Source organism: Rana temporaria, chromosome 7 (assembly GCF_905171775.1).
Source record: "Rana temporaria chromosome 7, aRanTem1.1, whole genome shotgun sequence".
Classification (NCBI taxonomy): Eukaryota; Metazoa; Chordata; class Amphibia; order Anura; family Ranidae; genus Rana; species Rana temporaria.
Genome location: NC_053495.1, coordinates 189,655,807 through 189,799,985, shown reverse-complemented (window position 1 = coordinate 189,799,985; position 144,179 = coordinate 189,655,807). Strand labels below are relative to the sequence as shown.

The 144,179-nt window shown below is 43.8% G+C and overlaps 2 protein-coding genes across 13 annotated transcripts in view; one reads left to right on the top strand and one right to left on the bottom strand.

The window, feature by feature from the left end:
• Positions 1–29,032: 29,032 nt before the first annotated feature.
• Positions 29,033–103,492, top strand: LHX8 (LIM homeobox 8). 7 transcript variants are annotated; one of them, XM_040360687.1, is made up of 10 exons: positions 29,033–29,126; positions 65,749–65,826; positions 78,659–78,826; positions 92,214–92,335; positions 93,001–93,221; positions 95,236–95,339; positions 97,822–97,917; positions 98,234–98,417; positions 99,537–99,614; positions 102,861–103,492. In XM_040360687.1, the coding sequence occupies exons 2-10, from the start codon at positions 65,761–65,763 to the stop codon at positions 102,935–102,937; spliced, it is 1,116 nt and encodes a 371-aa protein (XP_040216621.1). In that variant the 5' UTR covers positions 29,033–29,126; positions 65,749–65,760; the 3' UTR covers positions 102,938–103,492. The 7 variants fall into 7 exon arrangements, with proteins under 7 accessions (XP_040216621.1, XP_040216618.1, XP_040216616.1 ...); XM_040360684.1 differs by lacking the exon at positions 29,033–29,126 and adding an exon at positions 41,363–41,605 and having other exon boundaries at positions 99,540–99,614; XM_040360682.1 differs by lacking the exon at positions 29,033–29,126 and adding an exon at positions 41,363–41,605.
• Positions 103,493–116,144: 12,652 nt separating this feature from the next.
• The window catches only part of SLC44A5 (solute carrier family 44 member 5), a 219,064-nt gene continuing 191,029 nt past the window's right edge, over positions 116,145–144,179 (bottom strand). For 3 of the 6 annotated variants that reach the window (XM_040360677.1, XM_040360676.1, XM_040360679.1), the window contains one exon: positions 141,402–142,247. In XM_040360677.1, the coding sequence (XP_040216611.1) occupies positions 142,135–142,247 (113 nt within the window). In that variant the 3' untranslated portion in view covers positions 141,402–142,134. Of the gene's footprint in view, positions 117,463–141,401; positions 142,248–144,179 lie in introns of those variants that run through there. The other 3 variants (XM_040360678.1, XM_040360680.1, XM_040360681.1) reach the window with 2 other exon arrangements.

Genomic DNA, 144,179 nt, shown 5'->3' with positions numbered 1-144,179 from the left:
CTTGGAAGCTGGATCAGAGAGAGCATGAGTGCAGCCCCCTGTAACCTGGATAGGAGGAGCAATGGGGGCGGCTGCATATAGAAGAATCATTCTCTTCATCTTCCTCCTGCAGTCTCTGAATGCCTGTGAGAGTGTGAGGAGAAGCGGGCATTCACAGACTGCAGGAGAAAGATGGAGAGAATGATTGTTCTATATGCACCTGCCCCCACTGGTCCTCCTATCCTGCTTATTTCTGCTGCCCCTCCTGTGCTCTCCGCCCCACCCATACTCTTTGCCCCCTCGTGCTCGCCACCTCCCCCCTGGCTCTCAGCCTCCCCCATGCTCTCCGCTGCCCCCTGTGCTGTCCACATCCCCCCATGCTCTCCACTGCCCCCCTGTGCTCTCCACCTCCCCCCTGGCTCTCAGCCTCCCCCATGCTCTCCGCTGCCCCCTGTGCTGTCCACATCCCTCCATGCTCTCCAGTGCCCCCTTGTGCTCTCCACATCCCCCCATGCTCTCCACTGCCCCCCTGGCTCTCAGCCTTCCCCATTTTCTCCGCTGCCTCCCTGCGCTATCAACATCCCCCCATGCTCTCCACTGCCCCCCTGTGCTCTGCACCTCCCCCTGGCTCCCAGCCTCCCCCATGCTCTCCACCTCTTCCCTGGCTCTCAGCCTCCCCTGTACTCTCCACCTCCCCCCACGCTCTCTAATGCTCTTTGTGCTGTCCAAATCCCCCCATGCTCTCCGGTGCCCCCCTGTGCTCTCCACATCCCCCCATGCTCTCCACTGCCCCCCTGCGCTCTCCACCTCCCCTGGCTCTCAGCTTCCCCCATGCTCTCCACTGCCCCCCTGTGCTTTTCTACATCCCCCACATGCTCTCCCCTGCCCCTTGTGCTGTCCACATCCCCCCATGCTCTACACTGCCCCCTGGCTCTCAGCCTTCCCCATTTTCTCCGCTGCCCCCCTGTGCTATCCACATCCCCCCATGCTCTCCACTGCCCCCCTGCGCTCTCCACCTTCCCTTGGCTCTCAGCCTCCCCCATGCTCTCCGCTGCCCCTTGTGCTGTCCACATTCCCCCTATGCTCTCTGGTGCCCCCCATCTTCTCCGGAGCCCCCCTGTGCTCTCCACATAAAAACCATGGAGGTGATCAAATACCACCAAAAGAAAACTCTATTTGTGGGAAGAAAAAAAACGCAAATTTCGTTTGGGTACAACATCGCATGATTGCGCAATTGTCAGTTAAATTGACGCAGTGCCGAATTGTAAAAAGTGCTCTGGTCAGGAAGGGGGTAAAATCTTCTGGGGCTGAAGTGGTTAAAGGATAAGGATATTGTTTAGTGTCAATTTTCACTAAACAGGGAACTTTTTCTTCTTCTATAAATGGAGGGCTCCTTTAAGCAGACTATGGATTTATTCGCCTGAGTCTATACATATTCAGATGTAATGATCCCAGTCCCGGGGTAAGTGAACGTTGATCTTGCCATGTAAATGTTGGAGTGTGTGCTGGAAGAAGAATGGCCTTTCCACAGGTCGCTTCACTCCGGCCGGATGACCAGTCTCTGGGCAGCTGGGACTCTCCTTCTTCCTTCCTTTGTTTCTGATGATTGATGGCTTCTCAGCTTGTAATTACTTTTATCCATTACCAGGTGAAACCCTCCAGAAAGCTGCCAAGTGGCGTATCTTTGTCACCCTTTTACAAGAAGAATCCAAGTTATTCACAAAGCCAGCTCCCTGCAACAACCCCCAGCAAGTCATTCTCTGGGCCAATCGGCTGCCTGGACACCGATAAAACACGGGCTTGAAGAGTGACGGCAGAAAAAAGACAAAGTGGGCCATCACTTTTTTTTATTAATTAATTTGTTTTTTTATTTAACTTTTTTGTTTGTTTGGGTATAGATCTTTCATTGCAAGATGCAAAACTCGGTATTATAGATTAAAAGCTCAAAATTTAAAGCGGTATTAAACCCAAAACTAAAAATGTTATATATTGCAGCTTACCAATCATTAGACGTGGTGGCTGCATTCATTTTCTTTTCTTCGTCTTTTTCACCTGGTGATCCAGTCAGTAACACACCTCCTCCGTCTCCTGTATTAGTGAGACACAACCCTGGAGGAAGGACTTTATAACCACGGGCAGACCAAATTATCATTAGCACCACATCCCTTAGTTCAGGGGTCTCCAAACTTTCTGAAAAAAAGGGCCAGTTTACGGTCCTTCAGACTTTAGGGGGGCCAGACTAGGGCTATTGGGAGTAAAAAATGTCCAGTGGGAGTAAATAATACTATCTTTGGTGACAGTGGGACGACTAGTGCCCCATCATTGGTGTTGATGGTTTCAGTTGGAGGAATAGTGCCCCATTGGTGTCAGCAACAAGAATTACGCACCATTTAAACTGGATGGAATAATGCCCCAAGGGCCGCATTAAGGCGAGCAAAGGGCCACATCCGGCCCCAGGGCCGCATTTTGGAGACCCCTGCCTTAGTTGGATAGATAAGGAGGAATTAATTGGGACTTTTAAGGTGCAGAATGAGATACAATAATATCAAATATGATATATAAAAAAATATATATATATTTAAACAAAATATAAAAAAAAAAAAAAAAGGTAACAAATTGGCATGTACGTATCAATACAGTTTTATGGATACAGCACTGTAGAATGGAGTTCTATGTAATATGTATATATTCTCTCTCAATAGAAGTCTTGTACCTCCAATTGGACAGCATCCCCTGAAGAAGCCAGACATATGGGTGAAACATGTTGGGAACTCGATTGTACAGTGCTGTATCCAGAAAACTGTATTGACACGTACTTGCCAATAGTTACCTTTTTTATTTCTTTTTTATTTCTTTATTAAAAAAAATTCAACATTACAAACAAATAAATAAATACATATTATACAAACATATATACATTGGGCCAGATTCTTAGAAGAGTTACGACGGTGTATCTCAGGAAACACCGTCGTATCTCTGTTTCTGAGCCCGGGTATCGATGCGTTTGATTCTTAGAATCATTTTCGCATAGATACGCCGTAGATCCGACAGGTGCAAGTCACTTACACTGCCGGATCTTAAAAGTAATTCTCCGCCGGCCGCTAGGTGGCGTTTACGTTCAGGTCTCATTTGTTTATGCAAATGAGCCTGATACGCCGATTCCCGAACAAATTAGCGTCGCGGTCGTTTGCGTAAGCGTAAGGTTACCCCTGCTATATGAGGGGTAACCTTACGCCAGACCGCCGTATGCCATGTTAAGTATGGCATCGGGTCCGCGTCGTCTTTTCCCGTCGGGTACGCCGTTTTCCTAAGTCGTTCTTGAATACGACTTTACGTCAATGACGCACGCGTCGGCGTCATTGACGCTTTCCGTCGAGAACTGGAGCATGCGCACTGGGCTATTTTAAGCCCGGCGCATGCGCAGTTCGATCAGCACGGGGGCGTGCTTAATTTAAATACAAGCCGCCCCCTTTGAATTACGCGGGGATACGCCGGGCCATTTACACTACGCCGCCGCAAACTACGGAGCAAGTGCTTGAGGAATACGGCACTTGCTCCAGTAAGTTGCGGCGGCGTAGTGTAAATGGCTTACGCTACGCCGCCGCACAATCTTAGAGAATCTGGCCCATAGTCTCAATATAACTCCTATTATAAAATCTGACTGGTGTCTATACTAATTATAAGCAGGGCTTTTTTTCAGATGGAACTTGGTGGAACTCAGTCCAGTTTCTGTGTTTACAAGCGGCAGCTCTGCACTCTGTGTGTAACACCCCTGAACTCTGCACTATGTATGTAATTCAATTCTGGTATTTAATGCCCCTTTAAGACCCTCCTACTATTCGTGAAATTTGACTGACCACACCCATTATTTGATGTGATTTGGAGGGTGCGTGTAGGGAGAGGGTTTTTGGGGGGATCGTAGTTGAGTTCCAGCACCTATTGTTTGAGAAAAAAAGCCCTGATAAGTTATAGTTACATTTCCCCTTATCTCGAACACTTCCTCCCCAGGCCTATACCCTCCGTCTTCCCTCTCTAGCTTAAACAAACTATCAAGAGTTAACAAGCTAGAGAGAAATAGGGGCAAGAAAGGGGGCAAGAAAATAGGATATTATGGGAAGAAGGAGCTGGATGACGGAATACCAAAGAAGAAAGCCAAAAAAAAAACCCATAAAAAATTGAGGGAAATCATATTACCCCTTAGATAAATTCCTATAAAGTGAGCTCTAAATTATAAGAGAGAAAAAAAGAAAAAAGAAAAAAAAAATCCTCAATACCATTGTCTAAGTGTGAGGATAGGGAGAGAGAGAGAAGAAAGAGAGAGAGAAAAAAAATATATAATAAGTGAAAAAGGTAGAGGGAAATCATATTACCCCCTAAATAAATTCCTATAAAGTGAGCTCTTGATTATAAAAAAATAGAGAAGAAAGGAAAAGAAAAAAAAAAATACTAATAATAATAATAATAATAATAATAATAATAATATTAATATTTTCCCTTTTCTTTCTTTTATTTCCCTTTCGGGATAAATGTGTAATACTTTAGGAAGGCTTTCCTGCCCAGGCCTAGATATACCCATAAATATAAACTTCTTAATACCAGTGCCTAAATGTGAAAAAAATTAAAGATAATGATGATAAAAAAAAAGAAGGAGGGAAAAGTATATATTTCTTGGGGAGGCTTTCCCTCTCAACCATATATATGTGTAAAGATTCTCAATATAAGTGCCATGTTAAGAAGAAATATAAGAAGATAGGAAACTTCTTAGAGGGATTTTTTCCCCTCTATCGAGTGACCTCTGTAATGTGTTATAATAATAATAAGAAGAAAAAATTATATATTCCCTTTTTTCTCCCTTTCGGGATACATGTGTAATACTTTAGGAAGGTTTTCTGACCCAGGCCTATATATACCCATAAATATAAAAAAAAATTACCAAAAAAAAAAATTACCTTTTTAACAATTTTTTATTTATATATATATATATTTGATATTATTGTATCTCATTCTGCACCTTAAAAGTCCCAATTAATTCCTCCTTATCCATCTAACTAAGGGATGTGGTGCTAATGATAAGTTGGTCTGCCCGTGGTTATAGATAGATAAGGAGGAATTAATTAAAACACTGCCGAGAATCTCACGACGAGAAAATAGAGAACAGAACAGGTTCTCTATTTTTCTCGTCGAGATTCTGGGCAGTTTTCTTGACGAGAAACCTCAAAGCCTCGTACACACGCTCATTATACTTGGCAAGAAAGGTCTTCAAGCAGCTTTCTTGCCAAGAAAACCGTGCGTGTGTACGAGGCTTGAATCTGTACAAAATAATAGCAATATGGTAATAAACATATGTATTATATATATGGATTACATATGTATTCCTGCACCTATTCTCAGAGAATAGGTGCAGGAACTCCCTGCAGGAACGACGTCCATACTTAACATTGGCTACGCCTCATATAGCAGGAGTAACGTTACGCCGGAAAAAGCCTTACGCAAACGACGTAAAAAAATCAGACGGGCGCACGTACGTTTCTGAATTGCCGTATCCAGCACATTTGCATATTCTACGCTGAAATCGATGGCAGCGCCACCTACCGGCCCGTGTAAATATGCACCCTAAGATACGACGGCGTAAGAGACTTACGCCAGTCGGATCTTAGCCTAATTTTGGCGTATCTTGCTTTCTGAATACAGAAAGAAGATACGCCGGCGCAGATTTGAATTTACGCGGCGCATCAATAGATACGCCGGCGTAAATTCTTTCTGAATCTAGCCCGAGGTTTTTAGTGATTGGGTTTACATCTTTTATACTTCTCCAGCATCCACCAAAATCATTTTTGGCTGCACTGCCCCTTTATAAGCTCGTCTTGCTGGGCCAAGCCCAATATGGACGGCCTCCTGCGGCACACATGTGGAGCGCGCTGTAAAGATGAAGCGGCTCCGGTTTTTCTACAGAGGGTTCTCTCCAGTGCGTGTCCACCATTGATTCTTGTGCGGCTCGCTTGTTGTTGACCTGCACTTGTGATTACCTTCTCTCTTCCTCTTCCTCCGCACTTGATGGGACACAGACCATCCTGGTGACCTGGCGGATCACTTTTCCAAAACGACTCTTGTGATGTCTCCTTCCACATCTGGAGAATGGCAGTCCCGTCTTCCAGTTACCAGGGAAATAAAATAATATTTATCCGCAAGGCTGAAGTGCACATTCACGCCGCCTTCGCTCTCATCGGACGCCGGCTTTATTTAACTTGCCACACGTTGTTACCTTACCGATTTCCAGCTCAGATTTGTCTTCATTTTATCGCATGACAGACCATGAAAGTGTTTGTTTTTTCACATAAGATAATCTTATAGATTTAATTGGACGGGAGGAATCCAGATTTTTTTTTAAGCCTCTAAAATGTTATTCAAAATAAACCTTTCTAGCCAAAAATGTTCTAAATAAATTGTAAGGCAGCTGCGAGCTTTGGGAAGGTGCTAGGCCCCTCCTGTTTGCGGATCGGGGTCAAGAAAATTGAGCAGTTTTTATTTACCGTATATACCGTATGTATCGGGGTATTGCGCGCTCCGACGTATAGCGCGCACCCCTAAAGTGGACCCGCATTCCTGTGGAAAAAATATTTTTGTACTTACAGTTTTGGTGTCTTGTGCGGCGTCCATCGGCGGCCTCATCGGGTCCGGCGTCCGTCTGCGGCTTCGGGTGTCCTCTTCGTCGGGTCCGGCGTCCTTCTGCGGCGTCCTCCCCACTCGTTTCCCGCTTTCCCGCGCCGAGTTTGAATACTGCGCCGGCATATACCGAGCACAGTACACTCGTGTATAGTCAGGCAGGCTCGGCTACTCTCGCGCTCACGTCCTGTACGTCCAAGACGTGAGCGCGAGAGGAGCCGAGACTGCCCGACTATACACGAGTGTACTGCGCTCGGTATATGCCGGCGCAGTATTCAAACTCGGCGCGGGAAAGCGGGTATCGGCGTATATCACGCACCCACGATTTTGCCCTGATTTTCAGGGCAAAAAAGTGCGCGGTATACGCCGATAAATACGGTACTCGAGTATAAGCCGACCCGAATATAAGCCGAGGCACCTAATTTTACCACAAAAAAATGGGAAAATTTATTGACTCGAGTATAAGCCTAGGGTGTCCATCTGCATGTCTCACTGTGCCTCACTTTGCCTCACTGTGTCCATGTGCATGCCTCACTTTGCCCATACCTCACTGTGACCATGTCCATGCCTTACTGTGCCCATGACCAGAGGCGGCTCTCTAATTAGGTAAATTAGGCGGTCGCCTTAGGCCTCGCACACACAGGGGCCTCACGGCCACCTAGTTTGCCTTAGTACAGAGTCGCCTAGCAGCAGAGATCCCCGCCATCAGCACAGCGCAGAATCACTGGGGGATCGGAGCTCACTAAGATCACAGCCAGAGAGAGAAGCTCCGCTCATCAGAGCCAACGGTGACCCTTCCCCCCCTCCCCCTGCTGCCCGCACAGCCAGACAGAGGAGAGAGCTGCTTCTACTCCTCCCCCTCCCGTCCTCTCCTCCTGTGTCTGCCCTGCCCACTCTCCCCAACAGACAGTGTTCTGCTGCCTAAGAGAAGTGGATGTGTGGGCGGGAAGATTCAAACTTAAGCCCAGTAAATGGAAAAGAAAGATGGAGCCTGATCCATCCAACAATCCATCCAGTCCCTCCTGCTTCCAAGTGAGTACACTGATGTAGGGGTGCCCTTCCTTCCCTTCTTTCTCTTTCTCCCTTCATCTTTCTTTCTTTTTTCCTTTCTCCCTCATGGACGTGAGTGGGGCCTCATGTCTAGGTTTTGCCTAAGGCCTCGCAAAGCCTAGAGCCACCACTGCCCATGCCTTACTGTGTCCATGACTAGACTGACGTTTAACATGGGAGGCTATGGAAGGGGTGCCCAGTTTTGAAAAATCGGTGCTCCCCAGCTGTAGGTCCCCCAGACAACAAACTTTGCACACTTGTAGAGGATAGATGGGGCTACGTGTGTGCCAAGTTTGGGGTCCAGTGGACCTACGGCCGATCTGTACCGGGTCCCCAAAGTCCGGGATATCAGGTGACTCGAGTATGAGTCGAGGGGGCATTTTCAGCAAAAAAAAAAATGTGGTGAAAAAAACTCGGCTTATACTCGAGTATATAAGGTACATAAAATTCTGGTGTTAAAAAAAAAGGGTGCCAATTGTGGCATCGGAGGAGGGGGGAGGAATTTGATGAGCGGAAGTTCCACTTTTGGGTGGAACTCTGTGTAGCGCCTATGTACTTTACAGTACTGGTGCTAGTGAAATTTAAGGGCAGATCAGAGTGTAGTTAAACTCTGATACAGATTGTTAGTAGCAAATTGCGGTCTCTGTCTCAGTTTGGCTGTGCTGTGAGTCCATTCTGGGGTGTACTGGGGTGTTCTTCCAACCCCAGTACTGCAGGTGGCAGCAGTGGAGTCAAGGTTTGGGTGCTCTTCCCAGCAGCCAATCACGAGGGTTTGTCCTCGCTGTGCATGCTGGGAGGGGTATTTATGGGACAGACGCCATTGGTTCTGGGTCTTTTTCGTCCATTGTGGCACCCACCTTTCATTACGCCTGAATTTGCTATTCTCCTATCTTCTTCAACTTTACTTAAATACTCCCAGATCAGACACTTTTGACCCATTTTTGGGACATTTGACAATTATACAGCAATCAGTGCTATAAAAATGCACTGATTACTGTGTAAATGTCACTGGCAGGGAAGGGGTTAACACTAGGGGGCGATCAAGGGGTTAACTGTGATCCCTAGTGTGTGTTCTAATTGTAGGGGATGGGACTGACTATAGGAGATGACAGATCGTGGTTCCCAGCTGGTAGGAACTCACAATCTCTCTCTCCTCTCCTCACAGAACTGAGAGTGGGCAAGCGCCTGCTATCCCGCTTAAAGGATCCGGCGTACAGCTACGACGGCTCACAGGATCGTGCCGACCTGCCGCAGTATAATGATGGCGGCTGGTCGGCAAGTGGTTAAACAGACAGTCAGCAGTTACACCCAAGCACAAAAAATCCCCCCCAAAAACGAATGCCCCCCATCTCCACATATACGCACGTATGAATGTAAACTCATGCGCCAGGGGTGCCTACGCATGAAATTGACGATTGCGATACACATATACATAATCGATGGGCACGCTGGAATGAGAGCAATAATTCTAGCACCAGACCTCCTCTGTAACAATAAACTGATGACCCAAAGTGTCGATTATGGAAAATATAGGGTACAAAAGTTTGTTGCCATTTAACGGGCACACCTAATGCCAATGCGGCTACCAGCAGGGGTCCTGTGCGTCCTCATTCACCGTTTCAGATCCGATTTCAGACAGAATTTTTGGCTGAATTCGGACCTAAAATGGACCAAAAGACGCACAGGGCTCCTGTGCAAATTAGCATTGGAGCCGCATCGGAGATATGTGAACCGGCTCCATAGAGAGCCATTCACATTCTCCTGCTATTGCGAATTGGATGCAGGAATCCCACATCCAATTCGCAATAGTGTGAACCCGGCCTTAAGATTTGCCATGTTGGGTATCCATTTACTCAATTCAACCTCATCTTTATATTTTACCTTTGCAGTAATATCATGTGACATAAAAAAAAATTGAACTATTACTATTTTATTCTCTAGGGCAGGGGCCTCCAAACTTTTCAAACAAAGGGGCCAGTTTATTGTCCTTCAGAATTTAGGAAGGCCAGATTCTGGCCAGTGGGCCCAGAAATTGTCCCGGACCCAGCATGAGAATAAATATGGCCTTAGGGTTGGTGGTCAGTAGTGCCCCTATCAGTAGGAGGAATAGTAGTGCATCATTGGTATAAGTGGAAGAAACAGTGCTCCCTTGTTGGTGTCAGTAGGAGAAAGAGTGCCCCAAGGTCCAGATAAAGGCTAGCAAAGGGCCACATCTGGCCCTCGGGCCACAGTTTTGAGACCCCTGCTTTCGAAAAAAATATAGGGGCAGATCCTCAAAGAAATTACGCCGGCGTATCTCTTGATACGCCGCGTAATTTCAAATTTTGCGCGTCGTATCTTTGTTTTGGTATCCACCAAACAAGATACGACGGCATCTGTGTTAGATCCGACAGGCGTACGCCTTAGTACGCCGTCGGATCTAAGATGCAATTTTCCGGCGGCCGCTGGGTGGCGTTCACGTCGTAATCCGGGACGAGTATGCAAATTAGCCATTTCCGAGGATCCACGAGCGTACGAGCGGCCGTCGCATTCTTTTACGTTTTTTCCGGTCGGCTTTTTCCGGCGTATAGTTAAAGCTGCTATCTGGTGGCGTACTCAATGTTAAGTATGGCCGTCGTTCCCGCGTCCAATTTTGAAAATTTTACGTTGTTTGCGTAAGTCGTCCGTGAATGGGGCTGGACGCCATTTACGTTCACGTCAAAACCAATGACGTCCTTGCGACATCATTTAGCGCAATGCACGTCGGGAAATTTTAGGGACGGCGCATGCACAGTTCATTCGGCGCGGGGACGCGCTTCATTTAAATGAAACACGCCCCCTACCCGCCGCATTTGAATTCCGCTCCCTTACGCCGCGAGAGATAAACTACACCGCCGTAACTTACGGCGCAAATTCGTTGTGGATTTAAAACAAAGCCAAGTAAGTTACGGCGGCGTAGCTTATCTTAGATACGCTGCGCCGGTGCAGATCTTTGTGGATCTGCCCCAGTATGTTTGAGGGGGGGGGGGGGTGTAATCTGCAGGCCTAAAATGATTTTTCAAGATTTTTTTACGGGCTCACACATATTTAAGGTTTGCCATGTTGGGTATCTATTTACTTGGTGCAATATTGGTGTATATTTTACTAAAGAAATTGGGTTATTAATTGACTTTGTGTGCCCTAAAATGTAATGTTGGGGGGGGGGGGGGTGTTGTAATCTTCAGGCCTAAAATTCTTTTAAGCATGTGTGCAAACAAAAAACTTCTTTGGTAGTGAAAGGGTAAAGCATATGTTGAACATCCCTATAATGGGACAGAAGAATCCGGAAGAACTCAAGGCAAATTGCCTTGTCTAAACGTTGAGTTGAGATTGCGTTGAGCTAGGCTGCCCAACAAGGGTTCAACAAAGGTGCTTGAAGATTGCTGTAAAGCTTTGTAAATGCTTGTTGTACACACCGGAGACCGTGACTTCTAGGCCATGACTTCCACCCATGATGATGACTCTCCATTCAAGTTCCCGGCAAACGCCACTTCCAACATCCAAGGTCTGCAGGTAATTGTCTCCTGCCTGGGAGTAGAGCGAGGTCAGACCTTCACCCCTGAGGTCAACATGTTTCCGACTAGACAGCCGGGAGCGATTATCAGGACAGGTTGTGTGTAATGAGAGGCTGGAGAGTCGCCCACCAGACACAACACTAAACAACAGCAGCACCTGAAGCCCCCCATACACCAACTGTACACAGAGAGACCCTCAGGAGACCCTCCAATACACCTGTATCTGGACAAGTTTATTTATTGTGTCTTTATTAGAACAGAGTCTCATGGAAACCATCACCCAATCCTATACACTGCAGCAAAAATGGGGGTACCACTCGAAAAATTTTCAACGGGAATTGTGTGATGACAGGCTGTTGACAGGAAAATCCGACCGTTTGTACGCTCCATCGGACAATTGCTGACGGATTTTCCACCAACAAATGTGGGATAGCCATGCTTTAAGATTTTCCGACAACAATTGTGTGTACTTCGGAAAAAACTCCAAAGTACAAACACGCATGCTCTGAAGCAATGCTCACCATAACACAACATTAGCAGAAGTTGCCCAAGGGTGGCGCTAAAAAGCTAAAAAATAAATAAAACACGAAGTTTTGCGTGTGTTGGCTGACAATTCTTTGCCGTTTGTCTGCAAGACAAATTTCTGGCCAACGCCCTTCGGACAAAAGTCCTACGCTTTGTCTGTGGAAAATCCGATCGTGTGTACGAGGCTTGAACACAAAAAAAGTTTGACCTTAAAGCGGAGGTTCACCCTAAAAACAATTTTCCAACATTACATTGTGCTCACTCTCGACATTGACTGTACGCTGATGTTTTTTTTTTTTTTTTTTTTACATACCGCTGTATCGCTATTTTCCCCGCCGGCTTCCGGGTAGTGGCTCCCGCATGAGTGGGCGTTCCTATGCACAGGCTAAGTGATTGACGTGATGACAAAAGCTTCCCCCCGGCGCATAAGGTGTGTCACGAGTTGCCGAACGTCGGTGCGCAGGCACCGTATAGAGCCGACTCGCAGTTCGGCTTCTTTCGGCAACTCGTGACGCGCCTTATGCGCCAGGGGGAAGCTTTTGTCATCACGTCAATCACTTAGTCTGTGCATAACGTAGGAACGCCCACTCCCGAGGGAGCCACTACCCGGAAGCCAGCGGGGAAAATAGCGATACAACGGTATGTACGGCGAAAAAAAAAGAAAAAACATCAGCGTACTGTCAATGTCGAGAGTGAGCACAATGTAATGTTAGAAAACTGTTTTTAGAGTGAACCTCCGCTTTAATTTATACTTTTTTATATATTTGTTTTGGACACAGTAGGGAAGAATTAGAACGCCGTCAACTTTTTATTGCCGTCTATGACCATACAAGGTAGATTCACCCTTTCAGTGTCATAGTGACCATTGTCATTAAAGTTTTATGACCCCCCCCCCCCCAAATTTCCCATAAAGTGGAAATTTCTCTATTCCAATTTCATATAAATAGCTTAATTTATTAATCCATAAATTCAAGTCTTTTACTGTTACAATTTAACAATATAAGACCCATTTCCTATCATTTAAAAATGTTCAGCCATTTTTTATTTATATGGATTAAATATAACAATAAAAGATTTGTATTTATGGATTCAATTATGGGCCATTTTAGGTTGTATTTTACTCCCTGTCTAGGATAGATTGTTACATTTGTATTACGAGTATACAGTGTTCCAAGTGTTGTGTAGAAATCCAAAATGTTAAAGTTGTCACAAGAACGGGAGGTGAGGGTCAAACTGCTAATGGGGACACCTGTCTCGGAATTCCCCTTACTTTGTACAGATTTTCTGTTGCATCTATGGGAGAGGAAGTGAGGGCGAATTTCCCCAGAAATACACTGGCAGGGGTTTTAAACCCCTTCCCTACTGTATCGGAAATATAAAAAATAAAAATTATATATATATATATATAAATAAAAAGGGTATTTATCTGCTCAAAGAATTCTCAACAATGACCGAAACAGATATGTTTAAAATGCTAAACATTTTAAACATTTTTTAATTTTAGGAAATTAATGTTTGTAACAAAATGGGTGGATTAAAGCGGGGGTTCACCCTGTTAAAAAAAAAAAAAGTTTTTTTTTATTAGACCATTAAATTCGGCATCGTAGCGCGAGCTACGGTATGCCGGTCTTACATTTTTTATGCCCGTACTCACTGTGCTATCGATGATTGAAGAATCCGGGGAATGGGCGTTCCTATGGTGAGAGAAGGTGATTGACGGCCGGCCCTGGCACGTCACGCTTCTCCGGAAATAGCCGAAATAGGCTTGGCTATTCACGGCGCCTGCGCATAGCCTGTGCACAGGCGTCGTGAATAGCCGAGACCTACTCCGGCTGTCTTCGGGGAGCGTGACGTGCCAGAGCCGGCCGTCAATCATCCTCCCTCTCCATAGGCACGCCCATTCCCCGCGGGAGTCGGATTCTTCAATCATCGATACCACAGTGAGTACGGGGATTAAAAATTTAAGACCGGCATACCGTAGCTCGCGCTACGATGCCGAATGTAATGGTCTAATGATGGAAAGGAGGGTGAACTACCGCTTTAAGCTATCGTTCAGAATAGAACGATAGTAATGATAATAGCTGAAAACACACTACAATGGGACTATTTTTAAAGCAGTGAATGTGACTTTCACCCCAATCACCCCGTGCAATGCAGATTTACACTGGTGAATGCCCCTACCCCTGTGGCAGCTGAGGCTACAGAGAAAGGGACTGGGGAATCTCTGTCCTCAGTCCCTTTCTCTGCCATTTCACTAAAGCCGGGGCGCCAAAAAAATAATATATATGTGTGTGTGTGTGTGTGTGTGTGTGTGTGTGTGTATATATATATATACACACACACACACACACATACTTACATACATACACACACACACACACACACATAATAATAATAATAAAAAAATTATATATATATATATATATCTTTTTTATTATGTTTTTATATATATATATATATATATATATATATATATATATATATATATATATATATATATATATATATTTTTATTTTTTAATTTAGAAAAAAAACATAATAAAAAATTTAATTGTAAGACATAACAACAAAATTAAATAATAAAAATAAAAAACTACTGACACCAATCTTATCCCTACTGCACACGTGTGTTTGAGTTTTGGGGTGCACACCCTAATGCAATAGGTTGCGCACACCTATGGTAACACATGTAACATTTTAACCGCCTCCCACCCGGCCAATGTACATAAACAGCCAGGTGGGAGCTTCCCCGACTGTACAGTCTAATTTTCTCATACTCATTCACATGGGTCTGGGGGCCCTCTTGTTAAATGGAGCTTTCAGATTCTGATAAGCCCCCGGCCTGCAAACCCCCCAACCACTGGCCAGGTTTGTGGGGAAGAGGCCCTTGTCCCCATCAACATGCACTCCTCCCCCCACATTGAGTGTACGTGCCCTGGTATGGTTTGGGGGGGGAGCGGGTGCCCAACTGTCCCCCCTTCCTTCCTTTTCTGGCCTGCATGCTCGGATAAGGGTCTGGTATGGATTGGGGGGGGGGGGGCACTCCCTGCCATTTTACTTTATTTTTCATTGCTCGTTTCCTTTTTTTACGTTCAGATGAGTCATCGGTTGTTAAGGACTAGGCGGCTGGCTTCCCGGCCTGCTCCTTAATAACCAGCTATTTTTCCACACAGAATTCGAATTGGTCGATCAATTTTTCACTGATCCGAATTCAAATCGTTCTGAGAATTTGGAATTTGTTAGAAAATAAAGGGCCAAATCTTCAAAGGAGATACGCAGGCGGAACTGCTGTTCAGCCTGCGTATCCCTGTGCCTATCTTTGGAAACGATCCTCAAAAGGATTTTTCCAAAGATAGGCAGAAGATTCGACATCTGTAAGACACTTGCACTGTCGGATCTTAGGATGCAGTACCGCATCCGCCGCTGGGGGCATTTCGAGTCGAAATGCCGCTTTGCGTATGCAAATGAGGACTTAGGCAGATCCACAAAGCTTTTTAGCTTTGTGTTTTCTGCGTAAGTTACGTTTTGCATACGTAAAATTAGGGATGCTTTTACAAGGCCTAAACTGTTTAGACCTTGTAAAAACAAACTTTTTTTCGATCGCCGCGTTTTTTTTTTAATTTCGAATTGATTTTCCCGGCGCGTATTTTTTTTTTTCCCGACGCAACTTTATTGTCCCGTCGCGATCCACAAAGCCCGGCGTAAAGTACGTTCGCGCGATGCACGTCGGGAAAAATGACGTCACACGCATGCGCCGAACGTCCGGCGCGGGAGCGCGCCTCATTTGAATAGGAATCGCCCCCTCGAGCAGACGACCGCCTTGCGACGGAGGCACTTAGGTTACACGGCGTGTAATTTCTAGGTAAGTGCTTTGTGGATCGGGCACTTAGGTAGAAATTTAACGCCTGTGTAACTTAACTGCTGAAAGAATTTGGTCCCAAAAGAAACCAAACTAAACTAGTTTTTCTGCTCTGCACATGTCTAACGACTGACTGTGTAGAGCACAAACCAAAATGATCACATTGGTCAAAGCCAAAGTTGTAACTAAGGCACACTCATCCAAAGCCACATCAAAGTCGCAGGGTAAAGTCACAATGGAAATCGCTCCATCTTATGGATTATATAAGAGGGGTAGGTGTTCTGTAGTCCTGCTATACCCAGGCCCGGATTTCCCACAAGGCCACTGAGGCCAGGCCTTGGGGCGGCAGGGCGCCAAGGGGCGGCAGTGGCATGGAGTCCCCCGACGCCCGGAACAAACAGTTAAGGGCGGTAAGTTATGGGGGATTCTGCTCGCTCGTTAACAAGCGATTGCGGCGATGTCGCCGAAATCACTTGTAAAATGTGTGTTCCCGTCCGTCCTCCCCTCTCCCCCGACCCCACATACCTCTTTTTGCTGGCTCTGTCCTCCCCCCCTCCCCCCGGCCACCGAGTGTCTCCTGTCCCTGCTGCCGATGTACACAGAGAGAGGGGAGAGCTGTGCTCTTCCCATCTCAGCTGTGACAGTAGTTCTAGCACAGTGCTAGGACTCCTGTTTTGGAGGTGACAGGGTCAATAAAGAGAACATGTCACCTCCAATTGCTACCACACAGGGAATTGTTTTCTCCTGTGTGATAGCAAAAAAGTTAAGTGAAATTTTTTTTTATAAAAAATAAATAAATAATAATAAATTAATAAAATAAAAATGTAAAGAATAAGAAAAATAAGGGAAATAAGAAAATTATACAAAAATTAAAAAAAGTAAGCGACAAGCTACAAAAAAAAAAAAAAAAAGTGATAAAAATAAAAAATTTGAACTAACCGCGCCGCCCATTCTCCGTTGATTTGGGGGGGGGGGTTTTGGTTGGCGGGGAGGGGGGTGCATTGCGGAACCTGGCCTTGGGGCGGCAGGGAGAGCAAATCCGGCCCTGGCTATACCATGACAACTGTGCTCCTCCAAAGAGATACAGTGCGGTGAGTGAGCATTGTCATCCTTGGATAGGAAGTGTAATACTGGAAGGATCAACAGGTAAAAAAGGGATAAAAAATAAAAGGAATGCGACCGCCATATTTAAGGACCAGTAAGCTGCAATATGTTATCTTTTCATTCTCGGAAATAGATTAGATACATATGAGTCAGGCACCAAGAGACTGATAAATAGATAGACATAAATACATACTGTATATACAAGCCAAAATATACGGGACAGTTAGATAAATGAATACAAAAAAAAAACATATTTGTTATATAAAAATAACAAAACAAAAAAAATGCAGAGTAACACTTCATAGAATAATCTTGTGTTGATAGTAAACCAATTTACACCTCTGGCCATAAATATTGTCTGGAAGACACTACACAGAGTTAACAAGGCTGCATATTCCAAATATTCCTGCCTATTCTACTTCTCTCCCGGAGAGGGTCAAGGCAAGTCACGCTGAGCTCAATAAACAAATTACCAAAACTATATTTCTGCTACAAAGTCAATGAGCCACTAAGCAAAAATATACAAACACTGCTCTCTTCTTGTGTTGTGCATTATAGGGATTTAAGCGGTGACTAATGGTGTATAACCCTTTGTATATTTAAATGTATGGCTTCAGGTAGTAGAATCATTTCAGATTGATGCAGTTTGTCCAGTATAATCCATTTATATATTTTTAGTTTGCAATCTGGGAATTTTACTACTAATGCAGTGAAGTGTGAGCTGTAGGAGTCATCTCATGTTAAAGGGCTGCTACTATATATATATATATATATATATATATATATATATATATATATATATATATATATATATATATATATAAAAATATTTATTTTTTTCTAAACTGATTTCTGCAAAATAAATTAGTTAATGGCACATTTGCAGGTTTAAAATCCTTAGGCAATTAAGATTCAAATATAAGCCAAGAGAGTATATCAGGGACATGGAACATTAAGTTGACGTTCTATATAAAAAAAATAAACGTATAAAAAAGAAAAAAAAAATCTCACCCAACACAGAGTCTCATTTTTACCTGGATGCACAACAAAAATTATTAAAAATATACAAAAATGATATTACACAAATATCAATCTGTGTGAGAAATTATATATATATATATATATATATATATATATATATATATATATATATATATATATATATATATATATATATATATATATATATATATATATATATATATTTTTTTTTTTTTTTTTTTTTTTTAATTATTCATTATTATTATTTTTGTTAAATACAATACATTAATAATATTATTAATATTATTTAAAACTTTATATAAAAAAATCAGAAAACATTATTCAAAGTTTTAAACAATCAGTAGTAATAATATTATTCAAATGCAGAATTATTGGGGCAGATCCACAGAGAGAGTACGCCAGCGTATCTACTGATACGCCGGCGTACTTTCAAATTTCCCGCGTCGTATCTTTAGTTTGAATCCTCAAACCAACATACGACGGCATCTGGGTTTGATCCGACAGGCGTACGTCTTCGTACGCCTTCGGATCGTAGATGCAATACTTCGGCGTCCGCTGGGTGGAGTTTGCGTCGTTTTCCGCGCCGGGTATGCAAATTGGCTATTTCCTACGATCCACGAGCGTACGCGCGGCCGTCGCATTCTCTTACGTCGTCTCTAGTCGGCTTTTTCCGGCGTATAGTTAAAGCTGCTTTTTTGCGGCGTATAGTTAGATTTGCCATGTTAAGTATGGCCGTCATTCCCGCGTCGAAATTTGAATTTTTTTTTTTGCGCAAGTCGTCCGTGAATCGGGATGGACGTAAATCACATCTAAGTTAAAAAAAAAATGACGTTGTTGCGACGTCATTTAGCGCAATGCACGGCGGCAAATTTAGAAACGGAGCATGCGCAGTTCATTCGGCGCGGGGACGCGCTTCATTTAAATGAAACACGCCCCCTAATCGCCGATTTGAATTACGCGCCGTTACGCCGCCAGAGATAGACTACGCCGCCGTAACTTTTGGCGCGCAATCTTTCAGGATTCGAACCAAAGCCGGGAAAGTTACGGCGGCGTATCGTATCTCTGATACGCTGCGCGGGTGCAGATCTCTGTGGATAGTATTTAACTAAAAAAAAAATATGAATAAAATAATTAGTATATACACGCACACAGACATTTTTATTAATGCAATCCACATATCAATCTGCATGCAAACCCTCAAGTGAGGTGTTGTGGCTCATATAGCATCCTTTAGGGCCCACTCACACCTAGGCACATGTGTTGTGCTGCACGTGGTAACACACATGTGTAAGTGTAGATAGGTCCCCGTAGTTTCCCTGCAGCTAATAAATGTGAACCAGCAGCAGAAGTAGTAAGGAGATTTCTACTTTTAGGCCTGGTTCACACCTTTGCAGGTTGCAGTTTGCATATTACAGGTACATTTTGCATTTTTCAATGCACATTTGTGATCTATTGAAGTCTATGGAACCAAAAACCAGAAAAGAACTCCCTGGCCCTTTCCATAAAATGCATAGATGTGAACGTGACACATAGGAAACCAATTGAGTGTAATGTGTTTCTGCAAAACTAAAAACACACAAAAATAAAAAATGCATAGGTGTGTACCAGGCTTAAACTTACTTTTAATGCAGTAAAACACAAAGCTAAACAAGTGTAAATAGGCACTTAGGGCCCATTGTCATCTATGTGTTCTAAGGCACCTTGGCGCATGTACACAGGTGCCATTGGTATAAATCAATGATATGCAATTAGCGGACCTCCAACTGTTGCAAAACTACAAGTCCCATCATGCCTCTGCCTCTGGGTGTCATGCTTGTGGCCAGTGCCGGCCCAAGACATTGTGCTGCCTGGGACCAAGAATGAAATGCTGCCCCTCCCCCCCCCCAAAAAAAAATCATGTCATGGCTCTATACATGTATAAAGAGGACCTGTCATGGCTCTATTCATGTGATAAAGACAAAATTACTTAAGGAAAGCAACCAATGGTCGGACTTTATAGTCAACACAGACAGGAATAGCAAAAAATATATAATTTTATTACAAAGTAGTTACATAAAACAACATACAAGATGTCAGGTATGTATGTTGCCTATAAATGTCCCCTGTGCGTCTATGCGTTTCGCCATGAGGCTTCTTCAGGACAGACAAGAGAGGGAAAATAGTCAAAGTCATCCGAACCACATAGGCATAGATATACCCTGTACACAGGCTGTCTCCCGGGGGCAAACGCTGCCATCTGCCATAATGAGTAATTACATTGTACCGGGGACACGCACGGGGACGGGGCGGTATTAGGATCATAAGAATTTGTGGGTAGAGTAGGAGGGAGCGGCAATGCAGAGGGCTGGAGAGGCGGAGTTCCGATCGGAGCCGAGAGCTAGGGGGAACAGATTCCGACGGGCAACCATTCTCGGCACAACAGGTTCCTCAGAGGGAACCGCGCCTGCCTTTCTCACTCGCAGACTGCTCCCCTCCGGCTGTGAGTGTCCTCACAGGCAGCGGAGTGGGCTGTCTGGCGGGCGGCAGAATGCTGCCCCCCTAAAAGTGCTGCCTGGTACCCATGGTACCACCCGGTCCCATCATAGGGCCGGCCCCGCTTGTGGCTGTCAGAGACTTGCTGTGCCTCATGGGACTTGTAGTGCTGCAACAGCTGGAGGTCTGTTAATTACATATCCCCAGTATAAATAATCATGTGACTAAAGCCCACTAGAATCATATCAGGATACATTTAGGCTGAATTCATGCATTTTCAGTTGCATTGTCAATAATCATGCACGGTCATTATCAATAGGTTTCAAAACATGAGCTGGTGTAGAATAAAAAAAAAAGAAAAGAAAAACGCATTTCAACGCATAGCACAGAGGTGAACTAACACCAGTTTATATAGGTATTACCCCGTGTATATGCTTTTTCGTGTGTTAAAAAATTCTGTTTTAGGCTGGATTCACACCTATGCAGATTTAGTGCTTTTTGCAGATTTGCACTACAGAACGTGTTCCGTAGGAAACCATGATAAATGGACTGTAGTACAAATCTGAAAAATGCAAAAAGCACTAAAAATGCATAGGTGTGAATCAGGCCTTACTCGGCATAAGGAATTAAGGAGCGATCCTGAAAAAAAAAAAAAAAGAAAGAAAGAAAAAGCAGCAAATGGCATATTTGCATTTAAATGCACTTAAAAGCATATATGCAAAAATTACTGCACTTTAAAAAATAAAAAAATAAATAAAATGTATTTATTTTTAAACAGAGCTTACGCAGCTGTGGGATGGAGATGGAGAACAATGTTCACCTGTGTCCGATTTGTGAAAAAAATAAAACATGCTGAACACTTTAAAGAGCAGCGTTTTGTTCACCTGTGTGCAAGAGCCCCTAACATACTTAGGTGTGAATGGGCCTTCAAAGTGGAGTATAAAGCTGTGTGTTTTTATTTTGCAGTTTTTGTCCATTATTCGCAAATACTCCTTTTTTTTTTTTTTTTTTATAGTAACCAATAATACATTTTTACAAAAGAACACTTGTTAATTCAGCAATTCACAGGTGAGGCAAAGCCTGTGAGAGAGTGAGCGTTGTCACCCTAGGACAGGGAGATTTACTAAAACCGATGCACACAGAATCTGGTGCAGCTGTGCAAGGCAACCAATCAGCATCTAACTTCAAACTTGTCCAAATAAGCTTTGACAATAAAACCTGGAAGCTGGCGATACCCTATTGACTATAAAGATTCAAACTTTTAGGATTCTATAGATTTTAGTGGCGAAGTGGTTAGCACTTCTGCCTGGCAACACTAGGGTTGTTGGTTCAAATCCCAACCATGGCACTACCTGCCTGGAGTTTGCATGTGCAGGTCCTGTATGGGTTTTCTCTGGGTACTCTGGTTTCCTACCACCCTCCAAATACATGCTGGTAGGTTCATTGGTTCCTGTCTAAATTGGCCCTAGTATATGAATGCCAGTTAGGGACCTTACATTGTAAGCTCCTTGAGGGCAGGGACTGATGTGGATGTATAATAAATATGTAAAGTGCTGCGTAAATTGTTGGTGCTATAGAAGTACCTGTAATAAATAAATCCCTTAGGCCAGCCAAGGAGGAGTCGAAAACTGAACGTTCTGTCGATTGAAAATGGTGTATACGATTGTGCCACCATTTGTTTAATATTTTTTTTTTTTTTTTTAAAGTTAAATCCAGCATGTTGTACCAGGAACTTTCGATTGCATCATGCAAATCATGTGTCGCAGTTATTAAAATGATGCAAAAAAAAAAAAAAGAATTTGCGCTCTAATTGCAACTCGTCTATGGACTACTTAAGCCTCGCACACACACTTATGCCACGTACACAAGATCGGTCCATCCGATGAGAACGGTCTGATGGACCGTTTTCATCGGTTAACCGATGAAGCTGACTGATGGTCCGTCGCGCCTACACACCATTGGTTAAAAAAACGTTTGTGTCAGAACGCGGTGATGTAAAACACAACGGCGTGCTGAAAAAAACGAAGTTCAATGCTTCCAAGCATGCGTCGACTTGATTCTGAGCATGCGTGGATTTTTAACCGATAGACGTGCCTACTAACGATCGTTTTTTTCCCCTATCGGTTAGGAATCCATCGGTTAAATTTAAAACAAGTTGGCTTTTTTTTAACCGATGGATAAATAGCCGATGGCGCCCACACACGATCGGTTTGGACCGATGAAAACGGTCCATCAGACCATTCTCATCAGTTTAACCGATCGTGTGTACACGGCCTTAGATTTTCGGACGACCGAACGTCAATTTTTTTGTGGCATGCTAGTCTCATGTCGAAAGTGAGACTAGCAAAAATTTTCTTATGACAGAATTCAACGTCAGAAGTGACGCAACGTGTTGAATAGTTTTGTATGTATTCTTTTGTTTCTGAGCATGCGTAGTCTTGCTCTTACCATTTTTTTTGTACGAAAACCGCACTAATGAAGCGAAAAATGGACGTCGAGCTCACATCCGAAGCGAAATCGGCAGTTGAAAGCACCGTACTAATGCTCTGTACACACGATCGGTTCGTCTGATGAAAACGGTCCGATGGACCGTTTTCATCAGACGAACGTGGGTCCCATAATTTTTTTCCCCCCCATTGGTGAAAAAAAAAAATAGAACCCATTTTAAAATTTTCTGATGGTTAAAAAGCCGATTTAAAAAAAAAAAAAAAAAAAAAAACAATCGTCTGTGGGGAAATCCATCTTTTTTTAAAAATCCACGCATGCTCAGGATCAAGTCGACGCATGCTCGGAAGCATTGAACTTCATTTTTCTCTGCACGTCGTTGTGTTTTTTGTCACCGCGTTGGACACGATCGGATTTTTAACTGATGGTGTGTAGGCAAGACTGATCAAAGTCAGCTTAATCGCATATCTGATGAAAAAATCTATCGGTCCGTTTTCATCGGATAAACCGATCGTGTGTACCGAGAATAAGGATCCAAAAATCAGCAGAGAGCTTGTTGCACAAATTTTTCCATCCGATTTTTCGTATCGTGTGGCCTTAAAATGCAAAAAAAAAAAAAAACGAACGACCAAGAATTTGCGCTCGATTTCAACTTGTCTATGGCCATACGGTGCTTTCAACTGCCGATTTCTCTTCGGATGTGAACTCGGCGTCCATTTTTCGTTTCATTAGTGCGGTTTTCGTACGAAAAAAAAAAAATGGTAAGAGCAAGACTACGCATGCTCAGAAACAAAAGAATACATACAAAACTATTCAACACATTGAGTCACTTCTGACGTTGAATTCTGTCGTATGAAAATTTATACAGGTTTTATACATTTCTGGAAATGGTTCTGAAAACAAACATATCAATACACAGCATTGCAAGGAGGAGCAATATGACATCCTACCAATAAAGAATGCAATCTTTCTGCATTTATTAAATAGCCACCAGTGTTCAATACTCTGCCACTGCCAACATTTTATGGTGCTTTTTGGCAATTCTTAAAACCAAAAACAGAATATTCCAGGGACAGAACTCCAAATCCTGAACAGACAGGAAAAGTCACATGGACATACACAATTATGGGAGATTTCTATTTTTCCTGCTATGTGAATTTGCTGTCTGTGATCTCTATGGACAAGTATTGGAGATGAATACAAATCTAGAGGGGCCACAGCCTGGGCAGGCAGAGTGCTGGAATAGTAATGATTGGAAAGGGACATTCCTCTTATTAAAAACTCTTCTCAGAACATTCTAATAGAACTTTCTTCCCCATTACTCCCTACAGTCAGCTCTTCTGTGAATGGGCTTTACAGAACTCAACTTCATTTATGTGTTACTCTATATAAAGACACTGAATGTCAGGATAATGTATTATATTATCAGGCAATTGTTTATAATATATATATCATGATATATATATATATATATATATATATATATATATATATATATATATATATATATATGTGTGTGTGTGTGTGTGTGTGTGTGTGTGTGTGTGTGTGTGTGTGTGTGTGTGTGTGTATATATATATATATATATTTGTAGGTGTATTATTTAAGATGTAGATAGAGCATGCATTACACACACACACACACACACACACACAAAGAGGGACCATGTACATCTTTCTATAAAATGATCATATACATTTCTATAGAAGGATTATATACAGAGGGATCATACACATTTATAAAATAAGGATCATGTACATGTTTCTATAGAAGGAGCATATACATTTCTATAGGAAGATAATGTACACATATCTAAAAGGGGGATCATATACACATTTTTATAGAGGGATACATATTTCTATAGAAGGATCATGTACACATTTTTATAGGAGTATAATGTACACATTTCTGAAGAAGGATCATGTACATGTTTCTATAGAAGGAGCGTACACATTTCTATAGGAGGATAATGTACACATATCTAAAGGGGGACACATTTTTTTATAGAGGGATACATATTTCTATAGAAGGAGCATGTACACATTTTTATAGGAGTATAATGTACACATTTCTGAAGATGGATCATGTACATATAGAAGGAGCATACACATTTCTATAGGAGGATAATGTACACATATCTAAAGAGGGATCATGTATATATTTCTATAGAATAATAATACATAGAGAGATCATGTACATTTTTATAGAGGGATTAAACGCCTATTTAGTTGGTTCATACACATTTCTATAGGAGGATAATGTACATAAATCTAAAGAGTAATCATGTACATATTTCTATAGAAGGTTCATATACATTTCTATATAAGGAAAGAACATTCATATTTCTATAAAGGGATAATAGACATTTTTTTTTTTTTTTTAAGAAGGATCATCATGTACACATTTCTATAGAAGGATCATACACATTTCTATAGAAATCATACACATTTCTATATAGAAATCATACACATTTCTATATAGAAATCGTACACTTTTCTATATAGAAATCGTACACATTTCTATAGAAGGATCATACACATTTCTATAGAAGGATCATACACATTTCTATATGGGGGATCATACACATTTCTATAGAAGGATCATACACATTTCTATAGAAGGATCATACACATTTCTATAGGGGGATCATACACATTTCTATATGGGGGATCATACACATTTCTATAGAAGGATCATACACATTTCTATATAGGGATCATACACATTTCTATATAGGGATCATACACATTTCTATAAAAGGATCATATACACGTTTCTATATAGGGATCATACACGTTTCTATATAGGGATCATACACATTTCTATATAGAGATCATACACATTTCTATAAAAGGATCATATACACGTTTCTATATAGGGATAATACACGTTTCTATATAGGGATCATACACATTTCTATAGAAGGATCATACACGTTTCTATATAGAGATCATACACATTTCTATAGAAGGATCATACACGTTTCTATAGGGATCATACACATTTCTATATAGGGATCATACACATTTCTATGGAGGGATGTATATGGGATGTAGCGGCTGTCTGTCTTCAGGAAGCCCGGGGACGGACATGACACCGAGTCCCGCTCTAATCCTCCCGGTAGTCCCGCTCTCAGTGCCCGGCTCTCCGCACACTCCCCCACCGACAGGGGAACATTTTCCTAATCCACAATGATCCCTCCCGGTGTGATCGGGGCTGTGTGCGGGACGGGATCGGTCTGGGAGTACGGGGCCGTTTATTAGGAGAGGATTGTAGGGAGCATTGGTCCGACATTTCCATAGAAGAGTACCGGAGAGATATTCCAGGAGCACACAGTTCCCAATGTCATACAAAACACCACTGACTAATATATATATATATAACTCTACATTACACACAAATATAGAGGTACTAAATTACAGGATTTGTACTATTCGGGTAATTACCTAATAGTGTGCAGATTTTATTTCCCCCATTCATATATAAACGCATGATAAGAAGATTTTTAATCCACTTCTACATTTCTTTATGTGAGATACATAAAACATCCTATATCTTGCACTAAACTCTGATACAGAATATTCCTAAATGCAGGGAAAAATGTAAAATAAAATAAAAAAAATAAAAAGTGTCAGTTATTTCGTTCTATAAGAACTGTATGGATCTATCCGCCCAGACACACACCGGCTCTCCCATAAGGGTACATGTGTATTGTACCATGCAAGGATGCCCATATAAATGTATAGATTATAATAAAAATATCTAAATAATAATAATAATAATAATAATACATATCTAAATAATAATAATAATAAATCTTCAACACACGGAGACAGTTAGGAGCCGATATACAAATCTCTCACACATATTAGATGTAGATTGAAATATTGCGGTATACAATCTCATTAATATATACTATATTTTGTACAATATTGATGTACTTGCACGCATTACCTTACACTGTATATTGTAGCAAATAGCTATAATGTAGTACAATGTAGATGGGCGAGAGTTAAATTCTTCACATAATTGTGCAATTATTATTGGCTTCAACCGCGGCCCAGATTATACGGAACATTTTATAGAAAATAAATAAGATGATGGCAGCATTACATGACCATTGCGATCAATTATTATTATTATTAGTATAAAGGTTAATCGTTATTATTGCAATGCCGCCATCATACCATCCGATATAAGGTATATTTAATTAATAACAGCAACATACCCATACCAAGCTGTATAATTATTTATGTAATCGTTCTAAAAAAAAAAAAAAAAAATAATAATCTGCTAATGCAAGAATAAATAGTTGTTACCCCATAACGACCATTCTGTAATCAGATTGTTGAGAAATCAGTTGGCACGCTGGTGGCGCTATTAAAATCATGTATATTATTATTATTATTATTATTATTATTATTATTATTATTATTATTTCTACTATTCACTAAGTGGCTGCTAAATATAAAACCCATCAGCCAGTCAGGGATTACCCCTATAAGCCATTAAATTGATATCTCAAGACCATAGTGATCAGTTTTTACCCCTAAGACCCATTTAGTATCCGCTGTTTCTAGAGATCATTCAACATCAGTTGTAACCCATAAAAAAAAAAAAAAAAAAAATACAAAAAAAAAAAAAAAAAAAAAAAGCACAACAAACACTATTAAACATAATTTTTTTTTTATTTTATCTTACAACCATTTAGCATCAGGTATTGCCCCCAATAACTCAGCATAGCCCCTAGCGATCATTCAGCGTCAGGCATTATGGTAACCATACAGCATCAGTTATTGCCCCTGGTCATCATTCAGCATTAGGTATTGCCCCTGGTAATCATTCAGCATCAGGTATTGCCCCCTAGTAATCATTTAGCATCAGGTATTGCCCCCTAGTAATCATTTAGCATCAGGTATTGCCCCCTAGTAATCATTTAGCATCAGGTATTGCCCCCTAGTAATCATTCAGCATCAGGTATTGCCCCTATAGTAATCATTCAGCATCAGGTATTGCCCCCTAGTAATCATTCAGCATCAGGTATTGCCCCCTAGCAACCATTCAGCATCAGGTATTGCCCCCTAGCAACCATTCAGCATCAGGTATTGCCCCCTAGTAACCATTCAGCATCAGGTATTGCCCCCTAGCAACCATTCAGCATCAGGTATTGCCCCCTAGTAACCATTCAGCATCAGGTATTGCCCCCTAGTAACCATTCAGCATCAGGTATTGCCCCTAGTAACCATTCAGCATCAGGTATTGCCCCTAGAAATAATTCAGCATCAGGTATTGCCCCTAGTAATCATCCAGCATCAGGTATTGCCCCTAGTAACCACACGGCATCAGTTATTGCCCCTAGTACCATACAGCATCAGTTATTGCCCCTAGTAATCATACAGCATCAGTTATTGCCCCTAGTAACCATAAAGCTTTAGTTATTGAAACTAGTTATCATTCAGCATCAGTTATTACCCCTAAAAAATATTCAGCATCAGTTATTACCCCTAAAAAATATTCAGCATCAGTTATTACCCCTAGAGACCATTCAGCATCAGCTGTTACCCCTAGAGACTATTCAGTTGTTACCCCTAGTGATCATTCTCATCAGTCATTGCCCCTAAAAACAATTCAGCATCACATTCTTCAGCATCAGTTGTTGCCATTAGAGACCATTCAGCATAAGATGTTATTCAACATAATTTTTTTCCCTCCATTCAGCATCAGTTATTACCCCCTAGTGACCATTGGGCATCAGTTGTAACCTATAAAACCCTTCAGCATTAGTTGTTACCCCCTAGAGACCATTCAGTAGTCAGTCCTTGCTCCCTTTGACCATTCAGTAGTCAGTCCTTGATCCCACTGGCCATTCAGTAGTCAGTCCTTGATCCCACTGGCCATTCAGTAGTCAGTCCTTGATCCCACTGGCCATTCAGTAGTCAGCGACCCTTCTATTGGACCACGGGGCAGGTAAGTTGGTTGTAGGGTTGGAGTAGTCCCTCTTCCAGTCCCCTCTGGTCAATATAGTTACACAGTACGTCGATCTATACCTCCTGCAGGGGATCTCACCCCCTCCCTGTCCTCCCCATGCCCTGGCAGGGCTCTCTGGGCGCTGTGTGTATGGAGCAGGCTGCAGCAGACCCATACCGAACGATAATTATCCTTTGTCGGTGAAGAAGAGCAGATCCTTTGCCTGCAGCCATCACAGACCCCTCTGCACACCAGTTCCAATTATTTGCCTTTTACTCCATGGCAGCCTGAGCGCTTAATGCTAATTAGCAACATACAGCTTGATTTTCAGCTAGTCTTCCCCCTCACACATGGATGGAGGACTCACATGTTGCTTTTTGTCCTAATGAGAAAATCTTTTTTTTAAAGTCAGGGTCTGTTCAGTTGGTAAAGTGATATCAGTCCATGAAGAGGACTATGGAGGGTCTAATGGGGGGAGATGCCAAGATGCATAGGAAGACTATGGATGCTGAACCCTGGATAGAGAGGTAGGGGGTGACAGGGTCTCTTTAGCTGCCCTGTGGCTAAGTTCTGTTCTCTATAGCTAGCAACCAGTCCTCTAGGTGTGTTGGGTAACTACAAGTCCCAGCAGGCAGCACCAGCCAATCTAAAAATCATACTTGCCTTAGTACATCACTGACCAGATCAGGCTTTCTGACTTGTTGCTGCATGCTTGTTCCAGGGCAGTGCCCAAAATATTAAAGAGACAGAGACAACCAGGCAGTGCTGGGGCAAGGTTATCTAGAGCCAAGGATGAACATGCCAACTTGCACCCCCCAATGTGTATGAGCTTTATGTGCCAGCAAAAATCCCACCCCAAAACTGAGTACTAAGCTGCATGTTATCACCCCTAAGCATAAATCCCCCCTTCTCCCAGTACACCTGCCCCCCTGCTCAAATCCCCAATGTCAGCACAAATCTTTGCACACCCCCCCCCCCCCCAAATTCCTCCACCAGAAATGCCTCCCCCCAACACAAATTCTCTGCTCCGAAGCATAAATCCCCCCTTCTCCCAGTACACCTGCCCCCCTGCTGAAATCCCCAATGTCAGCACAAATCTTTGCACCCCCCCACCCAAATTCCTCCACCCGAAATGCCCCCCCCCCAACACAAATTCTCTGCTCCGAAGCATAAATCCCCTCTTCTCCCAGTACACCTGCCCCCCTGCTCAAATCCCCACTTTCAGCACAAATCTTTGCACCCCCCCCCCCAAATTCCTCCACCAGAAATGCCTCCCCCAACACAAATTCTCTGCTCCGAAGCATAAATCCCCTCTTCTCCCAGTACACCTGCCCCCCTGCTGAAATCCCCAATTTCAGTACAAATCTTTGACCCCCCCCCCCCAAATTCCTCCACCAGAAATGCCTCCCCCCAACACAAATTCTCTGCCCTGAAGCATAAATCCCCCCTTCTCCCAGTACACCTGCCCCCCTGCTTAAATCCCCAATGTCAACACAAATCTTTGCACCCCCCCCCCCCCAAATTCCTCCACCAGAAATGCCTCCCCCCAACACAAATTCTCTGCTCCGAAGCATAAATCCCCCCTTCTCCCAGTACACCTGCCCCCCTGCTGAAATCCCCAATTTCAGCACCAATCTTTGCACCCCCCCCCCCCAAATTCCTCCACCAGAAATGCCTCCCCCAAGACAAATTCTCTGCTCCGCAAAACCCCGCCCCCCCCTAAGTACACCCCCCCAAATTTACCCTCTTGGCACAAATACCCCCAATTATTTCTACTAGCACAACCCCCATCCCCTCCAAAAAAAACTCTACTCTTACACAATTCCACTCCCGCCTCATCCAGCACAGACCCCCCCAAATCCCCCCCCTTTCAACACCAATCCCCCCTAAATCACCACTCCCAGCACACCCGCCCAAATTTCTTCTCCTAGAACAATTCTAACCCCCTGCTGCCCACCAAATTTCCCCTACCAACACAAATTCCCTCCCCCCCCCAATCTTCTTGCAGCGGCCCCATCCTCACATGATGCCACAGTGCTCAGGGCAGCTGTCCCTCCTGCCCACCCCTTGTCCCAGCCAGGGAACCAGCAGTTTCAAAATGGGGTTAGCAGTGACAGCCCCTTAATTCCTCCAGTACTGGTTCTCTTTAATGATAGGGGTACCAAGCTGCTATAGAGCCAAGGGTATGCAAAGTAATAGTACAGCCGCGTTTCCATTTGGGGCCCATTCACACATATTGGGACGGTAACACACTTGTTTCTTTTGCATTGTGGTGTCACAATTATTTAGAATGCCCTATAGGGAAAAAAAAGGAAGCAATCAGCAAGGCTGGCTTTGCCCTGTGGTAGTGCGCAATGCGTTGCAGTGCCTTTCATTTTAAATGGTACCTTAACGCATGTGCGTCATGGCGTATAAAAGGTTTGCTGTGTGCTGCATTGCAAAAAAAGGATCAGGTCCAGTTGTCGCCTGTTGCTTGAAGCTCGTAAAATTATGTGAGCGTCTTTGGGGCAGAACTGTGCAATGGTATTGGGAGCAGCAGAAAAACGCTTGGCAAACGCGCTTATGCGTATTTTTCAGGAGCTCCCATCTAAAGGTCTAATGGGGCCAAAAACGCACAATTTTGCCCCTCAACAACAAGGTGTGCATACGACACTGCCAAAAAAAAGCCTCTGGGTACACTCATACTCATGCCGCGTACACACAATCATTTTTCGGCATGAAAAAAACGTTGTTTTTCAAAAACGTAATTTAAAATGATCATGTGGGGGCTACACATCATTTTTCAGGTTCTGAAAAATGACAAAAAAAAAATTCGCACATGCTGCATTTTTTAACGTCGTTTTAAACAATATCGTTTTTCGGGTTGTAAAAAATGATCGTGCGTGTGCTAAAACTACGTAAAAAACCCGCGCATGCTCAGAAGCAAGTTATGAGACGGGAGCGCTCGTTCTGGTAAAACTACCGTTCATAATGGAGTAAGCACATTTATCACGCTGTAACAGACAGAAAAGCGCAAATCGTCTTTTACTAACAAGGAATCAGCTAAAGCAGCCCAAAGGCGAATGGAACTTCCCCTTTAGAGTGCCGTCGTACGTGTTGTACGTCACCGCGCTTTGCTAGATCATTTTTTTTAAAAACAATGGTGTGTGGGCAACGTCGTTTTAATAATGAAGTTGAAAAAACATTTTTTTTTTTTATGCTGAAAAATGATTGTGTGTACGCGGCATAAGAGTAAGGGGGGGGGGGGGCTAAGATGGTAGGATGTGCTGCGGACTGTATAAACACGCACACTTGTAATGCCCAGGTGCTCATGTTCATGTGGTGAAGGAATGCAGTCCCCAGTGCTGGCACATTCAGGGTAAAATGCCAACTGACCAAAAAATACAACCTGCCTGTCAGTTTTTTTGCATGGTATGTGGATTATTTTACTGCCTCAGGGCTTGTTCTCATGTGCCACAACCCTGGCTACCCCTCTGAAAAGGGATCCTTGGCTGATCGCTTTTCAGAGCACAGTTGACCGGCACCGGGGGAGGCAATATGTCGCATCTCCCCACCTGTTTTATGTTTGGGTTCACACTGATGCGATGCAAGAAATGCACTGGAATCGCTGCATCGCACTGCATAGCAACCGCACTGTGTTCATGCGATCTGTTGCTGGCGTCATTTAACAGTTAACGACAAAGCCAAAAGCAGGTCACAGAACGCAGTGCGTTTGCTAGAGTTGAATCGCATGGGTATATGAACACTTGTGCGATCTGATTCCAGTGCAGCAAAAAAAAGTGCCTGTTCCCTTTTCATGTAGATGCAGTGCGATCTGAGCCATGCAAAACGATGGGCTCAAATCGCACCATACAGAATCGCATGTGATTTGCACAGGAATGCGGTGGTGCAATTGCTGTGTGCAACACGTCGGTGTATACTCAGGCTGAAATATAAAAAAAACCTGAACTGCTGCACCACAATCGTGTGCCTTGCATGCAGTTGCAGGGTGGCCCCATTAACTGTAAAGGGCCGCGTTCAGTACTGCCCACCACATGCAATAGGGGTTTAATTTCTTGACGTAAGCATGGCATCTGTACAGCCCTGAGCAACTGCATGTTGGAGAGAGGGCGGTAAAACTGCAACTCAATTACCTACTCTTACCGCCCCCCTGGCCGCACATTTGAATGAGCCATTTCTATTGAGCTCCAACCTCTTAGTAAGCGGTTTAAAGAGTATCTCTAGACAAAACCACACTGTTCATGCCCCATTGAGTACATTTCCCTTCACTTCCTATCCTGGGGACACAACAGGAAGTCAGGAAATCTCGCGCTGCACTTTCTCCCGCCAGGCGCTGCATTTTCTCTCCCGCCAGGCGCTGCATTTTCTCTCCCGCCAGGCGCTGCATTTTCTCTCCCGCCAGGCGCTGCATTTTCTCTCCCGCCAGGCTCTGCATTTTCTCTCCCGCCAGGCTCTGCATTTTCTCTCCCGCCAGGCGCTGCATTTTCTCTCCCGCCACGCGCTGCACTTTCTCGCGCCACGCGCTGCACTTTCTCCCGCCGGCTTGCATGTCCCACTAGATGACATCAGAGGTGGGGGCAGCAGTTATTCAACCCAACTGAAGGCAGATTGCATAAAAGTGCCCATTCACGTTTTAAAGCTTGGTTCACATGTATACGAATTTGGATGCCTTTTGACCCGCATTCAATTCGCATGTCATGTGAACTGGAAGCCTTCTCTATTGAGCCGGTACACACATCTGCGGGCTGGCCACGGTTTCTCTTTTAAAAAGAGTCTTGTGCATTTTTTTAGTCCGGTTCAGGTCCGATTTACAGCAAAAATTTGCACCTGAACCAGTGAACCAAACTGCACTGGACAGGACTCCTTTACAAAAACGCGTCCGGACAGTGGCGGTGCATCCATAAAGGGCGCATGGGTGCCGCCCCCTCTCTCCTGCCACCCGTCTATCACCATAGATAGATTCATGCATTGCATGAATCTATCTATAGCTGCCGCCCCTTATTCAGGTGCTCGAGGCACCTGAATTCCAGTGGCGGGGTATCGTTTTGAAGCACCTGATTAGAGCCGTAGGCTCTAATAGGCATCAAAAAAGGTGAACAGCGAGCGCCATGCTGGGTGCTTGCAGTTCACTCAGCTGTGTATTAGGTAATTGTATGTTCATTTGCTTTTCTAACACTGAAACGCCTCTCCGCCAATCAGGTGTTTGGGTCTGTTACCTGTCACCTGATTGGCTGAAACGACAAGCGCTGTCATTGGGAGTCCAATCATAGCAGAGGACAGGAAGAGAGGACGGGAGAAGACATTGAGGCAGGGCTGGACTGGGACAAAAATTTGGCCCTGGACTTCATCCAGACCGGCCCACTTTAATTCAATAAAATGCTGCCCCCACCCCCCCGAAAAATCACGCCCACCAAAAGGCCCCTACATCCATTATTGTATATCATGAGAGGGTGAGAGAAAGGGGAATGAGAGAGAGAGAGGGAGGGTTGAGGGAAAGGGGGTGGGTGAGAGAGGGGGGTGAGTGTAAGAAAAAGAGAGTGAGTGTAAAAGAGAGGGGGTGAGTGTAGGACCCCTTTTTACACTGAGGCGCTTTTTAGGCGCTTTTGGGCTAAAAATAGCGCCTGTAAAGCGACTGAAAATCGCTTCCGCTGCAGTCCCAGTGTGAAAGCCTGAGTGCTTTCACACTGGGGCACTGCCAGGGCGTTAGAAAAAGTCCTCCAAGCAGCATCTCTGTTTTAAAAAACGGCCCACTGAGCCATCGGCCCACCGGGAAACTCCCTGTAGTCCCTATGGCCAGTCCATCCCTGCATTGAGGAGGGTGGAGGACACTGCCGCCTTGCTGCCCCACTGAAACGGGCAGGGCTGGACTGGGCCAAAAATTTGGCCTTGGACTTTATTCAGACCGGCCCACTTTAATTTTGAGTGTCTCCATAAGCACCTCTTTACATCAGAGTGTCCCCCAACCAGCTTCCCCCTTGCATCAGAGTGTCCCCCAACCAGCTTCCCCCTTGCATCAGAGTGTCCCCCAACCAGCGTCCCCCTTGCATCAGTGTCCCCCAACCAGTGTCCCCCTTGCATCAGAGTGTCCCCCTTGCATCAGAGTGTCCCCCAACCAGTGTCCCCCTTGCATCAGAGTGTCCCCCAACCAGCGTCCCCCTTGCATCAGAGTGTCCCCCAACCAGTGTCCCCCTTGCATCAGAGTGTCCCCCAACCAGTGTCCCCCAACCAGCGTCCCCCTTGCATCAGAGTGTCCCCCAACCAGTGTCCCCCTTGCATCAGAGTGTCCTCCTTGCATCAGAGTGTCCCCCAACCAGTGTCCCCCAACCAGCGTCCCCCTTGCATCAGAGTGTCCCCCAACCAGCGTCCCCCTTGCATCAGAGTGTCCCCCAACCAGCGTCCCCCTTGCATCAGAGTGTCCCCCAACCAGCGTCCCCCTTGCATCAGAGTGTCCCCCAACCAGCGTCCCCCTTGCATCAGAGTGTCCCCCAACCAGCGTCACCCTTGCATCAGAGTGTCCCCCAACCAGCGTCCCCCTTGCATCAGAGTGTCCCCCAACCAGCGTCCCCCTTGCATCAGTGTCCCCTAACCAGCGTCCCCCTTGCATCAGAGTGTCCCCCTTGCATCAGAGTGTCCCCCACCAGCGTCCCCCTTGCATCAGAGTGTCCCCCAACCAGCGTCCCCCTTGCATCAGAGTGTCCCCCAACCAGCGTCCCCCTTGCATCAGAGTGTCCCCCACCAGCGTCCCCCTTGCATCAGAGTGTCCCCCACCAGCGTCCCCCTTGCATCAGAGTGTCCCCCTTGCATCAGAGTGTCCCCCACCAGCGTCCCCCTTGCATCAGAGTGTCCCCCCCCCCACAGCGTCCCCCTTGCATCAGAGTGTCCCCCCCCACCAGCGTCCCCCTTGCATCAGAGTGTCCCCCCCCCCACAGCGTCCCCCTTGCATCAGAGTGTCCCCCCCCACCAGCGTCCCCCTTGTATCAGAGTGTCCCCCCCCACCAGCGTCCCCCTTGCATCAGAGTCTCCCCCACCAGCGTCCCCCTTGCATCAGAGTGTCCCCCCCACCAGCGTCCCCCTTGCATCAGAGTGTCGCCACCAGCGTCCCCCTTGCATCAGAGTGACAGGAGTGAAATCACAATCACTTATGGTCACAGAGGAGCGGCTCCAGAACTGCAACTGACCGGGCCACTGAGCCATCGGCCCACCGGGAAACTCCCGGTAGTCCCAATGGCCAGTACATGCCTGGAAACAGGGTAAGTGCTGGGCGTTTGATGGGCACAGTGGCCGCATTTGATGGGTACAGTGGCTGCAATTTATGTTTTTTTATTCAGTTTGTTTGCGCCCCGCAAAAATGTTGAGCACCAGCCGCCAATGGAGCAGAGTGAGAGAGAGATGAGCTCATCACAATGCTGCTGCTTCTTTCACTGACCAGTCATAGGCAGGGGGTGGGTCCAGGATATCCTGGGCTCAGAGGAAGGGCCTATCGAGGACATCTAGTGGCTTTACAACCACTTTAAGTGTTACTAAACCCAGGTGCCTGCATTTTCTATATCTGATCTACCACAGTACACAGAACATGGAAATGCAATAGTTTTAGTAAATATAAACGAATACCTTTTTCTTATCGGCAGTTAGAGCAGTCTTGTGACTTCTATCAGTGTCTGCTTAAAGCTTTTAGGAGGACTTTTCCCCTGACCCTCTGTCTAGACAGTGTTGATTGGCCCTGTGCTGATCATATGCACCCTCCCAAGAAAAAAATAAACTCTCTAGCAACACACACCAAACTGAGCATGTGCAGCTTGTCCCCTATCCTCTGTTCTATCAGGAAATAGTCTGCGTCAGTGGAAGGATGGGGGATCAGAGAAGACAGGCTCAAACAGCCTTTTTACACAATGTGGAGGATTAACCCCTTGGGTTCCACAGTGAGTATAACAAGCATACTTTACTGTATATACAGGCTGATTTGACTGTTGTGGGCTTAGTAACATTTTACAGCGGAGTTCAACTTGTTTTTTAGTTTATTAAAAGTCAGCAGCTACAAAAAGTGTAGCTGCTGACTTTTAATAAACGCACTCACCTGTCCCACGATCCAACAATGCGGGCGCCCGGAGCCTCGCTCCTCTCCACGGCGACATCATAGCAACTGTAGGCACCCGGCCATGATGGCTTATGGCTGGGCATGCACTGCGCATGCGTGAGTTGCGATGCTCTCTGCTATTGGCCAGGCAATCTTCTAAGACCTGTGACGTGTCCCAGAAGATTGCTGACATGGAGGGGCTGCCTAGGGCGAGAGGAAAAGTCACCTAGGCGGCCGAGAAGAGAAAGGAGGAAGTAGGACAGGAAGTCACACTTAAAAGAAAGTACCCACTCCCCCCCAATGATATGGCAAATGTGGCATGTAAGGGGGCGAGGAGTGCTTAAAGTGGAAGTTCCACTTTTGGGTGGAGCTCCGCTTTAAGTTCACCCTGGCATTGAAAGCAGGCGTTTAATAATGCCCCTCAAATGCCTATGAAAAACAACTGACAGCAGACAGTTCTGTTCACATTATCAAAACATGAAGCATTGCTCAGGTCGATTTAGAAGGCATTTGAAGCCTTTGCCACGCCTCCTATTAAAATCTATGGTAACGCTTTGTGAATGCTCTGGCAGGCATTTGTTAACCACTTCCCGCTTGATCAATAGTCAATTGACGTCCGGGAAGTGGTTGTGAAATCCTGACTGGACATCTATTGACGTCCTGCAGGATTACATGCCCGCCCGCGCCCGTGTTGGAGCGCAGCGCGGTGATCTGTGATGCGGGGTGTCAGTCTGACACCCTGCATCTCCGATCTCGGTAAAGAGCCTCCGGTGGAGGCTCTTTACCACGTGATCAGCCGTGTCCAACCACGGCTGATCACAAAGTAAACAGGAAGAGCCGTTGATCGGCTCTTCCTCACTCGCGTCTGACAGACGCGAGGTAGAGGAGAGCCGATCGGCGGCTCTCCTGACAGGGGGGATTCACGCTGATTGTTTATCAGCGCAGCCCCCCCTCGGATGCCAACACTGGACCACCAGGGAGTGCCCCCCGGTGGTCAATAGAGCAAAAATAGCCACACAAAAAAACAATAACATTTTTTTTAACACAATCGATGCCAATCAGTGCCAGTCAGTGCCCATTTGTGGGCAACATGGGCCCGGGATGAAATGATGCCCAGCAATGCCATCAGTGCCACCCCTCAGTGTCCATCAGTGCCACCCAGTGTCCATTAGTGCCCATCTATACCCAGTGCCCACCTATCACTGCCACCCATGAGTGCCCATCGGTGCCTATCGGTGCCCATCAGTGCCACCTCATCAGTGCCCATCAGTGCCACCTCATTGGTGCCCATCAGTGCCGCCATATCAGTTCCCATAATTGAAGAAGAAAACGTACTTATTTACAAAAAAAATTAACAGAAAAAAATAAAAACTTAATTTTTCTAAAATTTCGGTGTTTTTTTAAAAATCGCAGAGGTGATCAAATACCACCAAAAGAAAGCTCTATTTGTGGGAACAAAATGATAAAAATTTAATTTGGGTACAGTGTAGCATTACCACGCAATTGTCATTCAAATTGCGACATCGCTGAAAGCTGAAAATTGGCTTGGGCAGGAAGGTGCGTAAGTGCCCGGTATGGAAGTGGTTAAGATTTGTTTATTTCCTGCAATGGAATAGGCATTTGTGGAGCGGTTTTAACGCACCCATCAAGCGCTTCAAAACTGCCCATGGGGCGTTTGGGGAGTGTTTTTAACTCGTCATTAATGCTTGTAAACCGCCATTCTAACGCACATACTAAAGCTCATCAACGCAATTGGAGCATTTGTTAAGCGTTGGAAATTTAGTCAGATGTTAACAAGCCCTAATGACCCATACACACGATCCGAAAATCAGAGGACAGAATTTTTTTATTTTTTTTGCATGTTAGTCACATATCGAAAATGGAGAGGCTACTATACGGAAAAAAATTTGTACGACAGAATACAAAATCGCAAGTGATGTCACATGTTTTCGTGTATTTCTATTGTATTTTTAGACGACGACTGTACTGATTAAACGAAAATCCTACAATCTGGTATTCTACGAGAAAATCTTTCCTGTTTGTCCGATCGAAAAATATCGGATGAACTGTTGTGATCGGCTCTCGGAAGCTCTGTATTAACGATCTGATTATCGTACGATTGATTCAAAAGCGGTATTTTTCGTCCGTTTTTCCTGATTGTGTGTATGGGCGATAAAGCGGCGCGACTGTGTCATGGAACACCGTTGACACAGATGTGCCGCAATGCATTTCATTACAAAAAAAGGTAATTTCTAATTTTCAGCACATCAGGGTAGGGTGGACTGTTTTCATGCGATGCCCGTTAACGCTTTGCAAAGTAGTAAAAGGGCCCTCCGATTGGATGTGAAGAAATGTAGCAAACGCGTACCCAGGGGCGGACTGACAACTCATGGGGTCCCCCCCGGGCAATAGAAGATTATGGGGCCCCCGGGCAATAGGAGATTATGAAGCCCCCGGGCATAATGAGATTATGGGGCCCCCAGGCAATAGATTATGGGGCCACACAGCATACACACACATACAGTATACACACACAGACACACAGTATACACACAGGGGCAGATCCACAAAGAAAGTACGCCGGAGTATCTACTGCTACGCCGGCATACTTTTAAATTTCCCGCGTCGTATCTTTGGTTTGAATCCTCAAACCAAGATACGACGACACCTGGGTTAGATCCGACAGGCATACGTCTTCGTACGCCTTCGGATCTTAGATGCAATTTTTCGGCATCCGCTGGGTGCTGTTCCCGTCGTATTCCGCGTCGAGTATGCAAATTGGCTATTTCTGACGATCCACGAACGTACGAGCGGCCGTCGCATTCTTTTACGTCGTTTCTAGTCGGCTTTTTTCGGCTTATAGTTTAAAGCTGCTATCTGGTGGCGTACGCAATGTTAAGTATGGCCGTCGTTCCCGCGTATAATTTTAAAAAATGTATTTTGTTTGCGTAAGTCGTCCGTGAATCGGGCTGGACGTAATTTACCTCCACGTCAAAACAATGACGTCCTTGCGACGTCATTTAGCGCAATGCACGGCGGGAAATTTAGGGACGGCGCATGCGCAGTTCGTTCGGCGCGGGGACGCGCTTCATTTAAATGAAACACGCCCCCTACTCGCCGATTTTTGAATTACGCGCCGTTACGCCGCGAGAGATACACTACGCCGCCGTAAGTTACTTACGGCGCAAATTCTTTCTGGATTCAAGGATTAAAAAGTAAGTTACAGCGGCGTAGCGTATCTCACATACGCTGCGCCCATGCAATTGTACGAGGATCTGCCCCACACAGTATACATACACACAGAATACACATACACATACTGAAAGGGTATGGGAGAGGCAGCTATAATCTTGAGATTTAAAAAAAACACTGGCCCAGATTCAGCATAGCTTGCGCTATATTTGCGGGGGAGCAGGGCAACGATTTTGCCCTGCGCCCACGCAAATATTTTGCGCTGCCCTTAATTCACGGAGCAGAAGCTCCGTGAATTGCGCGGGCGCGCCGGCAAAATGCCCGGCGCTAGAGCACGCAATTTAAATGATCCGTAGGGGGCGGGAATCATTTAAATTAGACGCGTTCCCGCGCCGATCGTAGAGCGCATGCTCCGTCGGGAAACTTTCCCAACGTGCATTGCGGCAAATGACGTCGCAAGGACGTCATTTGCTTCAAAGTGAACGTGAATGGCGTCCAGCGCCATTCACGATTCACTTACGCAAACGACGTAAAATTCAAATTTCGCGACGCGGGAACGACAGGTATACGTAACATGGGCTGCCCCTGCTAATAGCAGGGGCAGCCTTGCGCGAAAACCGCCGTACGTAAACGATGTAAATTGCGTAAGCAGGGCTCGCACAACGTTGTGAATCGGTGTTAGTATGCAACTTGCATACTATACACTGAGCACAACGTGAACGCCACCTAGCGTCCACCGCAAGAATGCAGCCTAAGATATGCGGGCATAAGAGCCTTATGCCGCGCAGATCTTATGCTGCAGTCGGCGTAACGAGGTTCCTGAATCAGGAGCACTCGTTACACCGGGGCAAGTAAGCAATTGCGCTGTGTAACCTATGGTTACACAGGCGCAATTGCTTCTTGAATCCGGCCCACAGATTTTTACATACTGTCCCTGGTTTTACTGAGGCTATCAACCCTGATGGGGCCCCCTAGTGGCATGGGGCCCTCGGGCAGTGCCCGATCGCTCGAATGGTCAGTCCGCCCCTGCGCATATCCTTTTTCTTTTCTTTTTTGCCATATTTTTCTATGATGCAATGCAGGTCAATGCACTAAAATGCAGCAGGGAAGATTTTTTTTTTCTTTCCCAGCAACACTTCTGCTTGAATAGGACCCTCTGAACACAATTCTGAAGTCTATGCATTACATTTGCCTTTTACCTGCACTTGAGAAGAATGCATCCAAAGCCTCCAAGTGTGCACAATCCCCCTTTTTAGAATTGAGGCAATTAAAGCCAGCCATAGGATATTAAAGATAATTCCTTAGCTCTGCAGCTGGAGACTCTCACCAGGCTGCCTAAGCTTGCACTGTGTTGTCACCCTTGCCTGTCCTGTCCTGACTTCCCCCAGTGCCAGGGGGCGTGGCTGACTCCAGGGGGGCGGAGCCAGGCTGTCAGCTCTACCCTTGTGTTTGTGCTCTTGGGATCCTCCCCCTGCAAAACAAAACTTTGATTGCAGCAGAGCAGGCAGCAGTGGAGCTTGCAGCTGCCAGTCAGGGGTGAGTGAGGAGCTTGGTGTGGGGGGCAGCCCAGGGGCCCCTGGAATTGCTTGCCTTTTTTTTTTTTCCTTCTTCTTTGCTCTTCTGTGGCCCCTCTGGAGTTGGGATGTAACCAGGTCTGGCTGTGCCATGTATTGGAAGGGCGATCAGATGTTTCTATGTAAACTTGAAGACAAGGATATCCCTGCAGTGCATTCTGACAAGGTAAGACTCAGACAATGAGGCTCCAGGCTGATATTTCTAGAGGGGGGGGGGGGGGGTGAGAATGCAACAAAAATGATAAAAAAATGAAAATGCAACACAAAACTGATAAAATGTTACAATGATATTCATGCAGAAATCTTCTCATCGCATCTTTGCTACATTATAGCATTCTTCCTATAACACAGGGACATTCTCCAGGCAATGCAACTAAATAATTTCCAATGAAATTGAGATTTTCCTTGCTACATTATAACCATTCATCTTGTGATGCCAGGACTTTCCCAGGCACTGTGTAGAATAGAATGGCACGATATGCTACTAGTATGTGTGGCATTCACTTTAGAAGGACCAGCAAATGTAAATAAGTTGGAGCTTATGCCTAATGTCAGACCAGTGTGGGACCCCCCCCCCCCCCCTCCATATAGAGAGGTGTCGGACCCCTGACCCTGTGCTGGGCACTGCCATCTACAGCAGACTGGCAGACCACACACACAACCCATGTGTGCCTGATATTAGTGCACAGCCCATTTCTGTTATGGATCAATTGATGTCTGTACAATTATTATAGTGACAGACTTCATTCTTGTACAGTCTGTTTTGCATAGAAGTGTGCTCCCAATAAGTGGATAACTTGTGTGTATTATACACCTTTGTGTGACCGTTAATAATGTTTTTATTATAAGTTTTGCATGCTAGTAAACATTCGGTGTGTGTGTGTGAAAAATACACAAATGTACAGAATACATTTGCATTCATGTGCAGAATGTATTTTGTACCCTTGTGTGTCTGTACCAGGTGACTGTTTTATACCCTTCTGTGCCTGTACCATTTGTATGTATGTCATATCCTTGTGTGTACCAATTTGACTGTGTTTGTTTTATACCTTTGTGTGTTTTTAGGATTTGTTTTTGTTTGTTTTGTTTTTTTTTGCCCTTGTGTGTGTGTGTGTGTGTGTGTGTGTGTGTGTGTGTGTACCAGTTTGAATGTATTTCATACCCTTCAGTTTGTATGTCATTTTGCTCTTGTCTGTACCAGTTTGACTATATTTTATACCCTTGTGGATGTACCATTCATTTATTTTATACCCTTGTGTGCCTGTACCTGTTTTAATGCATTGTATACCCTTGTCTGAAAAACGCCAGATAAATGTATTTTATTCCCTTGTGTGTCTATCAGTTTGTAATTTTGCTCTAGTGTCTTTAGTTTTATACCCTTGTGTGTTTGTACCAGTAGTATTTTATACCCTTGTGTGTTTGTACCAGTTGTATTTTATACCCTTGCATTTCTGTACCAGTTGGTTGTATTTTATACTGTTGTGTGTCTATATCTGTTTGTATGTATTTTATGCCCTTGTGTGTATGTACTAGTGTGACTATGTTTTATACTGGTGTTTGTGTGTGTATACCAGTTTGTATTCATCTTATGCCCCTGTGTGTCTGTACCAGTTTGAATGCATTGTATACCATTGCCTGTGTACACCAGTTGAATACATGTATTTTATTCCCTTGTGTACCAATTTGACGGTGTTTGATACCCTTGTTTGTTTTTAGACTTTTTTTTTCCTTGCCCCCCTACCATCTACAGCAGACTGGCAGCACCCCAAAGGTGGCAGCACCTCATGAGGGCTCCAACTACAAAAAAAAAGCATTCCCTTGTGAAATTATACATTAGTGTACACCATTACTTCTTCTAAAATATGTGTGCAGATTTAAATCGAATTTGTGAAACATTGATATAAATTAGTAAAATAAAGTTTTGATGCAAGCTATAAAACTGTTCTTGCATGGAAAGAAATATCCAGTAAAAAAACTCGTTACGGTTTGTGTGCATGTGATATGATAGTTTTTGATATTTTTATTGTCGGTGTGTGTATGTGATATATAACTTTATTTTTATTATTATGTCTGTGTGCCTGTGATATAAATATAATTTTAATATTTTTCTTACAGTGTGTGTGTGTGTGTGTGTGTGTGTGTGTGTGTGTGTGTGTGTGTGTGTATGTATGTATGTGTATATGTATGTATGTATGTGTATATGTGTATATATATATATATATATATATATATATATATATATATATATATATATATATATATATATATATATATATATATATATATATATATATATATATATATATATATAATTTGTGTATATGTGGTATGACTATTTTTATTCTGACTATATATATATATATATTTAGTGTGTGTGATACAATTTATCATGTATATTTTTGTTTTACTTTGTGTGTATGTGATATATAAAATATTATATTTTATATATATATATATATATATATATATATATACACACACACTGTAAGAAAAATATTAAAATTATATTTATATCACATGCACACAGACATAATAAAAATAAAGTTATATCACATACACACACCGACAATAAAAATATCAAAAACTATCATATCACATGCACACAAACCGTAACGAGTTTTTTTTTTTTTTTTACTATATATATTATAATTTTTATTTTTTTGGGTGTATGTGATATGAATGTAATCTATAGATTTGTTTACGGTCTCTGTGTGACTGGAAATTTTATATATATATATATATATATATATATATATATATATATATATATATATATATATATATATATATATATATAATTTCCCCCATTTGATCACATTATTTTATTATATAGTGTGTGTGTGTGTTTGTAATATATATATCTATATATTTATCACTGTAATATTAAGGAGATACGTTTTCGTTTTTATTTTGTTTTTAATGGACGATTGGTTAATTTCCAGGAAGCAGAGTTTTTAGTGTTGATTAAAATATATTATTAGAAACCCCCCTTAGCACAGGTCGGGAATTGATCCATTGATGAGTTGAGGGATATCATCTATGTACAGTATGTACAGGATCCTTTACAGGCTGTGTACCCGGGTATAAAAAAAAAGCGATCCCGACCTGTTGGATTGTATTGGCAATCGATAATCCAAAATATATGAGTATTCGAAACTAATTATATATTCCGATAGAAGACTCTAGCACTGACGCATGTTGTTCAGCATCTAAACTATAGTGTAACGCGATAATATGATTACATATAAAATTGTATAAAATATAAAGTTTTAAAAACCTGTATTTATTGGGAGGCATTACTGATCAATTATTATGATACACTTTAACATTATATATTCGGTACAAGGTCTGTACGCCATAGTCTTAATTCACAAAGTTTTAGCATAAGGAAAACTTTATTTTATTTATTTTTTGGACATAACTGTAATTTCTCTCATTGGACTCGCTAAAAATAAAAAAAAATGATATTTTTTTATATATATATATATTTGTATAATTTGTACTGTATGTGTGTGTTTGTCAAGAGCCTTATATGTAAATAGTTTTGCTTTTGTGGTGAATTATTGGCTGTGTGTTGTACCGTATATTGTAGTATTAATCATATGTGTGTCTGGTTTTCGGTAGTTGTATCCTTTTTTATGTATATTTATTTTAGCAGTTACTTTTTGCATATTATTATTTAGATAAACGTGCATCTGTGAATCGATCCCTATTGACTTGGTGGGGTGTGTGTGTGTGTGTGTGTTATAATGTATGTTGCATAGTGTGTGTTATAATGTATGTTGTATAGTTTTGTGTGTTATAATGTATGTTGTATAGTTGTGTGTGTGTGTGTGTGTTATGTTTGGTGTGTGTTATAATGAATGTTCTATAGGTGTGTGTGTGTTATATGTGTGTGTGTTATAATGTATGTTGTATAGTTGTGTGTGTTATAATGTATGTTGTATAGTTGTGTGTGTGTGTTATAATGTATGTTGTATAGTTGTGTGTGTGTGTGTGTGTTATAATGTATGTTGTATAGTTGTGTGTGTGTGTGTGTGTGTGTGTTATTACGTATGTTGTATAGTTGTGTGTGTTATAATGTATGTTGTATAGTTGTGTGTGTGTGTGTTATAATGTATGTTGTATAGTTGTGTGTGTGTGTGTTATTACGTATGTTGTATAGTTGTGTGTGTTATAATGTATGTTGTGTAGAGGTGTGTGTTATAATGTATGTTGTATAGTTGTGTGTGTGTGTGTGTGTGTGTGTGTGTGTGTGTGTTATAATGTATGTTGTATAGAGATGTGTGTTATGTTTGGTGTGTGTGTTATAATGTATGTTGAATAGTTGTGTGTGTGTGTGTGTGTGTGTGTGTGTGTACTAATGTATAGTAGTTGTGTGGTATATGTTAACCTGTAGTGTTGTTCATTGATTTGTGTTCATGAACGATATCTTTGTATAGAATGGAAGTGTGGAGGAATAGAGGCTGTTCACCAACCAAACATGAATGTTAACTTTTCAAAGTAAATATTAGTAAATAAGGCGAAGCTGCGAACCATGTGCTGTATTTTCCATTTCCGTTGCACTAACTTTGGAAAATAATATTTTGCTGGAAGAACAGACTAATATCCCTTCCATTATATACATAAAACAAACACATATACTACACGCATATTATTTATTACTGCAGGCTACACAAGGACCACTTTCTAGATGTGTGAACAATTGCATGGAAGTCGCTGTGTACTGTTGTCTGTTTGTGTCATGCAGAGCATATTGTGCTTTGTGTCTGTATAGATGTGTGTGTGCTGTAATGCAGAGTGCAGTGTGGTAGGATTGTGTCGCATTAGCTACTTTTTTTTACTTTACAACTGTGTATTCGTTTTTGCATGTGGTGCAAGTAAGATGATGTTCAGTTCTAGTGAATTATTGTTTATTTATCAATTAATATGAGTGCAATATGTGTGTGGTCAGTATTCAGGTTCACTAATATTTGTGCATCATATTACATTTGTGTGTCAGTCTATGAGCAGTGTGTGTACCTGTGTGGGTCCTATAATTATAAATCGAGCACCACACACAGATATTAGTACACAGCCCATATGGATCAATACATTTCTGTACATTTATTATAGTGACAGTTCGTGTACAGTCTGTTTTGCATACATTTTTGCTCCTAATAAGTGTATAACTTGTGTGTATTATACACCTTGTGTGGCTGGAAATAATTGTATTTGATGTTATCTAGATTTGCGTGTCAGTTCATATTTGTGCCCATCATATGTTTAAGTTTTTGCTTGCTAGTAAACATTTGTTTTTATGTGTGTGTGTGTGTGTGTGTGTGTGTGTGTAATACACAAATATGATGAACAGAATACATTTGCATTCAGTACAAGCTGTACATTTTCATTAATAATGATGTGCAGAATGTATTTTGTACCCTTGTGTGTCTGTACCAGGTGACTGTTTTATACCCTTCTGTGTCTGTACCGTTTTTTAAGGTATGTCATATCCTTGTGTGTACCAATTTGACTGTGTTTTATACCCTTGTGTGTTTTTAGGAGTGTTTTTTTTTGTTTGTATGTTGTTGTTTTTTTTCTGTGTGTGTGTGTACCAGTTTGACTGTGTTTTATACCCTTGTGTGTTTTTAGGAGTGTTTTTGTTTGTATGTTGTTGTTTTTTTTCCGTGTGTGTACCAGTTTGAATTTATTTTATACTCTTCAGTTTGTATGTAATTTTTCTCTTGTCTGTACCAGTTTGACTATATGTTATACCCTTGTGTGGATGTACCATTAATTTATTTTATACCCTTGTGTGCCTGTACCTGTTTTAATGCATTGTATAGCCTTGTCTGTATATGCCAGATAAATGTATTTTATTCCCTTGTGTGTCTATCAGTTTGTATGTAATTTTGCTCTTGTGTCTGTACCAGTTTTATACCCTTGTGTGTTTGTACCAGTTGTATTTTATACCCTTGTGTGTTTGTACCAGTTGTATTTTATACCCTTGCATTTCTGTACCAGTTGGTTGTATTTTATACTGTTGTGTGTCTATATCTGTTTGTATGTATTTTTTGCCCTTGTGTGTATGTACTAGTGTGACTATGTTTTATACTGGTGTGTGTGTGTGTATACCAGTTTGTATATATTTTATGCCCCTGTGTGTCTGTACCAGTTTGTTTTTATACCCTTGTGTGTACTAGTATACTGTGTGTACTAGTGTTTTATACCCTTGTGTGTTTATTTCCAGTTTGAATGTATTTTATACCATTGTGTGTCTGTACCTGTCTAGCTGTATTTTGTATGCAGTGAGGCGGATTTACAAAAAATATAGAGAATGTTCACTCCAAAAAATGGTGACGATTTGCTTTAATTATCCAATCCATCTGCAACTAAAAGACAATTTAAGAAATTCATCTTAAACATAATTACATTTTTACATGATTGGATAATTAAAGTGAATCTTTACTATTTGTGTCAACTTTTTCAGTAAATCAGTCGTTGTGTGTCTGTTCATGTTTCCCTGTATTATGTTTCCTTGTGCTATATTTAATTTGTGCGTATTTTATATCCTTGTGTGTCTGTACCATTGGGACTGTATTTTTACTCTTTTGTGTGTCTGTTCTTGTTTGTATGTATTGTATACTCTTGTGTGGCTGTATCACAGGGGTTGTATTGTGTACTCTTGGGTGTCTGTCCCTGTTTTGTAGGTATTTTATACCATTGTGTGTCTGCACTATTTGGGCTGTATTTTGTACAGTGTCTGTACCAGGTTGTATGCAGTGTAGGGCTGCAACTAACGATTATTTTCATAATCGATTAGTTGGCCGATTATTGTATCGATAAATCGCCCTAAAAAAACAAAAAATTTGCATTTTAAATTTTTTTTTTGGCCCAATTTGTTGTTGGGTAGATTAAAAAACACAAATTGCCACAAAAACGCATTGCATACTTTTCTGCAGCTTCTTCATTGAAGTATATTGAAAAAAAAAAAAAAAAAATAGCACCGTTTTGCGTTAAAAAGTCCTTGCCCTTTCCAAATGCGCAGCAGCTGAAAAAAAATCATGGATGTGAACGTGTCCCATAGGAAAACATGTAAATGCACTGTAGTGTGTTTTTGCGAAAAGCACCAAAAAACAGAGGTGTGACCCCAGGCCTGAGATGTTTAGTAACATAATGGGGTTAAAAAAACAAAAATAAGTAAAAAATAGCAAATAATCGCTACTGTAAGGGGTAATTTTTTTACTGTGGGACAGTGAAAGTAATATTTACAGTAGCGATTTGCTTTTTTGTACTATAAGGGGCTAATTTTCGTTTTTTAACCCCATTATGTTACTGGCCGATTAATCGATTATGAAAATTGTAATCGATTAATTTCATAATCGATTAGTTGTCGATTAATCGATTAGTTGTTTCGGCTAGGCATGTGCATTTCGTTTCGTTCCGAATCGAAATTCGGACGAATTTTTCATTATTCGGACATTCGGATGCATATGAATTCCTGAATTGCAATATTAATGAATTTACCGAATCCGAACGAACGTTTTCGATTCCGAATCGAAAACCCGCGGACGAAATTCGATCGGAATTCGAAAAAAATAAATAAAAAATAAATGTTCGAATCGAATTCGAAAACAAATTCTATTCGAAAAAAACTATTTGTTTTCGAATCCGGTCGAAATATTTTCGAATTCGACCGGATTTTTCGAAATTCGGTCGAAAACGAACGAATTCCGAAAACGAATTTAACACATGTAACTAATCTAACTTAACGAAATTAATTAAATAACGAATTAAAACGAAACAAATTTTTCCCTTTTGCACATGCCTAGTTTCGGCCCTAATGCAGTGTATACCCGTGTGTGTCTGTACCAGGTTGTATGCAGTGTATACCCTTGTGTGTCTGTACCAGGTTGTATGCAGTGTATACTCTTGTGTGTCTGTACCAGGTTGTATGCAGTGTATACCCTTGTGTGTCTGTACCAGGTTGTATGCAGTGTATACTCTTGTGTGTCTGTACCAGGTTGTATGCAGTGTATAACCTTGTGTGTCTGTACCAGTTTGTATGCAGTGTATACCCTTGTGTGTCTGTACCAGGTTGTATGCAGTGTATACCCTTGTGTGTCTGTACCAGTTTGTATGCAGTGTATACCCTTGTGTCTGTACCAGGTTGTATGCAGTGTATACCCTTGTGTGTCTGTACCAGGTTGTATGCAGTGTATACCCTTGTGTGTCTGTACCAGGTTGTATGCAGTGTATACCCTTGTGTGTCTGTACCAGGTTGTATGCAGTGTATACCCTTGTGTGTCTGTACCAGGTTGTATGCAGTGTATACCCTTGTGTGTCTGTACCAGGTTGTATGCAGTGTATACCCTTGTGTGTCTGTACCAGGTTGTATGCAGTGTATACCCTTGTGTGTCTGTACCAGTTTGTATGCAGTGTATACTCTTGTGTGTCTGTACCAGGTTGTATGCAGTGTATACCCTTGTGTGTCTGTACCAGTTTGTATGCAGTGTATACCCTTGTGTGTCTGTACCAGGTTGTATGCAGTGTGTACCCTTGTGTGTCTATACCTGTTTGGCTACTCCTAGACATAAATTGATTTACTAAATAGGTAAAGTGAATGTCCATTTTCAAAAGCTTATGGTCACTTTGCAAAATTAAGGCAACTATTTACTTTGAATACTCAAGTTCAAGGGAAAAAGTAAAAAATAAATAAAAATAACATTTTTTAAAAATAAAATAAAAACTAGTACACACAGTATACTAGTTGGGACACAACTACATATTTACTAAGACCAATGAACAGTCTCTATTTTTTTAGTAAATAAACCCCAGATTTTCAGCCTATTCATTGGTCTTTCTGTATTTCATACAACCCATTTTCCATAAATCTAAACCAAAGTAGGCTCTGGGAACCCTTTGCTAGATATATATCAAGTTCACTGTTTCGAAGACTGCAATAGACAAAATGAAGCAGACCCCAATAAATGAAAAAATAAATTTTATTGGGGTTTTAGAGATTATTCTTTAAAATGTATATGATGGGAAGATGGTTTCCCAATGACTTTTCATTTGCAATAGAATAATGTTAGGAATGTTGTGTACTTCTTTTTGTCTGTGGAAGTCTTCATAACATTTTCCTTAAATCCTAGCTACTGAGAAATCAAGAATTTGCAAAATAGACATTTACATGTCATAAGTGTCCCAACTACACTTGCATGTATTGGGGTTGATGTTTAGTGAATGCAAGGAAAATAAAAATACAGTATTTTTGCTTGCATATGATTGGATGATGGAACTCGGCTCATTCACAAGCTCATTCACAAGCTAAGGAAAAATTTATTTGCAAAGTAAGCAGCCCCATTGCCTTTAGTAAATCAGCCCCATTATGTGCAATTATTCAGTTCTCTTATGTAAAAATTAAATTAAAAAGAAATAAAATAAAAATATAGTGTACTCCAATTAACAATGGGAACTGGGCCAAAAATTCTGGTTGCATAGATCCATTTTTTGGGGTTCTTGCAAGGATCACTTTGCCAAATAAAATATGGGGGTTATTTACGAAAGGCAAATTCACTTTGCGCTACAAGTGCAAAGTGCGCTTGAAATTGCACTGAAAGTGCACTTAGAAGTGCAGTCGCTGTAAATCTGAGGGGTAAATCTGAAATGAGGGGAAGCTCTGCTGATTTTATTATCCAATCACGTGCAAGCTAAAATTCTGTTTTTTATTTTCCTTGCCTGGCCCCCTCGGATCTACAGCGACTGCACTTCCAAGTGCACTTTCAGTGCAATTTCAAGTGCACTTTGCACAGTGGTGTAGTGCAAAGTGGATTTGCCTTTAGTAAATAACCCCAATATTTTTGAAATGCGTAAATGTTGAATTTGAACAATTTGAGAACCTCTGTCTTATGTCTGTGTGTAGCAGTCCATACACATGGTGCAAATCTAGTGCGCCATTCTGTTTTTTTTTGCATGCCTTTGCATTCTGCAGTGTGCTATTTTACTAAATGCACACCGTATGCGATACTTGTGTGTATATTTTATTTATATTGTATTTTAATAGCCAATGATATCTGTATACTTTTTTTTTGTTTGTTTTGGCCTTGTAGTTTTGTTAAATGCTGGTAATTTAAAAAGAAAAAAATGATAGATCTATCACTTTTTTTATTTCTTTTAAATATTTTGAAATTCTTATTTGAAAAATGTTCACTATGGCCGTCCAACAAATGGGTGTGTATATGTGTGTGTGTGTGTGTGTGTGTGTATATATATATATATATATATATATATATATATATATATATATATATATATATATATATATATATATACACATATATACATATAGATAGAATACAAAATATATAATATACACACACAAAATATTTGTTTGTATGTGTGTATATATATATATATATATATATATATATATATATATATACAAACAAATATTTTGTGTGTGTATATTATATATTTTGTATTCTATCTATATGTGTATATATATATATGTATATGTATGTGTGTGTATATATATATATATATATATATATATATATATATATATATATATATATATATTATGTGTGTGTGGCTATAATATAAAATTTCTAAATGCGCAAAAGTGTGCCTATTTGCTGAACAGCCATAGTAAACACTGTTAGTTTATCTTGAAATTCTTTAGAATATTCTATATTTGTTGTGTGGGTATGGGAATTTTACAAAATATAGTAATTTTTGGGGATTTCTGACTCAAGAAAGAGCAACATAAAACTGGCCATGGAGATTTTTGTTTATTATTATTATTATTATTATTATTATTATTATTATTATTATTATTATTAAGGACTTATATACTGCCAATCATTTGTGCATTGCTTTACAACATGAGGGCAGATTTGTAGATCCATCCCAAAAACATGCAGAGTTGGCCCCTGAGGTTTGCTAGTAATTATTCTGGATACATAGATACGACCATTTGCAAACCCAACTTAAATTGCTTTTTGTTTACAGATCTGAATGCAGGTGTATTGTTTTCTAAGGGAGCGTGCACAAAGACACACAAACATGCTTTACATTTAGCTCCATAACCAAAAAGTGAAGACCTGCATTTTACACATGTATGTGCATATATTGGTTATTTACGAAAGGCAAATCCACTTTGCACTACAAGTGCACTTGGAAGTGCAGCCGCTGTAGATCCAAGGGATATATATATATTTTTTTTTAGCTTGCACATGATTGGATAATAAAATCAGCAGAGCTTCCCCTCATTTCAGATTTACAGCGACTGCACTTCCAATTGCACTTGTAGTGCAAAGAGGATTTGCCTTTGGTAAATAACCCCCATATGCATCTTTATGGATCTAAACAGAAGCATTTCAGTGATCATTTACGTAGGAACTTTGTCCCATTAAAAATGATGCCTATGTGATCAGTAAAATGTATTCGGCCGTCTGCATGTAGCCTAAAACCTAATCTCAGAGGAAACTGCAATCTTTTTTAAATTGGTCTCCAGTATTGGTATCTCTGTAATGAGCATTGGTCTTCAACTTTCGGCACTAATTGGATATTTGAAGTGAACACCAGTTCACCTTATTTACTGTAATTCACGTTCTGATTTGCTAAGTGAACAGTCACTCCTTTAGGCCTCCATGGTATCGGGTGATGAGGTTAGGGTTGCCGCTTTTTCTTCAAGCCAAACCCGATTGTTTTACTGAGCCTGGAAACCCTGATTGGGACCCCCTAATGGCATGGAGCCCTCGGGCAGTGCCCGAGTTAGTTCCCAAATGGTCAGTCCGCCCCTGTAAGGTGCCCTATGTGAAGGCAGGCCATTCACTGCAATATACAGCATTGCAATACTCTGCTGTCCATGTGTGTTGTCTGTAAGTCCTAACAGCTCACAGGGCTGCCATTTAAAATGTGCACACAGTACCGTACCACAATACGCCGGCAATCCTTGTATATCGCCTCCACTTTATCTTCTCATCAAAAATGTAAAAGTCCTTCCTTGTAGTGGGACTGTGCCTGCACTTCAAGGGTTAGCATCTCCTTTATTTCCAGGGGACCATGAAAAGCACTATTACTTACCTGGAAAAGCCCTATTACTTACCTGGTAAAGCACTATTACTTACCTGGTAAAGCACTATTACTTACCTGGTAAAGCACTATTACTTACCTGGAAAAGCCCTATTACTTACCTGGTAAAGCCCTATTACTTACCTGGTAAAGCACTATTGCTTACCTGGAAAAGCCCTATTGCTTACCTGGAAAAGCCCTATTGCTTACCTGGAAAAGCCCTATTGCTTACCTGGAAAAGCCCTATTGCTTACCTGGTAAAGCCTTATTGCTTACCTGGTAAAGCCCTATTGCTTACCTGGTAAAGCCCTATTGCTTACCTGGTAAAGCCCTATTACTTACCTGGTAAAGCCCTATTACTTACCTGGTAAAGCCCTATTGCTTACCTGGTAAAGCCCTATTACTTACCTGGTAAAGCCCTATTACTTACCTGGTAAAGCCCTATTACTTACCTGGTAAAGCCCTATTACTTACCTGGTAAAGCCCTATTGCTTACCTGGTAAAGCCCTATTGCTTACCTGGTAAAGCCCTATTGCTTACCTGGTAAAGCCCTATTGCTTACCTGGTAAAGCCCTATTGCTTACCTGGTAAAGCCCTATTGCTTACCTGGTAAAGCCCTATTGCTTACCTGGTAAAGCCCTATTGCTTACCTGGAAAAGCCCTATTGCTTACCTGGAAAAGCACTATTACTTACCTGGAAAAGCACTATTACTTACCTGGTCTTCCCAGGGCCTCCTTAAAAGCTTCATTGGCCCCTGGGCTAAGTAATACACTGGGGCCCCTACCAGCCTGCCCCCAGTTTATGCTCCTATTCTCCAGAATTAAAGTTCTAAATAGTTGAAAGAATTAAACATATATTTTATCAGTACTTTCAATAAAATGTATTTTAAACAGTAAGAAAATGTACTATAGATCAAAGACTTATCGACACAAAGGGCACAGTACAGGGGTGGGGGTCAGATGGGCACAATACTGGCATCAGGAGGCACAGTACAGGTTCTTGGATGCTTCCCAGGACAGTTTAACCACTTCCATACTGGGCACTTATACACCTTCCTGCCCACTGTGCCCAGACCAATTTTCAGCGCTGTTGCACTTTGAATCACAATTGCGCGGTCATGCTACACTGTACCCAAACTAAATTTTTATCATTTTGTTCCCACAAATAGAGCTTTCTTTTGGTGGTATTTGATCACCTCTGCGGTTTTTATTTTCGAAAAAAAAAAAAAATGAAACAGACCGAAAATTTTGAAAAACAAATGCTTTTTTTTTTGTTCCGTTACAAAACTTTGTAAATAAGTACATTTTCTCCTTCACTGATGGGCACTGATAAGGCGGCACTGATGGGCACCAATGAGGTGGCACTGATGAATTGGAATTGATGGGGCACTAATATGCATCACTGATAGGCGGCACTGATAGGCTGCACAGATGGGCACAGATTTGCGACACAGGTGGGCACAGATAGGCAACATGGATGGGCAGTGATAGGTGGCATGGATGGGCACTGATAGGTGGCACGGATGTACTGTATTATATTGTACTTATGGATGCCAATCAGTGCCAACCAACAATGCCTGCCAATCAGTGATGTCCATTGTGGGCACTGATTGGCATCCATTGTGGGCACTGATTGGCATCCATTGTAGGCACTGATTGGCATCCTAGTGGTCTAGGGTGGCATCCCTGGTGGTCTAGGGTGGCATCCCTGGTGGTCTAGTGTGGGCATCCTCGGGGGGGGGGGGGCTGTGCTGATAATCGATCAGCACAAACCTCCCCTGTCAGAGGAGCAGCCGATCGGCTCTCCTCTACTTACGTCTGACAGACGCGAGTAAGGAAAAGCCGATAACCGGCTCTTGTTTACATCGTGATCGGCCGTGATTGGACACGACTGATCACATGGTAAAGAGTCTCCGTCAGAGACTCTTTACCCAGATCAGTGTTGCGGGGTGTCAGACTGACACCCTGCAACAACGATCGCCGCGATGCGTGCCCCCGGGGACGCGCAGCGGCTCAATATCCTGAGGACGTCATATGACGTCCAGTCATGATATTGAAACCACTTTGCCGCCGTCATTTTGTAATAGAGCGGGCGGCAAGTGGTTAATAAAAATCTTGACTGACAGTTGGAAAGTATGATGTAATGCAAGATTATCATGGGGGGGCATGCACTTGGGGCCCCTGGGCTGTGCCCATGCATTAGGACAGCCCTGGATCCTCCAGTCCCACAGGCTCCTCTGCACTGCACTCTGACCCTGCAAGCCTCTTATGCTCCAGTGGTCTAAGGTCTTCAGATGTTAAGACCATTGGCAGGGGCCATACCCTGTATAGGATGAGAGGACACCGGGGGACAGTCCACTGCTGGAGCAGAGGGGAGTGCCATTTGCCAGGGAAGTGGAGGATCAGGTAAGTAAAACTGCTTTTTTCTTTTCCCCTAGACTTAAAGTGGATGTAAGCCCGAAATTATTACTATTATTATTTTTGATGTCACAATGTAGGGTATAAGATTCCCTATCATCTGCGCCCAGTCTTGCCACACAGAGTTAATCCAGCTCTGAGCAATCCTCTTTTATTGTTCAGTGAAATAAAACAAATTTACAGAGAAAAACCTTAGTCCGTTCCGCCCCCTTGCTGTGAGTGACAGGTTATTTACATATCTCATGCACTAGCCTGGAGACAGGCATTATTTTTTAATTCCCACCCCCACTCCTTTTCTGAAGTCATGTGGTTACTTTTCTGGATTGTGACTGAATGTTAGTGATCATAGGAGAATTTAGTGTAAGAAACACACAGGAAAAAATGCATGTTGACTAGGGGAGTGTAGAGGAGGGCGGGGAGTCTACTGACATCACAACTCCACCCACCTAGCTCCAGACAACAGACCCACCCACAGAATCTGTAGTTTTTCAGTTCTTATAACAGACAGAGGGGAGACATTTGACAGGTAAGGATACATGCAGGAGGCATCTATATCCTTATAGATCAGCACTATGGCAGTAGTTTAGAAAGGATGAGAGTGGCATTTACATACATTTAAGCCTAGTACACACAGGCCAAATCCCGGGGGACGTCAGACGGTTCAATAAAAAAATCAGTGCTATAAAAATGCATTGATTACTATAAAAATGCCACTGGCAGGGAAGGGGTTAACACTAGGGGGCGGGGAAGGGGTTAAGTATGTTCCCTGGGTGTGTTCTAACTGAAGGGAGGGGTGGGACTCACTAGGGGAAATGACTGATCACTGTTTATACATTGTATGAACAGACGGTCAGGCATTTTTCCCCTGACAGGACCGGGAGCTGTGTGTTTACCCGCTGGCGGGCACGTGCACGGGAGTCAGGGACAAGCTGGCAAGCGCGCGCCCCCCTATTGGCTGCTGGGCAAGGTGACGTATAGCTACGTGCTCTCGCCCAGCAGAGCCGACCTGCCGCCGTAAAACGGCGGCGGCTGGTCAGCAAGCCGTTAAATCGGCAGAAGTTGCCCAAAGGGTGGCGCTAAAGAACCATGTTTTGTGTTTGTTGGCTGACAATTCTTTACTGTTTGTATGCAATACAAGTTTATGGCCAACGCCCTTCGGACAAAAGTCCTACACTTTGTCTGCGGAAAATCTGATCGCGTGTACCAGGCTTAAGACATGCGATTGGAATGACTAACAATTCCCGGGGGAAATAGCTTTGTTGTTGGAACGGCAGCCATTTGCGTTCATGAACATGATTATATTTGGCCCCTGGGGTGGTGAGAGAACTTGTTGAATCAGAAGCCATAAAATGTCTGATCCCTTTATCGCAGGGAAATAAAGCGCATGCAGTCCCTTCTCTGGTCACACATGGATAGATTTTTTTATTTTACAATTAATCCAAATTTAAGACCCCCTTTCCAATTTATTTATTTTCATGGCTCATGCATGGAGTCATTATTATTTATTTCTTTATTTATAAAGTGGTAGTAAAGTCCGCTTGGGGATTTTTAATCCAAAGCACTCGTATATCAAAGCGAGTTTACTAGTGTATGCAGTACCGAATGTAACCAGAGGTGGGGGGGGGGGGCGCCGGAGACATTTGGAAACACTCAGAACTGCTCAGATGCACTGGGAGTCACTCGGGAACGTAGTGTTTCCGAGTGTCATTAGCGCCCCTGCACCTCTGGCCAAATGCGGTACTGCACACCCCTGAGGCTTGAATCCTGCTCCTTTTGCGAGACAACCCTCGCAAACCGAGTCAATAAAAAAATGATAGCTCAGATTGCGAAACGCTCGTAAACCGTGTTACTCGCAATTCGAGATATTGCTGTATCTTCTAAACCTGCACGGTTTAGGAGATATGCGCTCTTTTGGCAGCCGGTGACTTCACTGGGGCATGCGCTCTGAACAAACGGCATACCCGTGCCGTACCTTCAGAGCGATGTGCCCGCGGCCTTGACTCATGCATTGCATGGGAGTGACATCATCGTGGCTCGGCCATTTAAGCTGCCTGGGCTCGTGGACCCAGAAGGAAGGCCTGTCGGTGGCAACAGCGCATCACTGGAGGGCTTTGTTCTAAGGTAAGTATTTCATAATGTGCCAGTATGCGATGCATACTAGCACATTATGCCATTAAGTTGTATTTTTTTTTTTTTTTTTAATGCTGTGATTTACTACTACTTTAAAGTGGGTAGAAAACCACTGTTGATGGAAGGCGGGGGGGGGGGGGGGGGGAATCCCTGCACGTCAATGTTATAATGTGCTACTATCGCCTACTAGCACATTATGGGAGACTTGCCTTAAAATGAAGCCCTCCACCGACTGCGTGGTCACTGCTGAGAGGGCTGACCTCTTCCCCCGGGGTTTGCGTCCTCGGCGCGACGATGTCACTTCCTTTCGCATGCCGGACCTTCAGCGCGCATGCACAGGTAGTCGCTGGCATGAATATCTCCTAAACCATGCACATTTAGGAGATCTTCACAGTACTTACAGGTAAGCCTTACTATAGGTACAAGTGGTAGACCAGAGTTTACTATCACTTTAATATTATATAATATTATTATTATTATTATTAACCACTTCATTACTGGGCACTTAAACCCCCTTCCTGCCCAGACCAGCTTTCAGCGCTGACGCATTTTGAATGACAATTGCGCGGTCATACAACACTATACCCAAATTATATTTTTATCATTTTTTTCCCACAAATAGAGCTTTCTTTTGGTGGTATTTGATCATCTCTGCGATTTTTTTTTTATTTATTTTTTTTGCGCTATAAACAAAAAAAAGACAGAAAATTTAGAAAAAAAAACAAATTTTTTACTTTTTGTTATAATATCCCAATATTTTTTTTTTCCCTCGGTTTAGGCCAATACGTATTCTTCTACATATTTTTGTTAAAAAAAATCGCAATAAGCGTATATTGATTGGTTTGCGCAAAAGTTCTAGCGCCTACAAAATAGGGGATAGATTTATGATTTCTTTTTTTCTAGTAATGGCGGCGATCTGCGATTTTGATTTTTTTTTTTTGTCAGGCCTACGATATTGCGGCGGACGTATCGGACACTTTTTTGACACAATTTTGGGACCATTCATATTTATACAGCGATCAGTGCTATAAAAATGCACTATTACTGTATAAATGTGACTTGCAGGGAAGGGGTTAACACTAGGGGGCAAGGAAGGGGTTAAATGTATTCCCTGGCTGTGTTCTAACTGTGTGTGGAGGGGGACTGACTGGGGGAGGTGACTGATGCTGTGTCCCTATGTACAAGGGACACAGATCGGTCTCCTCTCTCCCTGACAGGACGCGGAGCTCTGTGTTTATACACAGAGCTCCACGTCCCTGCTGTCACTGCCGGTCGCGGGTAGCTGGCGGACATCGCGGCCGCCAGGCATGCGCATCGGAATCTCAGCGATGCCCCGGGCACAGTGTTTGCCTGCTGCGCACCCGGGGAATGCACATAAAAGGAAGTCCAGGGACGTCCACCCAGCAGTTGAGAGCCGCGCTGTGGACGTCTTTCCTCTATAGCGCGGCTTTCAAGTGGTTAATAATATTAGATCAATGTATCTGCAGGTTCAATTAATTTAAATTGTGATTATTGGGCCATTTAATCATTATTTTTATTTTCTGCGTGTTCTAAAAATATCTGTGACTGTAACACATCGGTAACGGCAGCTTCAAAAATATTAAGGCCGATCCAATCGTAGTCAAGCTTCCCGGGGGATCTACCCCCAAAAAAAAGGTCTCGAAACGCAATGCGATCGGTAGAGTCTGAGTGTGAACACCCATGCTGTCCGATTCCAGTGCGACAAAAGTGCATGCACTTTTTTTTCGTGAGGGTTCAGTGCCATTTGAGCCATACAAAATGAATGGGCTCAAATCGCACTTCAAAGAATCGCATGCAATTTGAACAGGAATGTGATGCGATTTGTGTCTGAATCGCGGGGTTTCCCGCACCGCATTATTATGAACCAGCACTAGTTTACACAAGTGTTGGCCTCTGGAGAGTGATTTGCAACTGAATGCTTTTCAGAGGGTGTTTACATGGCAGGGCTGTCTTTAATGCAGGGAAAAGGGGACAGCTGCCCCTGGCCCAGTTTTTGTTGTGGGGTAAAAAGCGGTTGCCCCCTTGAGCCCGCAAATAGTTGATAAGTGGATCCGGGAGAAAATGTTTGCCCAGGGTCCAATCAATATTAAAGACGGCCCTGTTAACGGGTGATATTTCACCTCCTCGCTGCCTGTTTCAACCCATTCACTTGAATGAGTTGAATGCGGCAGATGGTAGTGCCTGCTGAACACAACTGGAGGGGAAATCTTGCCATGCTGTGATGCACAGCATTGTAGCCATGGCATTAGTATGCCCCCCATATGGTTGCCTCTGGAGCTTATGGGGGTGTAAAAAAAACGGCTCAACAACCTGTTGCACCCGGTTCACACTGGGGCGACTCGTCAGGCGACGCAGCCGCCTGACAAGTCGCGTCCCATTCTAGTGAATAGAACCGTTCTAATAGGAGCGACGCAAGTCGCTCCGACTTAGAAAAAGGTTCTTGTACTACTTCGGGGGCGACCTGCATTGACTTCTATACAGAAGTCATTTTGCAAGTCGCCTTAGATGTCGTCTTCATGTCGCCACCCTAAGTCGTGCCGCCCCTGTGTGAACCGGCTCTCACACCCAAGAACAAAAATGGAGAGTATTGCAGCTCACAAGTCACAACTCTTGTTTTTTCCTCTTTATTCTACCTGTTTATCCTGCCATTGATTCACTTCCTGTCCAAGGATGATGACAGTAGAAAGGGAGTGTGTCAGGACTAAATAACACTTAAAGCAGCTCAAAGATGAGTCCGTTTTTTTTTTTCATTCGACCAGCAAGTTGAACTAAGAAAAGTGACCCATTTCCACCATCCACACATTCCATGTAATGGAGGAATCCTTCCCACTGAGCTATTGCATAGCTCCTGACTGTCCCTGATTGTGAGGCACTGACTCTGATTTGTGAGGGAATGTCTCTGATTTGTGAGGGAATGTCTCTGATTTGTGAGGGAATGTCTCTGATTTTGTGAGGGAATGTCTCTGATTTTGTGAGGGAATGTCTCTGATTTTGTGAGGGAATGTCTCTGATTTTGTGAGGGAATGTCTCTGATTTTGTGAGGGAATGTCTCCGATTTTGTGAGGGAATGTCTCCGATTTTGTGAGGGAATGTCTCTGATTTTGTGAGGGAATGTCTCTGATTTTGTGAGGGACCGTCTCTGATTTTGTGAGGGACCGTCTCTGATTTTGTGAGGGACCGTCTCTGATTTTGTGAGGGACCGTCTCTGATTTTGTGAGGGACCGTCTCTGATTTTGTGAGGGACCGTCTCTGATTTTGTGAGGGACCGTCTCCGATTTTGTGAGGGACCGTCTCCGATTTTGTGAGGGACCGTCTCCGATTTTGTGAGGGACCGTCTCCGATTTTGTGTCCCTGATTTGGAGCAATGTCCCTCTGTCCCACTTTCCTCCTCATTTGTCCCTCATTTTGGTCTGATCTATATAGTTTGTATATAAAATGCACTCGTTATCTTTCAAAAAGTGTTTCTAAGTGCTAAACCTTTCATCCAAATTCTAAATTGTGCATTTGTAAATTTCAAAACCTAGTATAAAGAAAGAAAGTTGTGGTGGAGAAAGCAAACATTTGCGGCTTTAATAAAAAAAAAATTGTATTGTTCTCCTTTTAAGGGGGCGTTGCAGGGGGTGTGTCCTATGCCTGCATACTTTTGCTAATAGATGTCCCTAATTTCCATCACAAAAAGTTGGGAGGTGTGGCTATTGTATTCTGATAGTAGGGAGACTTCCCCACTATCAGAATATACTGATCAGCATTGCAGACTATAGCCCGCAGCGCTGATCCAGCTGGGAAAATCTGACCTGGGTGGTTTTACTAAAGTCTAACTTCTGTTCAACCTGGAAATTTGTCTGGTCACGGCTGAAAATAAAATGGGGGGGGGGGGAGTTTTAGTCTACGGAGTTTTCAGCTCACAGGTTTTCTGGCTGGATGAATGGATTTTTTTTGTACTTGTCAAACAGTCATAATAAAATGTTATTAAATGGATATTTAATGGACCAAAATTTAACAGATAAGAACATAGGCATGTGCAGGGGGTGTGCCACACCCTAATCACTCTGTGTGGTGCTGATTTCAACTACTGCCGGGCTTCCCCCCCCCCCCCCTATGTTGCACCCTGCCTGCAGTGCTTCTGGCTTCCCTCCTCTCCCCTGCCCAGGCTTGCCCCCTATGTTGTGCCCTGCCTGCAGTGCTTCTGGCTTCCCTCCTCTCCTCTGCCCAGGCCTTCCCCCCCTATGTTGCGCCCCACCCGCAGTGCTTCTGTCTCCCCTCCTCTGCCCAGGCCTCCCCCCCCCCCTATGTTGCGCCCCGCCCGCAGTGCTACTGTCTCCCCTCCTCTGCCCAGGCCTTCCCCCCTATGTTGCGCCCTGCCCGCAGTGCTTCTGGCTTCCCTCCTCTCCTCTGCCCAGGCTTCCCCCCCCTATGTTGTGCCCTGCCCGCAGTGCTTCTGGCTTCCCTCCTCTCCTCTGCCCAGGCTTCCCCCCCTATGTTGCGCCCCACCCGTCGTGCTTCTGGCTTCCCTCCTCTCCCCTGCCCTGGCTTCCCCCCTATGTTGCGCCCCGCCCGCAGTGCTTCTGTCTCCCCTCCTCTGCCCAGGCCTTCCCCCCTATGTTGCGCCCTGCCCGCAGTGCTTCTGGCTTCCCTCCTCTCCTCTGCCCAGGCCTTCCCCCCCTATGTTGTGCCCTGCCCGCAGTGCTTCTGGCTTCCCTCCTCTCCTCTGCCCAGGCCTTCCCCCCTATGTTGTGCCCTGCCCGCAGTGCTTCTGGCTTTCCTCCTCTCCTCTGCCCAGGCTTCCCCCCCCCCCATGTTGCGCCCCGCCCGCAGTGCTTCTGGCTTCCCTCCTCTGCCCAGGCCTTCCCCCCCCCCCCCTATGTTGCGCCCCGCCCGCAGTGCTTCTGTGTCCCCTCATCTCCTCTGCCCAGGCCTTCCCCCCCCTATGTTGTGCCCCGCCCGCAGTGCTTCTGGCTTCCCTCCTCTGCTCAGGCCTTCCCCCCCCCCCCTATGTTGCGCCCTGCCCACAGTGCTTCTGTCTCCCCTCCTCTCCTCTGCCCAGGCCTTCCCCCCTATGTTGCGCCCTGCCCGCAGTGCTTCTGGCTTCCCTCCTCTCCTCTGCCCAGGCTTCCCCCCGCCCGCAGTGCTTTGACACGGGGGCGGTGCACTTGCGGGCCGTTAGAAAAAAAGTCCTGCAAGAAGCATCTTTGGGGTGGTTTGGGAGCGCTCCAAGATGTCCCTACCCATTGAAATGAATGGGCAGCACTTCTGAAGTGCCTGAAAAGCGCTTACGAAGCGCTGCAACACGGGCGTTTTTAACCCTTTCCTTGATGTTAAAAGCACCCCGCTAGCTGCCGAAAAGTGCTGCTAAAACGAGCAGCGCTTTATCGCTAAGGCATGGGCAGCCCCAGTGTGAAAGGGGTCTTGGGTAAAAAAAACCTTGAGCCTAAGGCCCCTTTCACACGGGGCGGATCAGTAATGATCCGCCCCGTGAACCTCTGCTTGCACAGCGGGGATCGCTCCGTTGATCCCCGCTGAGCCGGCGGATGACAGGGCGGTCCCCGCACACTGTGCAGAGACCTCCCTGTCTTTTCCCTGCTCTCTCCTATGGGGGGATGGGATGAACACGGACCGTCTGTCCGTGTTTACCCGATCCAATCCGCCAGACGGATGGAAAAGTAGGTTTTTCCTCCGTCACACTTTGGCGGGTCGGATGTCAGCGGGCATGTCACCGCTGACATCCGCGGCTCCGTAGAGGAGCACAGAGCGCCCGTTCAGGTCCGTCAAAAAAAATGGCAGGCGGACCTGAACGGGCCGCCGGTGTGAAAGAGCCCTAAGAACTACTTTAAGCCCATGTTCACATCAGACCGTTTTGACATGTCAAGTCGCATGTAAAATTGACGCCTATTGCTGGCAACGGAACTATCGGAATTGGTGTGATGCCGCACTGATCCCCAAAAGTGGTTCCTGCACTACTTTTGGCAGGAACCCGCACAGATGCCTCTGAAATGTGGGTTCGAAATTGTGCGATTTTAGTGTGAACGTAGGCGGAGGCTGGGCTCATACAAACGGCCACGGTTTCTGTGCGTTTCTGTTCAACCGTTTTACCTCAGATCGCACCTGAACCAGACCAAAAAAACGCACAGAACCCTTTTTGAAAGCGCACGCTTTAGCTGTGTCGGCTAATGGACACGCAAATATGCGGCTGCTTGGCGCCAAGGCCCACTCGCAGGGAGGGCGTATATTTTTGCGTACTGTCAGCGCCCAGGGGGGTTAAAGAAACCCATTGGAAATGGTGAGTGGCAAGGCACCAAAATGCTGACCTGCCACCAAATTTTTGCACGCTGGGCGCGTATTCAGAATCGTTGCGTTCCTGTAACGCAGGGAACTCATAATAAATGCTCCGTTGTAGATACATTTTTTTAAAATAATAATTTAAGCAAAATAATAATTTAGTGGCTCCGCATAGAATAAGATCCATTGGGGGGGAAATCGGGGCAATTTTCCAGCAACATTCACCCTCCTTTGTTAGAAAACATTCGTCTGTTGGTCAAACTTCACATTTCTATCAATCAGTACAATCATATCAGGCGTGTATTATTATAATAAATCAGAAATAATCTTCCGATATAATCGGGGCTCTGAAATCGGAATTGTACAGAACAATTGTCGGTTTTTAGCACTTTTCTATACAGAGATGTTTGTTCTCTTGGTCCGTTAATGAGCGGATCGTGCTGCTACAATCAGCTGTGCTCGGTCCGTATAATCAACGGGCCCTTCCCATCTCCCGGCCCCGGTGCACTGATCAGGAGGGCGGCACACCTGTGCGGGAGGGGGCGGGGCTGCGGGCACGTGTGCGGCTTGTGTCCGGGAGGAGGCCGGTGTGAGGGAGGAGATATAAAGGTGTCTGGGAAGGGGGTGAGCGGTACGTTCTGTCAAGGTGGGTGCAGGGGGTTGCAGAAAGGTGGCTGTATGTAGGTAGGTGGGGTGTTGGTTGTATAAAGGTAGGTATAGGTGTGGAGGTGTTGGTTGTATTAAGGTAGGTAGGTGCTGGTTGTATGTAGGTAGGTAGGTATAGGGGGCTGGTTGTATAACGATAGGTAGGTGTGGGGGTGTTGGTTGTATAAAGGTAGGTGTTGGTTGTATGTAGGTATAGGGGGCTGGTTGTATTAAGGTAGGTGTTGGTTGAAGGTAGGTGTTGGTTGTAGGTAGGTGTGGGGTGCTGGTTGTAGGTAGGTATAGGGGGCTGGTTGTATGTAGGTAGGTAGGTGTGGGGTGCTGGTTGTATGTAGGTAGGTATAGGGGACTGGTTGTAGGTAGGTATAGGGGACTGGTTGTATGTAGGTAGGTGTGGGGGTGCTGGTTGTATGTAGGTAGGTATAGGGAGCTGGTTGTATGTAGGTAGGTATAGGGGGCTGGTTGTATGTAGGTAGGTGTTGGTTGTATGTAGGTATAGTGGGCTGGTTGTATGTAGGTATAAGGAGCTGGTTGTATGTAGGTAGGTGTTGTAGGTAGGTATAAGGGGCTGGTTGTATGTAGGTAAGTAGGTGTGGGGTGCTGGTTGTAGAACGGTAGGTAGGTGTGGGGTGCTGGTTGTATAAAGGTAGGTGTTGGTTGTAGGTAGGTATAGGGGGCTGGTTGTATGTAGGTAGGTAGGTGTGGGGTGCTGGTGTGGCTCACTGTCTTGCTCTTATCTCGCAGTTTCCATCCCTTATGTCGGAGGAGTGTGGGGGAGCAGCGCTGACCATGGGGAGGAGCCGCAAGAGCGAGGGCAGCCTGGTAAGTGGGGTGTCCTGAGTGGGGGGCTGGGTGACTGCTATGGTGGGCCCATGTGTGTCATGAATGATTTTGTCTGAGTCCACCTATAATGGCACTGTGTTCACTTGCCTGGGAGGTGCGGGCTGCTGTATTGGGGGTGCAGTCTGTGTATGAGGAGGCTGCTGTATTGGGGGTGCGGCCTGTGTATGGGGAGGCTGCTGTATTGGGGGTGCGGTCTGTGTATGGGGAGGCTGCTGTATTGGGGGTGCGGCCTGTGTATGGGGAGGCTGCTGTATTGGGGGTGCGGCCTGTGTATGGGGAGGCTGCTGTATTGGGGGTGCGGCCTGTGTATGGGGAGGCTGCTGTATTGGGGGTGCGGCCTGTGTATGGGGAGGCTGCTGTATTGGGGGTGCGGCCTGTGTATGGGGAGGCTGCTGTATTGGGGGTGCGGCCTGTGTATGGGGAGGCTGCTGTATTGGGGGTGCGGCCTGTGTATGGGGAGGCTGCTGTATGGGGTGAGTGGGCTGCTGTATTGGGGGTGCGGCCTGTGTATGAGGAGGCTGCTGTATTGGGGGTGCGGCCTGTGTATGGGGAGGCTGCTGTATTGGGGGTGCGGCCTGTGTATGGGGAGGCTGCTGTATTGGGGGTGCGGCCTGTGTATGGGGAGGCTGCTGTATGGGGTGAGTGGGCTGCTGTATTGGGGGTGCGGCCTGTGTATGAGGAGGCTGCTGTATTGGGGGTGCGGCCTGTGTATGGGGAGGCTGCTGTATTGGGGGTGCGGTCTGTGTATGGGGAGGCTGCTGTATTGGGGGTGCAGTCTGTGTATGGGGCGGCTGCTGTATTGGGGGTGCGGCCTGTGTATGGGGAGGCTGCTGTATGGGGTGAGTGGGCTGCTGTATTGGGGGTGCGGACTGTGTATGGGGAGGCTGCTGTATGGGGTGAGTGGGCTGCTGTATTGGGGGTGCGGACTGTGTATGAGGAGGCTGCTGTATTGTGGGTGCGGCCTGTGTATGGGGAGGCTGCTGTATTGGGGGTGCGGACTGTGTATGGGGAGGCTGCTGTATTGGGGGTGCAGTCTGTGTATGGGGAGGCTGCTGTATTGGGGGTGCAGTCTGTGTATGGGGCGGCTGCTGTATTGGGGGTGCGGCCTGTGTATGGGGAGGCTGCTGTATGGGGTGAGTGGGCTGCTGTATTGGGGGTGCGGACTGTGTATGGGGAGGCTGCTGTATTGGGGGTGCAGTCTGTGTATGGGGAGGCTGCTGTATTGGGGGTGCAGTCTGTGTATGGGGCGGCTGCTGTATTGGGGGTGCGGCCTGTGTATGGGGAGGCTGCTGTATGGGGTGAGTGGGCTGCTGTATTGGGGGTGCGGACTGTGTATGGGGAGGCTGCTGTATTGGGGGTGCAGTCTGTGTATGGGGCGGCTGCTGTATTGGGGGTGCAGTCTGTGTATGGGGCGGCTGCTGTATTGGGGGTGCAGTCTGTGTATGGGGCGGCTGCTGTATGGGGTGAGTGGGCTGCTGTATTGGGGGTGCGGACTGTGTATGGGGAGGCTGCTGTATGGGGTGAGTGGGGTGCTGTATTGGGGGTGCGGCCTGTGTATGGGGAGGCTGCTGTATTGGGGGTGCGGCCTGTGTATGGGGAGGCTGCTGTATTGGGGGTGCGGACTGTGTATGGGGAGGCTGCTGTATTGGGGGTGCAGTCTGTGTATGGGGAGGCTGCTGTATTGGGGGTGCAGTCTGTGTATGGGGCGGCTGCTGTATGGGGTGAGTGGGCTGCTGTATTGGGGGTGCGGACTGTGTATGGGGTGAGTGGGCTGCTAATTATGCGGTGCTGACTGTATGGGGTTCAGTCTGTGTATGTGGTGAGTGGGCTGCTGTATTGGGGTTGCAGCCTGGGTTTGATGGGCTACTCAATATGGGGTGCGGGCTGCTTTATTGGGGGGACGACTGTATGGGGTGCAGGCTGCTGTGTATGGGGGTGCATACTCTGTATGGGGTGCAGGCTGCTGTGTATGGGGGTGCATACTCTGTATGGGGTGCAGGCTGCTGTGTATGGGGGTGCATACTCTGTATGGGGTGCAGGCTGCTGTGTATGGGGGTGCATACTCTGTATGGGGTGCAGGCTGCTGTGTATGGGGGTGCATACTCTGTATGGGGTGCAGGCTGCTGTGTATGGGGGTGCATACTCTGTATGGGGTGAGTGGGCTGCTGGTTTTGGGGGTGCATACTCTGTATGGGGTGCAGGCTGCTGTGTATGGGGGTGCATACTCTGTATGGGGTGAGTGGGCTGCTGGTTTTGGGGGTGCATACTCTGTATGGGGTGAGTGGGCTGCTGGTTTTGGGGGTGCATACTCTGTATGGGGTGAGTGGGCAGCTGATTATACAGTGCCGGCTGCTGTATTGGGGATGCAGACTGCGTATGGAGTGAGTGGCCTGCTGAATAAGGGGTGCAGGATGCTTTATTGGGGGTTCAGTCTGTATGGGGTGAGTGGGCTGCTGTATTGGGAGTGCAGGCTTTGTGTGGACTGCTGTTTGGGGTGAACTGGTCATTGTATTTTGGGGGGAGGGGGTGTTGGTTTTTTATATTGGGGGTGTATGAGTTGGAATATGGAGGTGTATATTGGGATATGGGGGTGTATATTGGGATATGGGGGTGTATATTGGGAGGTGTATATTGGGTTGTATTTGATGATAAAGGTTTGTAGTTCAGGGTTGGTGATTCGCAAAGTATTGAGACCCTTTCACACCGGACGCAGTGGGATGCATTGTGGACTGCGCTCCACCTGCATAGACACTCGTATATAATCCAGCCTATCCTATGGGCATAGTTCACACCAGTGCAGGAAAGTACAGCATGCTGCAATTTTACTGCACTGCAAATGCACTGAAACGCATCCTCACTGGACAAATTTAGATATACAGTAAAAGCATGAAATGCATTCATAGGTACAAAGGGAACATGCACAGTTACTTGCAGCTGCTGGTATGAAAGGGGCCTTAAGTATAACCAAAGATAAAACTTGGGTGTCCAAAACTCCTGGACATGGGAAGATCCCTCAGATGGCAGAGCTGGGCAGCAAAGATTCCATGGACCAGAAAAGGGAAATTCCCCTCATAGTTGTCACCAGAACAGTTGTTTTCATTAAGGCCCCTTTCACACTGGGGCGTTATTCGAGCGAAGCCTCATCTGCAATCCCAATGTGCTGGTAAAGCACCGCTAAGACCCAAACGTTTTAGGGCGTTTTTGCAGTTCCTCAGTGTGAAAGTGCAAGGCGTTTTTACAGCGCTTTCATTTCAATGGAGAGGGGCGTTTTTGGAGCGTTTTTTTTAGTGCCCAAAAGCTGCTCCAAAGATGCTGCTTGCAGGACTCAGTGTGAAAGGGTCCATTGAGATGCATGGAGAGCGTTTTAATAGCGATATTTTTAACGCTAAAACGCTGTAAAAATGCTTCAGTGTGAAAGGGGTCTAAACGTGTTTTCCTTATTATTCTGGGGGCAACTCTTAGACTTGGTTTTCCCATCATTCTTTCTTGGTGACAATGGTCACATAGAGAGGGCGATGTATTTGCTGAGAACACGGCAGTAGTGACGAGGTGTAACCCTTCCATACTCTATTCTCCAAAATTACAGGTTCTGCAAAACGTACACCGTGGGTTCAAAATGCCCTTTAACCACTTCCTTACTGGGCACTTAAACCCCCTTCCTGCCCAGAGGACTTTTTGCGATTCGGCACTGCGTTGCTTTAACTGACAATTACGCGGTCGTGCGACGTGACTCCCAAACAAAATTGAGGTCCTTTTTTCCCCACAAATAGAGCTTTCTTTTGGTGGTATTTGATCACCTCTGCGGTTTTTATTTTTTGCGCTATAAACAAAAATAGAGCGACAATTTTGAGAAAAAAAAAAATTTTTACTTGTTGCTGTAATAAATAGCTAATTTTATTTTTTTATTTTTTTTTTTATCCTCAGTCTAGGCCGATTATACGTATTCTACATATTTTTAGTAAAAAAAAATATCGCAATAAGCAAAAGTTATAGCGCCTACAAAATAAGGGACAGAATTTTTTTACTAGTAATGGCGGCGATCTGCGATTTTTATTGGGACTGCGACATTATGGCGGACACATCGGACACTTTTGACACATTTTTGGCACCATTCACATTTATACTGCAACCAGTGCTATAAATATGCACTAATTACTGTATAAATGTGACCGGCAGGGAAGGGGTTAACACTAGGGGGTGAGGAAGGGGTTAAATGTGTGTCCTATATAGTGTTCTTACTGTGGGGGAAGGGGACTGACTGGGGGGGGGTGACCGATCTGTGTCCCTATGTACAAGAGACACAGATCGGTCTCCTCTCTCCCTGACAGGACGCTGTCATTGTGAGAGCCGGCAATGAGAAATGATCTCATATGTAAACATGTGAGATCATCTCTCATTGTCATTGGCCACACAGATCGCCTAGCAAACGTCCACTCCGATTGGCCGTTCACGGCGATCTGTGATTGGCTGTGTCCAAGGGACACGGCCAGCACAGCAGTTCCCCGCTGCGCGCTCGGGAGCGCGGAAAGGGACGGACGTCAATTGACGGTGCCCCAGAGAAGTAGAACCACCCTGCGGCCGTCAATAGTCGTACGGCCGTCGGGAAGTGGTTAAAGTTTGTTGCAGGAGCGCACTCCTTAAGGCCCCTTTCACACTGGGGCGTTATTCGAGCAAAGCCTCATCTGCAATCCCAATGCTTTCAGAGCCCTTTCACATTTCCAGCGCCCGAAAAATGCTGGTAAAGCACCGCTAAGACCCCTTTCACACTGAAGCGTTTTTACGGCATTTTAATGTTAAAAATGGCGCTATTAAAACGCTCTCCATGCATCTCAATGGACCCTTTCACACTGAGACCTGCAAGCAGCATCTTTGGAGCAGGTTTTGGGCGCTGAAAAAAACGCTCCAAAAACGCCCCTCTCCATTGAAATGAATTGAAAGCGCTGTAAAAAAGCCTTACCCTTTCACACTGAGGCACTGCAAAAACGCCCTAAAACGTTGGTCTTAGCGGTGTGAAAGGGCTCTAAAAACACTTGGGCTTTCACATTGGGATTGCAGATGAGGATTCGCTCGAAAAAAGCTGGTAAAGCACCGCTAAGACCCTAATGTTTTAGGGCGTTTTTGCAGTGCCTCAGTGTGAAAGGGTAAGGCATTTTTACAGCGATTTTCAATGAATTTCAATGGAGAGGGGCGTTTTTGGAGCATTTTTTTTCAGCGCCCAAAAGCTGCTCCAAAGATGCTGCTTGCAGGACTCAGTGTGAAAGGGTCCGTTGAGATGCATGGAGAGCGTTTTATGAGCGTTTTAATAGCGCTATTTTTAAAGCCAAAATGCTGTAAAAACGCTTTAGTGTGAAAGGGGTCTAAAGCAACTGCTTGCATTAACTTGTTGGGGTGAAACTTCCTGTGCCACAAACTATAATCTTTTTCTCCAGTGCTGCGGTGTCCCCAGACACTGGGCATTCATTCATCTTCACATTGCAAATGCACTGCTGTAAGAATAGCCAAACATTCCCATAGACACACTCCTAAACCTTGTGGACGGCCTTCCCAGAAGAGGTGAAGCTGTTATAGCTGCAAAGGGAGGGCCAACTCAATATTGAACCCTACAGACGTAGACTGGGGTGCCATTGTAAAGGCAGGTGTCCCAATACTTCTGACTTTAGTGTATTCAAACATACCTTGAAATGTGCGTTTTTCTACAAGAAACAAAATGAATAGATCAGGCTTATTCACATCACTTGCAGTGTGGGACGTGTGCATTTTCCTGAACCTAATGGGAACGTGTTGCCCTTTTTTGGATGCATTTAGGGCGCCATTAACAATTAGCGTCACCCACATGCATGTGCATTTGTATACGCAAATTCATGGTACCGCACTATAGTGCGGCTTGGTGCTGTGATGCTCATTCCCGTCTGCTGTAGTTTTGTACTTTCCCGCATGTTTGGCATCCTATTCAAACAAATGGGCTGTTAAAAACACTTTCTGTCTGTGGGGAAATACCTTCTTAAGCCTTGTACAAATGATCGGATTTCCGTCGGACAAAGCGTAGGACTTTTGTCCGAAGGGCGTTGGCCGTGAACTTGTTCTGCATACAGACAGCAAAACTTTCTCGGCCTACAAATGCAAAACGACATGTTTTTTCAGCTCTTTAGCGCCACCCTTTGGGCAGCATCTTCTAATGTTGTGTTATGGTGAGCATTGCTTCTGAGCATGCGTGTTTGTACTTTGGATTTTGTACACACGATCGGATAATCCGACAACACTAAAACATGCTATCCCACATTTGTTGTTGGGAAATCCAACAACAATTGTCCAATGAATGAATGAATGAATGAATGACTTGTATAGCGCAACGCATGCGAACTGAATCGCCTCTGGGCGCTTTTTCCAGCCAGTATCTGCTTGGTTGGTGCGGTCATTTTTACCCCGTAGGATCATGACACGCTAGGGACACACAGTCATACACACATATATACATATATACTGGGCCAATTTGGATGAGATCCAATTTACCTACCAGCATGTCTTTGGAGTGTGGGAGGAAACCGGAGTACCTGGAGGAAACCCACGCAGACACAGGGAGAACATGCAAACTCCAGGCAGATGGTGTCGTGGTTGGGATTCGAACCAGCGAACCTTTTGCTGCTAGGCGAGAGTGCTACTCACTACACCACTGTACTGCCCGTGGAGCTGGAGCGTACAAACGGTCGTATTTTCTGCTATCACACATTAGTTGTTGGAAAATCTGATCGTGTATGAGGCTTTAGACAGGAGGCCCTATTGGAAGATTTGTTGCCTCAATTTCTAAAGGCGAATTAAAATTTTGGATTTATTCTCATTCATGATGACCTTGATCAGAATAATTTGGAGAGTCTAAATCTCCCTGACTGGGACAGATGGAAACACAAACCCCAATGGGCAGCACTACTGATTGCAAAATAGTATTTACTGAAGATCTTTGTAAATTTGTTAAAACCCACCAGCGTTTTGGGGGCACGCAGGTCCCCTTTCTCAAGGTCTGTTTCTGCTTGAAAAAGGGGACCTATGTGTCCCTGACATGTTGGTGGATTTTGTATCGGATTTACATGGATCTTTTGCATACTGAAATGCTGGCCGTATTTGACATCACTGTAGGCCATGCTTCACCATTGCAGGTGTATCGGATACAGGTGTGGCAGTCTGATGGGGGAGCACTAAAAAGAGAGTTCCAACGGGCCTGCCGCTCTTTTCAAATGTAGAAAAAAAGTTTTGCCTTTTTGGTGCTAATTTAAAGCGCAACTAAAGTTCTGCTGTGTGTTAAAAAAAAAAAAAATCAGGCTTTTTATTACATAGGTTGAAGTTGTCTTTTTTCAACCTCACCTACTATGTCAACCTGTTGTTGCAGAAGAAATGTGCATGGTCTCTTCAGCAATAAAATGTCCCTTCATGCCTGTTTACTGTCTTCTCTGGCACTGAGCATGTGCAGCTTATAGCGCTGTGCTGGGAGGACTGGCTCCTGTGCATGAACAGGAGAGACTTCATCCCATGCTGCCCAATGAAGAGGTCTGAAGACTGGGAATTAGAAGATGCTGTCGAGGGACTGTTGGGCAGAAGAATATTTATACCCTTTATTCTGCTTCATAAAAAAAAGGCTTTATCATTGATGCCCTGCTCACATCTGCACTTGGTTCTGTAGAGGATGTGATATGTTGGTATCAAAGATGCAGCAAGCAGGACGTTTCCAGCACATTGAACAAAACTGTATCTGAGCACCACAAAACAATATATATTTTTTAATATTCAAAGTGAACTCCCCCTTCCACCCATGTCACCATGCTTTTATTTTATTGAGAAGTCACTTTTGAAAAACAACCCCCTATCATTTGTAATCTTGGTCATCCATCCAGATGATTCATGTAGCATTTACTTCCAGGAATCTCTCTCCCCTTACCTAAGAAAAACCCCTCCTCCAGATAAAAGAAATTAAACTTTTTTTTTTTTTTTTTCTTAAAAAAAATCATTCTTGCCTAGGTGGATGCAGCATTAGTCCATTGCTGCATCTGTCCCCCACCAGCTCTAAGACCAAGAACCGAGCGATCAAACACCTCTGACTGCTCAGTTCTCAGAGCTCCCTAAGCAGAGAGCTGGTGACTGAGTCACCAGCTCTCTGCCGTCGCACGCTCACTGGAGCGCTGGTCTGTGGAGGGGGCGGGAGCAGACGGCTCAGGCTCTCGGCTCATGGAGAGGCTTAGCCGGGTGCTGATGTGGGCAGGTCCCAACCATATTGCTGCAATCTTGCCCCAGCCTGGACCGGATCTTTGACCTCAGCCCTCTGTCTCCTGAAAACGGGTCACAGGAGTGCAAAACGAACTGCACTCCTGTGATCCACAGCCAAACGCACTTTTTGGCTGTACTTTTCCTTTTTAAACGTCCATGTAAGCTGCTGGGATGTAGAATATCATTTTGGCCTAGGCCAGAAAGCAACTGAAGAAATGTAAGACATTTCTAAAAAGATAAATACAGTATCTTCCTATGTTTACTAATGCTAGCAGCATAATGATTAAATGTGGTTAATGTTTTTTTTCTTTTGCGTCCAGTGGGCTCAACCTAAAAAAAGCAAACCGATTCCTCCATCCAGGCTATACAGTGCGGAAGGATAGATCTCCCTCTGCAGCCATTGTATTCTGGCACTGGCTTCTATTTTTAACTGAAGGATGTATGTTTAGGAGGAAACAACCGGTCCACCTGGAGGAGTGAATTTCAACCGGTTCCCGGTAAACTTGGTTCCCGGTAAACTTGGTTCCCGGTGAAATTCTACAGTTCACATGGTGCATGCGTAGATTTACATAAAATGAATATCGCTCATACGACGTACCTCAACCTAAGATCTGCCGATGTGAGTGGGGCCTTAATGTTCACTGGGTTACTAAACCATTTCTGTAAAAAATTACTAAACAATTTTTTTTTCCAGGGAGATGCTTTACGTCTGGGGATGATGTTGATATTCTTTCATTATTTTTTCATTATTTACATAAATGCGGCCCTCTGTAGCTAAAAGCTGTTTTTATTTTGAAGTTCTATCCTAGGGGCCCAAGACCTGCCTAGAATTCGATTTTTTTTTTTTTTTAGTTGAATGAAAAATTTATATAGTGCGGCACATGCGAACTGAATCGCCTCTGGGCGCTTGTTGTTTGTGTCTCATGCCCTTCAGAAAAGCATGGTTTTGATCTGCCTTCTGAAGGACAGGTGGTTTTGCTCCAACCGAATGCTGGTTGGTAAAGCATTCCAAAGCCTGGGGCCCTGGAAAGCAAACCTTCTTTCTCCTTTGGACTTGTATTTGGTTTTAGGAACCTTGACCAGATTTTGGTCGGTGGATCGCAGAATGCGGTTGCAATTGTGCGGTTTGATCTTGTCGCATAGATATCTAGGAGCCTTCCCATGGATGCACTTATGTGTCAGGCAGAGTGCTTTAAATGCAATTCTGTCTTTCACTGGCAACCAGTGAAGGGATCTCAGTGAAGGTGAGATTGATTCCCAAGATTTTTTCCCAGTCTAGCGGCCGTATTCTGTACGACTTGAAGACAAGCGATTTGGTACTTGGGTAGCCCGAGGTAAAGGGCATTTGCATAGTCCAGTCTGGAATTCACGATTGTTCCCACCACGACTGCTACGTCTTCTTTGGGGATAAATGGAATCAGTCTGCGTAGTAGGCGCATCAAATGGTGCGCCCCGCTGACTACTGACCCTATTTGTGCGTCCATTGTCATGAAGGTGTCAAACGTGACTCCCAGACTTTTGACTTTGGAGCTAGGGGAGATGATTTGTCCCAGGATGGGAGATGGTGTCCAGTTTGTTGTCGGTTGTTTCTTCCGACTGGCATCGAAGATAAAGAGTTCTGTTTTAGCGCTATTGAGTTTGAGATAACTCTTAGTCATCCAGTTTTCTATTGAAGAGAGACATTTCTCTAATCTGAGATGATGATCCTTTTTATGGCAGATGCGAAAATACAACTGCGTGTCGTCTGCATAAGAGTGATAGAGTAGTTCTTGGCTACCGATAATATCAAAGAGAGGACGAAGATAGATATTAAACAGCACCGGTGATAGGGGGGATCCTTGGGGGACCCCACATGGCACCGTGCGTTTTTCTGACGTGAAGGATCCCAGTTTCACTGTTTGTGATCGGTTTCCGAGAAAAGAGGAGAACCATGGTAAGGCATCTTCTGAGACTCCGGCGACTTCTGTTAGTCGTCTCAGTAGCAATTTATGGTCTACTGTGTCAAAAGCTGCGCTTAGGTCCAGCAGAACCAGGAGACACGATTCTCCTTCGTCTGCGGCCTCGAGCGCATCGTCCCATATTTTCAGTAAGGCCGTTTCTGTACCGTGTCCGGGACGGAACCCGGATTGAAATGGATCGAGTAGGTTGTGGGTGTCCAGATGCTGTTGCAGCTGATTTACCACCACTTTCTCCATTATCTTGGACAGAGCATTTAGACCTGTTATGGGACGGCGGTGAGTTGGGTCCATAGGATCCAAATTAGGTTTTTTCAAGATCGGCAGGATTGTGCCCTCTTTCAGCAGGGAAGGCACTATGCCTTCCTTAAATGACTGATTTATAAGCTGCGTGATCGGAGGCGCCAGGATGTCGGCACATTCCTTCAGTAGCTTGGTGGGAATGATGTCATTGGGTGCTGTGCTGTTGCGCAGCGCACCAATGAATTTTTTTGTGGTATCGATGGAGATGGGTTCCAAAGTGAACTTAGTTGATTGTAGAGGCGTTCCGTCTGTGTTTTGATTGAAGAGGGGGCTGAGTGGAGTATTGTTTTGCCGAATACTTACCCGAATTTTTTCAATTTTGTTGATGAAGAAATCCGATAGTTCATTGCAGAACTCTTGGGTGTCTGAAGTGGGGACTTCAAGACATCCCGGATTCATGGTCTGGGTGACCATCCTGAAGAGTTCGCGTGGGCGATTCATTGCGCTGTTAATTACCATAGAAAAGTGAAGTTTTTTGGCTTTGAAAATTTCCTTGTGATATCGTGTTACTGCTTTGTAGAAGTTGAGGCGGTCTTCTGAAGGACTTCTTTTCCAGGCGGCTTCCGCCCTTCTGCGCTCTTGCTTCAATAGCGACAGCTGGTTATTGAACCAGCTGGACTTTTTTGCCCGGCTGCGGAGTTTGCGCTTTGGTGCTGCTAAGTCGGCTGACTGTAGCAGAGCTGCATTTATGGCATCCAAAGTATCTGAGGCTGCTAGCTGAGGAGGAATAGCCCCAATTCGGTTTCCCAGGGTAGATCTGAAGAGTTCCGAGTGGAGCTTCTTCTGAGATCTAGCCCAGTGTATTGTCACCGGCTTGGGTACTTTCATGACTAGTGGAGTTCTGGGAATTATGAAGCTAATTGCATGGTGGTCTGTCCATGGCAAAGGTTCATTTCCCAAAATGTTTATTTTCAGATTTTGTCTGAAAATTAGGTCGAGTGTGTGACCTGAGGCATGCGTGGGTCCGCATATAAGTTGCTGAAGTCCTAATCCTTCCAGGTGGTCGATGCAGGCCTCCGCGATGGGATCCTGTGAGGAGTTGGCCCACAAATTGAAATCCCCGAGCAGCAAAAGATGATTGCTGTTAAGGGAGTAAGTGGAAATGAACTCCGTTAATGCTGAAATCAACTGCGATTTGGGCCCAGGGGGCCTATAGCAGAGGAGAATGTGAACGGTCTCCTGAGAGTGAGATTGAAGTTGAAGCGTAAGGGTTTCCATAAAAGGTAGAGGATTTTGAAGGACCGGTTTAGTGATTGCAATATGCGACTTATGAATCACCGCCAGGCCTCCTCCTCTTTGCCCTATTCTATTTTCCGTTAGGATGCGATAATTTTCTGGCACCAATTCTCCGAGAATGGTGTTGCAGTCGTCTGACAGCCAACTTTCTGTAATAAAGAGGCAGTCTAGATCGTTTTGTAGTAAGAAATCATGGATTTCTGAGCGGTGTTTAACTGCCGATCTAGTGTTAAGCAACGCACATGATATGTGCTTGAGCTGTGTTGAATGGTTGAAATTTTTGATGATCGATCGTCGATCGATTCTCAAAAGTTGATCTGATTTTAAGGCTTTTGTGTTGGTTTCCTTTGGTTTCCTTTGCCCTTGCATCAGCATAAAACAATGTAGAAATTGTAAGTTTTTCATTTAATTGGGTACCATTTATGGATACTGGGCATTGGAAAATGTAGCAGGTTACCCCATTTAAAAGTTGTTGTATGGTGGGGTTTTTTTTCCAACATATCCATAAAGAATTGTCCATGATTTAAAAAATAAAAATAAAAAAATCCCACTTAAGGGGGTTAGAAAGCCACACGCCAACAGAAGATCTCTGGTTGGGATCTTCCCTTTCGGTAAGAGGCAGTTATTTAAGAAGGTGGAGGATTTCCCTTCTATCACATCACTGTTCTGTGGTTCCTTTTGGTTTGATGTCGCCATTTTACCTGTAGGAGAGCAGTAAATCTATAGTTTCCAAACCACCTTCTGATGCGTCCTTTTTGGGAAATAGGACATTGATTTGCTCACCTTTTTCACTGGGACTTATTAGAATGTGACACAAGTAGGGCAACCTTTTTGCTACAGTGATTTCAACACACCATCAGCACAATTATTTAAAATATGTATGTTAGTTGGTATTTTGTTTGAATTTTCACACCTATTTGCGCAGCTTGTTTTTTCTATGTCGATTTGTGTGTGTCTCACATTTAAAGTTGCAGCATTTTCATTTTTTCATTATTTGCTTATTTGACAGCGCAGTATTACCACATTTCTACATATTGCTCATAGTAATGTTTTTTTTTTTCTAGCTCCAAGGAAGTCCGGGTGCTGCTCTGGATGAAGATTCATGTTCATCAATTCCTCTGTCCCCGGGGTCCTCATCGTCTCCTCACTCCATGCCATCCTCTGGTCTTACTCAAGGAAAAAGTATCTGCAGCAGCTGTGGCATGGAGATTGTAGATAAATACCTGCTCAAGGTAAGTCCTGAGATTTAAGGAGAACTCTTCCACAAGTGATCACCTTTTATACCTATGAAGTATTTTCTGTGTTGGAGATATCCTGATGTAGCATGGTGGGTTTTGGTGGCCCTATAATGGGGCAATGCTCCAGAGTCTTTTCAGTGTTGGGTGTATATTGTACCTTTTATGAAGTGGGTCATGTTGGATGGCCTGTGCCCACCTACAACCCGAACTTCTGTTTTTAAGTGAAGTTGGCCATTCAGGTCTTTGTCTCCACTGACACTTATACTGGGCAGAAATTTAGCTTGTCATGAAGTCTATACTGTATATTCCCAATTGGGCAAATGGATTTCTAAATTGCAGTGGGCCCCTTTCTTGAACAATATAAAGGGCCTTTTCTTTGTATATTGGCTATAACTTGACTTAACTCCTTGACGCTGACTCAGCGCAAATATGCGGCCTTCAGGTTTAAGGGGTTATGCCTGCAGCTGCACACATCACCCTTGTACTGTTTAATTTTTTTATTTTTTTACTGATGTGTCTGACCGCTTTTATTACAAGCAGCAGAATGAGACTCCGCCCCCAAAGCCAAATGTGGCGTTTTGAATGCTTTTAAGGTCAGAGGAGCGGTTTTGGGTCTTATAGACTCCAGATCCCTCCATAAAAGTTGTTAAAAATTTAAAGGGACAGTGTAAAAAAAAAAAGAACTTGAAAGCGCCCCATCCCTCCGTGCTCGCGTGCATAAGCGAACGCATATGCGAGTTGCAAATGTAAATCGTGCTAAAACCACACGTGTGAGGTATTGCAAGGGCAATCATTTTCGTGTAAGATGACCTCTAACTCTAAACAGGTAACCTGTAGAAATTTTTAAAGCCTCGCCTATGGAGAGTACCGTAGTTTGTCACCATTCCACGAGTGTGCACAAATTTTAAAGCATGACAAGTCTATTGACTTGGCGTAACATAATTTTTCACATTTTACAAAAAAATTGGGCTTCATGTTAATGGACATCTTCCAAAAAACTGCATTTGAAAGACCGCTGCACAAATACTGTGACATAAAATATTGCAAAGATTGTGATTTTTATTCTCTAGGGTCTCTGATAATATATGTATTCCCCCTAAGAAATTTTCTAGCAAAAATACAGATTTTTAGCTTTTGAATAATAAGTGCAGTCGGTGAGGACCAACATTCAGTGACCCCGAAATTGAAATGTTAAACAATTCTTCCAATGGTGACTTTACAGCGAGATTAAGGGAAGTTTGGGTGTGTTGAAGCGTGGTAAATACGGTGGAGGTTTAAACCAAAATTCTATAAATCATCTTTTGAAGGCCCCTGTTATCTTCTGTTGGGTTTCATAGTCTGTAATGGCAGTGATTTGCAATATTTGGGGCAGTTGGTCTCTGACATAACTTTTGAGACTGACCTGGAAGCTGTGAAAGGGATGCGAGTTTCTCTGGTTGGCTATTTTGAGGTGCTTTCACGGGGCTGGTGGCTTTGGAGGAAACCCTGGTGATACCAGAGGCTTCTGAGACTGTGCTAGGGGAGTGTAAAAGGGTACTTGACTGTGCCAAAACTCCTCCGAAGGGTTGAGGAATCAAGCTTTTGTTGCTCTTGTGTTCAGTTTGGATCACTGAAAATTGGGTTGGTAAAGTCTCCTGCAATGAATCCTCTAAGATCGCATGTCCACTATAAACAAGGCCACTACAATGATTAGGTGAATGATTGCAATGAGTGCAGTGTAGCCAATGCCAAACTCTCTGCTGTGCTATCACTTTAAAAAAAAATGTAAACCTGGTTTAAAGAGATGCTGAGGGCATAGCTGTGTGTGTGTGTGTGTGTATATAATACATGTACATCATTTCAGACTTTAAAGTGGATGTCTGCTAGAAAAAAAAATATTAAAAGCCCGCAGCTACAAATACTGCAGCTGCTGACTTTTAATATCAGAACACTTACCTGTCCTGGAGTCCAGCGCCTTCCGCAGCAGAGGACGAGCGATCGCTCATCACTCTGCTGCCCCCCGCCATCCTCGGTGAGGGAATCAGGAAGTGAAGCGCTCCGGCTTCACTACCCGGTTCCCTACGGTGCATGCGCGAGACGCACTGCGCCGTCTGACTGGCTCCCGCTGTGTTCTGGGAGCCGAGTGACTGACGTTCTACCCGCAGACTGTGTAGCCGAAAGTGGGTGCAAATACCTGTCTGCACCCCCCCCTCCCCCTGAAAGGTGTCAAATGTGACACCGGAGGCGGGAGGGTTCCGATCAGTGGGAGTTCCATTTTAGGGTGGAGCTCCGCTTTAACACTTCTCTTTTTTTTTTTTTAGTAGGCCCAAGCCAAATGCCAATCTGTCCTTCCTTTTTTTTTTTTTTTTTGGCCTTTCTAATTTGTACAACAATCATTTCATTAACTTTTCCCTGTTAGGGTATTGACACTAATGAGCATCTACTGCTTCTCAACAAGGTATTTACTGAAACAACTGTACCAGATGCTTGTGAGACTGTGCTAGGGGGGTGTAAAAGGGTACTTGACTGTGCCAAAACTCCTCTGAAGGGTTGAGGAATCAAGCTTTTATTGCTCTTGTGTTCAGTTTGGATCACTGAAAATTGGGTTGGTCAAGTCTCCTAGAATGAATCCTCTGAGATTGGATGTCCACTATAAGCAACAGTTGTTCCAGTTAATACCTTGTTGAGAAGCAGTAGATGCTCAGTAGTGTCAATACCTTACAGGAAAAAGTTAACAAAATAATTGCCATAGTTCCATTAAAGCTTTATCCCTTTGTGCTGAATTGCTACTTATAAGTTGCACTTTTTTAGCATGATTTCTACTACTGCTTGGGTTTTTACACCCTGAAGAGATTAGGCCTCTTTCATACGGGACGGATCAGTAATGATCCGCCCCGTGAACCTCCGCTTGCTCAGCGGGGATTGCTCCTTTGATCCCTGCTGAGCCGGGATCGCACTATCAGATCTCCGCTCTTCTCTATGGGGGGGATCGGATGAACACGGAGAGTCTGTCCGTGTTAACCCCATCCGATCCGCAGACGGATGGAAAAATAGGGTTTTCTTCTGTCTGCTGGATTGGGGGATTGCGGACCCAGATGAGATCGGGTGTCGGCGGATGTTTATCCGCTGACGCCTGCAATATCGTTGGGATCAATGTATGTCCCCGTAAACGGATGGATGAAAAAGCGGACATGCGGTCTGCCTGTGTGAAAGAGCCCTTACCGATTGGTGTATTTTGTCTGTCTACTAAATGCCATTCTGGACAGACTTTGGACTGCAAAAAAAATTGTATTTGGTTTACCTTGACCTACAAAAATGAACCATCGGTGTAAATAAGCCTTTGATGGTAAACTGGCCTGTTGTGTTCATGCTGCTTGCTCTGATGTTGAGCAGCTACAAATTGACATTTGTGATCTGGATGTAATTATGTATTAGACTTGTTACTATACCTGTTACCTTCTGGCCTGATAACTTTCTCCACACGTTTTTTGGTGTTGTGTATTAACCCTTTTGTGTTTATTCCAACAAAAGGTGCAAGATCCTATCCTTGACTTCCCAAAAATTCAAGCGTAAACCCCACCACCCCCCTTACTGCGACAGGCGTGTAACTTAATTTATTTTATTGAAGGGTAACAACTTTTGCGGGGGGAGAAAAATGGGGAGTTATACACATACATATATTTATACAATCGCGGCTCAAGTTATATTGTAATTTAATGTCCTTAAAAGTTAACTTTCCATTTTTAGTGCCAGTTCACAACAGTGCGATTCCACTGCCGGTTCCTGCCTCTCCTAGAGTGTCAATAGAAGGTTAATGTCCATTACCCCAGTGTGAACTGTGACTTTGGACAGGAATCGGATCGCATGGGTGTGCAAAACGGCAGTCGGATTCTGGTACGGACAAAAAGGGTCCTGCACAATTTTGGTATAAATGCAATGCAAAAACAGCCATACAATATGTATGGCTGAATTTTCATCGCACAGACATCGCATGTGATCTGCACAGCAGTGCGAATCGCATGCGATGTCTGACCCGGCACTAAATCTGCAGTACTGTAATTTTCTGTAAAATGAAATATGGCTACTTGGAGGTGTTCTGTACACAGAATGTATACAGAACAACCCCTGAAACATAATTTTATGTTCGTGTGATTGGCTATCTGGTTTTCCCAGAAGTCTGCACTAAGATACAAGTCACATTTCAGGCATCTCCTGCAACAAAAATAAAATTTTTGGTGAGATACTTCCAACAGGAAATTGCATCTATCTAGGGATGCAGGCCCAGCAGATTTCCTCATTGGGACCCTTTTGAGTGCAGCAGCTGATTGAGAATTATAAAATCGCTCCCTTACAGGTTCCCTTTCCCTTGCACATGGACACAGACCAACAAACTGCTATGTCTCCATAATAACAAAGGGTGGGAATCTGCAACAAAGTTTGTTAAAGTGGTTCTAAACCCCCTCCTTACAACTTGCACCTACAGGTAAGCCCAGATTAAGGCTTACCTGTAGGTGCAAGAAATCTCCTTAAAGCGGTGGTTCACCCTCCTTCACATCAGTCTAGCATTACATTCGGCATTGTAGCGCGAGCTACAGTATGCCGGTCTTACATTTTTTATCCCCGTACTCACTGTGCTATTGCACATTAAAGATTCCGACTCCCGCGGGGAATGGGCGTGCCTATGGAGAGGGAGGATGATTGACGGCCGGCTCTGGCACGTCACGCTCCCCGAAGACAGCCGGAGTAGGTCTCGGCTCTTCACGGCGCCTGAACACAGGCTATGCGCAGGCGCCGTGAAGAGCCAAGCCTATTTCGGCTATTTCCGGAGAAGCGTGACGTGCCAGGGCCGGCCGTCAATCACCTTCTCTCACCATAGGAACGCCCATTCCCCGGAATCTTCAATGTACAATAGCACAGTGAGTACGGGGATAAAAAATGTAAGACCGGCATACTGTAGCTCGCGCTACGATGCCGAATGTAATGCTAGAATAAAAAATATTTTTTTTTTTTTTTTTAATAGGGTGAACCCCCGCTTTAACCTACACGTTTAAGGAGGTATTTGCTGTAAGGACTGCACCGATGTCTACGGCGCAGGCTGTATACAGGACATATATCATACTGATCTCTGTATGGTCCATTGCAATACCGTGCAGCACAGTGTTACAGTTGCAATTACGAAATGGCACTCTATAAGATCCTTGTGCTGTAAACACACGCTCATTGTGCTAATCGCACACTCCCTTCATCGCACATGTAAGCAAAAATGTTATAGCTGATCATAAGCAAGTTTCCACACTCCAATGGAGAAATGTAAAAATAATTCCAACCCTCTTCCCTTTTTGGCATCCACATACATTCCAGCATACAGAAATAAACAGGGATTTTGCTGGAGGCTCTGGTAGGGTGGAATATGCCGTAAGATAAAGACTTGCTGGTCTCTTGGATTTAAGATGCAAATGTTGTATAGACAAATTGCAAAGTTTGAAGTCTCTGTAGCCTATTTGCATAATTCATAGTTTGGGCTTCTGTTTCAATAGAAACTGGAGAACTTCAGCGTCTTAAATGGCCAACAATTAATAATTAGAAGCAAAGTAGAATTTCATTACACAGCAAATGTTTGTATGGATTGGATATTTTGCTGTAATCTGTGTATAAAGTTTTGTAATTCCTAATTTTATTATGGCGTCACCAGGTCATTTCTTTTAATTAATTTATTTTTAAAGCGTAACTAACTTTTGAGCGGGGGGGGGGGGGTTAATAAAGAGGTGGGATTGAGGCTTGCTCTGCACTTAAGGCTTCATTTCCATGGACGTTTTTACAGCCACTTTTTTTAGGCTTTCTTACAGCTTAAACGCCTGTCCATGTTTTTTTTAATTATTATTTATTTATTTATTTATTTATTTTGAGCTGGAGCTCAAACGCTGCGGTAGCTTCAGAACGCACTGGTCCTGTTTTTTTTTGTTTTTTTTTGCAGCTTAAAAACGGCTCAGCCATCTACAGCTCAAAAACATCATGGTGGGCATGAGGCCATAGACCATGGGTGCTCAACCTGTGGCTCTCCAGCTGTTGCAGAACTACAATTCCCATGAGGCATTGGAAGCCGCTGACAGTTACAAGCATGACTCTCGAAGGCAGAGGCATGATGGGACTTGTAGTTCCGCAACAGCTGGAGAGCCACAGGTTGAGCACCCATACGGCATAGACTAACATGGAGAGCCGTTTTTAAGCTGCAAAAAACGCTCAGAAAAGTGGCTGTAAAAACGTCCAAAAACATCCATGGAAATGAAGCCTAAGGATGGCAATATAATATGTATTGCACTAAATGTTGATTCATTTTGAGGCAATTTGCTGTTAATAAAAAAAAGTGTGACCATTGGAATATTTTGGGCTTTTTTTTTTTTTTTTTAATCCTAAAAAATTTATAAATGTCGCCACCTTTTTTAAATGGTAATTCCTGATAAATTTCACATAACAGGAATTGGTATAATTAATTTTTTAATTAATATTGATAATGTGTTAATATAAAAATGCAGCAAAACGTACGGTATTCCCTGTTGGCCATATTTTTGGATTACAGTGAACTCCAGTATGGCGTCACTTCGTAGCATTGCCATTAAGATGGGGAAAGAATATATTCAAAGGTCTTTAATGTTTTCTGTAATTGCTTCTTAAAGGAATTAGGTTAAATATTAATGACTTATCCATGTATTGCAGCCTTAAAGTGATTGTAAAGTCTCAAGGTTTTTTCACCTTAATGCATTCTATGCATTAAGGTGAAAAACCTTCTTGGCTGCCCCCTCTTTTTCTTGCCTTTTCTGATTCAGCGATGTGCACGAGCACAGTAGCTCCAGCCAATGTCTCTCTCCTCATTGGACAGATTGATATCAGCAGGAGCCATTGGCTCCTACTGCTGTCAATGTGATCAAGTGACATGGGGGCGCTGTCGAGTCCTGCTGTGTGTCAATGGATGCAGCAGCGGGACTTGGAGCACTTCCTCACGGGTGCCCCCAAGGAAAGCTGCACCCAATAAAAGGGAGGAGCCAGGAGTGCAGGCAGGGCACCCCAGAAGAGGAGAAACGGGGCTACTCTGGAAAAACCCTTGCACAGAGCAGGTAAGTATAACCTGTTTTTGTAAAAAAAAAAAAAACGCCTTTACAACCCCTTTTATCCACCTTACCCCAGAGGAAACCATGAAATGTTTGGGTCTCAAGGGAACCCCTACAAAAATTAAGTCATTGTGACCCAGTGTGAAAATAGTCTTTACATTAGTGGTTGGCAAAGAATGGTCACCTTACAGTGGTAGTCAGAATGTTCACCTTCAATATAGCCGAAAAGGTTGTTGGTGTCAAGTTGCTGGCTCTGTCAAGTGGCATTGCATTGGGCATGGATCTTTCCAGGTACCATCAAATGGCAGGTCAATCGGCCACAGCTCCAGGTACCCCTAGCTTCCTTTTCAAGGAACCCTGGTTGAGAATGGCTGTCTTGATGCATCTATAACCTTATGTCTATTTACGCAAGTGTACGTGGCGGGGGGGGGCCTTAAACATATCATCTCATTGCAAGTTTACTAGAATTGTATCTGATTTAAATGTCTAAAGTGCTCTGTAGCCAAAGATCAACGTGTGCTCTAGGCTGCCTATTGCTGCCCATAAATGGCTTAATTTTTGGCTGACTTCCCTCTGTGGGATTCAGCTGAGCCGGGTAGAAAAATATTGTATGAAGTGACTGTATCCAATCAGGTGCAGTTAGTTTGGGTTTTCTGACAGCCATGGGTGCTGCAGCTGTAGGAATGCGATGGCCATCATTTTCATTCCCATCAAATGTTTTTCCTTTCATTCCTTGCGCATTACCCAGTCCATATCGGTATATAGATATCCAGCATGAGATTTTTCCCCATTGAGATCTGATGTGTTTTTCAACGTGTATTAGGAGGAGGAGGGGGGAGGGCATTTTAAAAATGGGTATAATTGGCTTTTCTTCCACTTTTTAATGGACATGAGGCTCAATACACAAAGCTATCATGAGGGGTAAGGTTCCCTAACTTGGCCACATGTCTAACTTTTGAATCTCATTGGACTTGCTGAAAACAACTGTCGCCTGTTCAATATAAGTGTACCTTTTTCCTAGTGTTGGTACACCAATTCAAAAAGCCAATCTCTGGTTTAGACGTGCATGTAAAATAATGTTTTAAAAATGGACATGAAGGGATGTTCTTCAGTGATCTCTTTTCCAGTGTGGATGTGACCTTCATGGTAACAAATATTTGCTGCATATCAGGAGTTGGCCTTCTGTACAGATTGCTTGTTTCCTGGAACTTGTTTCTGTATTTCTTGGATCGTGCGGAATCTGCGTGGTTTCTTGTGGCTTGCAGTGTTTGTTTTTAATACAGCAGGTTTTGGATGAGATTTACTGACTGATAAAATGTTATTCTGTTGGGTCTGTGTGTATTGCATTTTCCACTTCAGCCTAATGTTAAAGGGATGCAAAGCATTACTTGTGGAGACTAGGCTTGGGATCCCCACAATGGAGGAGCATTTCTATTCTAAGCCTCTTCAAGCACAGGATCACAACAGAAGATTGTAAAAACATTACCTGGTCTGAGTCTCGATTCCAGCTGCGACATTCAGATGGTCGGGTCAAAATTTGGCGTAAACAACATACAAGCATGGATCTATCCTGCCTTGTATCAACGGTTCAAGCTGGTGGCGTAATGGTGGGGGGATATTTTCCTGGTACTCTTTGGGTCACATCGTACGCATTGAGCAGCGTTTAAACCCCACGGCCTACCTGAGTATTGTTGCTGACCATGTCCATCCATTTATGACTACAGTGCACCCATCTTCTGATGGCTCCTTCCAGCAGGATAATGCCCCATGTCACAAAGGTCAGATCATCTCACCACTGGACAATGAGGTCTCTGTACTCCAATGCCCTCCACAGTCACCACATCTCATCCAATAGAACACCTTTGTAGATTTGCAAATCTGCAGCAGCTGCATGATACTTTCAATTCAATATGAAACAAAATCTGAGGAATGTTTTCAACACCTTGTTGACTCTTTTCCACAAAGAATTAAGGCAGCTCAGAATGCAAAAGGGGGTTCAACCCGGTACGAACACGGTGTCCCTAAATAGTGTGGCTGGTGAGTGCGTACTAGGTCTACTTGAAGGGTCACTAAAGGAAAAAATATTTTTAGCTAAATGGCTTCCTTTACCTTACTGCAGTCCTGGTTTCATGTCCTCATTGCTCGTTTCTGCTCTGATGTTGCTGTAATACTGCTCTGTTCTGGACACTTCCTGGTTGTCTGGCTCCGTATGAAAAAAGTCATGGGAGAGTTTAGTTTTGTTTTCCTAGCCATGACTCTCTATGGCACTGTCCAGCACAGAGGCATAAAATAACATGCAAAGACTAAACTAGTTTCAGTTTCGTTTTTGCATCTAAGAGGCACATTATATGATTGATTTTTTTATCTATTTTTAATCGTTTTTAAAAGGAATCGGTTAACTATTATGTCTCTATACCCTGTATACAGTCATTTAAGCAAAAAAAAAAAAAAATTCCTTTAACCTACCAATCCTGTCTTTGGCGTGTGGTAAACTGTGGTACCTGGAGGAAACCTGCCTAGGGAGCGCATGGCAGCTCCGATGGTAGGTAGTGCCAGTGTTATGCAGAAGTGCGAACCTCTTAGCCACAATAGAAATTGACTAATAGTGGCTATTAATGCTGCTTGAACTTTTAGTAGAAAACTGTTTGTCTTTCAACTTTTGTGACCAGTGGTCATGAAGCTGGACTGTCCAGCCCACATTTGGCAGCTCTGGTAGGCATAAGTTAATTTGACTAGAAGTCTAGAACTGAGGGTGGCTGCAAATGTTTGGATCGATATGATAAATATGCAAGATGGTGGTATAGAGGCTTGGGATAAGAGGGGATGGGACCAAGATGGTTTTTACAGAAATGGTTGACCTTTGTCTCCAGGTCCCATTATGGTGTGTCGTTTTTTTTTTTTTTTTCCTTGTGCGTAGTTTTTGATTTTGACTTGCATTAACCTGACACATGTAGATGGTTCAGTCTTGTAGAAGAATGCAAACTGCAATAATCCTTTATAATTTAAAGCGGGGCCTACACAGCCGTTTCAGTGCCTTCTGACTCCTTTGTAGAAAGCCCCCATAGAGTAAAAATTGTCCAACGTCTGCATGCAAAAGGAGCATCGCTCTGTCTGTGAAGCCTTTGAAATAATGGAACACTGACACACCTACTCCAGGTGCTCAGCCTTGGGTTGTCCTTTCATCCAACTGAGATACTTGAGGATAGAAAACTAAATGCCGGCAACTCTGGAAGTTTTCTTTTTTTTTTTTTCTCATCTTTTATTAGAACATGACCATTAAAATGTGAACTGGCGTGTTTTGGCACTTAGCCTTGTTTACAGCATTGCTATGAACAAGGCTAAGTGCCTGGAGGTGTCAGTTGTCACATTTTAATGGCCATGTTATAATAAAGTATTTCAGTAGAATTCCCAGAGTTGCCGGCATTTCGTTTTTTATAGAGTAAAAATTGCCGCAAACCTCTTCTGCACAGTCAGTCTATCGTTAATGCTGCTGCCAGTCTTATGTGCCTGAGCCACCGCTGGGTGCCTGCCAGCCCTCTGTCCATTCCTTCATCAGCTTCCACTCATCCACCACATAGAATTCAAAAATCTGAACATACAAAGCCATCCAACTCTTCTCCCAGCTATATTCCCAACTTCCCCTCTTATCACCCAAAACTTCCTCTTTCCTCCCAAGACCACCTGCTCTTTTGCTCCATTGTTTCCTTCCACACCTTTTGGGACTTCAGGCAATACTTGAAACGTTACTAAGGCACAATGCAAAGTGTAGAGATATGAAGTACAGCAACTCTGACAAACAAGTCTTTCCTTATTTGGTTTAGAGTATTTACATTTTTATTGGGGGAATGGTTATGGAGAGTGAAGATCGTTTGAGTCTTCAATTCTTTTATTTTTGATTGGCTGTGCTCCTGAATTGTCTGATCTTTGGCAGATCGAACAGATGGGTGTGGATGTTTTGGCATTGCATTTTCCAAGTCCTTGCTGCTTGCCAATATTGGCTGAAGGTAAAACGGCATGTTGGACCCTTTGCACCAATTTGAGACTATCAAAGACAGTTTCTTCAATTAGGAAAACGTGTTTGCCTGATATTTGTATGTGCATTTAACAATTTTGCTGTTTTTTAGATGTAGACATCTCTAGCAGATACTTTTCTCTATTAAACCAATGAGGACATCTCCTGTGGCTGCTTGAGGCTGGATTCACACCTATGGCATTTTTAGTGCTTTTTGCATTTTGCAGATTTGCACTACAGTCCATTTATCATGGTTTCCTATGGAACACGTTCTGTAGTGCAAATATGCAAAAAGCACTAAATGCCATAGGTGTGAATCCAGCCTAAAAAAGAGAACAGCACCCATTAAGTGCAGCATATTTAAAACCTCTTTAATATAAAGGGATTAAAAACGCTCACATGAGATAATCAGGCATGGCAAGGGTTAAATGCATTTCATCCGCATTAGTCTTGGTGGAGTGTGTACATCACAGGCTGATGGTGGAGATCTAGGTCCAGTAGCAGTCCTGTCTGCACTGAATGTGTACAGCACTGGCCGGCGGGTGGGACGGGGATCGTGGAGGCTCCGTGATGTGATGTCACTTCCGGGATTCAGGCTGGTGGGCGGCGCTTCGCGATCGGGACATGTGAATCAAGCCTAAAGAAGGGACACGCATGTCCCAATCGCAGAGGGCGCCGTTCTCTCTTTTCTGTTCTCAGAGCCTCTTCTAGCTTTTTGAACTGGCAGCAATCTACCAACTCAGCAACTTTCCTGTATACCGCCATATATGGACTCATATTGATTTTAACCCCTTCCCTGCCCATATCAACCCACTGTTTTTTGGTGAATCCAGCCTAAAGCAGAACTGTGAAATGGCCCATTGGAAGATAAACGACTTTTGCTGCACTATTCAAGAGATTTCCCAAACCAGTGCATGTTTTTTTTTTTCTTTCCAGCCACCTAAATATCTTTCCACCTGATGGGCCAGTATCGTACAACCCATCTCCTCTGAGCCATCATATGGAAGACCCATAGCTCTCAACTGTCTGATTTTGAGGAACTGTCCCTGATTTGGAGCAAAGTTCCTCATTCCTCCCTCCCCATTTGTCCCTCATTTTGGGTCTGATCCATATAGTTGTATATAAAATGCACTTTTTATCTTTCATAAAAGTGTTTCCCAGTGCTAAACCTTTCATCCAATTTGTAAATTGCTGCATTTGTACATTTCAAAAGACAATATTTCAAACAAACTTCTTTTATGTTGTCATTATGGGGTATTGTTTGTAGAATTTTGTGGAAAATAATTTTAATCCATTTTAGAATAAGGCTGTAACATAACAAAATGTGGAAAAAGTGAAGCGCTATAAATACTTTCCAGATGCACTGTATATTGCAGCAAAAGTTGGCTGTTCATTTTTTCTTTTTGAGCCCCGCCTGAAATGCCTCAATGTCTGAAATGCCTGTACTGCTTCCTAATTTTTATTTTTTTTTCCCAGGAGCAGTGATTTTTTTTTTAATGATGCTTAAAGTGAAACCCTAAAAATGAAATGTTCTTTTACAGGCGACTAAGGGAGCCCCCTCCCGGCACAATATTTAAAGTGGCGCATCTGTGCGATGTGTAGAACAGCGCAGCAATTATGAAATTTTCGAATGGGGGGGGGAATGTAATCTTACTTACAGCTTTAATGTATTGCCGGCTCCTTCAGGTCTGGCTATGAAGGGGAACTCCACAAAAAAATTGGCTTGGGGGTTTCCCCCAAAATCCAGACTCTTGTCTGAGCATGCAGCCTGGAGGTCAGGATAGGGGGAAGCCGAGTGACCATACCAGGCCACATGCCCTCAAAATGGGGGGGCTCTGCTACCCACCCCAAAGCACATTGTCACCATGTTGATGGCCATTGGTCGGGGTCTCCGAGGGGCTTATCGGAATCTGTGGCGCCCTAGACCCCCCCATGTGAATGGTAATCGGGTACATTGTTTCCCACACCGAATCCAAAAGCGTCTAAGTAAAAAACTCAACCGTTTATTTTTTTTGACAATTCCTTTATTAAAAATGAAGAGTATCCCGCGATGTCCATCCATCTCCAATCACACCGCCCGATGGACCGAAATAATACTAATAATAAAAAAAAGCTCTGCCTCGAACATTGGGACCATCCTTGTATATAAGTAGTAATTTTGGAATGAGCATAAAACCCGGTGACTCTTTTAACCTTTTTTTCTTCTACAGATTTTCTTTAAATTGATTGTTTTGTACCCCCTGAGCTCCAGAGTTTATATAACCACCTCCTCTGTCTTCACCAGGTAAACGACTTGTGTTGGCACGTGCGATGTCTGTCCTGTAGTGTATGCAGGACTTCACTGGGAAGACACACAAGCTGTTATATCAAAGACAAAGATATTTTTTGCAAGCTCGATTATTTCAGGTACAAATCTACCAGTTTCGTCTGACTGCATGGAATGTATCATCTGCATCATTGTTCTTGCTAGAAACTTATGTGTATGGAGAGATTTATAAAGTCACCCCAGTCTAAGTACAAATACATTTTAAGCAAGCTCCAAGTATGTATGTATTGCGCTTAGACTGGGGCGACTTTTCTTTTACTGTCTGAAGAAAAAAAAAATGGCGGTTAATGATGGTGTGGACAGTATAATTGTGCCTTTTTTTTTTTTTTTAACTCACATTTGGCATCCACTCCTCCATGGTGTGTGGCTGCCATATTTGTGGCGGTATAGACTGTTGGACGACTCTTCCTGTTTGGGCCACGCTCCCTGGTGACACCAGCCCTGCAATCCAATGGATATGCATCTAGAGGTCAACTACCTGATAGGCTTCCTAAATGTTGCCTAAGCACAGTCATGTATGGAAGAGATCTCTCTTCTAAATTTATATTTTATTTAATCCCATTTGTTTTGGTTCAAACTGTGCTATTGACAAACACCCAGACTTGAGATTTAAGATGCATCTATAGGCCAAAACCTTTTTTTTTTTGAGGTTCCACTTTTAAATATTAGCTTGGCTTTAGACCGTCTAAGATGACCTTGTCTATATAAATTTTTTACCTACCCTTCCTTTCTTTCCCTCATGTAGGCGATATGGAACGCGGTGTTCGCGTTGCGGCAGGCACATCCACTCCACAGACTGGGTGAGGCGGGCGAAGGGTAACGTCTACCACTTGGCATGCTTTGCCTGCTATTCCTGTAAAAGGCAGCTGTCCACAGGGGAGGAGTTTGCTCTGGTGGAGGAAAAGGTTTTGTGTCGGGTGCACTACGACTGCATGTTGGACAACCTGAAACGAGCCGTGGAGAATGGTAGGTACCCAGTCTGCATGACTGAAAGTTTATATTTCAATAAGATATGATATTGGTCAACTCTGTATGTTTAAAGCAATACACCAGGTTGGGTGTTTGCCAAATGATCTTTAATTCTGTACAGCCAGGTGTGTGTGTATATATGTATATGTGTATGTATGTATGTATGTATGTATGTATGTATGTGTATATGTATATATATATATATATATATATATATATATATATATAATTAGAGTATGTGTGTGGCTTTTGTTTAGTGGCAGATGTGATATTTTAGGTGCCAGGGGAAGTGGACATGTTTATCAAGGCAATAACCACGCTCCATTGGTGTATATATAAACTCGTATAGGGGCTGCATGTCTATTCTTGGGGTGATGCAGAATTCCACAAGTAATGTGGCAGGCTAATGTTACCAACTTGGAGTTAAGTCCTTGATGTATGGTTTGGGCATCAGATACACGTAGCCTTTTTTCCATTTATTGCTAAATTCTATTTGTATATTCATTTTCCATGTGATACGGGATACCGCCATTGCTGTTAAACATGCTGAGCGGCAGAAGTGGGCTATGCCCTCTTAAGGTTTGACAGGCAAAGGTGTTCAAGCAAGAATGCCAAACATTTTCATGGATGGAATTTAATGTTATGGTAGAATGAGATCACCATCCCCCTTCTAAATGTATCTTTCATAACTTCTAAAAGTGTGTGTCTGTGTCTACAGGTGCTCTTTCACGTTTTATGCCTGACTACAGTTATGAGAGTTGAAGTTTTTTGATCTTTTCCAACATCTGTGGTTACTAAATCTTCCTCTAAAGCTGGCCATACACTAGAAGAAGTTTGTTCAAAAACTTGTAATTTCAGGAACATTTGACTTTCTAATCATAAGGGTCAAATCAAAGTTCATATTTTGACAAGTGACAAGAAAATTTAGAAGTTGGGAGTAAGTGTTGTTGTGTGTGGGTTTTTATTTATATTTTTTGTGAGCTTTTGTTTCCTGGGGGAAAAAAATATAAATTTTAACCGTGAATGTGTTTTTCATTCTGGAAATTGCATTTAATTCCAAAATGTAGTGTTTAACAGTATTCAAATGATTTAGTCAAATCCTCAAATTTACGGATGTGAATTTTTGTATAAAAATCTACCAAGTGGACCTTCAGTCTTCTTTATTGGCGGTGACTTTACCACAAATACTTCTGTTGCTCTCGCTCAAACCAGTTCATTAACTAGGAGATAGTTAAATTCCTGTATGTGAACATTTCCATGCTTTATATGTTCTTTTTCGGGAAGTCTTGCTGGCCGGTGGAATTTGCAGGCCCTTGAACCAATCTTTTGTAGGATGTACAAGAGAAAGTAGCTGTGTATCTATATAGTATGAGCCCGTTATTTTAAAATCCTTCAACAGCTCTTGTGAGTTCCTTTTTAAAATCCCTTGGGATACACCACACATCAACAGAATTAATTGTAGGTAGAGGTCAAGGTAACCTTTCCGCCACGATTGAGGCGAAACACGTTGGTTGTTTTACAGCTGTATTCATGTGATTTAATAAAAGACCACATTTTGTTGACCTACCCCAGGTGCTGAATATTTTTTTTTTTTTTTTTTTTGTACTTTTTTCACATGTGGCATGGCTGGTTGTCTTCCCTTGATGGGTTACCCACCCTTTTTTTTTTTTTTTTAATGCTTTTCAAGATGGTAATTTCCATACTACTTCACCAAATATCTTGTGTGATAAATTTTGCTTCATAGAGACAATGAAGCATTTGTTGGTTAAATGTAATTTTTGAGTAAGAATCGGATGACCTTTTAGGAACCTTTTTTAATGCAGAAATATAGAAGATTAATAAAGTGTTCAAACCTTATTACATGTTTAAAATTGTTTTGTTCTATATGCTAAACTGGGGAGCCTCATCTATGTGATCCTATGATGCCCAGGACCTCTGCTTTTTCTCAGATTTTATTATGCAATGCAGAAAAATGTTAATTAGATTTATTTTTCCCTCCTCCTCCTTGCAGGGAACCGTGTCAGTGTGGAAGGGGCTTTGTTGACAGAACAAGATATTAATCAGCCAAAACCAGCTAAAAGGGCTCGTACCAGCTTCACAGCGGACCAGCTCCAAGTAAGTTCTTGTTTTGAGGCAGGCGGAACGTGTCCGTGGCTCAATGAATAAGCCTTAAGTTCCAGCTTGTCGCATAATGTAAAAATATGTAAATCCTGTAATTGTGCCGCACAATGTTCCAAGTGATTGAGTCGGTAACATTGGTGGAATTTTAACTTGACCACAACTACTGAGATCCTTTTGATATTGCGGTTTTACAAATGCAGTTTTAAATATGTAAATCCAAGTTACGGTAAATGTATGGCTTCAAGACTGATTTCATGAAAAATTTTGATCGGCAAGATGGGGAAATTTACTGTTTTGACAAAACAAAAAACTTACTATGTGTGGAAACCTACCTGTAGCAATTCCCATTCTGTATACAACCATAAGGTGCAGAAAATATTGGACTTCTACAGGCTTCTTTTTTAAGTTTATTGGAATAGCTTAGCTAGAACTTTAGGCTTAAACTAAAATGTAAAGTAAAGTATTTCTAGATCTGTACGGACCCTTTAAATACAAAGCTATGCTTTTTTTTTGCATACATTTTACTCTTTAATTTCCTCTCTGTTGGCAACTTCAGATCGCTTGTTTGCAGGCAGTTCGCTTGCTTTTCAGGAACTTGGCTGTGAAACATCTGAATATCCAGATTATCACACAAGTGTCAATCCGAGGCATCAAATGACCCGCACTATGCCTAAGTAGCGCATAAGCGTATTTCCGGATTTTTATTTTTCCCCCACGATTGTCTCCACGGCTGGACAAAGAACATTTGGAGAGGTTTTTTTCAGATGCAACAATGCATGCAAATAAGTTTTGCATGTTTACAGGTGCACCCAATAAAGTCTATGGGGGGCAAAAATGACTGCATATGCTCCCCAAAAAAAGCTCATGTACTTTATTGGGTGTAAGCTGACTGAGCATGCAAGAGTAAACTGGGACAATTGGATTGAGATTCTGTATGATGAGCATAAATAAGGCAAAGGAGAACATGCTGTGAATGGGTGCTGACCAGATGGCATCTGCAATCTCTGTGCATGAATGCCTTAAATGGGGGAGGACCAAGATAGCGCACCTGTGCCCAATACTGGTTATTGGATTTTACTGTCACAGATCAAGGTCTTTTCCAGTGATCGGCACCCAATTGGCCTAGTTCCTGAGCAAATGATTCTTGGACATGATTATGATGTGTGTTTGTTTTTTATACACCTGCTAGCTCTTGCGGTTAGAAGTACATTTTTGTAATCGCAGGAGCAGTGATTGGCTGGTTTGGTCTGCTCCAGAGCTTCACAGGCTGGGAGTGTCATTACTTCCCCTGCCTCTATAAGAAGTTTCTAGCATTTGGGGGCAAGTAAATTAGACCATTCAGAAGGCCCTGGCCAATTCCTATGGAGGTGTGCCTGGTTGGAGCTAAATTTCTGTTAGTCAGGTGCCCTGAGAAGACATCTGGCCCACTAGGACTTTTTTCAGCCCACGGCTGGACATCGGGATCTCTGCTAGGGCTGTGGGGCTTGCTTTGCATACTGACAAGAAGCGCAAGTCCCACAACACGATGAACCCCCACAAAGCCCAAATTATTTCAATGCAGACCTGCTGCAACTAATGGCTCCCGCCCGTGGTTACATTGAGTGCCCTTTTACCTCCTGTAATTTCACATGGCGTGCCTGTGTAACAGTGGTGTGGGAGCTGGCAAGTGCAGTAGGTCTGCACTAAAGGCAGACCTTCAGAGAAGCACTACAGCGGTAATGGACAATGATCTTCAGAGGAAATAGAAGGTGGTGTGGGGAGACTGATGGGGATAGAAATGTTCTTGGGGGTGGGGGGGTTCTGTTAGGGACATAAGTTTAGGGAAGGAAGAGCAGGGGGCAGTGATAAAGGACACAAATGTGTGGAGGGTGTTAATGGAGGCACAAACATGCAGGGGAGAGTCTGTTGAGGACACGGATGTATGGGAAGATTCTGCTAGGGATACAAATGGGCAGGGAGGCTCTGGTTGGGACCTGGATGTATGGGGAATATCTTCTGGGGACACAAATGTAAGGCCTCATGAACATTAAATGTTTAGCCCTGGTCCCTGAGGCGCCGACATTTAGGTGCTGGCGGAGGATTCATGTGCACCATTCATCTCCACTGATGGCAGCCTTTCAAACTGATTTCTGTTCCATGACTGAGGATTCATTATAAATGAAAAACATGTCCATAAAATAAGATGTGGCCCCCAAAAGTAAGTTTGGCGACACCTGGTTTAACCCAATGTACCAAATGGCAAAACTGAAACCTTTTGATAGAAAATGGGGTAGTCTTGTACATCCTAGTTTGTCCAGTAAGGGGCAGTGTTCATGGAAGTCAATCATCTCTGTAATTGGAGCAAATTTCTTATGGTTTGCTGCGGTTAGTATAGGACTTTTTTTGCCATATGTTTGGGTAACTGTTTTTTGTGTAAATTTCACTATAGGTATGATTTAGGGGTTGTTACTGACTTGCATATATTGTGCATTTTTAGGTTATGCAAGCACAGTTTGCCCAGGACAACAATCCGGATGCACAGACGCTACAGAAATTGTCAGAAAGGACGGGTCTAAGCAGACGCGTAATACAGGTGAGGTTTTATGTTGGCTTTTAAACTAACTGCTGGTGGAACGTAATGCACAGGACTGATTGCAGATCTCTACAGTGTAATTCCAGCCAAAGCTGATTTTTGTTTAGAGCGGAAGGGTTAGAACTGGTCTCATTATTGCTAGCGCTGTGAGATTTTTCCCTCACTTCCTGTCCCCAGACATACAATGGGAAGCAAGTGGCAATCCCCCTAAAATAAGGGAATTCCTTACTGGAAGATATCACCTCTTCCTCCCTGTGCTGGTAATGACCATAAAATGTTGATATGCCTGGGATAATCAAGTTTTTGTCTTTTCCAGGTCTGGTTTCAGAACTGTAGAGCGCGTCACAAGAAACATGTTAGTCCTACTCATTCCTCAACTGCGCCGATTACAGCCATTCAATCCTCAAGGCTTTCCCCACCTATGATGGAGGAAATGACCTACTCTGCATACGTACCTCAAGATGGGCCCATGCTGACCGCTCTGCACAGTTACATGGATGGTAAGCTGGTGCCAGGGACTAATTTCTAAGTGTATGGGAATGTGTACTTGCTGATACATTGGCCGACAACTGTGTTTAGTAGTGATTAGGTCAGGCTAATGCAAAACACTAAGACTCCTGTCACACTGAGGCAGTTTTCAGGCATATTGGTGCTAGAACTGGCGCCGGAAACCTGCCTTCCTTGCTGCCCAAATGTAAAAGCCCTGAGTGCTTTCACACCGGGGTAGTGCGCTTGTGTGATGTTGGGAAAAGTCCTGCAAGCAGCATCTTTGACGGTTTGGGAGCGCTGTATACAACGCTCCCAATACGTCCCTGCCCATTGCACTGAATGAGCATCGCTTCCAAAGTGCCTGAAGTGATTCGGTAGTGCCGAAACACTGGTGCTTTTAACCGGCCGTAAGCTCATGTTTAAAAGTGCCTTGCTAGCGTCTGAAAAGCATTGCTTAAACAGCGGTAAAGCGACGCTAAAACGAGTGGGAGCCCTTCATTGTAAGAGAGGAAAGGGGGGGTGGGAGGTAAGGAGCCAAATCCCTACAGAGATTTCAGGTGTAGTACCAGAAGGAAGGGTGCTGCCTGTAATTTCCAGCTTTAACAATTCACACCTAGGAATAATCGTTAGAGGTAACTTGTTTAACTGGAGTGTGCAAAAAACGTTGGTGTGTAGCAAAAGTGTTGCGCTAAACAAGAATATAAATTAACATATAAATGTAAAACGATGAGTCGCGTGTCTTCCAACTGACATCAGTGTAATGCCTTCACTTTGATTAAAAAGTTATGCATTATTTAAATGCCAATAGTGTAAAATAACGCATAGCATGCCATTTACAAAGTCAGGCGATGTACTTGCGGGAGTAAAAAAGATCTCGTGCAAGCAGCATCTTTGGAGCGGTGCGGTTTGTATACCGCTCTTTCACCGATCCTTCCCATTGAAAACAATGGGACACCACAGCAATACCGCCGGCAATGCGCCTCTGTACCACCGCTATTCCTCAGCAATTCCAACGGTATAGCGCCGCTAGAAATGGTGCCGCCGCACATACTGCCCCAGTGTGAAAGGGGCCTTGCTTACATATTCATGCCTGTGTAAAATGTATTTCTTTCTTTTTTTTTTTCTGTCAGCAGGGAATTCCCGGCTGAAAGGAGAATTTCGAGAGGGAGCAATGTATACACGGAGGATTTGTCACTTGCCGACAGGGGGTGAGTGTACACACGGAGGATTTGTCGCCACCTGGTGACCCTGCCCCTTTACCTTTTTGTATCGGGAGAAGCAGAGCTGTCATTCTGCCCTGCTGCTTAATGTAAACAAAGGGGTGACTGGTGATGCCCCCCTTGTCTACTTTAGCAGCAGGGCCAAATGACAACTTTGCTTCTCCTACGCTAATTTTGAGCCAGCGAATTACAGATCTATGTGATGATGACTGCGCCCCTATAGACTGGGAGAACTGACAATGTAATTTGCAGCCGGCATGTGACAGAGCCTCTGTGTACACACTAGCCCCTGCTCTGTAAACCTTGCCCCTCTCCTGCTGTACACGCTGCCCCCCCTCTAATGTTTATATTCTGCTGTCATAGGGGTATTCCCCACTGACAGAGATGAGTAACTACCTGTTAGGACAGCGGTGTGTGTTCCAGCTCCTAACATCCAATGCAAAAAAACGGATGAACAATAGACACACAATGCTGTGTGAAAGGCCCTTAGGTGTGATGCTCAAGTGTTCACAAACTTTGGCTGTTTATCCTCTCTCAATGCAAGTTATTCTTGGGGTACTTGAACATTTTGGCTTCTCCAGAACTGTAATTAAAAACTGGATTTCACCTGCATTGATTTCACCTGCTTGCTGGCGAAAATGTATCACCATTATGTATTAGAATATGAAAAAAAAAAAATATATATATATATATATAATCTCTCTATCCCTCTTTATACAGTGAGGGGGGGGGAGTATTTGTCTGGGGGGAAAGTATTTTGATGATTTTGTACGTTTGCCCATTGGCAAAGACACAAATCTATAATTTTAATGGTGGGTTTATTTTAACATTGAGAGACGAACAAAAAAAAAAAATCCATAAAACCGCATTTCAAAAAGTTATACATTGATTTGCATTTTAATGGGTGAAATGAGTATTCACCTATCGGCAAGATTTCTGGCTCCCAGGTGTCTGCTCCTAATGTCGGCTTGTTACCTGTATAGAACTCTCCTTAAAGGGATTACTCCTAATCTCCGCTTGTTACCTGTATAAAATACACCTGTCCACAGAAGCAATCAGTCAACCTGATTCCAATCTCTCCACCATTGCCAAGACCAAAAGAGCCATCTAAGAATGTCGGACAATGCTGGAATGGGCTACAAGACCAGCTTGGTGAAAGGGTGACAACAGTTGGTGTGAAATGGAAGAAACACGGTCTGGTGCTCCATGCAATATCTCCCCTTGTGGAGTTTCAATAATTGTGCGAGGTATTAGCCCAGAACTGCATAAAAATCTTGTCAATGATCTCAAGGCAGCTGGGACCATAGTCGCCACGAAAACGATTGGTAACGCTATGCTGTAAAGGACTGAAATTCTGCAGCACCCTCCTGCTCTAGAAAGCGCATGTACAGCCCGTCTGAAGTTCACCAATGAACATCTGAATGATTCAGAAGAGAACTGGGTGAAAGTGTTGTGGTCAGATAAGACCAAAATCAAGCTCTTTATAGCATCAACGCAACTCGTCATGTTTGGAGGAGGATGCTGCCTATAGCCCCAAGAATGCCATCCCCACCGCATCAAGAGGTTAAATGGAGCCATGCACTGTCAAATTTTGGGTGACAACCTCCCTTCCCTCAGCCAGGGCATTAAAAATCGGTCATGGATGGGTAATTCAGCATAACGACCCAAAACACATGGCCAAGGCAACAATGGAGTGGCTCAAGAAGTACGTTAATACGTTGTTAAATGTCCGCCTCGAAACCTTAATGACTTGGAGAGGATCTGCAAAGAGAAGTGGGATACATCCCTCTTGAGATGTGTGCAAAGCAGGTGGCCAACTACAAGAAAAGTCTGACCTCTGTACTTGGTGGCAAAACCCTTGTTGGCAATCGCAAAGTCATGTTTTGCAAAGCGGTCAGTCAAATACTTATTTCACTCATTAACCATTTAAGGACTGCCTCCTGCACATATAAGTCAGCAGAATGGCACGGCTGGGCACATGTACGTACAGGTACGTCCTGTACTTGTACCCAGCCATGGGTCGCTCCCGCGACCCGGTCCGACGCTCCGGGACCAGCGGACCCGATTGCTGCTGGAGACCCGCAATCGGTTCCCGGAGCTGAAGAACGGGGAGAGCCGTGTGTGAACACAGCTTCCCCGTGCTTCACTGTGGCGGCTGCATCGATTGTGTCCCCCTATAAAAAGGTATGACACGATCGATGACGCCACACCCCCCTACAGTTGTAAACACACTTCAGGGAACACATAACCCCATCAGCGCCCCCTTGTGGTTAACTCCCAAACTGCAACTGTCATTTTCACAATAAACAATGCATTGTAAATGCATTTTTTGCTGTGAAAATGACAATGGTCCCAAAAATGTGTCAAAAGGGTCCGCCATAATGTCGCAGTCACAAAAAAAACGCTGATCGCCGCCATTGGTAGAAAAAATAATAATAAAAAATGCAAAAAAATCCCCTATTTTGTAAACTCTATAAATTTTGCGCAAACCAACCGATAAACGCTTATTGCGATTTTTCTTTTTTTTTTTAAACCAAAAATACGTAGAAGAATACGTATCGGCCTAAACAGAGTAAAAAATATTTTAAAATATATATATATATATATATATATATATATATATATATATATATATATATATATATATATAATATTTATTATGGCAAAAAGTAAAAAAATATTGCAATTTTTTCAAAATTGGCACTCTATTTTTGTTTATAGCGCAAAACATAAAAACCGCAGAGGTGATCAAATACCACCAAAAGAAAGCTCTATTTTTGGGGGGGAAAAAAGATGCCAATTTTTTTTGGGAGCCACGTTGCACGACCGCGCAATTATCCGTTAAAGCGACGCAGTGCCGAATCGCAAAAAGGGCAAGGTCCTTTAGCTGCATTTTGGTCCAGGTCATAAGTGGTTAAAATGCAAATCAATTTAACTTTTTTGAAATGCGCCTTTCTGGATATTTTTGTTCTGTCTCTCACTGTTAAAATAAATCTACCATTTAAAATGATATATTGATTATTTCTTTGTCGGTGGGCAAATGTACAAAGGGGATCAAATCCTACTTTCCCTCCACTGTATCTCTAGGCAGACATTTAGTCCACAAAATCTATTTTAAACTTCTTATTTTTTTAAATACCTGTATTTATTTTCCCCCCTCATGTCGTTTACAACATTTTAAATATGATCTACTTCTGTACTATAATATGTCTTTTTTTTTTTTTTTTTCTCCAGCTCATTCACCGACAGCTCTTGGACTCCAGTCAATGCTGCCTCACTCCATGGCGCAACTACCTATAAGTCACGCATAAACTTTTTCTCCAAGAATGTAAATGCTTTGGGTAAAACTGAGTCATTTATTGTGTATAAAATATAATTAAGATCATTTAGTTATTTTTATATCAACTGTCCATACTGAAGTACACAACGCTTGTACTATTCAGTAAAAGGGTCACTATACACACAAATGCACATCCGGTTTTGTTGACCATGTCGCTGCCCCTCATTATGTAAGTATTATTGGGTTCAGCTTACAGCGCCACTAAGTTCTCACGTGTCTATTTTTTTTCTTTGTACTGTCTGGAATTAGTCCAAACTTAGTTGTTTGTTAATTTATTTGTCATCAGAAGAGCACTTTGCCAAAAAGAAGAAAAATGGACTGACAAGTGTGCAAAAAAATGTTTACAATTTTTTTTTGTGAAATTGTATTTTTCATTAGTTTGTACCTGTAAATTATTACAAAAGTGCATATGTATTTTGTTTTGCTTGGAACAGTTTTTTTTGTTTTTGTATCTGAACTGGCCACATTCTGTTGGAAATTTGTTTTTCCTTTTTCAAGCAAACTTAATAAAGCTTTGATTACATCCTGTCAGTTTGGTTTTTGGGTATGTTGTTGGGTCATGAAACGCGGTCTGAAAATGTTTTATAGTATAAATGGTTGTGATGAGTTGACATTTGGATACAACTCCCACAGTTAGCCTATTGCACAGCCCTATATGTAGATGTGTACAAGAGTTTGATAAATGAGGCTTTAATAGGGCTGGCTCATTAATCTGTGACGACATCCTTCATATTGAACAATACATTTGAGGTCACATTGCTGAAATTCTCTTAAAGGGAAAAGGTTTTTAACCCAAATGATTTCTTCATTGAGATAACCTAGTAGAACTATGGGCAAAACTTTATTTTTATTTTTCATTTTGGATAGTCGTTGTCCCATTGCAGATATTTCGCTTCACTTCCTGTCCCGTAGCCAAACAGGAAGTCTCTGCAAATTAAAGGAATTTCTTGGGTTTCCCATCTGTTACTTTTCTAGGGCCAACCCAAAATGTTGAGTTTTCTTTTTACTTTCACTTTCAATGATGATGGCAAACAATACTAAGGCTGGAATCGCACCTATGCACTCTTGGTGCATTTTGCGGATTTGCACTACAGAACTTAGTCTATAGGAAGCCATGTTAAATAGATACTAGTGCAAATCTGCAAAAAGCACTAAAAATGCATAGGTGTGAATCCAGCCTAATTGGGTGAGAATCTCCTTAACGGGGGCACAGACGGCAATAAAAATTTACAGGTGTTCTAATCCCTCTACACGCAATCCAAAAAAAGTTATGCTTTAATTTTAAAAAGCTTTTTTACCGATTGAATTTGAAAAATCATGAAGGCTACTATATTGACATTTCCTTTAAAAATGCTTGTCTAGTTGTAATGCTGATCCAACACGTTTTTTAAGGGCTCTTCCCAGGAGCCAACAGGCCAACACATTTCGAGGGCTTGCCTGTTGGCTTTTAATTTGCCCCATTAAGTCATGAAATGTATAGTGGACTGGAAGTTGCTGTTTTTTTTATTGTACTCTCTGATGCATCTTTCTGTGAGTATAATACTTACCACCGTTTTACTAATGAAAGGTATGTTTTGATAATGCACTAGGCCGGTGCGCCCTCTACTTTTTTTTTTTTTATGGCTTAAATGTCTCCAGACTCCCCCAGTCCTAAGAGGGCAGCAAGGCGAAGCAGATTTGTTTATAGCCGGGATGGAATATAGGCAACTTGGACCCACTCCCAAGCACAGGAGTTTGTGTTTGCCATTGATACAAAATATTAGTTGTAGGGAGATGTTCCTTTTAGGCTTTGGCACATGGATACAGAATGGTATGCCCTGGCCTAAAGGCTCATACACACGGTCAGACATCCAACAAAATTTCCCTTGGATTTTTGTCCTAATTGATTCGTCCGGCCACACCCATAGCATACACACAGTCAGACTTTTCTAAAACTTTCCTAACATCAAGCGTTTTTTTTTGCTCTTTTCTGCTCTTTACCGCCACCCTTTGGTTAACTTCTGCTATTGTTGGTTGATTTTAACATTGGTTCTGAGCATGCTTATTTTCACTTTGTCCAAAAGTTGGTTGGCTTGCTGTACACACGGTCAGACAAGGCACCATCAGACTTTTGTTGACAAAAAGTTGGTCCATTTGCAGACCCAACTTTTTGTTGGATGAAACCCGAAAAAGTTGGTCTGATGGAGCGTACACACGGTCAGACAAATTAGAAAAGTTGCAGATTTTGAAGTTGGTTGGCAAAAAGTGTGACCGTGTGTATGGGGCTTTAGAAACACCTAGGAACCAACTAAATCCATTATATGGACCTTGTCCGTGTCACTCAGGACCTGTTTGGAATTGCTATGATTAAAAAGCAGTGGTGTCTGAATGCTTAATTGGCCCAGTCATCAGAACCGGCTGGTTCATATAACCAATGGCCACTTCAACAGATGAGAACCACCTTCCCGTCAGGTGACAGGTGAAGTAGCACCTCCTAAGGTGATTGGCCAAGGGAAAAAGATTGTTCCATGTGTGGAATATGGACCCTATTAATCTATTTCTTGCAAATGGTAATTGTGTAGTAATCTGGAGCTTCTTCTGAAACAAGACGGTTACTGATTTCCAGTGTGCGCCACAAACTGGATACAGCCCAAATGGTATGGTGTATTTCAGCTTTTATCCAATTTTTTTTTTTCTGGATACATTTTAAGCCACTGCCCACCTAGCAATGTCAACTGTAAAAAAAAAAAAAAGAAAAGTTGGCGGCTGCTTGTCTGATTACTAACCAAATAATTCATGTGGTCTAAAGAGGCTGTGTATTAAGTGCTTAGTGTTATGTTTTTTTTTTTTCTGCTAATATGACCTTACATTGGGTAGCTGAACTTCCGTAATTGCAGAGGCTGGCTGACAAAGAGCGAGATGGGTCTTGGTCTGTAAAAGTTATTGGATCTTCCATGGGCAGGTCTCGTAGCCATCAAGAGGGGGATATGTGTGGGTATGATTGATTACCTAGCAGACCAGTCGTGTGATGAACTGCAGGTGGTGGCAGTGCGCTGAATTGTGTGTGGGAATGTGCTACACAAGTGCACCAAACTGTGTGAAAAAATTGCATCAGCTTGTGTGACTAGCCAGCTATAGTTTGAGTTTTTTTTTTTCTCTAGTGGGGGCCAGCAGTATTGTGGGCTTTAAAAAAACTGGGAATTTGCTGTACACGTGCCTCACCCCCCCCCCCACTTCAGTGCACCTCAATTTAATTTAAAGTTATTTAAGGGATGTAATGCAAGGAGTTGGCACCATTCCACAGTATACAGGTCACTTTTGGTGGTGAGGTACTTTGGGGGTTTAAAGACAGCAGTATTCAGGTACTGTAGAGTGAAGTGTACAGAGGGACCCCATACCGTTACTGGGAGTGAGGTAGTGGTGATGTATGCTGCACAGGTGGATGTGGACAAGACTCTGCATGCCCCTCCTAAATGCACACTACAAACAAGGTGTATGTTGTCACAGGGACCCGAGAGTTAACTGGAGAACAGTTGTAGTGCAAATGTACATGGTGTATGTTCATCTCTAAAATCAGAGGCCCGCCTTAAGGTTGAGTATTCCCCGACGAAGGCCTTAACCTTGTCCCAGGGCATGGCACAGAACTAAATATGCCCCATGTGTAGGGCAGGGTGCCATTTACAGGTGCCTAGAATTTGAATGGAAGATCCCTCAAGTATGTGTTTTTTGCTGGTAAAAAAAAAAATGTAGTTTTGAAAAGCAAAATGTATTGCTTAAACCTTTTTTTTTTTATTTATTAGTTTGATGGTATCAAGGATATTTTGCATAATTACAAAAGTCATAAAAACGGTTCTGGCCCCAACATTAACATACTCCTTATAAAAATTGGAAAACGACACACCTAATGTCTGAACGCTTGTACTTTTATTGAGCTTTACACATTAGTACAGGGTATTTACAAATTAAGTTTATGGATACAACATGTATATAATTAAGATGTTCTGATGCAACAGAGTAGTATCTATCATCTTCCAATTAGAGCCATATCCTATGGCCAGAGGAGTCACTGTTTCTCTAAAAGCACACCAAGCCCCGATGGTCCCCGAATGTCCACATGCTGCTCTCCTGCCCTCCAATATTGTTAATATTCTATTATAGCTCAGAGGATGCTAAAAACAGGTCAATTATGTGTGTGTGCGTGTGTATGTATGTATGTATGTGTATATATGTGTATGTGTGTGTGTGTGTGTGTGTGTGTATATATATATATATATATATATATATATATATATATATATATATATATATATATAATTTGAAAAATTTCACTAAAACCAATCACTTGGTATGTATGTATATCGTTGGAGAGCAGCATGTGGACATCCGGGGACCTTTGGGGATTGGTGTGCTTTTAGAGAAACTGTGACTCCTCTGGCCATAGGACATGGCTCTCTCATTGGAACATGGTAGATATATACTAATCTGTTGCATCAATACATCTTATATAAATGTAATAATTTTGTGAATCTTTTCCTTTCCACATAGAAAAACATTCCCTGAAGACCAGTAAAGGTCGAAACGTGTAGGGTTAATGTGTAAAGCGCTATAAAAGTACAAGAGTTCAGACAACATGATATGTAGTTTTCCAATTTTTTTAATGAGTATGATGTTAATGTTGGGGCCAGAACTGTTTTGTAATTATGTAACATTCTTGATACCATCAAACTAATAAACCTTTTTATGTAATACCTTTTGCTGCTTAAAAAAACCCTTGAGGGATCTGCCATTCAAATATTACAATAGGGGTGTGCAGCACCCACAACTCATATGTGTGTTACCCGTTCAGTGTAGCCTAGAATAACCCACCCTGGGGTAGGCCTCTTGCTTAGCCCCCAACAAGGAGGGGAACATGGAGCAGGAACCACCTGCCTACCCCCATCCCACAGGCTGACTGTTATTGAGGTCCCAGCTGTGGAGCCTATTCCTAATTTAGTCTGGAACTTTGGATTCGGTCTGGATAACTCCATGAGGAATGCCTGGTGGAAGCTGGGAGATGTGCAAGTGCCTTGGGATATTATAAGTACTGACCCAAGCCCAAGGTTTAGTGATTGTCTTCCTGGGTTGCCAACTGTAGCTATTTCTGAGACTTTCTGATGAATCCACGTTCTGGTCTTGCCCTTTTGCTTCTGGCTTAAAGACTGGTCGAAGAAGTTCTATCTAGCTTTGTTGTCCTGTCACAAGTCTGTAGTTCTGGAGTATCCCATACCACCCCAGCCCTTCTCCTGTTACAAGCTTGGAATTGGGGTTGATGGCGGTGTTGGGGGAATGGCTCATCAATGATTGTAGCGTATTATTTCTATTACATTGTCCTATATAATTAAAGCGGTTTAACTCAAGATAATGTAGACACAGCAGAAGCCTTAGTGACCAGTGTCCCCAAGGATCTGCTCTGTCCTGCCCATGAAATCCTGCATCCCCCTGTGTGGTCCCGGGGATCAGCACTGTTGTCTGACATTCATGGAGTTAAGTGCTTGCAGGGAAATCTTTGGCTCAGCTTGTTTTACTGAGCCGCCACATATGCAGTAGCTGAAGGGATACAGGAGGCCGTGCGGCTCAATGACTGGGCTGGTATGGCATACTCCAGAACTATAGACTTGTGACAGGACAACACAGCTAGATAGAATTCTTCGACCAGTCTTTAAGCCAGAAGCAAAAGGGCAAGACCAGAACGTGATACCAGTCTGCAGCCCAGGGGTTGGGGATTCCTGCCCTAGACTGTTTGTTGGAGCCACAGAAAATGAACTGTTACCTGTGTGACTGGTAGCCCCTGCCCTGTTTGGAAAAGAACCAGTTAACAATCAGCGGCTCCTTTGGGGTAAGTGCTAATATTGGAATGTAAGCAAAAACAATTCTACCTGGAAAGTGAATATCTGCCTAAAAGAAATGGTAAATGTTATCTGTTAATCACTCGTATTTGGTAATTTTTTTCTTTCAATGGTGCCAGGCATGTCTACTTATTTACTTGACCTGATCCAAATTACAATGGATACCATTCAAATGGTCACGCATTTTGTTCTGTTTTTTTTTCCCCCTTTTGCTTGCTCTAAAAAGATTGAATGGAAAAAGTCATTTGATTATAACACAAGTGCAGCCAGATCTAAAAATGAAACCATTTTTAACCTGCCTGATTGTGTTTTTAATTTTATTTTTTCGGCCAAAAACATACTCCAGAAATGATTGCAAATGCTTTAAAACAAAACTCCAGCCAAAAATCACAAGGTAAAATTCTTATTAAAAGACTTAAACATAAAAATATTTTGTACCAAAATGACATCTCTTAAGGCTGTAACTCTCCCCTGCAGGACTTCTTTTCTTTGACACAAGGTGCCCTCCGTTTGCTAGCCATCCATTCAACCCACTTCCCCTGAGCCTACACCAGGGGTATGTAATCCCGGCATTCCAGATGTGGGGAAACTACAAATCTCATCATGCTGCTGCATCTGATAGTTATGCCTGTAGCTGTCAGTCTGACAATGCCTCATGGGACTTTCAGTTACACAACAGTTGGAGTGCCAAGGTTGCCAACACCCTGGCCTAAGACTGTCCTGGACCCACCCTAGCCTGTGATTGGATAGTGAAAGGAGAAGCGGCACAGTGACAAGCTCATCTCTCTATAGCCTCATACACACGATCGGACTTCTTCGTGGATTTTGCTCCGAAGGGCGTTGTCCGTGAACTTGGTATGCTTACACATGGCAAGACTTTTGCAGCCAACCATCACGTGGTTTTTCTGCTCTTTACTGCCACCCTTTGGGCAACTTCTGCTATTGTCTGATCTTTAGCATCATTGGTTCTGAGCATGTGTTTATGGACTTAAGTCCGATGGACTTGTGTACACACAATTGGATTTGCGCCATCGGACATTTGTTGCCAGAAACTTTGTCTGTTCTCACAGCAAACATTTGTCCAATGAAAAAGCGAAAAAGTTTGTCCAATGGAGTATACACATGGTCAGATTGTCCGATCAAACGGGTCCGTCGGAGGTTTGTTGTCAAACAGTCTGATCATGTGTATGGGCCTTATCACTCTGTTCTCTTCTCCTGTCAGTCTGCACCTTGTTGGCACATGAACTAGTTGGCTACTTTTGCCTCTTCCTCTCCCACTCCAGCCCTGCAGAAACAGGGACTGCATGAGGCTGATACCAGGTCAAATCTGGGTACTTACATAATTTATTTATTTTAAACTCAAGCAGTGTATTACAGAGCTGCATTTATTTGAGTATTATGTATATACTGTATATTTCAGGTTTAAAGAGAATCTGCTAAAATAACAAGTTACTGTCAAGTATAAAGTCCAGATATGAATGTTAGGCTGATATGAGAAGCAACAAATGCCCCAAAGTTCCAGGTCAATGGATGTAAAATATAACCCAATCTTGGGGGTCAGTTGGACAACAATTTGTCCCAGTGTTCAGTCTGCGGGAAGAAAAATGCTTCAGTGCTAGTGGTCAGTGGGAAGAATGATTGTACTTTCCAGGGAGGTCCTTGAAACCTAAATTATCCTAAATATTGCAAGAACATGGCTCTAGTGCAATGGGATTTGGGATGCTTATCCCCAAGATCTCGTCAAAAGGTTTGTGATGTTACTCTCTAGGCGCCACAGAGGCAATCTTAGGGTTAGGAAAGTATATTTCTCATCAGCAGTATATAGCGGTCTTGTAATTTATACTCTAAGCCTCTTACACACGCTCGGTTTACTCGGCAAGAACCAGCAAGAAAACTGCTGGCAGAGCTTTCTTGCCGAGTATACCATGCGTGTGTACGAGGCTTTCAGGTTTCTCGTCAAGAAAACTGCCTAAAATCTCAACGAGAAAAATAGAGAACATGTTTTCCTGCTGAGAAACCCGAGCGTGTGTATACTTACCTGTCGCCGTGGAAACCCGCGCATGCTCGAAATGACTTTGCCAGATGTGCGGTAGCTTCCTAGGCATAGGTAGGGTGCAGCAAGATGGCAGCGACAGCATCGAATGTGACGAGCTCATGCTCATCTTCTGCGATGACGTCACTGCGTTATTACCTTTCAAAAGAACCGTGGTTCTTTTGAAAGGAGTGTCTGTACAATCGGGCGGCAAGAGATTCTTGCCAAGAATCTGGTCAGGAAAAAAGTTTTTTTCCTGACGAGATTCTGGCACGTGTGTACAGGGCTTTAGACACCATACACACTATTAGATTTTCTGCAGATTTTGTCTTCAGTTTTGCCAAAACCATGTAGTGGCCTGATTGCACAAAAATCTTCAGAAAATCAAAAAGTGTGTATGGGGTCTAACTGTCCTATGAGGCTGCGTGATTCACGACCCCCTGTTTGGACAGTGCTGATTGGCCCTGTGCTGATCACATGACCCTCCCAAGAAAAAAAAATATATTTTTTTTAGCAATACACACCAAACTGAGCATGTGCAGAGTGCCCCCAAGTCCCTGTACTATCAGGAGATGGCTTAGGGACTGTGGAAGAAGTAGAGCATCAAAGAAGACCGGATCAAACAGTCTTTTTACACAATACGGAGGATTAACCCCTTAGGTTCCACAGTGAGTATAACAAGCATGCTTTACTGTGTATACAGACTGATTTTACTGTTGCGGGTTTAGGAACACTTAGTATTTCACATAAGGAGCAAAACGCAAACTATTTTAGAAAGTATTTATTTAAAAAAAAAAAAACATTTGAAAAACATTTCAGAAAATGCATTTATCATCTCTATTTATTTTTATTTTTTTACATCTTTATTTAAAGCAAAAAATATACATTTGGAAAGCAGCCAGCTTCACAGATGTTATACTTTGTTCTTTGATTTGTTAAAGCTGAAATCCAGGTAAACAACAAAATACACGGATGAAATATTGTACATATAATGATTTTGATTGACCTGCCCAAAGGATTTGTATTAGGTCAGGTTCACACCAGAACGCGTGGCGGGAAAGGTGCGTTCCCTGCACCAAATTCAAAATCTGCTGCTGGTGCCAGTACATTGCTAATGGCACCCCAAACACAGATCGCAAACGCAGTGCATTTGCGGGCACCAGATTGCATGGTACTGTAATACCATGCGATTTGGTGCTGCACATTTTTCAAAAGTAGTGCATATACTACATTTTGTGTGATTTCAGCCCATTCAAATGGATGGGCTGAAAATCGTACTGCGCTGCAGGGGAATATGCAGAAATCGCACAGGAACACGGACCACATTCCTGTGCAATTCTGGTGTGAACCAGCCCTTTCTGAACATCCAGTTTTGAGCATTACACAGCTCTGGCAGACAGCACAGCCCCGTCAGGTTAGGTAGGAGATACAGTTATGTTATCCAACCCCCAACCTGTGATTGGACAGTAAAAAGGAAAGCAGAAGAATGATGAGCTCTTTTTTTGGGGCTTTCTGCTCTTTCTATCAGCATGTTCCTTGGATTGCAGCACACCCAACTGGCTCCTTGTGCTGTTTCTCCGCCTCCTAGTGTCCTGTATGGGGACTGCAAGGGGCCGATAGCAAATCAAGCCATGATTAAGCACTGACCGCAGTGTGAAACGCGTAGGCTGCTTTCTCCACTGTTTTGCTGTACTTTGTAGTGCACTTGCCATTTTTTTTAAAATGAAGACAACCTAAGGTTTTTTTTTTTGGAAGTGCGGCTGTCCATTCTTCTAGCCTTTACAATTTGCCTTGTGCATTGCCGGTGATCTGCTGGTATGGTTCCGGCTATCATGAAAGTTCCTGCGCAGGCGCAATTTGATCTGCCGATATGGTTCCGGCTAACGAGAAAGTTCCTTTAAGGACTGCACAGGCGCAAACTTGCCGAAGGAAATCTCCGAACCTCGGCCGGCATCCAGGGCGACGTGGATTTCGAGGAAAGTGGCCAGTCGGCCTCACGTCCTCGCTTTGCTCGGACAGCTCTCTCCGCTCGCTCGGCCTCCTGGCTCTTTTTTTAACATCCTCCAATCCATGGGGATGTTAAAGAATGAGCCTGGATGCCGGGCGAAGTTCGGAGATTTCCGTCGGCAAGTTTGCGCCTGCGCAGTCCTTGAAGGAACTTTCCCATTGGGAACCTTAAGGACAAGTCACCGGCACTCCTGGTCTCCTGAGAAGCTATTTGATTGTCCAGCATACCCACCTGGAGCGATAACTCCCTTTTCCTGGCTCCTTGTGCTGTTTCTCCGCCTCCTAGTGTCCTGTACGGGGACTGCAAGGGGCCGATAGCAAATCAAACCCAGGTACTTTCACTGCTTGGAAATACTCAGTAATGTAATAATGAATACAGAGCACCATTAGTGGGTGTCTTTTAAACCTGCCTAGAGTTCAGCATCAATTTATTGCTGAAAAACATGAATTCATTCTGCACAGCAGAAGCATAGAATGCACAACTGGTACAGAAGGAATGCAAAGCACACTGTGCTAGTGACCTACTGGACCGAGTTGCTAACATTTAAAGCAGGGGTCTTCAAACTATGGCCCTCCAGGTGTTCAGGAATTACAATTCCCATCATGCCCAGTCATGTCTGTGAATGTAATTTTACAATGCCTCATGGGATTTGTAGTTCCGCAACAGCTGGAGCAACGCTGTATCTTGGCCTAGGCCAACAAAGCCCAGGCCTAGGGCAGCACTTTGCAGGGGGGCAGCATGAAAAGAGTCCCCGTCGGATTGCGCTACACTTTCAGTGTAGCGCCAGTCTTATGAGGTGGACTGGGCCGCAAACAAATCGGACTGGTGGCCCCATAAAGCGGCCCCACTGCTGCCAGTATGATAGGGATGGTGCAGACCCAAGGGACACTGACATGGTCACCTATAGCTGTCAGGTAGGTAGTAGGACTCTCCTGCAATCCTTTGCTTGTGTCAGTTGTACATATTAGGGAATCTTAATTTTATTTCTGTTGATTGCTGATGAGAGATTAAGGGAATCCCCCCCCCCCCAGGCCCTCAGAACTATGGGCGGGTCTTAAACAGGAAGGGGTGTGACCTTAACAGGAAGGGGTGGATCATATTTAAATTAGGGGGTGTACAAGTTTAGTTAGGCCTAGGGCAGCATAAAACCTAAATACACCACTGAGCTGGAGGGCCGTAGTTTGAGGATCCCTGATTTAAAGTATAGAATTTACAATAATAAAAATGCTATTTGGATGCTAAAGATTAAATTAAATATCATCACACAAAATGCAAAACTGCATAAAAATATTACTATAAAAGGGTCAGCCCACCATCAATTCATATTTCGGTGAGTAAGTGGAGCCTAAATCCACATATCTCAAGTGGCAAAGCATGCCAAATACCCTGGCTCTATGCCCACCTGCCCCTCTCTTGTATGCTACATAATGTAAAAGTATAACGGCCCAATCACACTCAAGCAAGCCATTGTCTTGTGCTATGCATTGGGCACTACTTCACAATGAATGGCACGGCAAAGCAACGCTTCTAGATTAGAAGTGATGCAATGTGTTATGGCACCATGTTTTAACACAAAAACAAGAATATTTTCCAGGTGCCAATAACATGAACTACAACATAGAAAAAATTACATCCTTTATAATTTAATTCATATAAAACATCAAAATTAATACAATTGTTAAAATCATTTTTGCTTTTGAATTGGGTATTCGCAATGTAGTTGTTTACATATGATTGTCATGCTGTAGCAATCGCAACATGTTTTGCCAACTAATAGGCTTCATCAGGACGGAGATATGCAATACCACACCTGAGCAGATAGATCAAATACATGAATCAGTACACCTGAGATATAGCTGAAAACCAAAGCAATTTAAGCTAGTTGTCTTTAATTGGTAAGATGCCCTCCACTAACCTTTTTGATATTATTTGTAATGACAGCTGTATTATGTATTGCATATATGAATTTTTCTGATGATCTCAACAGTATGTGTACTGATTCATATGTTTGATCTATCTGCTCAGGTGTGGTATTGCACATCTCCTGAGGAAGCCTATACGTTGGCCAAAGATGTTGAGATTGCTACACCATGACAATCATCTGTAAACAACTACATTGTGTACACCCAGTTTAAGATGAAAAATTATTTTAGCCAATTTTATTCATTTTTGATGTTTTATATGAATTAAACAATAATGGATGTAAATTGTATTCTATGTTGAAGTTCATGTTATTGGCACCTGAAAAATCCCAGCTCTTTTGAGCATTCTTCTTGTTTTTAAGTATTTATATGGCATGCGGTGTCGACGAGCTCTCCTCTGATTAATTATTTCTTGTGGTGGCATATTTTAACACAACGCACAAGTGGGAATGGGCCCTCAGTGTGGGGCCCTGTCATAAAGGTAGCAGGTGTGTGGACCTAGGAACTCATGGGGGGAGGTTTCATCAGTAAACCTCCCAAAAGTAGACTGTTCCTTTTAACAGTTGCTCACATAAATCTGTAAGCAGGGGTGGCCTGTCCATAAGGGGCGGAAGGGCTGCCCCCAAATCCATGCGCCCAGCCCCAATCTACATGCAAGGTGCCGGACGCATGGATTTCAGTGTTTGTTTTTTGTAAGCACATGTTTGGAGCCTGAGGCTCTAATTGGCTTAAAAAAAGGGTGAGCTTGGGGCCCACCCAGTTGTGTGACAATAGCGAATGAAAATTCGCTATTGTCTTTCTGATTCTCCTTCCGGCCGATCAGGAAGTGGTTCCTGAGACCTGATTGGCCAAGGAGTCTTGGGACTCCCAGCCAATCGGGTCTCAGGACCCACTTCCTGTTCAGCCAGGAGGAGAAACGTCCCCGGCTCTTCCATCTGCAAGCTGGAGAGAGGAGCAGCAGACCTGTTCCTATCTGGCTTAAGCCAGACCTAAGGCTTTCCTCATCAAAAGCCATCACTTAGGTTTTTGGTACACAGGGAAGCTCTGATCCAAAAAAGATAAGATCCTATTTAATTAGATTTAAACTTTGACAGGTTCTGGAATATTACTCATTGGGAAAAAAAGCTATGTTGATTGTTTGCAATTAAAAAATAATTATGCATCAGATAAATACAGTACACAGATGCTAATTATACCACCACCATAAAATACATATTATTGGCTAACAGTTGATCCAAAGTTGTGCATTATTCATGAATCTTTTTCTAAAGTATGTAACACAATGGCTACATGCTTAGGCACTTTATAGAAAAGAGTAGTAAAAAAAAAAACCTTTAAAAAGGAAAAGTTACTTTGTATGAAAAATTGAGAATTTAATGGAATATAAAGACAGCAATGATCAAACACAGAATATACATTATGGAGTTTAATGCTTGTCACCTTACTGACCTGTATGACTGGACTAAATATTTTTTTTTCACGACCGCTTGAAAATGCTTTATACAGCTGACCATAAAAATAAGAGGATGGTCAGATATTGGTAGGTTGTCACCGATTGATAGAATGTTTGTTTTTCTTTCACTCACATAGTTAGATACATTGACGACATACAAGTGTGGTCTGTTGAGGCCATCAGGATTTCCATGATATTTTTTCCCAGTGCCACTGGTTAAAAAAAATGTGGACAGTTCTATCTTTCTTACAGGCAAGTCATTGTAGAGGATGTCTATGGTCTAGGAATTGATTCCTGTGTTCTATACTGTTTAATAAAGATAATATGATTTTCCTTGCATCTCAGGGACAATGTCTACTTATTCTTGGTGTCTCTCCCCCCCCCTCCCCCAAAAGCAGAACGACATTTTATTATTTTTGTTTAAATAGTATCCTGGGGGTGAGAGTTAGACCTAGGTGGCTTTCTCCACCTAGGCTAGGGTGACGTTATCCTCCTGGCCAAATCTTGGAGAATGTGGAGTAACACAAGAAGATTTGTCCTGTACTATGCTGCAGGAGATGGGCTACTCAGCATTCCCAGGGATCTTTTCTGCAGGAGAATGAGACCACCACCTGCACTACGGAAGTTGAAGAAAAGTGAGTCAATTATATTATCTACTGTACCTATTGTTCCACCCACAGGTTAAATTTTAAACTTTTATGCAGCATTTAAGGAAGGGGCCTGATTGAAAAAACTGACCCAACCTAGAGCCCGAAATCCATTTTAAAGGGCTTCCATATGATTAAAGTAAACACAGCATCACCTTTTTAAATAAGCTAAGAGTACATAATGTAAAGAAAATATATAATAAAAAAATATATATTTGGCAACAATAGATTCTACGCCATCTCTAATGATGTGAAACACCGGTAATGCACCCGGTGGTGAGAGATCATGTGGTCTAGGCGGTTAAGGCAAAGGACCTTTTTCTTCACGGCACCATTGTCTTCACCAGCACCATTCATTACGATGTGTGTCTTCAAGCCTTATGTTTATATTCATATACTGTACATAGATCTAATGCTCTTAAAACGAGAGACCGCCCAATGCTTTTTGTGGGTCATGGTGGCATCACTGAGGCTTGGCTGGTGTGTTTTGTTTGTTCAAAATCTTCATTAGAGTCTTATTCATGTAAAAAGGTTTGTCGGCAGAGCCATCGTTCCTCTCTAAATCTTCCACTAGGAGTAAAATTGAGATGGAGTAAGTGACTCATTGAAGAGGAAGTTGTTGAAACATCACAAAAAGAAAAGAGAGTTTTGAAGAAAAACTGTTATATCACTAAAGTCTGTTTATATATTGTAACATAAAATGAATCACTGTCAGTGGAGGGCATTCATTTCCCCCATCCTCAGCAACTTACACTCACCTTTTCTCTCTCCCCCGCCACTACATTTAGTCGGCAGTATTGAAGTGCCCCACCCTGCGGTTTTGAGTAAAGTGACTTACTCCCACTCTCTTATGTGACAGCACTGGTGCCTGTGAGTGGCCCAGCGCTGTCACCCGAGGGTCAGAAAAGAGCCCATTGCTTGTGTAAGCTCCAACAAGCCAATGTGTATGAAGAAACCACATGCTAATATCAACTTTATTGTTCCAACACATCAGAGAACACTCCACACCAGCACCTGTTTCCGATGTGTTTCGCCTTCTACTGGGGCCTAATCTTGGAGCCCAAGGTCTGCTGAAAGTAAGGGAACTAAGCTTAGCTTTAAATTTAATTTAATTTTATATTTATATTATATCATTTTTTTTTCTCTCTCATTGGATCACCTTCAGCATTACACACAACACCTTATCACTCCAATTTGATCACCAACACTTCACTGTCCCTGCTGGGCTTGCTCTATCACATATATATTTCACTCACACAACCTTCACCAATCCCTACACTCTTTCAATTCAAGATTGCACCTTAATCTACTACAATCACACTCCATCTTACATTGCATACTAACATACCTTACTACCCATACCCCTAGAAGTTAACTACCGTATTTATCGGCGTATACCGCACACTTTTTTCCCCTTAAAATAAGGGGAAATCGTGGGTGCGCGATATACGCTGATACCCGCTTCCCGCGCTCAGTTTGAACGCCTCCGCCGACATATACTGAGCGCAGTACACTTGGGTATATTCGGCCATGCTCGGCTTCGCTCGTAGTCACGCTCTGTGACGTTTATGCGTGAGAAGCCGAGCGTGGCCGAATATACCCGAGTGTACTGTGCTCGGTATATGTCGGCGGAGGCGTTCAAACTGAGCGCGGGAAGCGGGGATTCGACTCATAGACAGCGCGGGAGAAGCCGGGAGGACACCACCGAGGCCGCAGACGGACGCCGGACCGGACAAGGACGCCGGGCAAGACGGGTCTACATTAGGGGTGCGCGCTATACGCCGGAGCGTGCAATACCCCGATAAATACGGTATACTTCTGGGATTTTTGGTACCTGATGAGACACTATGATAGCAGTTGGACCTTATACTTCTAATAATCCATGTTAATGTGCCAAGAGCCAATATACCCATAACCTTTACACTCTATATATGGTCACTGATTGGGAATTCATTGCAGGTTCCAATTCTCCCGTCCCCTGGAGGGTGTCAATCTTGTGTGGCTCCTTGTAAGCCCCTCGGACCGGGCTCTTCCACCGTGGGGGAGTGGGTGCCCCTACGGGATCCTCCTCATCACCCGGCGATTCACAACCCATCTGGCCATGGGACCATCCACTCCACTTCAGCAGTAAATATCTCATCATGCTAGACCCCAAATGGGACTTATGATGATGTTTTCCTATATCTGAAATGATGTAATGTGTTTTATAGAGCTAATTTCCCCCTGATGATGACCGCTACAGAGGTCGAAACGCGTCGGGAATTCCACCACGTTCAGCAATCTGATGTGTAACAATGTGCACAGTATTGTGTAAACTTGAATATAAGCTACATTGTGGATTATGGGCCAGATTCAGGTAGGACTTACGCCGACGTATCTTCTTATACGCCGCGTAAGTCCACGGATGCGCCGTCGTATCTCTGCGCCGTATTCTTGAAACCAGATACGCCTGAATTCTGGCTCCATCCGACCGACGTAAGTCTCCTACGCCGTCGTATCTTGGGTGCATATTTACGCTGGCCGCTAGGGGCGATTCCATTGATTTACGCGTCGAATATGTAAATGACCTAGATACGCCGATTCACAAACATACTTGCGCCCGTCGCAGTAAGCTACGCCGTAGGAATTTTGCACGTTGGGATTTGTACACACAAAGTTTTTTTCCTGGCGGGAAAAAAGAGATCCCGCTCTCTATCTTTTTCCAGCAATTTTCCTGTTGGAAAAAGTCTGATGAAGCATACACACGGTCGGGATTCCCGACCAAAAGCTTTATCAAACTTTTTCCAACAGGAAAACCAATCATGTGTACGGGGCATTAAGCGCTGCGTAAATTGACAGCACTATATAAGTACCTGTAATAAATCAATAAATAAAATAATAAAAAAGAAAAAAATGTCTTGAGAAAAAGTAGAAAAGGTTTGCTTGTCTCAGAACATAAAAAATACGTCCATTCTCCTAGGACACTAGCAAAAACCAGAGGCATGCTGGGAGAGGAAGAGGATGTCCTTACAGCTTTGTTTGCTATTGTCCAATCTTCCGAAGGCTGCAGCATAACATGATGTATCCTTATACTTCATCCTGTGTCCCTTTATGTACAATTAATAAATCATTTCTTCTTAGACATAGGGGCAGAACCACAAAGAAAGTACGCCGGCGTATCTATTGATACGCCGGCGTAATTTCAAAATTCCCACGTCGTATCTTTGTTTTGAATCCTCAAAACAAGATACAACGGCATCTGTGTTAGATCCGACAGGTGTACGCCTTAGTACGCCGTCGGATCTAAGATGCAATTTTCCGGCGGCCGCTGGGTGGCGTTCACGTCGCAATCCGCGTCAAGTATGCAAATTAGCTATTTCCGACGATCCACGAACTTACGAGCGGCCGTCGCATTCTTTTACGCCATTTTCGTTCGGCTTTTTCCGGCGTATAGTTAAAGCTGCTATCTGGTGGCGTACTCAATGTTAAGTATGGCCGGCATTCCCGCGTCTAAATTTGAAAATTTAACGTCGTTTGCGTAAGTCGTCTGTGAATGGGGCTGGACACCATTTACGTTCACGTCAAAACCAATGACGTCCTTGCGACGTCATTTAGCGCAATGCACGTTGGCAAATTTTAGGGACGGCGCATGCGCAGTTCATTTCGGCGCTGGGAACGCGCTTCATTTAAATGAAACACGCCCCCTCCCCGCCGCATTTGAATTCCGCGCCCTTACGCCGCGAGAGATACGCTACGCCGCCGTAACTTACGGCGCAAATTCGTTGTGGATTTGAGACAAAGCAAAGTAAGTTACGGCGGCGTAGCGTATCTTAGATACGTTGCGCCGGTGAAGATCTTTGTGGATCTGCCCCATACACTTTATTTATTTGGGTGGGTTAGTGGAGGAGAGAAATTGAGCTTAAAATAACAGCACAAGACATCTACATATTAGGCTGCAATATTTTTTATTAAAAAGGAAAATATTTAAAATATTATAAATGTTTTAGAAACTATCAAATATTGTCGACATTTCCTTTAAACCATAAAGGAAAAACGTATTATTTGACACACACCTACATTTGCAAATTCCATAAAAAAAAAAAAAAGCTGCATAGGTGCTAAATGTATATCCCTACCAGGTACCGTATGTATTGAGTGATCACTTAATTGTCACCATATCCTAAAAAAAAATCAGATTTCCTTGCCAGACTGCGTCTAATAGATAATCAAAACAAAGATGAATTGATCATTTAGGGACAAGCTGAACCTGTTTCAAGAAAGGACACAGCTTAAAGCAAATAAAACACACAATTCCAATAAAAATACTGCACTTTGAATATGTCGCTATTCCATATATTTCATACAGTGAAACATAATTGTCATCAATATTCAAATGACATTACATCCATTCAGTATTTTATTCCAGTGAAATAAATATGTATTTACACTATACTGTATAAAATACTCATCTGTTTCATTTCATTTTTAAGCAGCTGTAAAAAAAAAAAAACCCAGCTTGCATAAAAATTGTTTTTGAACTGCATACGTAAAAATTTATTATTTTTTTTAATTTAAACTTTTTTTATTATCCAACATATATTACATCTTACATATAATACATTGATTAATGCATTACTGCAGTCTCTCCTTGATCCTAAGTGCACTTAACATTACGGGGTGAAGTCATTGGTAAAATCTTGGTTACACAGAACAGTATAGGCTTGAGAAATAATAGCCAAAAAAAATAAAACTTCACCAAAACTGTAGCTAGTCCAAGGAGCATCACATTCAAGATTTGTTTTTTACAAAGCACATAAAAAAACGTCAAGCGTGTTTTTTTTAGCCCTCAAAAGCACCGTTTGGCCCCAGTCCAGGGGATCTAAATGCAATTCTCAAAGGAAATGCTGGTTGTAGAATTAAAATAACAATAATATAATACATAGTGACATTGGCCTAGATTCAGGTACGGCCGATCTACGTTGCGCGGGCGTAGCGTACCGTATTTACGCTACGCCGCCGCAACTTAGAGAGGCAAGTGCTGTATTCACAAAGCACTTGCCTCCTAAGTTACGGCGGTGTAGCGTAAATGGGCTGGCGTAAGCGCGCGTAATTCAAAGTAGGCTGTAGGGGGCGTGTTGTATTTAAATGAGGCTTGACCCCATGTAGATGCATGGCCGAACGAACGGCGCATGCTCAGTATCACTTCGTATTTATGCCCAAAGATACGTCGGCTGAATGCCTGCGACGTGAACGTAATTTACCACCAGCCCTATTCGCGGACGACTTACGCAAACTACGTAAAAAGATACGCTTGTTCCGATGTCCATACTTTGCATGGGATGCGCCACCTAGAGACCAGCTTTATCTTTACGCCGGCGTATCTCTAAACGCAAACGGCGTAACTAATTGCGACGGGCGCACGTACGTTCGTGAATCGGCGTATCTAGTCATTTGCATATTCTACGCCAAACTCAACGGAAGCGCCACCTAGCGGCCAGCGTAAATATGCACCCTAAGATACAGCGGCGTAGGAGACTTAAGCCATTCGTATCTTAGCCTAATTTAAGAGTATCTGGTTTCCAGAATACGCTTAAATTTACGACGGCGCAGATTCGGACTTATGACGGCGTATCTACAGATACGCCGACGTAAGTCTCTGAGAATCTGGCCCATAGAGTGCCTTGCAAAAGTATTCACCCCCCTATTTTGTTACATTACAGCCTTTAGTACAATGTTTTTTTAAATCTGAATTATATGTAATGGATCAGAACACAATAGTGTAAGTTGGTGAAGTAAAATTAGAAAAATATATACATAAAACTATTTTTCAGAAATAAAAAAATGATAATTGGCATGTGCGTATGTATTAACCCTCTTTTGCCCCGTACACATGATCAGAAATTCCGAACCGTGGATTTTTTCTGATGGAATGTTGGCTCAAACTTGTGTTGCTTACACACGGTCACACAAATGTTGTCTGAAATTCCGACCGTCAAGAACGCGGTGACATACAAGACGTACGACGAGCCGAGATCAACGAAGTTCAATAGGCAGTTCGGCTCTTCTGCTTGATTCTGAGCATGCGTGTTGTTTTGCATACATACGAGGGGAATTGCATACAGACGAGCGGAATTTCCGACAAGAACTTTTTCCGTCGGGAAAAATAGAGAACCTGCTCTAAATCTTTTGCTGGCGGAAATTCTGACAGTAAATGTTGGATGGAGCATACACACGGTCGGAATATCCGACCAAAAGCTCACATCCAGCTTTTTTTTTAAGAAAAATCCAATAGTTGAGTTGAGAGGTTGCTTTAGCAGTGTGTTTGGGGTCATTGTCCTGCTGGAAGGTGAACCTCCGTCCTCGCCTCAAATCACACACAGAGGGGTACAGGTTTTGCTCAAGAATATCCCTGCATTTAGCACCATCCATCTTTCCCTCAACTCTGACCAGTTTCCCAGTCCAGACTGCTGAAAAACATCTCCACAGCATGATGCTGCCACCACCATGTTTCACGGTGGGGATGGTGTTCTTTGGGTGATGTGTTGGGTTTGGGACAGACATAACATTTTCTTTGATGGCCAAAAATGTTATTTTAGTCTCATCAGACCAGAGCACCTCCCTCCATACATTTTGGGAGTCTCCCACATGCCTTTTCACAAACTCAAAACATGCCATTTTGTTTTTTGCTGAAAGTAATGTCTTTCTTCTGGCCACTCTGCCATAAAGCCCAACTCTATGGAGCGTACGGCTTATTGTCGTCCTATGTACAGATACTCCAGTCTCTGCTGTGGAACTCTGCTGTGGCCGTCTCAGTGCAGTCTTACCACGAAGGGTCCCGACGCGCATAGCAGCGTTCCTGGGAAAATAGGACCCAGGAACCAAAAGCAGCACAGAGCGGTAAAAAGGGTGGAAGAGAGAGGCTACGCAGGAAAGGCTTGCATGAAAAGCCAAGTCTTCAGTAACCCGTGGAAGACCGGGATAGTAGGGGCATTAGTTATAAAGCCCATAAAAAGCTCTGGTGCAACCAACTACCTTCAGAAGTCACATAATTAGTGAAATGATGTCCACCTGTGTGCAATCTAAGTGTCACATGATCTGTCATTACATAGACACACCTTTTTGAAAGGCCCCAGAGACTTCAACACCTAAGAAAGAGGCACCACTAACCAAACACTGCCATGAAGACTAAGGAACTCTCCAAACAAGTAAGGGACAATGTTTTTGAGAAGTACAAGTCAAAGTTAGGTTATAAAAAATATCCAAATCTTTGATGATCCCTAGGAGCCCCATCAAATCTATCATAACCAAATGGAAAGAACATGGTACAACAGCAAACCTGCCAAGAGACGGCCGCACACCAAAACTCCCGGACCGGGCAAGGAGGGCATTAAAGGGTCACTAAAGGAATTTTTTTTTTAGCTAAATAGCTTCCTTTACCTTACTGCAGTACTGGTTTCATGTCCTTATTGTTCGTTTTTGCTTTGAAGTTGCTGTAATTCTGCTGTGATCTCCACACTTTCTGGTTGCCTGTTTCCTTATAACCATCATACTGGGAGATTTTCACGGTGGTCTAAGCTGTCATTACTGTGTGTCTAAAACTCCTCAGAACCAATCGGATTCATTTTAAAAACAAAACACTTCCCTGGATTTGTTGTTTTTGTTCTGTGAGTCTTCCCGACTCACCTCTCACCCGGAAATTCATGTATGTACCTTTAAAACCGAACGTGAAACTAGAGGCACATTATATGATAGATTAAATTCAATTTTTAATCATTTTTAAAAGGAATCAGTTAACTTTTATGTCTCTATACCCTGTAAACAGTCATTTCAGCAAAACATTTTTTTTCCTTTAGTGACCCTTTAATCAGAGAGGCAGCACAGAGACCTAAGGTAACCCTGGAGGAGCTGCAGAGTTCCACAGCAGAGACTGGAGTATCCGTACATAGGATGACAATAAGCCATATGCTCCATAGTGTTGGGCTTTATGGCAGAGTGGCCAGAAGAAAGACATTACTTTCAGCAAAAAACAAAATGGCATGTTTTGAGTTTGCGAAAAGGCATGTGGGAGACTCCCAAAATGTATGGAGGAAGGTGCTCTGGTCTGATGAGACTAAAATAAAAATTTTGGCCATCAAAGAAAATGTTATGTCTGTCCCAAACCCAACACATCACGTCACCCAAATAACACCATCCCCACTGTGAAACATGGTGGTGGCAGCATCATGCTGTGGAGATGTTTTTCAGCAGTCTGGACTGGGAAACTGGTCAGAGTTGAGGGAATGATGGATGGTGCTAAATACAGGGATATTCTTGAGCAAAACCTGTACCCCTCTGTGTGTGATTTGAGGCTAGGACGGAGGTTCACCTTCCAGCAGGACAATGACCCCAAACACACTGCTAAAGCAACACTTGAGTGGTTTAAGGGGAAACATGTAAATGTGTTGGAATGGCCTAATCAACGCCCAGACCTCAATCCAATAGAAAATCTGTGGTCAGCCTTAAAGCGGAGTTCCGCCAATTTATTTTTTAAATACTGCAGCTGCTGACTTTTAATATATGGACATTTACCTGTCCAGGGTGCCGGCGATGTCGGCACCCGAAGCCGTTCTGTCCCTCGGCTCTTGAGTGGAGACGCCGCCATCTTCAATAAAGGAATCAGGAAGTGAAGCCTTGCGGCTTCACTTCCTGGTTCCTACTACGCATGCACGTGTCGTGCTGCGTGCTCTCACTGGTCCCTGCTGTCTCCCAGAAGACAGCTGGGGGGGCGGAGGAGGAGCCAGACAATAGCGTAGATATCTGCGGCTATCTATGCCCCGAAGTGGGTGCAAATACCTGGATTAGACAGGTATCTTCTCCCCCTCTCCCCTGAAAGGTGCCAAATGTGACACCGGAGGGAGGGAGCATTCCGAAAAGCGGAAGTTGCATTTTTGTGTTGAACTCCGCTTTAAAGATTGCTGTTCACAAGCGCAAACCATCCAACGTGAAGGAGCTGGAGCAGTTTTGCAAGGAGGAACGGGCAAAAATCCCAGTGGTAAGATGTGGAAAGCTCATAGAGACTTATCCAAAGTGACTTGGAGCTGTGATAGCCGAAGAAGGCTGCTCTACAAAGTATTGACTTTAGGGGGGTGAATAGTTATGCACGTTGACTTTTTCTGTTATTTTGTCCTATTTGTAGTTTGCTTCACAATAAAACAAAAAAAAAACATCTTCAAAGTTGTGGGTATGTTCTGTAAATTAAATGATGAAAATCCTCAAACAATCCATGTTAATTCCAGGTTGTGAGGCAGCAAAACACGAAAAATGCCAAGGGGGGTGAATACTTTTGCAAGTCACTGTACCAGTTATAGATGTGGTGCCTGCATTTTTTTACAGACAATGGGGGTAGATTCAGCAAGCAATTACGCCTGCGTATCCATAGATACGCAGCGTAATTGCTAAGTAGCGCCGGCGTATCAACTTTCTGTATTCAGAAAGCTCGATACGCCGACTGTAGCCTAAGATACGACTGGCATAAGGCTCTTATGCCGTCGTATCTTAGGCTGCATTCTGACGCTGGCCGCTAGGTGGCGTTCCCGTAGTTGTCAGCGTAGAGTATGCAAATTGCATACTCACGCCGATTCACAACCGTATGCGCGCCCGGCGGTCGTGTTTTACGTCGTTTGCGTTCGTCGTAAGGCTGCTCCTGCTATTAGGAGGCGCAGCCAATGGTAAGTATAGACGTCGTTCCCGCGTCGCGATTTTCGAAATTTACATTGTTTGCGTAAGTGGATCATGAATGGCGCTGGACGCCATTTACGTTCACGTCGAAGCAAATGACTTCCTTGCGACGTCATTTACCGCAATGCACGTCGGGAAATTTTCCCGACGGAGCATGCGCAGTACGTTCGGCGCGGGAACGCGCCTAATTTAAATGATCCATGCCTCCTACGGGATCATTTAAATTACGCGCGCTTACGCCGGCCCCTTTTACGAAACGCCGCCGCAAATTACGGAGCAAATACTTCGTGAATGAATCGTAGCTCCAGTAATTTACGGAGACGTAGCGTAAAAACGGTACGCTGCGCCGCCGTAGCATTGCGCGCCCCTACCTGAATCTACCCCAATACCTCTTGATCCTGCCAAAAATGCAGGGTCACTTCCTGTGAGTTAAAGCGGAGTTCCGGTCTGGGAGAAAAAAATTAAAAGTCAGCAGCTACAAATACTTTAGCTGCTGACTTTTAATATATAAAGGACACTTACCTGTCCAGGGATCCCATGATGTCGGCACCCCAACCCGATTCGTCCATCGGCTTCGGGTGCAGGCACCAGTGTTGTAAGTAAGGGAAACCAGTTTCCTACCGCGCATGTGCAAGTCAAGCTGCACTTTCTGAATGGTCCTGCTGTCTCCTGGGGACACACACAGGTCCCAGAAGGCAGCGGGGGGAAGGAGGATGGGTCGGACATAACATAGATCGCCGTGCGGCGATCTTACCGGGAAGTGGGAGCGGGTACCTGTCAAAACCAGGTACCCGCTCCCCCCCAAAAAGTGCCAAACGTGCCAGTGGAGGGGGTGTTAACAAAAGGGGAAGCTCCGCTTTAAACGGATATTGCAAAGAACATTATCTTTCTTCTGTAAACAAATAATGCCATCAGCCCCAGTCTAATAGAAGTGAAACAAAAGCAGACATGTTTAGATTTTAGCCTGGGTTAGGGTTGGCACCTTTTCTTCAAGTCAAACCCGAACACTTTAGCAGCGCACAGCAATTTTTTTTTTTTTGTAGTATAAACTATACATATATTTTTCTATCAGGCCCCGTACACACGAGAGGATCGATCCGCTGGAATTGATCCGCGGACCGATTTCAGCAGATAGATCCCCTGGTGTGTACGATCCAGCGGATATTTTTCCGCGGATTTTTTTCCCCGGGGATGGATTTCCAGCGGATCAAAATTTCTTGACATGCTAAGAAATCGATCCGCTGGAATCCAGTCCGACGGATTGATCCGCTGGTCTGTACAGACTCACCGGATCAATCCGTCCGAATCCATCCCTCGCATGCGTCGTAATGATTCAACGCATGCGTGGAAGTCCTTATATCACAGCGTCGCGCACGTCGCCGCGTCATCATTGCGGCAAAGGCGCGACACGTCACCGCGGACGGAATTCCGCGGGGATTTTGATCTCATGGTTAGTACAACCATGAGATCAAAATCCGCCAGAGGATTTATCCGCGGAAACGGACCTCCGGACCGTTTCCCCGGATAAATCCTCTCGTGTGTACTAGGCCTCAAAGAACATTTCTAATCATATGATGTTAATAACAAGAATTCCCCTTTACATCAGAGTCCACAGAGTTCCTCTTTCACATCTGAACTCGCAGAGTTCCCTTTCACTGTAAGAGGGGACTCTGCAGACTCTGATGTAAGGGAGAACTCTGGAGACTCTGACATAAGGGATGCTCTGGGAACCACGACTGGAGGGGAAACACTGAGAACTCTGATTTACAGAGAGGACTCTGATGTACAGAGATGACTCTGATGTAAGAGGGAAGACTGTGCCACCTTGGTGTAAAGGGGAACTCTGATGTAAGGGGTGCTCTGAGAACCCTGATTTACCTTAGTGTACTCACTCAGAGGCAGGAGAGAGAAGGGGGGAGACTTCAGTCACAACAGGGATGGATGGTAAGCTCACTCAGGGCCGCCATCAGGAATTATGGGGCCCCTTACACAGCTTCAGCTGTAGCAGAAAACCGGGGGGGGGGGTGCTGCCGCCTCAAATTGAGAAGCGGGGGGGCTGCCGTGAAATGAGAGGTGGGGGGTGCTGCCACTAATTGAGAGGCGGAGGGGGGGTGAATTGAGAAGCGGGGGGTTGCCGCCGCAAATTGAGGTCGGGGGGCTTTGGGTGCTGACGAGCAAAAGAAAAAGGGGGGGTTTCCCTGTGGACCTCAGGGGCCTTAACAAAAACAATAAAAAAGGGGGGTAGCCACCTCTGGGCCCTTTAATTATAAAAAAAAAGGGGGTTGCCATCCGGGCCCCTTACAGGAAGTAGTCCTGATGATGACTTCTATGTTAGCCGAAACGTCTAGGTAATATCGCATCATCGTGTTACTTCCGCCCAACCAAAATACCCCCGGGAATCGTGCACCAGGACGCCAACAAGGGGCTCATCCGTTCAGGGCCGATTACCCTTTATATAATCGCCTGCTACATACGCCGGTTGCCAGGACTATCAGCAATGTAATGCCGCGTACACACGATCATTTTTCGGCATGTAAAAAACGACGTTTTTAAAAAATGTCATTTAAAACGATCGTGTGTGGGCTTCACATCATTTTTCGGGTTCTGAAAAACATTAAAAAAAAAATTAGAACATGCTGCATTTTTTACCGACGATGTTTTTCGGGTTGTAAAAAATTATCGTGTGTGTTAAAACGACGTGAAAACCCTGCGCATACTCAGAAGCAAGTTATGAGACGGGCGCGCTCGTTCTGGTAAAACTACTGCTCGTAATGGAGTAAGCACATTCATCACGCTGTAACAGACAGAAAAGCGCGAATCGTCTTTTACCAACACGGAATCAGCTAAAGCAGCCCCAAGGGTGGCGCCATCCGCATGGAGCTTCCCCTTTATAGTGCCGTCGTACGTGTTGTACGTCACCGCGCTTTGCTAGAGCATTTTTTTTTAACGATCGTGTGTAGGCAAGGCCTTTTTAAAGATGAAGTTGGAAAAAACTTCGTTTTTTCTAGAGGCTGAAAAACGTTGTTTTTTACAAGCCGAAAAATGATCGTGTGTACGCGGCATAAGTGTAACTTTTTTAAATTTTTGTGGAACCAATACATTTTAATACGGCATTGCGCAATGAGGCTCTCTTTTTGCTCTTATCCCCATTCATCCTTATGAGGCACGTCTCTACTTCCAAGAAATCATCCTAACCATTGGGGGTATCCCCACATGCGCATAAGACCATACTAGAGATAGGGGGTCCATATCCAGTGGTGAGTGTACATCTATGTGGGGCACCCAGTCCGAGCGCCAATCTGTAGGAGTCCTCAAATTTACCCGACCAATAGCATCCTCAATACAGGGAGATACTTGTCCATCATGTCATGCCATCAGGGAGGCGTGAGATTGGCCCCAATTTATTTTCTGCAGCAGGACAACGGCCCCAAACATACAGCCAATGTCATTAACAACTATCTTCAGCATAAACAACTATAATATATATTTTTAACCACTTAAGCCCCGGACCTTTAGGCAGCTAAATGCCCAGGCCAGGCTTTGCGATTCGGCACTGCGTCGCTTTAACTGACAATTGCGCGGGCGCGCAACGTGGCTCCCAAACAAAATTGACGCCCTTTTTTCCCCACAACTAGAGCTTTCTTTTGGTGGTATTTGATCACCTCTGCGGTTTTTATTTTTTGCGCTATAAACAAAAATAGAGCGACAATTTTGAAAAAAATTCAATATTGTTTACTTTTTGCTGTAATAAATATCCCCCAAAAACATATATACATTTCATTTTTTTTCCTCAGTTTAGGCCGATACGTATTCGTCTACCTATTTTTGGTAAAAAAAATTGCAATAAGCGTTTATCGATTGGTTTGCGCAAAATTTATAGCGTTTACAAAATAGGGTATAGTTTTATTGCATTTTTATTATTATTTTTTTTTTACTACTAATGGCGGTGATCAGCGATTTTTTTCGTGACTGCGACATTATGGCGGACACTTCGGACAATTTTGACACATTTTTGGGACCATTGGCATTTTCACAGCAAAAAATGCATTTAAATTGCATTGTTTATTGTGAAAATGACAGTTGCAGTTTGGGAGTTAACCACAGGGGGCGCTGTAGGAGTTAGGGTTCACCTAGTGTGTGTTTACAACTGTAGGGGGGTGTGGCTGTAGGTCTGACATCATCGATCGAGTCTCCCTATAAAAGGGATGACTCAATCGATGCAGCCGCCACAGTGAATCACGGGGAAGCCGACGTATATGTACAGGTCGTTAAGCGGTTAAAAGCATTCTTATGCACGATCGGACATTCCGACAACAAAACCGTTGATTTATTTCCGACGGATGTTGTCGGAAATTGCGAACGTCGAGAACGCGGTGACGTACAACACTACGACGAGCCGAGAAAAATGAAGTTCAAAGATTCCGAGCATGCGTTGAATTGATTCCGAGCATGCGTAGAACTTTTGTGCGTTGAATTGTGTACACATGGTCAGAATTTCCGACAACAACCGGGTCTCAAATTGTTGTTGTCGGAAATTCCGACAGCAAATGCCCGATGGAGCCTACACACAGTCAGATTTTCCGACAACAAGTTCACATTGAACATTTGTTGTCGGACATTACTTTACAGCATTTCTTCACACTTGCCCAATTCTTTTGCACAGTACTGTAGCGCAACTATCTAAGACTATAAACTAAGAATCAACACATAACATAAGCTATACCACTCTACATGATGTATTATGAAATCTTAAAAAAAAAAAAAACTCAGTGGGCCGGATTCAGATAGATTTCTCTATCTATCTGCTGGCGTAACGTATCTATGATACGGTAAGCCGCTGTAACTTTGGGCGCAAGTTCCGTATGCAGAAACAACTTGCGCCCTTAGTTACGGCTGCGTAAAGTATGTGTGGCGGCGTAAGCCCGCCTAATTCAAATGGGGATGTTGTGGGCGTGTTTTATTTAAATTTCACTTGACCCCGCGTATTTTACGTTTTTTGTGAATGGCGCATGCGCCGTTTGTGAAAGAATCCCAGTGCGCATGCTCGAAATTACGCCGCAAAACCTCATTGGTTTCGACGTGAACGTAACTTACGCAAAGCCCTATTCGCCGTAAAATTTTCAAAACTCGGCGCGGGAACGACGTCCATACTTAACATTAGCTACGCCTCATATAGCAGGGGTAACTTTACGCTGGAAAAAGCCTAACGTAAACGATGTAAAAAAATGCGCCGGCGGGACGTACGTTTCTGAATCGGCGTAAATACCTAATTAGCATATTCCTTGCGTAACTATACGGTAGCGCCACCTAGCGGCCAGCGTAAATATGCAGCCTAAGATATGACGGTGTAAGACACTTACGCCGGATCTTCTCTGAATCAGGCTCATAGATACGACGGCCCGCACTCCGAGATACGCCGTCGTATCTCGTATCTGAATCTGGCCCAGTGAGTGGATGACAGCTGCTGTGACTGGATGGGACTGGGTGGTGCACTGAGTTGTAGGGTAGTGTGCACTAAGGTGACCACGTGTCCCGGATTGGCCAGGACAGTCTCGCATTTTGCAGGTCTGTCCCGGGCACCTTCATTCCAGGACAATACAGTGTCCCAGGAAGGAAACTGACACAGCCACCCCCCCTGGGCCAATCTGATGCCCCCAAAAAAGGCCGCCACATCACCGCTTTACTCACTGACAGTACTTGTCCTGGCTGGGAATGCCTGGAGGAGCACAATCCCCACCCCCAGCTGCTTGTGATTGGAGAAATCATAAATCCCGCCTCTTGTATCCAATCACTGTGCTGTGATTGGTTACAGCACAAGCTGATTTTTGGGAAGGGAGGGTGTCCCTGAATGGTAGTTTGGAATGTGGTCACCCTACTGTGCACCCGGGGACTTATTGCCAGCACACAGTCTGTTTGCGTTTCAGGCATTCATCCCTGGGCACATACACCCCTCCACAGTGAGCTCTCATAGGCTTACCTCTACATAGACTATCTCTTCTTCAGTCTATCATGAATGCTGCTGCCAGACTACCTTACCAACCGCTCAGTGTTTTATAACTCTCTCTGCCAATCCCTACGCTGCCTTCCGATTGCCCAGTGAAGTAAATTAAAAAACAACATACAAAGCCATTAAGAACTCTGCCCCGAGCTACATCACCGATCTTGTTTCACCCAAACTGTCCTCTCCGTGCCTCTCAAGACCTCCTGCTTTCAAGCCCCCTTGTCTCCTCCTCCCATGCTTGTCTCCAGGACTTCTTCAGAGCCTCTTCTATCCTCTGGAACTCTCTACTGTACCTCAATCTGTCCAGCTATCTCCCACTCTGGCTGCCTTTAGGATAGGGGTGGCCAAACTTTTTTCAAAGAGGGCCAGATTTGATGAAGTGAACATGCGTAAGGGCCGAACATTTTGCTGGCATTCTTTGAACCATTAAAATTTGGTCTAAGTGTGTTTGCCCGAGCAACTAATACACTGCCCAACAAGAATTATCTTGCCTTTGTGGCTGTGTGTGGTGAAGAGATGAGCTCAGGCGTATTATTTGGATATACCGTATTTATTGGCGTATAACACGCACCTTAACGTTAGGAGGGAAGTTTCAGGGAAAAAATGTAAATAAAGAACTGTGAAGCAAAATAAGGGTCATTGCCCATCAATGCAGCCCAATCAGTGCCCATCTACAGCCTCGCCATTGCCATGAATGCAGCCTCGCCATTGCCATGAATGCAGCCTGATCGATGCCCATCTGCAGCCTCGGAGGGGAGGCGGGACGAGTGCCAACAGATTACATACAGGAGAATCTCCTGTTTACACAGCAGCCTCTTTAATACAATGTCCCGCCTCCTATGATAGACAGAGGAGTTGTCCAATGGCAGCCCAGGAGACAAGACTTCCTATTACAGATGCCGCAGAGTAAACAGCAGATTCTCCTGTATGTAATTTGACAGCACTCGTTCCCCCCCCTCCCTGTCCCCTCCGAGGCAGCGCTGATAAATACAGTATATATCCAAATTACCAGGGGGGACACATTAAACTGGAACGGGGGCCACAATTGGCCCCCGGGCCGGACTTTGGACATGCCTGCTTTAGGAGATCCCTGAAAACTCATCTCTTCAGGGAAGCCTATCATGCCTCCAACTAACTGAAATGTTATCACTTCCATCAGCTCAACCCCCCAGTTATAACCTTTTGTACCACTTGCCCCACCCTATTAGATTGTAAGCTCTTATGAGCAGGGCCCGCGTAACCATCTGTATTTTGTAGTATTTTAACTATACAGTCTCCCTTTATATTGTAAAGCCCTGCGCAAACTGTTGCCGCTATATAAATCCTGTATAAAAAAAAAAGGTAACAACCATTTCCAATGAAAGTTACAGTAATGCTAGGGAATGCAAATACATTTTCTTCCAACCTAATAGGAAGAGTTTGGGGAAGGTCCATAATGTGTTTCATCATGACCAGGGCCGGATTTGCTCTCCCTGCCGCCCCAAGGCCAGGTTCCACAATGCACCCCTCCCCGCCAACCGAACTACCCCCCCCAATCAACGGAGAATGGCAACCGGAGGGGACAGGGGCGGCACGGTTAGTTCAAATATTTTTATAAAATTTTTTTTACTTTATCCCTTTTTCTTTTTTTTTTATTTGTAGCTTTTTTTTTGTGTGTGTAATTTTCTTATTATTTTGAATATTATTTTTCTTATTCTTTACTTTTTAATTACTTTTTTAATTTAGTTATTATTATTTATCATTTTTTTTCCGCTTAAATTTATTGCTATAACACAGGAGAAAAAATTCCCTGTGTGATAGCAATTGGAGGTGACAGGTTCTCTTTATTGACCCTGTCACCTCCAAAACAGAAGTCCTAGCACTGTGCTAGAACTCCTGTCACAGCTGAGATGGGAAGAGCACAGCTCACCCCTCTCACTGTATACATAGGAGGCAGGGACAGGAGACAGACTCGGCGGCTGGGGGGAGGACAAAGGAGTCCCCGAAGGCAGAGAAAGGTATGTGGGGGGAGGGGAGGACAGACAGCAACACACATTTGCCGCAATCACTTAACGAGCGAGCGGATTCCCCCACTCAATTCTCCCACACAGCAACTTACCGCCCTCAACTGTATGTTACGGCTGTCGGGGGACTCCATGCCACTGCTGCCCCTTGGCACCATGCCGCCCCGAGGCCTGGCCTCGGTGGCCTTGTGGGAAATCCGGGCCTGATCATGACTGTGACTCTATGCACACAGTCAGCTCCGTAAAGACATGATATGATGACTTTGGTGTGGAGGAACTCAGTTGGAATGTACAGAGCCCTGACTGAACACTTCTGAAATGAACTGGAATGCCATTTACGAGTCTGGTCTTCTCATCCAACATCACGACCTGACCTTGCAAATGTTCTTTTGGCTAAATGGGCACAAATTCCCACAGACACACTCCAAAATCTCAAGAAAACACTTTCTAGAAATGTGAAGGCTGTTATAGCCACAAGTGGGACAATGGGGACAACTCCATTATTATTCCTCATGATTTTGGCATGGGATGTCCAACAAGCTCTGTAGGTTTGATGATCAGGTGTCCACAAACTTTTGGCCATATATTGTAGGTGATGTCAAAGGTGGTTAACCACTTCGTTACCGGGCCTATTTTGGCACTGTTCTCCTTTATGTAAAAATCACAATTTTTTTGCTAGAAAATTAATCAGAACCCCCAAACATTATATATTTTTTTTTAGCAGACACCCTAGGGAATAAAATGGCGGTTGCAACTTTTTTTCTCGCACGGTATTTGCGCAATAATTTTTCAAACGCCTTTTTTTAGGGAAAAAAAACAGTTTCATGAATTAAAAAATAACAAAACAGTAAAGTTAGCCCAATTTTTTTGTATAATGTGAAAGACGATGTTACGCCGAGTAAATAGATACCCAACATGTCACGCTTTAAAATTGCGCACACTCATGGAATGGCGCCAAACTTCGGTACTTAAAAATCTCCATAGGCGACGCTTTAAATTTTTTTACAGGTTACTATTTTTGAGTTACAGAGTAGCTCTAGTGATAGAATTGTTGCACACGCTCTAACGCACGCGATGATACCTCACATGTGGAGTTTGAACGGTGTTTACATATGTGGGCGGGACTTGCATGCGCGTTCGCTTCTGCACGCGAGCGACCGGGACAGGGGCGTTTTAAATTTTTTTTTTTATTATTTTATTTTATTTTTTTACTTCATTTTTTTATTTTTACACTTTTTTTGACATTTTTTTTTTTTTGATCACTTTTATTCCTATTACAAGGAATGTAAACATCCCTTGTAATAGGAATCACAGTGACAGGTCCTCTTTATGGAGAGATGTGGGGTCAATAAGACCCCACATCTCTCCTAAAGGCTTACAAGCATGAAATCGGTGAAAAACATTTCACCGATTACATGCCGACAGCCGCATTTGCGGCTTTGTTTACTTCCGGGTACCGGGCGTGACGTCATAACGTCGCGCCCGGCCCTCCGACGGTCATAGAGATGACTGTGACCGTCTGGTCACCAGTCATCTCTATGGTTCAGCAACGCGCGCCGGCCGATTCGCTCTCCGGGCCCCCGATGGCACGGGAGAGCCCGGAGAAGCACCGGATGGTGGCGGGAGGGGGGGGACGTCCCTTCCCGCTGCCTAGAACGATCGAGCGGCGAAACCGCCGCTTTGATCATTCTTCTGGTGCACAGAATCGCCGGCTGAAGACAGAGATATCTGAATGATGCCTGCAGCTGCAGGCATCATTCAGATATCACCACTCAAAGTCCAGGACGTCCCAGGACTTCCTACGGATCTGAAGTGGTTAATACATAGAGGGCTAGATTCAGGTAGGGGGACGTAAATTTGTGCGGGTGTAGCGTATGTTATTTACGCTACGCCGCCGCAATTTAGAGAGGCAAGTGCAGTATTCACAAAGCACTTGCTCCTTAAGTTGCGGCGGCGTAGCGTAAATCTGCCAGTGTAAGCGCGCCGAATTCAAATTGTCAAGAGGTGGCCGTGTTTTATGTAAATAAAACATGACCCCACGTAAATGACGTTTCTCACGAACGACGCATGCGCCGGCTGTGAACGTATCCCAGTGCACATTCTCCTAATCACGTCGCAAATAGTCAATGCTTTTGACGTGAACGTAATTTACGCAAAGCCCTATTCGCGAACGACTTACGCAAACGATGTAACATTTTCAAAATTCAACGCGGGAACGACATCCATACTTAACATTGGCTATGCCTCATATAGCAGGAGGAACGCCAGAAAAAGCCTTACGCAAACGACGTTTTAAAATACGCCGGGCGCACGTACGTTTCTGAATCGGCGTATCCAGCTCATTTGCATATTACAAATCGGTTGCCAATAGTGGCCCAGATTCAGGTAGAGCCGCGCAATATTTGCGTGGGCAAAGGGCAACGATTTTTGCTCTGCGCCCACGCAAATATTTCGATTTGCCCGCGATTCACGGAGCAGTAGCTCCGTAAATTGCGCGGGCGCTATGCTAATTTGCCCTGCGTAAGGGCGCCTAATGTAAATGATCCCGCCGGGGGCGGGAATCATTTAAATTAGGCGCGCTCCCGCGCCGAGCGAACAGCGCATGCTTTGCATTGCGGCAAATGACGTCGCAAGGACGTCATTTGCTTCTAAGTGAACGTGAATGGCGTCCAGCGCCATTCACGTATCACTTACGTAAACGACGTGAAATTCAAATTTCACGAGCGGGAAGGGCGGCTATACTTTAGCATTGGCTGCGTCTACTATGAGAAGGGGCAGCCTTACGCTAAAGCCGCCGTACGGAAACTCCGTACCTTGCGTGCGCTGGGCCCGGGCAAGTTTTGTGAATCGGTGATAGTATGCTATTTGCATACTATACGCCGATCACAATGGCCGCGCTCCCTAGCGGCCAACGCAAGAATGCAGCCTAAGATATGAAGGCATAAGGAGGCTTATGCCTGTCATATACTAGGCTGCAGTCCGCGTAGCGATGTTCCTGAATCAGGGGCATTCGCTACGCGGGAGCAAAACAGCTATTGCGCCGCGCAACCTATGGTTGCGCGGGCGCAATAGCTTCTTGAATCTGGGCCAGTGTGTGCATGTTATACACCGATACTGCAATTTGGGGTGCCTCGGAGAGAACAGGGAGGGGGGTGGGACAAGCGCCGTAAGATTACATACAGCGAGAATATTCTGGTTACTCAGCGGCCTCTGTTATAGGAAGTCCCGTCTCCTGGGTCGGCATTGGACCAGTGTTCTGTCTATCATAGAAGCCGGTCCCGGAGGCGGGACTTTGAATTAAAGAGGGCGTTGAGAAAACCAGGGAATCTCGCTGTATGTAATCTGACAGCGCTCATCCAGCCCCCCTCCCTGAGATAGGCATTGATCAGGCTGCGTTTATGGCAATGGGGAGGCTGCAGATGGGCATTAATCAAGCTGCATTGATGGGGAATTGTGAAGCTGCAGATGGGCATTGATCAAGCTGCATTGATGGGCAATTTTGAGGCTGCAGATGGGCATTGATCAGGCTGCATTGATGGGCACTGACCCTTATTTTGCTTCAAAGTTCTTTATTTAAAATTAAAATTAAAGAAAAATTTCATGAAACTCCCCTCTTAAGAAGGTTATACGCCTGTGCGTGTTATATGTTGATAAATACAGTGGGCTAGATTCAGAGACAGTTACACCGGCGTATCAGTAGATACACCGTCATAACTCTGAATCTACGCCGTCGTAAATTTAAGCGTATTCTGGAAACCAGATACGCTTAAATTAGGCTACGATACGAGCGGCGTAAGTCTCCTACGCCGTCGTATCTTAGGGTACATATTTACGCTGGCCGCTAGGTGGCGCTTCCGTTGATTTCAGGCCACTGTGTTCTTTGCGTTGTCTTGCCTTTGATTCATGGCATTTTTTTTATGGTTTAAAATCGATTTTATTGAAAGTACTAATAAACATATGCTTAATTGTATGAACGGTTTATACTTTGGTGTGTAAATTGGGGCATGCTGGTAGGGGCCCCAGAGCATTACTTTGCCCAGGGGCCCATGATGCTATAAAGACGGCCCTGTGTGGAAACCTATATGATAGCTATCCATGGTGAAACTACCACTTTCTAGCCTGGTTGAATTTTTTTTTTTTTTTCGTATAGTACAAATTTTAATCCTGGAGGATTTCCAGATTACAATGTAAAAGCCAACACTTTTTTTAAGTTTTAATTGAGCAGGTTGGAAACCCCCTGTCAGGTTTTCATTGTTATAATGAAATTAAAATTCACAACTCAACGTTTGGAGACTTTTATTGCAGCATTTCTCACGATAGAATCCATCCGCAGATAAATCCCAGCAAATGGGTTTCTGCGGATAGATCCTATGGTGTGTACACGCCAGCGGATCTTTTTCCGCGGAGAAATCTCCTCTGGGATGGATTCCAGCAGATCGGATATTTGCTGACATGCACAACAAATCCATCTGCTGGAATCCATTCCAACGGATGGATCCGCTCGTCTGTACAGACTTACCGGATCCATCCGTCCAAAGGGATTCCCCGCACGCGTCGTAATGATTTGACGCATGCGTGGAATTCCTTATATGACAGCGTCGCGCCGTCGCCGCGTCATAATCGCGGCGACGGCACGACACGTCATCGCCAGAGGATTTCCGCGCGGATTTCAATGCGATGGTGTGTACACTCCATCGCATCGAAATCTGCGGAAATCTTTGAGAGGATTTATCCGTGGAAACGGTCCGCTGGACCGTATCCGCGGATAAATTCTCTCGTGTGTATGGGGCCTTATTCAGCAAATAAATTGAAAAAGACCTGCTGGTGGCACTTCATTAAAAATCCAACGTGAAGTACGGTAGCTTATTTATCAGGACAAACAAACATGAGGACATGAAACACATTTAACACAAAGGGCCAGATTCTGGTAGATCGCCTCATCTTGATTCACAAAGCACTTGCCTGTAAAGTTGCGGCGGCGTATAGTAAATCCTCCGGCGCAAGCCCGCCTAATTCAAATGATCCGGGCAGGGGGCGTGGATCATTTAAATTAGGCGCGTTCCCGCGCCGATCGTACTGAGCATTTACGGCGATCCACAACGGTTTTCGCGTTCGTTACGTCGTCGCTAGTAATTTTTTCCCCCGTCGCAAAGTTACACCTGCTTTAACATGGCTTAACTTTAGTCGAGCCATGTTAAAGTATGGCCGTCGTTCCCGGGTCGAATTTCATTTTTTTTTTGTTTTGGCGTAAGACGTCCGGGAATACGAATGGACGCTACGCACGTCGCCGTTCTAAAAAATGACGTCACATCGCGCAAAGCACGGCGGGAATTTCTAAACTGAGCATGCGCAGTACGTCTGGCGCGGGAGCGCGCCTAATTTAAATGGTAGACGCCCCATTTGAATTGGGCGGGCTTGCGCCGGACGTGTTTACGATACACCGCCGCAAGTTTACAGGTAAGTGCTTTGTGGATCAGGCACTTACACAGAAAACTTGCGGCGGTGTAACGTAAACGGGTTACGTTGCGCCGCCGCAATTGTACGAGAATCTGGCCCTATGTAACTATGTAAGCATGACACCCACAGAGGCATGATGGGACTTTTAGTTGTGCAACAGCTGGAGGGCCACCAGTTTGAGACCCCTGCAATAGACCCATCAATACGTTGGACTCTGCAGTGCAACGTTTGCCATACAATGGACAGATTGTACACTAGTATGCCATACAAAATGGCTGTGGGCCCTGTATGTAGACAGCAAAAGTGCCATAAATGAACCTTCAAGCAACAACTTGCAATCAATGCAGTGAAATATGTTTCCACGACAACCATGACACTTTATCCAGAGGTAACTTTTTTCATCGCATTCTTCTTGAGAATATGAATTAGAGAGAAACAACACCTAGGGTAGACATTGATGGTCAGACTTTCAGGCCAAGGAAGTATAATAAAAATTAGTTTAATAGCATATTAAATTACAAACAATACTAAAGCAATAAGATTTACAACAAATGACCACTGTATGCACAATCCTCAGAAGTCGCCAACGCACGTTTCTCCGTGGGGCTTCTTCAGGACGAAGACAAGGAATACAAGAGTGACAAAGAACAGAAAATGTATCTGCAATGATACAGTGTGGTAGATTAGTAACATAAAATTGTGTAATTCAAAAATTAACTAAATTTAAAACAAATGAATATTTCAATGTATAGTTAATTTTTGAATTACACAATTTTATGTTACTGATCTACCACACTGTATCATTGCAGATACATTTTCTGTTCTTTGTCACTCATGTATTCCTCGTCTTCGTCCTGAAGAAGCCCCACGGCGAAACGTGCGTTGGCGACTTCTGAGGATTGTGCATACAGTGGTCGTTTGTTGTAAATCTTATTGCTTTATTATTGTTTGTAATTTAATATGCTATTAAACTAATTTTTATTATACTTCCTTGGCCTGAAAGTCTGACCATCAATGTCTACCCTAGGTGTTGTTTCTCTCTAATATATTTACAGATGTGGCCCATGTGAGTGCTATCCTTGTGTATTCATCATCTTTCTCCTCTCTTTTTCTTTTCTTTTTTTCCTTCGCTATGTCTTTTTCTTTTTGATTGTTTTCTTCCTCCCCTCTTCTCTTCCCCTCTCCCCCCTTCTTTTTTGATTCTTGAGAATATGAAGTCACAGTTTATATGGTAGAGCTGTGAAGTGCAAATGTTTCCTAGCACCAAATGTTCAGAGATAGTAAAGATTGATAGCCAAACCTCTCACGCCGAGCAAAAAACACAAAGAAGAAAAAAAAAAACAGAAACCGAATCAGGATATGGCTACTTTTATCAATGTACCATTTATGTCAAGTATTTTTTTTTTCTCTATGAAAAGTGAAAGGTTAGATATAAAAAAAGTTCAATTCCTTTTATACAGAAACCAGCTTTATAAAAATATTAAAATCCTAAAAGCAATTTTAGGAAAAGCTATATATAATATTAACATTTCTCCTGTTCATAGGCACTAAAAATGTAACATTTTTTTTATGTCATGAGATTTACACATCCAAGTTTGAGGACCTCCTCGTTATATCTTGAGGACCTCTTCGGTATTAGAGCTTGGTGACCTGTTCATCGGAAAGCCCTTGCTAAAAAAAATGTCATATGTGGTCCCAAGTCACTCAACATTCCTTAAAAAGGTCCTTAGTAATAAAAACATCCTTGCCAAATGATTTCTCAATCAAAATTTCTCACCTAACGTCTTCCTCACTAAAAGGTCCTTCTCATCCGATTCCACCTAAGCTGCCTCAGAAGACGATCCTCACTTCGCGATTCTACCTTACTGGTGGGTTACAAGCTCAACAGCTCGACCACCAGGTCATTTCTCGGTTCCCTCACCGGTAAAGCCTCGCCATCTTACGTAAACACATCATCACCACCACAACCTTTTGGACCACTAAAGACACATGGTCAACAAAATCTCCTCGAACCTTCGTGTGCCTCTTCAAAGCTCAGTTATTGGGTTAAAGGTGCGTTCTGTTAGAGAAAGCCAGTGCAATAAATTAGCGCTTTGCCTTCTTTGAGCTAAGTTCCTTTTTTCCCAGAATCCTATGCAACTCTGGCGACATGTAGTACGGTTTAGATGCAGATCCGTTATTCCTCTCCAGGTCTTCGCCTGAAAGTGAAAAGGGCGGGAGCGAGTGGCAGGAAAGAAAGAGAAAAGAAGTAGGAAAATGAGTGGCAGTTTTGTAGATCTAAAGACAGAAGCTTTGAGGGTTGATTTACTAAAAGAACTGTGCACTTTGCAAAGTGCAGTCGCTAGGGTGACCACATTTCCAAACTACTATTCAGGGACACCCCCCACCTTCCCAAAAATCAGCTTGTGCTGTAACGAATCACAGCACAGTGATTGGACACAAGGGGCCGGATTCAGATACCTGAGCGTATCTGTCCGGCCGGCGTAACGTATCTCCGATACGTTACGCCGCTCTAACTTTGGGCGCGAGTTCTTTATTCAGAAAGAACTTGCGCCCTTAGTTACGGAGGCGTAACGTATGTGTTGCAGCGTAAGGCCGCGTAATTCAAATGGGGATGTAGGGGGCGTGTTTTATTTAAATTTGTATTGACCCCGCGTTTTTTACGTTTTACTTGAACGGCGCATGCGCCGTCCATAAAATATCCCAGTTTGCATTGCTCTAAATGACGTCGCAAGGACGTCATTGCTTTCGACGTGAACGTAAATTACGTCCAGCCGTATTCGCGAACGACTTAGGCAAACGACGTAAAATTTCAAAACTCGGCGCGGGAATGACGGCCATACTTACATACATTAGCTACCCCTCATATAGCAGGGGTAACTATACGCCGGAAAAACCCGAACGCAAACGACGTAAAAAATAAACGCCGGGCGGCCGTTCGTTTCTGAAACGGCGTAAATCCTCATTTGCATATTCCTCGCGTAAAAATACGGAAGCGCCACCTAACGGCCAGCCTGAAATTGCAGCCTAAGGTCCGACGGTGTAAGACACTTACACCTGGCGGATCTTAGGGAGATCTATGCGTAACTGATTATCTGAATCAGTCGCATAGATACGACCGGCCGAACTCAGAGATACGACGGCGTATAAGGAGTATCTCTTTCTGAATCTGGCCCACGAGGTGGGATTTTTGATTTCTCCAATCACAAGCAGGGGGGCGGGGATTGTGATCCTCCAGACATTCCCAGCCAGGGCAAGCACTGTCAGTGAGTAAAGCAGTGATGTGGCGGCCTTTTTTGGGGGCATCAGATTGGCCGGGGGGGGGGGGGGGGGCTGTGTCAGTTTCATTCCGGGACACTGTATTGTCCCGGAATGAAGGTGCCCGGGACAGACCTGCAAAATGCGGGACTGTCCCGGGGGCAATCCACGACACGTGGTCAGCCTAGCAGTCGCACTCTGCAAGTGCAGTTTCTCCAGAGCTTAGTAAATGAGTAGAAGCTCTGCCGAATTCCATCATCCAATCATGTGCAAGCAAAAATGCGATCGGGTGTTCTTTGCAAAGTAAAAAACTTTACCTTATTTACTAAGCTTTTGAGCAATTGCACTATTAGGCTTTTTGCCTTTAGTAAATCAACCCCAAAGTGTGTCATGTGACACTTGACAGTTATTTAAAGTCAACTCCAGGTTTAGATATACTGTATATATTTTAAAATGATTCTTCCATGCCTCCTTTTGAAAAATACCCGTATTTATCGGCGTATAACACGCACAGGCGTATAACACGCACCCTAACTTTAAGGGGGAAGTTTAAATAAAAAAAATTTCCACAGCCCCCTGCGTATAAAACGCAGGCACAGTTTACCCTCTATTTTCAGGGTAAAAAAGTGAGCGTTATAAGCCAATAAATACAGTATATATTTTTTGAAAGCAATCCACAATTGCCCTCGGCATGCCTGTCCAGTTTGAAAGACTCTGCATCATTCAACCCACTTCCTGTCCAGGCCGCCATGGACATACCCCCCGGGATTGAGTCATTAGACAATCTGGGCATGATACAAGAGAATATGGAGTGCAGATAATGGGACACACACATCATCACATGGCCACCAATGCCAAGAAAGAGGAGAAAG

Excerpts from the sequence above, each read along its gene's own strand:
- LHX8 (XM_040360682.1), top strand. The coding sequence starts at position 41,531 with ATGTATTGGAAGGGCGATCAGATGTTTCTATGTAAACTTGAAGACAAG. Across the intron at positions 41,606-65,748 it reads CTGCAGTGCATTCTGACAAG|TTTCCATCCCTTATGTCGGA; the intron begins GTAAGACTCAGA and ends CTTATCTCGCAG. Across the intron at positions 95,340-97,821 it reads TCACAGCGGACCAGCTCCAA|GTTATGCAAGCACAGTTTGC; the intron begins GTAAGTTCTTGT and ends GTGCATTTTTAG.